We start from the raw sequence: 144,179 nt of genomic DNA, 5'->3' as shown, positions 1-144,179 counted from the left end.
CATCAAAATGGTCACTGTCTTGATCTCATCTTCTCCTCCAACTGTTCACCCTCTAGTTTCCTTGCCTCTGATCTTCCCCTCTCTGATCACCATCTTATAACTTTCACACTTAAATCTCCTCTCTCCCAGTCCCGTCCTATTATATCTAATTTATCTAGGAATCTTCACGATATTGACCCTTCATCTCTATCCTCCCATGTTTGAAACCTCCTCTCTACTGTGGCACCATCCACGTCTGTCAACGAGGCTGTTTCTTCTTACAACAATACTCTATCCTCTGCCTTAGACACTCTTGCACCTTTGATGACCCACCCTATAAGGCGCACAAAACCCCAACCTTGGCTGACTTCTAATATCCGCTACCTACGTTCCTGTACCCGCTCCGCCGAACGCCTCTGGCGGAAATCTCAGGCCCTTGCTGATTTCCTACACTTTAAGTTCATGCTGACCTCCTTCCAATCTGCTCTTTTACACGCCAAACAGGATTATTATATCCAACTGACCAACTCTCTTGGCTCTAACCCTCGACTTCTCTTCACCACATTGAACTCTCTCCTCAAGGTGCCCCCTCCCCCAACTCCCCCTTCATTATCTCCTCAGACCCTTGCTGAATTCTTTCACGACAAGGTTCAAAAGATAAACCTTGAATTCTCTACCTCGCCACCTCTCCCTCCACTAGTCCGTTCCCCTCTCTCTCCTTCCCCTCATTCTTTTTCCTCCTTTCCTGAAGTTACTATTGAGGAAACTACACTTCTCCTTTCTTCCTCAAAATGTACCACCTGTTCCTTTGATCCCTTTCCCACCCACCTTCTTAATGCCATCTCACCTGCTCTTATTCCTTTTATCTGTCACATTCTCAACCTCTCACTTTCCACTGCAACTGTCCCTACTGCCTTTAAACATGCTGTGGTCACACCTCTCTTTAAGAAGCCTTCACTTGACCCTACTTGTCCCTCTAATTACCGACCCATCTCCCTCCTCCCTTTTCTCTCCAAATTACTTGAGCATGCTGTTCACCACTGCTGCCTTGATTTTCTCTCCTCACATGCTATTCTTGACCCACTACAATCTGGTTTTCGCCCTCTCCACTCAACCAAAACTGCTCGTACTAAAGTCTCCAATGACCTATTACTGGCTAAATCCAGAGGTCTCTATTCCATCCTCATTCTTCTTGATCTTTCCGCTGCTTTTGACACTGTCGATCACAGCATACTCCTTGATATCCTGTCCTCACTTGGATTCCAGGGCTCTGTCCTTTCCTGGTTCTCTTCCTACCTCTCCCTCCGCACCTTTAGTGTTCACTCTGGTGGATCCTCTTCTACTTCTATCCCTCTGCCTGTTGGCGTACCTCAGGGTTCTGTTCTTGGTCCCCTCCTCTTTTCTATCTACACTTCTTCCCTTGGTTCATTAATCTCATCCCATGGCTTTTCCTACCATCTCTATGCTGATGACTCCCAAATCTACCTTTCTACCCCTGATATCTCACCTTGCATCCAAACCAAAGTTTCAGCGTGCTTGTCTGACATTGCTATCTGGATGTCTCAACGCCACCTGAAATTAAATATGACCAAAACCGAACTTCTCATTTTTCCCCCCAAACCCACCTCCCCACTCCCCCCGTTTTCTATTTCTGTTGATGGCTGTCTCATTCTCCCTGTCTTCTCGGCTCAAAACCTTGGGGTCATCTTTGACTCTTCTCTCTCCTTCTCTGCTCACATCCAGCAGACCGCCAAGACCTGTCGTTTCTTTCTTTACAACATCCGTAAAATCTGCCCCTTTCTTTCCGAGCACTCTACCAAAACCCTCATCCTCACCCTTGTCACCTCTCATTTAGACTACTGCAATCTGCTTCTTGCTGGCCTCCCACTTAGTCACCTCTCCCCTCTCCAATCGGTTCAAAACTCTGCTGCCCATCTCGTCTTCCGCCAGGGTCGCTTTACTCATACTACCCCTCTCCTCAAGTCGCTTCACTGGCTCCCTATCCGTTTTCGCATCCTGTTCAAACTTCTTCTACTAACCTATAAATGTACTCACTCTGCTGCTCCCCAGTATCTCTCCACACTCGTCCTTCCATACACCCCTTCCCGTGCACTCCGCTCCATGGATATATCCTTCTTATCTGTTCCCTTCTCCACTACTGTCAACTCCAGACTTCGCGCCTTCTGTCTCGCTGCACCCTACGCCTGGAATAAACTTCCTGAGCCCCTATGTCTTGCCCCTTCCTTGGCCACCTTTAAATCTAGACTGAAAGCCCACCTCTTTAACATTGCTTTTGACTCGTAACCACTTGTAACCACCTGCCTCCACCTACCCTCCTCCTTCCTGTACACAATAATTGATTTGATTTGCTTACTTTATTTTTTGTCTATTAGATTGTAAGCTCTTTGAGCAGGGACTGTCTTTCTTCTATGTTTGTGCAGCGCTGCATATGCCTTGTAGCGCTATAGAAATGCTAAATAGTAGTAGTAGTAGTAGTAGTCATCTCTGTATTACTGTTTGCAAGTGACCCTTGTAAAATGAAAAATTATAAATAAATGATTTAAAAAAAACTAAGTACAAAACACAGAAAATCAAGCCATTGGGATGTAGGAGGAGCCAGCATTTTTAGCAGACTGGTGCCCCAGACATTCCAGGAGAGCAATGGGGCAGCCTAGGAGGCACTTCTGTGCACTTCATAAAAATGCTCCCAGGTACAGGTATCACCTTTGCTTGTTTATCTTGTCCCCTGAGCCCTCCAAAACCCATCCAAAACCTACTGCCCCCCACTGTACACTACTACAATAGCCCTTGTGGGTGAAGGAGGCACCTATATGTGGGTACAGTAGGGTTTTGGTGACTTTGGGAGGGATCACAGTTTCCACCACAAGTGTGACAGGTAGAGGGGGATAGAGACCCAAGTCCCCCACTCCATAGTGTACTGTACTGACCACTACACTACTCCAGGGACCTGCATGCTGCTCTAATAGACCTGGCTATAACATCTGAGGCAGTCATAGAGGCTGGTAAGCCCCATTATATACTTATTGCAGCTGATATACCCAACATGATGTCAGCACCCCATAACAACTTAAAAAGAAACATACTTTAAAAAGTTAGCACTTCTCAAGAATGTGCCATAAAGAGCACATTAAAATCAAATCTATAACCTCCAAAAAATATCTAAATAAGCACAAAGTCACTGTGTAAAAAAAGGGGGCATCTCATCTTGTCCATGTATGAAAACTGCTACAAATAAGTTGCAAATTTAATGCATATGGTGGGCAATATAAGCAACATAACATCACCACATCATGAAGATCACAAAAAAATAAAAACAAATGAGAAGAATATAACTATAAAAATGTTACTATAAAAAAGTATCAGGCCATTAGCCTCACTCCATGTACTGAATCAAAACATCTCCACAAAAAAAGAGAGCTACCAGTAGATAAAGAGACAAAAAATATATAGGTAAAGTATAAACCCAGAAAGAGTGCAAAACAGGTGAAATAAAAGTGTATAGCATGAAAAAGGGGCATTGGAAAGCAGTGGTAGTGAACAAAGGGATGAAACAAAAGAAGCTAATTCATAACTAATAATATAATATCTGAAAAATGAGTGAACTTAGACCAAACATTGTATGACAAACATTGGGGGGGTTCCGGGTTCTTGAAGCCTGGATTGGCCGCTGTCGGAGACAGGATGCTGGGCTTGATGGACCCTTGGTCTTTTCCCAGTATGGCGGTGCTTATGTACTTATCTACTATAATAAAACTCACCCTCAACGTTCTGAGGACACTGACGTCAGTGAAGCCAAGCCCTGACTTCCTTCAAAAAGGTTTGAAGGTTCGTGATGGTGAAGCCACCAAAATCGCTCCGGGCCCCGCCCTCGAGGGCGGAGCAATGGCAGAACAACAAAGGGGTTGGCAGGGAGGGAGGCAGGGAGGCGGGGGGGTGGGAAATCGCTCTGGGCCCCGCCCTCGCATCAAACGTCATGACGTTGGGGGCAGAGCAATGGCAGAACAACGAAGGGGTTAGCCAGGGAGGGAGGGACGGGGGGGGGGGGGGGTGTTGGCGATGAAAACCTTGCTAGCGCCAGTTTCATTTGCTCTGAAACGGGCCTCTTTTACTAGTGTACTAATAAAAGGAGACTATTCACCTTATAATCGAAAGAGAAAAACGCCTAGATTTCGACCCAAATCGGGAGATAGACGTTTATCTCATAAAAACGAATAAATTGGTATAATCGAAAGCCGATTTTGGACGTTTTCAACTGCACTCCGTCGCGGATGCAGACAAAGTTGATGGGGGCGTGTCAGAGGTGTGGCGATGGTGGAACTGAGGAGTGGTTATAGGCCAAGGAGAGATGTACGCGTTAGGGCGATAATTGAAAAAATAAAGGCATTTTTAGCGAACATTTAGGACACTTTTGTTGGACCCTTTTTTCACACGAACAGGTCCCAAAAAAGTGCTCTAAATGACCAGATGACCATCAGACGGAATCGGGGATGACCTCCCCTGACTCCCCCAGTGGTCACTAACCCCCCTCCCACCACAAAAAAATGATGTTTCACAACTTTTTATTTCCACCATCAAATGTCATACCCACCTCCCTGGCAGCAGTATGCAGGTCCCTGGAGCAGTTGTTAGGGGGTGCAGTGGACTTCAGGCAGGTGGACCCAGGCCCATCCCCCCTACCTGTTACAATTGTGCTGCTTAATGCTTATTAGTCGTCCAACCCCCCCAAACCCACTGTACCCACATGTAGGTGCCCCCCTTCACCCCTTAGGGCTATAATAATGGTGTAGACTTGTGGGCAGTGGGTTTTGAGGGGGATTTGGGGGGCTCAACACACAAGGGAAGGGTGCTATGCACCTGGGAGCTCTTTTACCTTTTTTTTTTTGTTTTTGTAAAAGTGCCCCCTAGGGTGCCCGGTTGGTGTCCTGGCATGTGAGGGGGACCAGTGCACTACGAATCCTGGCCCCTCCCATGAACAAATGCCTTGGATTTATTCATTTTTGAGCTGGGCGCTTTCATTTTCCATTATCGCTGAAAAACAAAAACGCCCAGCTCACAAATTGTCGAATAAAACATGGAAGTCTATTTTTTGCAAAAATACGGTTCGGTCCGCCCCTTCACGGACCCGTTCTTGGAGATAAACGCCCATGGAGATAGACGTTTTCATTCGATTATGCCCCTCCACGGGGCTCATTTGCTCATTTTCAAAAGAGAAAAATGTCCAAAAGTGGTATGTCTGCATTTGGACATGTTTCTCAGAAAAACATCCAAATTGGTATTTTCAAAACCAATTTTTAAATGTCTTTCTATGAAGTCCGTCAGAAGTGCGTTCAAATCACAAGGGGGCGTGTTAAGGGTGGGATCTGGGGGTTCCTAACACTTGGACATTTTTTTGCCATAATGGAACAAAACAAAAACATCCAGGGTTATAAGTTGAATGTTTTGGTCTAGACCTGTTTTATTAATGAATAAGCCACAAAAAGTGCCCTAAATGACCAGTTGACCACTGCCGGAATGACACCCCCTTACTCTTTCAGTGGTCACTGATTCCCCACCCCACCCCACCCCACCCCACAAAGATGTCAATGAAACAGTGCATATACCAGCCTCTATGACAGCTTCAGATGTTATGTCCAGCCCTATTAGAGCAGTCTAGTGGTCGGTGCAGTGCACTGTACAGAAGGTGGCCCAGGCCCACAATCCATTCTAACTATTACACTTGTGGTGGAAAGTGTCAGCCTCCCCCCCCCCCCCAACAAACCTCCAAAACCTACTGTATCGACATATAGGTGACACCTTCAGTCATAAGTGGTATATAGTTGGGTACAGATGTTTTTTTGTGGGTTTTGAAGGGCTCACCAAACAATATAAGGGGTTAATTGTGAGAAATGTACCTAGGAACTTTAATGTGAAGTCTACTGCTCCACTGCTCTGCTAGGATGCCTGTGTGACCAGTCTACTAGGAAAGCTGACTCCTCCTATGTCCCAATGGCTTGATTTTGTACATTTTTCACTTGGACTTTTTTTTTAATGGTCCAAAAAGATAGACATACTAAGTACAACGATGTCTACGAAACGGTCATTTTCAAAGACAAAAGATAGACATTTTTCTGCTTTGAAAATGGTTATTTTCAATACTTGAATATGCTCAAAGTCAAATTTAGACTTCATATTGAAAATGCCCCTCCAGATGGAGCACACAACCAGACAAAGGTTGAATCGAATGACTCATAAAGGAAAACAAAATCCTCTAGAGCTTGAACTTGGTGTAAAACAGTGTACCAAAAGGAATGCTTATATAAAAAGACTAAGTCCAGAAGACGCTACAGTGTTCAATTCAAAAAGTAGTCTTTATTCTGCCCGGAGGAGGGATAGCTCAATATCTCCACTTCCTCTTTGTGGTGTAAGGACTTTCATAACAAAAAAATTGAGATCATCAGTTGTGTGCTGTTTGTATCCAGTATTTGACCAAGGGTGCAGAAATGACATGTCTAGCAATGCAACTCCCATGTTCTATTACTCAAATTTTGATCATTCTTTTGATCTTACCAACATAAAGGAGATTGCATGGGCAAATGGTGAAGTTCAGCTTGTGCATTCTAGCTGTGAATGGATGGGTGAATGAAGAGAGTGTAAGTGAAGGTCTACATACAAAACAGGAACCGCATCTAGAATGACCAGAGTGCACAATTATGGGTTATCCACATTCTGGTAACATTGAAGTCACTAACTTAAGATTTTGGTCTCATGAATAAGCTATTGTAGGTTAATTATTCTTAAAATAGTCAAGAGATTGGAATGATCCGGGAAATTAGACTGGTAAGCCTGACTTCGGTGCTGGGCAAAATAGTGGAAACTATTATAAAGAATAAAATTACGGAACACTTAGACAAACATGGTTTAATGGGACAGAGTCAGCATGGGTTCAGCCAAGGGGAGTCTTGCCTCACCAATTTACTTCATTTCTTTGAAGGCGTGAATAAACATGTGAATAAAGGTGAGCCAGTTGATGTAGTGTATCTAGATTTTCAAAAACCTTTTGACAAAGTTCATCATGAGAGACTCCTGAGAAAATTAAAAAGTCATGGGATAGAATGCAATGGTCTGGTGTGGATTAGGAATTGCTTATTGGACAGAAAACAGAGGGTAGGGTTAAATTGCCATTTTTCTCAGTGGAGGAGAGTGAATAGTGGAGTTCCGTGGTGCTCTGTATTGGGACTGGTGCTATTTAACATATTTATAAATGATCTGGAAATTGGAATAATGAGTGAGGTTATTAAATTTGCACAGGACACAAATCTATTCAAAGTTGTCAAAATAGATGTGGACTGTGAAAAATTGCAGGAAGATCTTAGAAAACTGGAAGACTAGGCAACCAAGTGGCAGATGAAATTTAATGTGGACAAATGCAAAGTGATGCACATTGAGAAGAATACTCCAGATCATAGTTATCTGATGCTAGGGTCCACCTTAGAAGTCAGTACTCAAAAAAAAGATCAAGGTGTCATTGGAGACAATATGCTGAAATCTTCTGCCCAGTGTGCGGCGGCGGCCAAAAAAGCAACATGATGCTAAGAATTATTAGGAGAGGGATGCAAAATAAGACCAGAAATATTATAATGCCTCTGTATTGCTCCATGGTGTGACCTCACCTTGAGTATTACGTTCAATTTTATGTTCTTATTATTCTTTTAATGTTGTGAGCTAAATGAGAAAATCTGAGAGTGAAAACTATATAAGGTGTTGCTTTCTTAATACAACCAGCATAAAGGAGGTTATCTCAACATTTCATTTGGGATTTGTGATATCCCTTCTGAATGCACTATAATAGATAATCCTTGGAGCATTCATAGGCTGTCTGTGGCCTGCACCAGGGCTTTCTTCCTGAACTATTCTACCCCTTCTGGCGCCACTTCCTATTTTCTGAAGAGCAGGACACAAGAAAGCCCCGGTGCAGGCCACAGGCAGCCTATGAGTGCAACTACTGCTGCCTAGGCCAAGACTGGAGATGATTTTATGGTACGGGGGAGCGGCAGCAGCAGTGGCATGAGACGCACCCCCTAATTAAAGTTCTTGGCTATGCCACTGATTGCTACTCAATTTCCAGGACACCTGTAGGTTAAGAATCTCACCCCTACTTAAAGGTGCAGTTATCCAATTTGCAGGACACCTATAGGTTCAAGAATCTCTGCTTCTCTTACAGACCCAGAGACCCTTTTACCAGGTCACCTGTTGCTTGGGCAGTGTTAGGTAGTGAATTTTTCTCTTTCAAAAAGTTGGCAACCCTACAGGGAGAGAGGGGAGAGGAGAGCGGCACTAATGGTGCTTCTTTCACTCTCAATTTCCCCTTTTCTGGTGCTTCTCACCTTCCCTATTTTCTATCCTTTCCTTCTCTTAATGGATATCTTTCTTATATTATATAAGCTACTTTGTTTGTGTTCAAGAAAGGCAGAATATCAAGAACTAAATGCACATAAACATCATGATGGTGGCAGAGGAGGCACCAGCAGGTGAGAAAACTGATTTCTTATGTCATCTGCTAATGGGAGAAAGGATGGGAAGCATGAGAACTGCACTGTGACTAAATCCTGCAGCTGTTTACAGAGGATGGGGGCTCTTTGGAATAGGGACACTGGGTGGTTGCTCCGTATTCTCTCCCCCACTACCACATAGATAACCCTGCATCTAAGTACCGGCACCTTTCTTTCTAGCATTAAAAAAGCACTGGACCCGCCAATATGCCTCTCAACCAATGATCATACACCACTGTGTCCTCCAAGCCACCAACACAGCCACTTCAACACTTGAGTTATGTTCTCACATGTATCCTGTGTCCCTGAGAAAGTTTGAAAGGCTTGAAAGTGGCAGCATTTGGCCATAGGGTGGCAGCATCATGCTTTGAGATTCTGACAAGCTCTCTAGAGGTTTGTTTATTTATTTATTTATTTACTGCATTTGTATCCCACATTTTCCCACCTTTTTGCAGGCTCAATGTGGCTTACAATACATCATAAATGGTGAAGATATAATAAAAAAAATAGACAATTTAATTAACAGAAGAATCATGAGCCTGCAAGGAGGTGGGATAATGTGGGATACAAATGCAATAAATAATACATAAATAATAAATAAATATAGCAGGATAGTAATATAAAAAGCAGATATTATAAGGCAGTTCTGAATCTCTGTGAAGGAGTAGTGTATGTTTACATTTGTTGATCTTTGTGGTATGCTTTATTAAAGAGATGGGTCTTCAGTAGTTTTCGGAAGTTGGTTAGTTCGTAAGTCATTTTTAGGTTGCGCGGCAGTGCGTTCCATAGCTGTGTACTCAAGTAGGTGAAATTCGACGCATGCATTAATTTGTATTTTAGGCTTTTGCAGTTTGGGAAGTGTAGATTAAGGAATTTGTGGGATGATCTTTTAGCATTCCTGGGTGGTAAGTCTCTCAGGTCTGACATGTAGGCTGGTGCTTCTCCGTGAATGATTTTATGAACTAGGGTGCAAATTTTGAACGTGATGCGTTCTTTAAGTGGGAGCCAGTGTAGCTTTTCTCATAAGGGTTTAGCACTTTCATATTTTGTTTTGCCGAATATGAGTCTGGCTGCAGTGTTCTGGGCTGTCTGCAGTTTTTTGATTATTTGTTCTTTGCAACCGGCGTAGAGTGCATTGCAGTAGTCTAGATGGCTAAGCACCATTGATGGTACCAGGTTGCGAAAAACATTCCTTGGGAAGAAAGGTCTAAGTCTCTTTAATTTCCACATTGATTGGAACATCTTCTGGTTGTGTTTTTTGCATGTTTTCAAGTGTTAGGTGTCGGTCGATGGTTACTCCAAGAATTTTTAGGGTATCCGAGATTGGGAGGTTCAGATTTGGTGTGTTAATGGTGGTGAATTTGTTCGTGTTATATTGAGAGGTAAGTACTAGACATTGGGTTTTTTCTGCATTAAGTTTCAGCTTAAATGCATCTGCCCATGAATGCATGATATGGAGGCTTTGGTTAATGTCAATGGAAATTTCCTTTAAATCTTGTTTGAATGGGATGTAGATCGTTACGTTGTCTGTGTATATGTATGGGTTGACGTTTTGGTTTGATAGTAGTTTGGCCAAGGGTATCATCATTAAGTTGAATAGAGTCAGTGAGAGGGGGGATCCCTGTGGGACTCCGCATTCAGGTGTCCATGTGGCTGAAGTAGTCGAGTTAGATGTCACTTGGTATGATCGTGTGGTAAGGAAACCCTTAAACCAATTGAGAACGTTACCTCCTATTCCAAAGTACTCAAGGATATGTAGTAGTATGCCATGATCGACCATGTCGAAAGCGCTTGACATGTCAAATTGTAGGAGTAGTATGTTTTTTCCAGTTGCAATTGTTTGTTTGAATTTAGTCATAAGTGTAACTAATACTCTTTCAGTACTATGGTTAGACCTAAATCCTGACTGGGAGTCGTGGAGTATTGAGAATTTGTATAGATAGTTTGTGAGTTGTTTGGTCACCATTCCTTCCGTTAGTTTGGTTAGTAAGGGAATGGATGCTACTGGTCTGTAGTTGGTTAGTTCGCTGGTGTTTTTCTTTGCATCTTTGGGTATGGGGGTGAGTAGAATGTTTCCTTTCTCCTTTGGGAAAATTCCGTTTTGTAACATGTAGTTCAGGTGTTTCGTTATGTCTGTTATAAATTGTTGGGGAGCAGATGTCATAAGGTTGTTTGGGCATATGTCTAGTTTGCAATGAGATTTCGCAAATCTTTTGAGCGTTTGAGAGATGATATCCTCTGATAGTGTTTCAAAGTTGGTCCAGGTTCTGTCTGCTGGACATATGCCAGGGTCTGGGTCTAGGCAGTCAAGCAGTTCAGCATAGTCGATGTTATTGGCAGGTATCTTAAGTCGTAGTTGTACGATTTTCTCATTGAAGTATTTCGCGAGATTGTCTGCTCCTGGTGCATCTTTCATTACTGATCATTACTGATCATCCATGGAACATGTGTCTTAGAATAGGGCTGTTTGCAATCTGACTCAGGTTTAGGGCTTAAAGGTAAGCGATGAGGTATCTTTACAGAAACCTAGAAATGCAATAGGCATTCCCATGGGTGCAGTTTGGGATGGGGAGAATGCTCCCCTAAATGTTTGAGTCTGGTGCTTGAAAGGTAAAGGCCACACAGTTCCAAGCATTGAAATTGTACTACCTCCCCCTACACTGCTTTCTCCCCGTTGCTTTGTTCCCTATTCTCCCACTCACCACCACAGCCCTGCATATGCCCTTCTCAATCCACTCTTCCTTCAGGAGTTCCTTCTCAGCAAAGCAACAACTGCAAAATTAAAAATAAAGACTCTACCACTCCTGCCCCCTCTGATGTACACTTTCTGTTGCCATACAGAGCGGGCACATCAGATTATTTAACATGGAGGTGTGAAAGCTCCACTGCGCTCCATACTGTTTTTGATTTTGTTGCTGCTGCCTCTCTGAGAAGGAAGGGAGGTTTGAGACGAGAAGCTGCTGAACCTGGTGGATTGGGAGAGAATGAGTGGGAATGGGACAGATGCTGGATCTGGGAAAGGGGGAAAGGGAGGGAGGGAGAGATGCTGGGCTGAAGGGGGAGAGGAATGAAAGATGATAGATCTGGTGGGGGGAAGGAAAGGGAGTGGGAGAGATGCTGGACATGTTGAGGGGAAGCATAGGGAGCAATGTTGGGCCTGGGAGAGAAGGGGAGAAACAGGGAAAGATGCTGAACCTGATGGGGAGAATGGGAGAGCTGGTCCTTATGGGTGGAGGGTAATTTACCAAAGGGAGATGGAGCACCTGCGGAGAGACAGGATAGAGAGACAGTGTGTGCCAGGGATGATGAGTGTGATTGAGTGAGTGCTGGAAGGGATGAAGCAGGACAGAGAGTGTCCAAGGAAGAAGAGTGAAAAAGGGAGAGAGCATATGGTGAGGAGAGATGAAAGGGAAAGATGAGAAATGGGAGAGAGAGGAGAGTTTGGGAGGGAGAAAAGGGAGGGACAGAAGGTGCAGGAGAGATGAGTAAAGACAAAAAGAGAGGAAGAGTGAAGAGGGGGGAAGACCGAGATAAGAGGAAGAATAGCTGAGAGAAGAGGGAGGAGGAAAGATGAGTGGGAAAAGGCAAAAGTGGAGAGAGAAGAAAGGGGAAAGAGGATGGTGTGGAAGTTTGGAACAGAGAAACAAGGAGGAAGTAGAAACCTGTACAGATTTCCTGTGGGATTCCTCTCCGGGGCCGTGAGACTCCTGTGGAGATCCCCTCTGGGGCTGTGGGACTCCTGTGGGAATTCCCTCCAGAGCCATGGGACTCCCACAAGGATGGAAGCAATTTCTGCAGGGCAGTGATGTACCAAGGGTGGGGTGGTCTGCCCCGGGTGCATGCTGCAAGAGGGTGCAGGGAGTAGCCATGTGACTGTCAGCTCCACCAGTTTCCTGCTCCCTCTGATGTTACTTCCTGCTCTGGGGCAGGGAACTGACAGATCCAACAGCTGTACGACTGCTCCCTCAGGAGGTAAAAGCAATGCACTCTGGGGTGGAGGTGTGTCATGATTTGTGGGGGGTGTGATTCACTGGGGGGTGATGCACTGGAGGGTGCAGTGGGGATCCACCCCAGGTGGCAGCCAACTGAGGAACACTATTTATTTATTTAGACTTTTACTCGCACCTTTTTCAGTAGTAGCTCAAGGTGAGTTATATTCAGGTACTTTGGATATTTCTCTGTCCCAGGAGGGCTCACAATCTAAGTTTGTACCTGAGGTAATGGAGGGTTAAGTGATTTGCCCAAGATCACAAGGAGCAGTAGTGGGATTTGAACTGGCCACCTCTGGATTCAAAGATCAGTACTCTAACCACTAGGCCACTGCTCCACTCCGCTATTGCTGCAGGGTTCCTGTGGAAGCATACCACATGCTGTTCCAGCCCATTCTCACCCAGTTCTTTGAGTTCTGCTTCCAGCTCCTCCTTGCTTTCATTAGCACAGGTGCACTGGGAATCCTTTCTGCTGCTCCTGGGCTGACGTGCAGGGCAGGCCTCAGCTCTGACAGAGGCACGAGCATCAGAGGTCACTTGATCTACTGGTACATGCATGTGGCGACCTCTCAGCAGTCAGCACAGTGCCAGTGAATCAGAGAGCTGAGTGAGTCTTCCAAATGCACGCCAGTAAATCTTCCAGAGTCTCACTCTCGGCGTGGCAGTGTGAATCTCTGAGTTTTCCTTCAAGACAGCGAACAGCAAAGTTCAGTGAAGCGTCCAGCCTGTAGAATGAGTGGAGGAGTAGCCTAGTGATTAGTATAATGCCCTGAGAACCTTGGGACCTGCGTTCAATTCCCACTTCAGCACCTTGTAACTCTGGACAAGTCACTTACCCTCCATTGCCCCAGGTACAAAATAGGTACCTGTATATAACATGTAAACCACTTTGACTGTAACTACAGAAAGGTGATGTATTAAGTCCCATTCCCATTCTTGCAGCAGCAGCCTAGTGTTCAGAATCAACTTCCTTCCTTGCCTGCAGTGCTGCTAAGTCACCTCAAACCCTAAGAGCCAACCAGAATTTTTTAGGTACTATTAATTTCTGGCTTGTCTGAGGCTTAGTCTTTTTGAAAGAGTTACAGTGCAGAGGCGATGGGGATTGTGGAAGCAGTGGGTAGCAACTGTGGTACTGATGGCTGGCTTCCAGTGTGTATGATGGGCTGATTGAAAAATTATAGAATTAATGTGGTTTTTGGAATTGGTCCTCGTTGCATTCAATATATGTAGGGAATATGGGGCAGTGATAATAACAGTGGTACCTGTTAGCAGGATGGTTATATTGGATTAGCTGAATAAGGCTGAGATAATTGATTTTGATTATTAAATTATAGTGACCATAGTAAAACCATATTTATTAAGTAGGTATGGCTAGCAATCATCAAATGGCTGAGTGGTAGGATTACTTGAAACAGCAAAAAACAGTGGAGATGGCCATGAAATCAACGATGACCATGTTATCGATTGATTATCCTGGTCATCATCAATTTTTTGGTCATCATTGTTTTTTGCTGTGCTGACTTGCTGCTCTGCTATGTGGAGATTGTTTGTTCTTTTTGTTTGTTACTTACTTGTCTCATGCTAGTAAGAGAGATGAGTGACTGTGATGCATTAGTTGACGGCATGCCATTTATTTTCATGTATTAATCTGAGCCTTTGACTGAAAAATATGTTCTCTTTTATTTGGTTTGAACAAATTACAAAAGAAGCATGAGTGCACTACAGGTGGTAAATAATGCCAGCTATTATTTAATGCAATTAGTGTTCTCTTTAAACATCACAGATTAAAGCACCCAACTCGAGTGGTTGGTTTTCTGAAAAGCAGCCATATATTAATTTGCTGGATCTGCTTGAACTAAAAATATTTGCTGGACATGCAAAGGATGGAATTGGTCATATATGCACCCAGAGGGACTATTATTCATTCAATGACCTAACCATAGCCGTACTCCTGCCTGCATTTCCTTAGGACTAACTAAGTTGAAACATAGCATTCCCACAAAGTGTTCCATATTTTTGCAAGCGTAAATTGGACACGTATACCACATGCACTGAATTACACATTTACTATAGCCTTATTGGAGGCTTTCTTCATTGTACATAAGTACATAAGTATTGCCACACTTGGACAGACCAAAGGTCCATCAAGCCCAGCATCCTGTTTCCAACAGTGGCCAATCCAGGGCACAAATACCTGGCAAGAGCCCAAAAAAGCTTAATATGTTTTATGCTGCTTATCCCAGAAATAAGCAGTGGATTTTCCTCAAGTCAATTTAATAATGGTCTATGGACATTTCCTTTAGGAAGCCGTCCAGACCCTTTTTAAACCTTGCTAAGCTAACTGCCTTTACCACATTCTCTGGCAACAAATTCCAGAGTTTAAATTACACGTTGAGTGAAGAAACATTTTCTCCGTTTTGTATTAAATTTACTACTTTGTAGCTTCATCGCATGCCCCCTAGTCCTAGTATTTTTTTAAAGATTAAACAAATGATTCACATCTACCCGTTCTACTCCACTCATTAGTGCCCAGTTAATTTTTTATGTCATGGTTTGGGAAGGGTAGGGGGTGGGATGGGGGATTTGAGGGGAGAAGCTGGACCACTGGGAAGGGGTAGGGGTCAGGGTTTAAGAAGGGCAGAGGGGAAATGCCAGATCAGGATGGAGGGGTGGGTGTTGAGAGGAATAAGAGGGTGAGAGGGAGAATGAAGGTACATGGAGGAATGAGGAGGCTCGAGAGGGAGGGAGACTGTGTAGAGAAAGGAAGCAGTCTTTTCCCCTGGGGGGTTGGAGAAAAGGTAACGCCAAATTGGCTTGTGTTGGGTAAGTGTAGGCGCCTACACAGCTTAGTAAAAGAGTGGAGGAGTAGCCTAGTGGTTAGTGCAGTGGACTTTGATCCTGGGGAACTGCAGCTCCTTGTGATTCTGGGCAAGTCACTTAACCCTCCATTGCCCCTGGTACAAAATAAGTACCTGAATATATGTAAACTGTTTTGAATGTAGTTGCAAAAACCTCAGAAAGGTGGTACAGTGGTGGAAATAAGTATTTGATCCCTTGCTGATTTTGTAAGTTTGCCCACTGACAAAGACATGAGCAGCCCATAATTGAAGGGTAGGTTATTGGTAACAGTGAGAGATAGCACATCACAAATTAAATCCGGAAAATCACATTGTGGAAAGTATATGAATTTATTTGCATTCTGCAGAGGGAAATAAGTATTTGATCCCCCACCAACCAGTAAGAGATCTGGCCCCTACAGACCAGGTAGATGCTCCAAATCAACTCGTTACCTGCATGACAGACAGCTGTCGGCAATGGTCACCTGTATGAAAGACACCTGTCCACAGACTCAGTGAATCAGTCAGACTCTAACCTCTACAAAATGGCCAAGAGCAAGGAGCTGTCTAAGGATGTCAGGGACAAGATCATACACCTGCACAAGGCTGGAATGGGCTACAAAACCATCAGTAAGACGCTGGGCGAGAAGGAGACAACTGTTGGTGCCATAGTAAGAAAATGGAAGAAGTACAAAATGACTGTCAATCGACAAAGATCTGGGGCTCCACGCAAAATCTCACCTCGTGGGGTATCCTTGATCATGAGGAAGGTTAGAAATCAGCCTACAACTACAAGGGGGGAACTTGTCAATGATCTCAAGGCAGCTGGGACCACTGTCACCACGAAAACCATTGGTAACACATTACGACATAACGGATTGCAATCCTGCAGTGCCCGCAAGGTCCCCCTGCTCCGGAAGGCACATGTGACGGCCCGTCTGAAGTTTGCCAGTGAACACCTGGATGATGCCGAGAGTGATTGGGAGAAGGTGCTGTGGTCAGATGAGACAAAAATTGAGCTCTTTGGCATGAACTCAACTCGCCGTGTTTGGAGGAAGAGAAATGCTGCCTATGACCCAAAGAACACCGTCCCCACTGTCAAGCATGGAGGTGGAAATGTTATGTTTTGGGGGTGTTTCTCTGCTAAGGGCACAGGACTACTTCACCGCATCAATGGGAGAATGGATGGGGCCATGTACCGTACAATTCTGAGTGACAACCTCCTTCCCTCCGCCAGGGCCTTAAAAATGGGTCGTGGCTGGGTCTTCCAGCACGACAATGACCCAAAACATACAGCCAAGGCAACAAAGGAGTGGCTCAGGAAGAAGCACATTAGGGTCATGGAGTGGCCTAGCCAGTCACCAGACCTTAATCCCATTGAAAACTTATGGAGGGAGCTGAAGCTGCAAGTTGCCAAGCGACAGCCCAGAACTCTTAATGATTTAGAGATGATCTGCAAAGAGGAGTGGACCAAAATTCCTCCTGACATGTGTGCAAACCTCATCATCAACTACAGAAGACGTCTGACCGCTGTGCTTGCCAACAAGGGTTTTGCCACCAAGTATTAGGTCTTGTTTGCCAGAGGGATTAAATACTTATTTCCCTCTGCAGAATGCAAATAAATTCATATACTTTCCACAATGTGATTTTCCGGATTTAATTTGTGATGTGCTATCTCTCACTGTTACTAATAACCTACCCTTCAATTATGGGCTGCTCATGTCTTTGTCAGTGGGCAAACTTACAAAATCAGCAAGGGATCAAATACTTATTTCCACCACTGTAAATATACTTGCTTTCTCCCTCTGTAAACTGACTGCTCATAGAAGAGGTAGATTAGACAGTTTTAAGAAGATCTGGTCACCATACCTTTTGTGGTTCCAACTTGCACTATCATGAGGACTTTGAGAGGCAGGAGCATATAGGCAATGCTATATAGCTCTGATTAGGAAGTCTGTTAGTAGGATTCCCTGTATTTGAGCTGACTGGTTATTGCTTGTCAGCCTCTTGGTTTGAGGTTGTAGAATTGGGGGGGGGTATTGGTTTTATGCCTGTTTTGGCACATATTTATGTTTGTATTTTCATTAAGACAATAAAAAACAGTACTTCTGAAGGTTATGGATACAAGTGGGGATGGAGGAGATTACTTGCAGGGACGGGTGGGGATGGGTTAGATTCTAGTGGGATGGGTGGGGACAGGTTAGATTCCAGTGAGGACAGGCAGGGACGGGTTACATTCCAGTGGGGACAGACAGGGACAGGTTAGATTTCTGTCCCCATGCAACTCTCTAGAAGGGAAAGGTGGAGGAGACAAGACAAGAAAGAGATGAAAGATAAAATTGAAGTTGAGGACAGGCAGGACTGGAACAGAAGCTGAAGACAGGCAGGACTGGAACAGGCTGGACTGGAACAAGCAGGACTGGAGCTGAAGCTGAAGGCAGGCATTGCTAGAACAAGCAGGACAGAATACAAGCAGGGCAGAAACTAAAGTTAAAGATGAAGCAGGGCTGTAGCAGGCAGGACAGAATACACGCAGGGAAGGGAGTAAGGGACTAGAGTAAAAGACATGCAGAGCTGAAGCAGAAGCAAGATCACAGACCAGAGACAAAGCAGGAGCAGGCTGGAAGTTCAACAAACAGAGGTGAAAGATAAAACCAATGGAGAGGTAGAGAAGAGCAAATGAGTGGGGAGAAAAGAAGCAAGAGGATATGAGAGTGCAGGAAGGGAGGGAAGGGAAAAATGGAAGAGAATAGGTAGAATAAACAAAAGCACAAGAAAAAGAGAAATGGAACCTGTAAGATAAGCAATAGAAAGACAACAGGATAGAAAAATCTAGAGGAAATGCTGAGAGAATAAAATAGATAAGACAAGAAAAAAATCTTAACAGGTGAGCTTCAGCCCCGGTGGTCAGCATTTTAAAGCTGTTGACGGCCGTTGACCTACTGAATAGGTATTTGAACACAGACTCGGAACATAGCAGTCTGTCCATGATTTGCGTATAAAATATCCATTATTAATATGGCATTGCTATGGTAGGACAACCTAAAATCTATGTTCTATTTGCCTCGTGATATAACGACCTTTTCTTGGATAAGATATCATGCACTGACTGTTGAGCTCCTGCTTACCCTTTTCCTCTTTCAATAGGAGTTGGACCCCCCACATGTGTATCTTGATACTAAACATAGGTAAGAAAATCCTTCCTGCTAGTTTATTGTTACTTTCCCTGCTGAATTTTTTTTGTATCATTCCCTAACTTTTGACATATCACAGATGATTTGCTGACCCCCTGCTATATGGCTGTATCAATAACATATTTGTGTGTTGCTCTGAATAACAATAATTATCACTACTGTTAGGGTACACTGATGAGCGATGCCCAATTATGTCGGTGTTCAATATATCTGTGGAATTAAGTTCTAGTTTGATCGGATATGGATGTTCATTTTATTGTATATATGTTCTTTTATATATATTATTTATGATAATTGATCTTTTGATTGAGTTTCTTTTAATTAATTATTTATCTATTATTACATTGTATATCTGTTTTTTCCATGTATATTATTTATGGTGATTATTTTTTATATTTGGATTTTTAATTTATTACTCACTAAGTTATATTGTACTGTATGTGTTTTATCAATAGACCCCTGAGCAGGCGTTGTTGATGCCGAAACACGGCCCGTGTCGGGTCTGATTTCAATAAAGGACTCCTGTTGTCTCAGTCTTGAAGGCCCAATTGTGGTTTTTTTTCTCTGTTTGCTGTTTGTGTATACTGTATCACCCTCTCTAGTTGCTTTGCGAGATGCAGGGGCGTAGCCAGACAACAGATTTTAGTTGGGCCTAGACAAGAAGTGGGTGGGCACCAAGTGTTCTCCCTCCCCCCAACCACCACCAAAAAAATATCTCAGCTGGCAGGAAAATGCTTCTTTCTACCTTGGCAGTCTGCAGCAGGCATGCGCTGAAAACTGAGAATGCACAGATGCTGGTATCGTAGAGAGTAGTGTTTTCATTACCATCAGGGGGAAGTCTTCAGCTGGCCAAGCTTGGGATCCCCACCAGCTACCGCTAAACGTGTGCTACTGTTGGATGGGTCTGAACTCTAAATGGGTAGGCCCTGGCCCACCCAGGCCCACCTATGGCTACGCCACTGGCGAGATGTAGAAGATCAAATGAGTGGGGAGAAAAGAAGCAAGAGGGTATGAGAGTGCAGGAGGGGAGGGAGGGGAGAATGGAAGAGAATAGGTAGAATAAACAAAAGCACAAAAAAGGGAAAAACACCTGATGCTGAGAAACCAAGATGGCGCTGACGTGAGACGTTACCCCTGACTTACCAGGAAACGCTCCAGCAGAGAATCCCGAGTGGTATCCGAATACCCAAGATATGGGGAAGCGGAGAGGAAAGGTGAGGGAAGCTCCTGTTACCCCCGCCGAAATCCCCCTCTCGAGGCAGACGAAGCTGGAGAATTTCGGAGTAACGCTGGGACCTCGGATGACTTCATCTCCCGCTATCAGACCGGCTTCAATCGACTCGGTCAGCAGCGTAGACGGGGCTTCTCTCAGCCCCGACGTCCGTACGGCGCCTCCTCAACCAGGAAGTGAGCGAGAGGGTTGTGCCTTGGCGGTTCCCATGCCCGAAGTGGAGAGGACCCACAAGGAAGGGAGCCCAACCGAACGCGATGGAAGCGAGGGTTGTCTGGTAGGACAGAGATTTAAAAATTTCTCTTCTGTGCTGAGTGATGGTTTGAAACAGATAACCAATGCTCCCCTTCCTGATTTGAGTGTAGTAGTTGCAAAACCAGCCGTTGTGACAATGGAGTCACTATGGGACCTAACTTTTTCAATGCATTCTTCACTACAAGCTGTTTTGGTTAAAAATGTAGGAGAAATTAAGCTATTAGCTGAAGCTCTGTCAGTCCAAGAGCAGATAAATGCCCACCAGTTGTCTATGACTCAAGAATTTGAAGAAAAATTTCAGAGACTGGAGAAATTGAATAAAGCTACAATTAAGGATAGTAATTTCACCAAACGGAAAATGGAATATTTAGAGAATCAACAGCGATGACTCAATTTGCGGCTTATCAACTTCCCCAGATCTCCTATTATTTCGGCTATTGACATGGTTAAAAAGTATCTGATGGAAGTCCTAGGGATGCCGGGTGAGTCTCTACCACCCATAACAAGGGTAATTTACCTTCAGACTTTAACACCTAAATCTGGAAGTAATCAGGCTGTTGTGGATGGAGGAATGAACTTGACGTCCTTTTTGGAGTCTTCCTTGGAGGTGGTTACCCAAAGGACAACAGCAGTGGTAACATTTGCACTTGAGATGGACAGAGAAGTGGTTTTAAAATTATTTTTCAAACATTTAGACTCATTGTTTTTTGGATCTAAAGTTAGAATTTTTCCGGATCTCGCAAGAGAGACCCAAAGTAGACGCAAGGCCTTTTTGGCATTGCGTCAAAGAGCTTTAAATATAGGGGTAACTTATACTCTTAAATTTCCTTGTGTATGTCGGTTTGTATACCAACAGAATAATTACCAGTTCTTTGATCCAAAACAGTTTGAGGATTTTGTTTGCTCTAAGGAAGTTCAGAATGTTATTGTGAAAGTTTAGGTGTTCATACGGTCGCTGTAAGATAGGCTGAGAATGTCACTCGAGTTTGTAATGTTCTGATTGTTAATTACTTTAATTGGTAACTATATTAAATATATATCTTGGTTTCATTTATGTATTTCCCATATGGGGGTTAGAAAATGTATGATTTATTACCTAAAATGAGACAAATGTCTCAAAATAATAATTTGGGTTTTTGTTTTTTAATGTTCTTGTACACTTCTTGGATAAGTTGTATAAATTTGAAATTATAATAAAGTTAAATAAAAAAAAAAAAAAAAGGGAAAAACAAAAGAAATGGAACCTGTAAGATAAGCACTAGAAAGGCAACAGGATAGAAAAATCCAGAGGAAATGCTGAGAGAATAAAATAGATAAGACAAGAAAAAAATCTTAACAGGTGATCTTCAGCCCCGGTGGTCAGCATTTTAAAGCTATTGACCGCCGCTGACCTACTGAATAGGTATTTGAACACAGACTCGGAACATAGCCAATGCCTGCATATCTGCCAGCTCTGCCCCTGAACTGCCCTGGCACTAAACGGACAGTGCCATGGTAATCAGAGAGGATATTCAGCAGCAGTGTCCAGTTAAGTGCAATTGAATATCCCTTCCTGGCCTGCTTAAACCCCTTTGTATTTCTACTCCTTAAAAATCAAAGAGGAGAGGACACATGACATGAATGAATTAATAGGAAAAGACTAAAAAAAAAAAAAAGAAAGAAAAATAGACACATAAAGCGAGATGTTAAAAGTAAGAAATACAACTGAAAATATTTTATTGTGTCACCCTGCTGAAAATACAACTGAATAATGGTGGTGGCAGAGCTGAGAAAGGGATTAGAGTGTGTGTGAATGGGAGAGAGAGTTAGTGTCTGGGGGGGGGGAGGGAAAGCTAATAGTTGCTAATCCAAGAGAAGGGGGATGTTCTCCCTCCACCCCTAATCTGAGCTCCTACCCCTAACAAATCAGGCAAACTGTGCATTCCACATGCGTAACTTAAATACAGGCGCAGCAAGCAGAAAGAACCTCTACGAAAAGCAGTACGAGCAAGAGAAAGTAGAGGCTGGCCAAAGGACGATCCAACACAGGAAAAGTTTCTTAAATACACTTTATTCACAGCATCAGTAGAGGGATGCGACACAGTCTGTGTTTCAGCAGTACAACACGCCTGCCTCAGGTGTCACAAATGAACTGTAAAAAAATACATACATGTGTATATCATACAAAAAATACAAAACTAAGCATAAAATACTAAGCACATCAAACAAATTAAAAAACTGAACATTCAAAAACTAGACATTAAAAATGTAGACATAAAATAACTCATAAAACTAGTTTGAGGAGTTGTTTTATGTCTAGTTTTTGAATGTTTAGTTTTTTAATTAGTTTGATGTGCTTAGTTTTGTATTTTTTTGTATGATATACACATGTATGTATTTTTTTAAACAAATATGGAGCATGATACAGCTTCTCAGCAGATGGATCACCTCAAGAAACATGGAATTCAGATGCTGAGCATACAGATGTCTGTAAAGCTGGGAACTGCTGGAGACTGGCACACCACTATTAGCTCCCTATTCCCTTCCGGGTTCAATACAAAATTCTTATTCTGGCTCACAGGGTTCTCTACTCCAGGATTCCTTCCTACATTGCCTCCCTAATCACTCCATATGAATTATTTCATGCCTTACATACTGCCTCTCAATTTCTCCTGTCCATTGCTCTCGCCTTGAGTCTACTCATCACTTCACTTTCTTCTATATTGCCCCCTTGTTATGGAATTCCCTTCCTGCAGGTCTCCACACTGATCAGTCCTACCAGAAATTTAAGGCCACTCTAAAGACCCACCTGATTTCTCTGGCATTCCTGGGGACTCAGGGGAATGGGATGACAGGCAGCCGACACTATGCTTCTCTTTTCTATCTCTCCTCAAGCCTGCTTTCTCTTCTTATCTTTCCATATTCTGGTAAACTGTCCCATCTGATGTTGCAGTTCTTTTTCTACTTTTGTTTACTTTATTGTTAACCACTTTGATTTTCAATTGAAAGGCAGTATATTAAGCAGCTAAGAAACTAAATTAAACTAATCATCAAAGCCCTTGCTTCAAGTAAAAAAGAATTTTACCCACCAAAGTCAGCGCTTCATTACTGCCCAACCTATCTGTGTACCTATCTGTGTGTTTAACAATGCACATATCTTTACTCACTGAGTGAAAAGGCGTTCCTGTGAGAGGAAAGGGTGGAGACTGAGGATACATGTATAGTTCTGCATAACCAAAACTGAACACTCATTATAGTGAAAAGATTGCATGCAGAAAAACTGGTGTGAATCCGTGTGGGTAATTTTTCTGGGGGGAGGGGTGCTTTTTCGCTTTGATTATTGTTGCAAATCCCACAGATAGGAGTGCACAGGTAGTTTGCACCAGTGTGGGCAGTTTTGATCATTTCCCTGAGGATAAGTCCCATAGATCAGTCTCCCCAAGTCATCATTGCTCCCATCCCCAAATTGTCACTATAGCCGTGCTGAACCCATTATTGCCACCCTTCCGATCCCACCTCTTGGAGTTACTTTGCCAGTTCATTGCTCTGCAGTATTGCGGTTTGGTTTGAAATTATCAGTGTTTTTTTCATAGCAGTTATTGGCACCTTCAGATTGAGCATTGTCTCATTGCAATTTCTGGACAATATGCCCTTTTTAAGACCCCTAACGCAGGCTATTTTTGCCGAAACACGAACCATGTCAAGTCTGTCCAATAAAATTGAGTTGATGCACCCTGTCTTGAAGGCTCCTTTTGTTCTTTGCTCCAGTGGAACTTCAGTTTCCCTATCCTATATCTACTTTCCTTCCCATCATAGCTTCCATCACCAAACTTTCACTATCACTCTCCCCAACCTGTCATTAATCCACCCTCAACCCTTCAGTGTCACCCTCCCCAACCCGTCACTGCCCCTTCCCAACCTATTGCTCTCAACCAAATCTCTCACCGTCATAGTAACATAGTAACATAGTAGATGACGGCAGAAAAATACCTGCACGGTCCATCCAGTCTGCCCAAGAAGATAAATTCATATGTGCTACTTTTTTTATTTGTACTGTCCTCTTCAGTGCACAGACCGTATAAGTCTGGCCAGCCCTATCCCCGCCTCCCAACCACCAACCACGCCTCCCAACCACCAGCTCTAGCACAGACCGTATAAGTCTGCCCAGCACTATCCCTGCCACCCACCACCGGCTCTGGCACAGACTGTATAAGTCTGCCCAGCACTAGTCCCGCCTCCCAACCACCAGCCCCAGCACAGACCGTATATGTCTGCCCACACTAGCCCCGCCTCCCAACCACCAGTTCTGCCACCCATTCTAGGCTAAGCTCCTGAGGATCCCTTTCTTCTGCACAGGATTCCTTTATGTTTATCCCACGCATGTTTGAATTCCGTTACCGTTTTCATCTCCACCACCTCCCGCGGGAGGGCATTCCAAGCATCCACCACCCTCTCGGTGAAAAAATACTTCCTGACATTCTTCTTGAGTCTGCCCCCCTTCAATCTCATTTCATGCCCTCTCGTTCTACCGCCTTCCCATTTCTGGAAAAGGTTCGTTTGCGGATTAATACCTTTCAAATATTTGAACGTCTGTATCATATCACCCCTGTTCCTCCTTTCCTCCAGGGTATACATGTTCAGGTCCGCAAGTCTCTCCTCATACGTCTTGTAACGCAAATCCCATACCATCCTCATAGCTTTTCTTTGCACCGCTTCAATTCTTTTTACATCCTTAGCAAGATATGGCCTCCAAAACTGAACACAATACTCCAGGTGGGGCCTCACCAACGACTTGTACAGGGGCATCAACACCCCCTTTCTTCTGCTGGTCACACCTCTCTCTATACAGTCTAGTAACCTTCTAGCTACGGCCACCGCCTTGTCACACTGTTTCATCGCCTTCAGATCCTCAGATACTATCACCCCAAGATCCCTCTCCCCATCCATACCTAGCAGACTCTCACCGCCTAACACATACGCCTCTCTTGGATTTCTACTCCCTAAGTGCATCACTTTACATTTCTTCGCATTGAATTTTAATTGCCAAACCTTAGACCATTCTTCTAGCTTTTTCAGATCCTTTTTCATGTTTTCCACTCCCTCTGGGGTGTCCACTGTGTTACAAATCTTAGTATCATCCGCAAATAGGCAAACTTTACCTTCTAACCCTTCGGCAATGTCACTCACAAATATATTGAACAGAATCGGCCCCAGCACCAATCCCTGAGGCACTCCACTACTCACCTTTCCCTCCTCCGAGCGAACTCCATTCACCACCACCCTCTGGCGCCTGTCCGTCAACCAGTTCCTAATCCAGTTCACCACTTTGGGTCCTATCTTCAGCCCATCCAGTTTATTTAAGAGCCTCCTGTGGGGAAAAGTGTCAAAAGCCTTGCTGAAATCTAAGTAGATTACGTCTATAGCATGTCCACGGTTGAATTCTACGGTCACCCAATCAAAAAATTCAATGAGATTCGTTTGGCACGATTTCCCTTTGGTAAAACCATGTTGTCTCGGATCTTGCAACTCATTTTCTTCCAGGAAATTCACTATCCTTTCCTTCAGCATCGCTTCCATTACTTTTCCAATAATCGAAGTGAGGCTTACCGGCCTGTAGTTTCCAGCTTCTTCCCTATCAGCCCTTTTGTGAAGAGGGACCACCTCCGCTGTTCTCCAATCCCTCGGAACCTCTCCCATTTCTAAGGATTTATTAAACAAATCTTTAAGAGGACCCGCCAGAACCTCTCTGAGCTCCCTCAATATCCTGGGGTGGATCCCATCCGGTCCCATGGCTTTGTCCACCTTTAGTTTTTCTAGTTGTTGATACACACTCTCTTCCGTGAACGGTGCTATATCCACTCCATTCTCAAATGAACTTTTGCCAGTCCATCGTGGTCCTTCTCCCGGATTTTCTTCAGTAAAAACAGAACAAAAGTATCTATTTAGCAAATTTGCCTTTTCTTCATCATTACCTACATAGCGGTTTGCAGTATCTTTTAGTCTCACAATTCCCTTTTTAGTCATTCTCCTTTCACTAATATACCTGAAGAAATTTTTGTCACCCCTCCTTACCTTTCTAGCCATTTGTTCTTCCGCTTGCGCTTTCGCCAGACGTACCTCTCTCTTGGCTTCTTTCAGTTTCCTCCGGTATTCCTCCCCGTGTTCCTCGTCTTGAGTTTTTTTGTATTTCTGGAATGCGAACTCTTTAGCCTTTATTTTCTCAGCCACTTGCTTAGAGAACCATAGCGGTTTCCTTTTTCTCTTGCTTTTATTTACTTTCCTTACATAAAGGTTTGTGGCCCTATTTATAGCTTCTTTCAGCCTGGACCACTGTCCTTCCACTTCTCGTACGTCCTCCCAGTCCATCAGCTCCCTCCTTAGGTATTCCCCCATTTTACTAAAGTCAGCACGCTTGAAATCCAGGACTTTGAGTTTTGAGTGGCAACCCTCCTCTTCAGCCGTCATATCAAACCAAACCATTTGATGGTCACTGCCGCCCAGGTGGGCACCCACTCGGACATTTGACACGCTATCCGCATTTGTGAGCACCAGATCCAGCGTCGCTCCCTCCCTCGTGGGTTCCATGACCATTTGTCTGAGCAGAGCACTTTGGAAAGCATCCACAATCTCTCTACTTCTTTCCGATTCCGCAGACGGAACCTTCCAATCTACATCCGGCAGATTGAAATCTCCTAGCAACAGCACCTCTCTCTTCTTTCCCAACTTTTGAATATCTGCGATCAGGTCTTTATCTAATTCTTCCAATTGTGTTGGAGGTCTGTAGACAACACCCACGTGGACAGAGGTTCTATCATCTCTTTTTAAGGTGATCCATATCGCTTCTTCCTTACCCCAGGTCCCTGTCATTTCGGTTGCTGTGATATCATTTCTCACATATAGAGCTACTCCTCCACCTTTACGACCCTCTCTATCCTTCCTAAATAGATTATAGCCTGGTATGTTTGCATCCAATTCATGGGAACCATTGAGCCATGTCTCTGTGATTGCAACAACGTCCAAGTCTGCCTCCAACATCAGGGCTTGAAGGTCATGAACTTTGTTGCCAAGACTGCGAGCATTTGTAGTCATCACTTTCCATTTACATTTCCTGGTATGTGTTTCAACATCATCTTCCCCATTGCTTCACTGATCCCCTCCCCAGTCTGAATTTCCATCACTTTTCACACCCCATTATTGCCACCCTCCACAACTCCTCACTGCTATGCTCTGTGACCTGTCTGCCCCCCCCCCCCCCCCCCGCCCATCACTCCCACCCTCCTTTTCTTTTTCTACTACTTGGACTGATCAGCCGTTTACTGGTCTTGTAGACTTATGTAACAAACTCAGGATGTGCAATTAGCAACTAGATAAGATTGTTTGTAAAGTTACTCCATAGCTGTTCTTGCGTATGCACTTTATACTGCTTGGCTAGTGTTCCTTGGTTTGCTCAGCTGGCTGGCTGCCTAGTAACCCCTTGTGGTCTCCCGATCAGGTGCCACCAAACCTGACTTAACTAAACTCTGATCAGGAGTGTGATACATGTGCTAATCCAAATGCACCCCAGTCAATCAATTATTCTGAGTAATATCCTTCATTATCCAGACATCCTTGTCTATAGATTAGTTTAGACTTCATCTTAATTGCAATTTATTTAGTTGAGCAAATGCCTTACCCCTAATCCACAATACAGTCCATACTGGGATGTACACAACAAAACACCAAAATCCAAGACTCACACAAAACCAACAGTAACTAAACATAAAAAGACAACAAAAAATCTAAACCTTCATCTCCCTAATTATTAGGAAAGGGGGATTTTGGACTAAGCTCACAGCAAGTAGTAGCTCAAAGCAAGTTTATTGATTTATTTAAAAAAATGTATAGCCTGTATTTCTAAAATCAGTACTGGTTACAACCAGCATTCAAACTGAAGTGTTTTCCTGTTCTCCCCTCCCCTTCCCGGGCTCATGATTTAAATTTGTAACTGAGGAAATAGAGGGTTAAGTGACATACCTGAAATCATAAGGAGGTGCAATAGGATTTGAACCCCAGCTTTCCTGGTTCCCAGGCCATTGGGTTAACCATCAGGCTACTCTGCCATGCTGAAGGTCTAGGGATTGACTCAGCAACACTCCATTCTGCATCAGCTAAGATTAAAAGCTTACTTAAAATTAAGCATCTTCACCTTCACCTTTTTCCGAAAGGACACAAAATCAAACTTGACAAATTTCCCTGGATAAAGCATTCCACAAAATTGGATCCATGACTGAAAAGATTCCACCAAGGAGTGTTTTACCCAGTGATGGCATTTAGAGCACAGTCTTCTCTGAAAACCTAAAAGACCAGGCTACCTTATGAAAGGTTAGCCCAGATTTTAGGTAATTATCTATACCCGCCATTCATGGCTTTGAAGGCCAATGTGCAAACCTTAAATTTAAACTACCATCAGCCAGCAGATCTTCTCCAGCATAGGAAAAAATCAAATCTTCATAACTACAGCCCATCATAATGCATAAGGCTTTGTTTTGCATAAGCTGCAAAATGCATGTTAAGATATTAGGGAAACCTAGACAAACAGTACTACAATAATCCAGCCCCTATAGAGCCAGAGTCTGCAAACCTGCCCCAGGTCCTGGAGATCCAGAGAAACCTATATCCTCTATGGTAGCCTTAACTTATATAAAGCTGCCTGTCAAGGTCAGATTTAAGATTTTGGCACTCATAGGCAAGACCAGAAAGCAGATTCCAGAGATGGGGTATCAGTGCAAGGGCATAGTGTGACAATGGCCCCCCTCTGAAGAAAAACATGAACATAGAGTAGTGCTAAAACAGGGGTTCTCAACCCAGTCCTTGGTATACACCCAACCATCAAGTTTTCAGGATATCCACAAAGAATATCATCTCATCTCCCGCTTCCATTTCTTATCCAAGAATCTGAAACGTGCTGTTCACTGCCATTGTCTTGACTTTCTTTCATCTCAAGCTATTCTTGATCCACTAAAATCTGGCTATTGTCCTCTACATTCTACAGAAACAGCCCCTGCCAAAGTATCCAGGGCCTTTACTTAATCCTCATCCTTCTTGACCTATCTGCTGCTTTTGATACTGTTAATCACCTTGATTTCACCTTGATACACTGTCCTTACTTAGATTTTGGATATCTGTTCTATCTTGGTTTTCTTCTTATCTCTTCCGGCATACTTTTAGTGCATGCGCTGGTTGATCCTCCTCTACTGCTATCCCACTGCAATTGCTGTACCTCAGATCTTTGTATTGGAACATCCCCTCTTCTCTCTATAAACTTATTCCTTTGGTGCTCTAATCTCCTTTGTGCTGATGACTCCAAGATCTATCTCTCTATACTAGAAATTTCACCAGAACTCCAGGCCCAAGTCTCAGCCTGGAAGTCCCACTATCATCTGAAACTGAATGTTGCCAAGACTGAGCTTATCTTTAACCCTAAACCCACCTCTCCTCTTCCCCCATTCTCTATTTCTGTTAATAACACTCGTTTTCTCAGCTCATAACCTTGGGGTCATTTTTGACTCCTCTCTCTTTCTCTGTACATATCCAACTGACTGCTAAAACCTGTCATTTCTTTCTCTATAACATCACCAAAATTCATCCCTTCCATTCTGAGCATACTACCAACACCCTTATCTACACTCTCATCACCTTCCCACAGATCTCCCACTAAACCATCTCCCTACCCTTCAATTTGTTCAATATTCTGCCACATGATTTATCTTCCACCAGTGTTGCTACACTCACATAACCCTCTCTTCATGCCACTTCATTGGAAAGGGAAGGGAAATAGGACTTGATATACTGCCTTTCTGAGGTTGTTTTGCAACTACATTCAAAGTGGTTTACATATATTCAGGTACTTATTTTGTGCCAGGGGCAATGGAGTGTTAAGTGACTTGCCCAGAGTCACAAGGAGCTGCAGTGGGAATCGAACTCAGTTCCCCAGGATCAAAGTCCACTGCACTAACCTCTAGGCTACTCTCCTCCCAACTCTTATCTGTTCCCTTCTCTTCCACGATCAACACCAGACTCTGTTCCTTCTATCTTGCTATGCTGTACATCTGGAATAGACTTCCTGAGTCGGTATGTCATGCTCCATCTCTGGCGCTACTCAAATCTAGGCTAAAAGCCCACCTTTTTGAGGTTGCTTTTAACTCTTAACCCACTATTTTTATTTATTTATTTGCTGCACTTGTATCCCACATTTTCCCACCTATTTGCAGGCTCAATGTGGCTTGTTCACTTGTTCAGCACTCATGTTTGTATTAACCATTCTCATAATAAATAACTCTCTTATCTATTAGTTGTCCTGTTTGCCTTGAATAGATTGTAAGCTTTGCCAAGCAGGGACTGTCTATTACATGTTTTGTGTACACTGCTGTGCACATCTAGTAGATCTATAGAAATGATAAGTAGTAGTAATAAAATGCATGAGATTAAATTTGCATGCATTACCTCCATTGTATGCAAATCGTTCTCATGCATATTGATTGTTATACTCAAACTATCATTGTACGATTATAATATTGATTCCACTACATTTATTGTTATATTTCTTAGAAAAACACACTTAACACAATTTGAACTGAAAAATAAAAACCTGACTAGAATCTCCGATGGATTTCTGTAAGGTGTATAACATGTTGCTTGCAAAAGTCCACAACATTATGTTTCACACAGCATTATCTTCTTACTCCTGTTGCTCTAACTTATCTATCTATATGTTCCATCTTTGCCTACACCCTATGCTGTCTATTAAAATGTTTTATTGGGTATTGTGTTGGTATTATAATGTAGCATACTATGCTATACTTTGTATTTTTGTTTGAATATTTTTACTGCTGTAATTGTCTATTGCTTATGTTTGACTTGTTCTTGTTGTACACTGCCTTGAGTGAATTCCTTCAAAAAGGTGGTAAAATAAATTGTAGTTTCAAGCTTTATAACAGTGTCCACAAGATTACAAAGTTGTCATGATCATTCTCAAACCTCTTGGATATCAGTTCAACCTTTATCCAAAGTCTCTTTGGACATACTCCACATGCTGAACCCCTCCCCCCCCCCCTTCCCAGGGGATATTGAAATTCACAAAGTCGTTGAAATCCACACTGACTTCACCGTAATCAAAACATTCTCATAACTGAATACCAGTCAGCATTTTTATATATTCCAAAATAAACTATTTTAGTCTCTACACGGCAGCGTGTTTCACAATATGCGTCATCAGGAGACTAAACTTAAAATAAAATCAACATCACATCATCATGAATAATACCAAATCTGCCAAATTATAATATAACATTCATATTTAACACTCATCAATGTAGTTGAAAACTACTTTCACTATCTACTCCATTAGATAATTCAACCTGTGGTGCTGCCCTAAAATGGAAATTCACCACTAGAAGCTGAAGTGTCAATGAACAGGTTTCTCCTTTTATTATTGCCATCTAATTAAATCTCCAATCATATTATGGTCCAATTGACCTTCCTATCGAGGCCATATGATTCCACTGTATTCCACTTATATATCAGACGTTGTTCCCTTCTCACCAAAATAGTGGAGACATCTCCACCTCTAGTTAACGCTACTTGGTGTAACACCACAAATCATAAATCTGTTGATACATGGCTCATCTGATTTCAATGATTAACTAGTGGGACATCATTCTTATTAAGTCTAAATTGCTTAAATGCTGTGCTATTCTGTGCTTAACTGGTTTCTTGGTTTGACCTATATATCATGTGGCACATGGGCACTGTATGCCATAAATCACCTGTTTAGATGAACAATCAGTTCTCCCTTTCAATTTGAATGTTCGTTGACTGTTGGGAATTTGCACCTCATTAATTGTAAGAGCCATTGGACAGTATACACAATGACCACAAGCTGCATGGCCCATTGTATTGCTTGCTTCATTACCCCGCCAGGAGATCTTGAATAATTCACCGAGGAGCCCTTCTAAAAAGGCCCATAGGCACCTATGCGTGTGCAGTGTGCATCAAATTGGCACTACCACCCAGCTACCGTGTGCCCCAGATGGTAATCCCATTCTATTTTCTACCGCATGGTGCTTACCCGACAGTAATCGGCAGTTGACGTTCTGGATGCTTACACCCAGTTAGCACATCAGACCTTACTGCTAAGTCAATGGGTGACAGTAAGTTCTCAGGCCAAAAATGGATGTGTGCTGGTTTTCATTTTGCCGCACGTCCATTTTCCGGCACATTAAAAAAATGCCTTTTTTCCAGGTGCGCTGAGGAAATGGACCAGCACGCATCCAAAACACAAGCCTACACCAGCGCAGGCCACTTTTGGGTGTGCCTTAGTAAAAGGGCCCCCTAGGTTCTTACCCCTCATGTAGGCAAACCAGGGAATATTATCAAAGCCTGGATGCACAGATAATATGTTCCAATGTTTAACTATAATTTATTGTACAAAATGTATCTTGGAAAAATAAGGTAGCACACAGGTAATATGTACATCATTCTCACCTGACTGTAATAGCCAATGGTCATCAGTGTTATAAGCTCTTTTAAATGTTTTTTTATCAGCCTATTGGGATATCCTGTACTCTGGAACCAACCAATCAGACATCTGTCTAACATGAGCTACAAAAGTGCTTTGATCAGAACACAAATGTTTGACCCTCAAAAATTGACTGCCGGGTATACTATCCCATAAAATAGCATTTCTAGCTGTCTATTTCTGGTATTCCTGAGTGCTAAACCCCTTAGATGTCAACATAATTTGAATATTCAAAAACTCTACACTGGATGCACCAACCGTCCATGTGAATTGTATATTAGAATCACACATATTTAGTTGGTTACAAAATTCCATCAACGATTTCTGATTTCCTCACCATATAAAAAAGACATAGTCAATGTAGCGTTTCCATAATATTACTGGGACCACCACCTAGAGGTGTAAACATGTGTTTCTTCATACTTATTCATGTATAGGCAAGTGACCGTGGAGGCTACTGTCGCCCCCATGGCAACTCCCTTAATTTGGAGAAAGAACATGTTATCAAATACAAAATAATTGTTCAAAATCACAATTGAGGCTACTTGTCTAACAAACTGATTTTCTGAACTGACATTGTAAGTTGTTCTAACTCCAAATATTTAATAGTTAAGGCTGTGGCCTGTGATACATTAGAGTATAACGCTGTCACATCCATGGTAACAAGTATAGAAGATTGATCCAAATCTATCCAAATCTAATGGAAAAGTCCATAGACCGTTATTAAATGGACTTGGGGAAAATCCACTACTTCTGGGATAAGCAGTATAAAATGTTTTGTACATTTTTGGGATCTTGCCGGGTATCTGTGACCTGGATTGGCCACTGTTGGAAACAGGATGCTGGGCTCGATGGACCTTTGGTCTTTCCTACATAAGTACTTAAGTAATGCCATACTGGGAAAAGACCAAGGGTCCATCGAGCCCAGCAACTTGTCCACGACAGCAGCCAATCCAGGCCAAGGGCACCTGGCAAGCTTCCCAAACGTACAAACATTCTATACATGTTATTCCTGGGATTTTGGATTTTTCCAAGTCCGTTTAGTAGCGGTTTATGGACTTGTCCTTTAGGAAACCGTCCAACCCCTTTTTAAACTCTGCTAAGCTAACCGCCTTCACCACATTTTCCGGCAATGAATTCCAGAGTTTAATTACACGTTGGGTGAAGAAACATTTTCTCCGATTTGTTTTAAATTTACTGCACTGTAGTTTAATCGCATGCCCCCTAGTCCTAGTATTTTTGGAAAGCGTGAACAGACACTTCACATCCACCTGTTCCACTCCACTCATTATTTTATATACCTCTATCATGTCTCCCCTCAGCTGTCTCTTCTCCAAGCTGAATAGCCCTAGCCTCCTTAGTCTTTCTTCATAGGGAAGTCGTCCCATCCCCGCTATCATTTTAGTCGCCCTTCGCTGCACCTTTTCCAATTCTACTATATCTTTCTTGAGATGCGGCGACCAGAATTGAACACAATACTCAAGGTGCGGTCGCACCATGGAGCGATACAACAACATTACAACATCCCCATACCCTTCCCAATAATACCCAACATTCCATTCGCTTTCCCAGCCACAGCAGCACACTGAGCAGAAGGCTTCAGTGTGTTATCGACGACGACACCCAGATCCCCCTCCCGGTCCGCAACTCCCAACGTGGAACCCTGCATGACGTAGCTACAATTCGGGTTCTCTTTTCCCACATGCATCACCCTGCACTTGCTCACATTAAACGTCATCTGCCATTCAGCCGCCCAGTCTCCCAGTCTCGTAAGGTCCCCTTGTAATTTTTCACAATCCTGTCGCGAGTTAACGACTTTGAATAACTTTGTGTCATCAGCAAATTCAATTACCTCGCTAGTTACTCCCATCTCTAAATCATTTATAAATATATTAAAAAGCAGCGGTCCTAGCACAGACCCCTGAGGAACACCACCAACCACTCTTCTCCATTGTGAACACTGCCCATTCAACCCCACTCTCCGTTTCCCATCCCCCAACCAGTCTCCAATCCACAATAGGACATTTCCTCCTATCCCATGACCCTCCAACTTCCTCTGTAGCCTTCCATGAGGCACCCTGTCAAACGCCTTTTGAAAATCCAGATACACAATATCAACCGGCTCCCCTTTGTCCACATGTTTGTTTACTCCTTCAAAGAATTGAAGTAAATTGGTCAGGCAAGATTTCCCCACACAAAAGCCGTGCTGACTCGGTCTCAGTAATCCATGTCCTCGGATGTGCTCTGTAATTTTGTTTTTAATAATAGCCTCTACCATTTTCCCCGGCACCGACGTCAGACTCACCGGTCTATAATTTCCCGGATCTCCCCTGGAGCCTTTTTTAAAAATGGGCGTTACATTGGCCACCCTCCAATCTTCTGGTACCACGCTCGATTTTAAGGATAAGTTGCATATCACTAGCAGTAGCTCCGCAAGCTCATTTTTCAGTTCTATCAGTACTCTAGGATGAATACCATCCGGTCCAGGAGATTTGCTACTCTTCAGTTTGCCGAACTGCCCCATTACGTCCTCCAGGTTTACTGTGAAGTCAGTAAGTTTTTCCGACTCGTCCGCTTGAAATACCATTTCCGACACCGGTATCCGACCCAAATCTTCCTCGGTGAAGACCGAAGCAAAGAATTCATTCAGTCTCTCCACTACATCTTTGTCTTCCTTAATCGCCCCTTTTACCCCTCAGTTATCCAGCGGCCCAACCGATTCTTTTGCCAGCTTCCTGCTTTTAATATACTGAAAAAAATTTTTACTATGTTTTTTTGCCTCTAATGCTATCTTTTTTTCGTAATCCCTCTTGGCCTTCTTTATCTGCGCCTTGCATTTGCTTTGACACTCCTTATGCTGCTTCTTGTTATTTTCAGACGGTTCCTTCTTCCATTTTCTGAAGGCGTTTCTTTTAGCCCTAATAGCTTCCTTCACCTCACTTTTCAACCAGGCCGGCTGTCTTTTGGAGTTCCATCTTTCTTTTCTAATTCGCGGAATATGTATGGCCTGGGCCTCCAGGATGGTATTTTTGAACAGCGTCCACGCCTGTTGTACAGTTTTTACTCTCTCAGTTGCCCCCCTAAGTTTTTTTTTTTACCGTTCTTCTCATTTTATCATAGTCTCCTTTTTTAAAGTTAAACGCTAACGTATTTGACTTTCTGTGTACAGTTACTTCAAGGTCGATATCAAAACTGATCATATTATGGTCACTGTTATCAAGCGGCCCCAGTACCATAACGTCCCTCACCAGATCATGCGCTCCACTAAGGACCATGTCTAGAATTTTTCCTTCTCTCGTCGGCTCCTGCAACAGTTGCTCCATAAAGCTGTCCTTGATTTCATCAAGGAATTGTATCTCTGTAGCGTGTCGCGATGTTACATTTACCCAGTCTATATTTGGATAATTGAAGTCACCCATTATTATCACATTGCCCATTTTGTTCGCGTCTCTAATTTCTTTTATCATTTCTGTGTCTACCTGTTCATCCTGGCGAGGCGGATGGTAGTACACTCCTATCACCGTTTTTTTCCCTTTTATACATGGAATTTCAACCCACAATGATTCAAAGGTGTGATTTGTGTCCTGCTGAATTTGTAATCTATCTGAGTCAAGGCTCTCGTTAATATACAATGCTACCCCTCCACCAGTCCGGTCCACCCTATCACTACGATATACTTTGTACCCCGGTATGACAGTGTCCCACTGGTTATCCTCCTTCCACCAGGTCTCAGTAATGCCTATTATATCCAATTTTTCGTTTAGTGCAATATATTCCAACTCTCCTAGTATGGCAATACTTATGTACTTATCACTGAGTCTTGTAGATCATGAAACAAATGTGCTGAATCTTGCACATACGACATTGCTATGCTGACCCGGGGCGGAGGTGGTGATCCAAGTACTGAGACAGTGGTTCCAATATGGATCCCCAACCCAACACTATCAGGCGAACCGGGGGATTGTTCAAAGCTTTATGAATCTTAGGAAGAAAGTATATAAGAGGAATCACCAGGTTCCTCCTATGAAGATATCAGTATTCCTTAGGGGTCAATAGACTTTGCTTTGCAGCTTGATGTAATATCAAAGCAATTTGTTTATAAATTTTATCAGTAGGATCCTCAATTAATTTTCTATAATATTGTGCACCTAACAATTGCCTATTGACCTCACTCACATACTGTGGTTTGTCTTGGATCATCACTCCCCCTCTCTTGTCAGAGCTATCTTCTCCTGAACACTCACTTGATGAATTAAGAAGTCACTTTCTTATTATTTTTCCTGTTTCTGCGTGATTTACGATTCCTATCCATCCAAGGAAAAATATAGCCTTTAGTATAATCTAATTGATCTCCTTTATATTTAGCAATCTTTTGTGTTCTAAATTCTGCTCTATATTTGTCTACCAACAGTTGATGATCTTTCCATTGCTGATCAAATGTAGCTGCTCTGCTCATATGTTTAATCATGTCAGTTTTCTGAATCAGCTCAATATCAGATGCCTGCAACTGCTTATTTAATTTGTCTATTATAATTAGCATTAAATCAATGCAGCAACGTGTGATAATCTTGTTCCATTGTTGAACATAATCACCATAATCAAGGAAATGAGGTTCTTTATAAATTCTCAACCCAGGAGGGACACATTGTGCGTGGCAATATTTGACTAGAGAGGCAGAGTATAACTCCAACCATATGATATATTTAATGTGTTCACTCCCCGGAGCTGAGAATAAACAATTGCCTGCTAATAAAGAGGTGACCCTCTTAGCTGACAATCCAACTTTTGACTTCCACCCTGGAGTGGCCATTTTGACCCTCTATATTGATATCAATCACTATTTTAACTCAGGATCACTACCATCTAACAATGATGAAATTATATTTTTATATTCCAAATTATCACTGTACAATTATAATATTGATTCCACTGCACTTATTGTTATATTTCTTAGAAAAACACATTTAACACAATTTCAACTTAAAAATAAAAATCTGACTAGAATCTCAGATGGATTTCTATAAGGCATTATAACATGTTGCCTGCAAAAGTCCACAACATTATCTTTCACATCAATGTCCACAGGATTACAAAGTTGTCATGATCATTCTCAAACCTCTTGTATATCAGTTCAATCTTTATCCAAAGTCTCTTTGGACATACTCCACATGCTGAACTCTCCTATTTCCAAATGAAAGCTTCTGCCTGAGCAACATCTCAAAACTTTCATTTTCAGGTTTAAATTTGCCTCTAACCTCACTTCTATATTCCTTACTTCAGTGTTTCCCAAGTCAATCTTGTTGTAGCCGAATGCCAATCAGGTTTTCAGGATATCCACAATGAATATGCAAGAAACTGATCTGCATACACTGCCTCTGCTGTATGCAAATCTCTTTCACGCATATTCATTATGGATATCCTAAAAACCTGATTGGCAAGGGAGTACTTCAGGTCCAACTTGGGAAACACTGCCTTACTTCATGGGAAAAAAGAAAGGCGATCGCACCCATTTTCAATTTTCCAGGTCTCCAACTGCGAAGAGTAGCCAATCAAAAGCATCACAGCATTATTCCAGTTTAAGCTTGTTGAACTGTAGCCAACTGCAGCAGGACAGTTGGGCATTAGCTGCATTGCTCCAGTCGTGCTAAGTTTTAAAGGCAAGCAAAGCTGTTGCACCCCTTTTTCTATGCAACTGCTTGGAGAAGGGAAAATCACACACAAAAGGAGCACCAGCAGCAAAAACAAAGGAGTACAACACCAAGAATCCAAAAAACAGAAATAACTTGAACAAAGTTTATTCCTAGAAACTGTACCCAACATGGCCACATTTCACCCAGGTAGGCTCATCAGGTGTTATATGACACTGTTCACTCGTAACACCAAGAAAACTAGACTCAACAGTCACTTCTACAGATCAACATTACGAAGCTTCATTTCATAGGCAGACAAAGGTCTGTATGTCAAAACCAGACACATTGGGTACAATTTCTAATTTGAAGTATGAAAATTCCCCCATGGAAAATAATAGGACTGTACTACTGTCATCTGACCAGGATAAACAGACAGATGTAGAAATGTTATCAGAAATTAGGTAGGCTAACAAACTGGGGAGTACAATAATAATGGATGATTTCAATTACCCTGATAGTGACTGGGTAAATGTAACATCAGTGCATGCTAGGGAGGTAAAATTCCTTGATGAAATCAACAACTGCTTTATGGAGCAGCTGATTCAGGAATCAACAAGAGGTGAAACAATTCTAGACCTAATCCTTAGTAGAGCGCATGATCTGGTGCAGGAGATAATGGTGCTGGGGCCACTTCACAACAATGATCATAACATGATCACATTTGATATAAGCTCTGGAGTAAGTACACACAGGAAATCCAATACGTTAACATTCAACTTTCAAAAAGAAGACTGATAAAATGAGAAGAATGGTAAAAATAAACTTAGAGAAACAGCTGCAAAGGTCAAAAATTTACATCAGGCATGGATGCTGTTCAAAAGTACCATCCTGGAAGCCCAGACCAGACATATTTCATGTATTAAAAAAGGAGAAAGGAAGGGCAAATGACAGCCAGCATGGTTAAAAAGTGAGGCAAAGGAAGCTGTTAGAGCTAAAAGAAAATCCTTCAGAAAATGGAAGAAGGATTTGACTGAAAATAATAGGAAACAGCATAAGGAATGGCAAGTCAAATGCAAAGTGCTGATAAGAGAGACTTTGAAAAGAAGATTGCATTGGAGGGAAAAACACATAGTAAAATCTTTTTTAGGTATATTAGAGCAAGAAGCCAGCAAAAGAATCAGTTGGACTGCTAGATGAACGAGGGGTAAAAGGTGCACTCAGGGAAGACAAGACCATAGCAAAGAGATTAAATTAATTATTTGCTTTGATCTTCACCGAGGATGATGTGAGAGAGATACCAGTGCCAGAAATGGTACTGAATGCTGATGAGTCAGAGAAACAAATCTCTGTAACCTGGAAGATGTAGTGGGCAATTTGACAAATTAAAGAGTAGCAAATCACCTAGACCAGATGTACTCATAGAATTAAAAAATGAACTTGCAGAGCTATTGTTAGTAATATGTTATATATCCTTAAAATCAAGCATGGTACTGGAAGATTGGAGGGTGGCCAATGTAACTCCAATTTTTAAAAAGGGTTCCAGAGGTGATCCGGAAAATTATAGACCGGCGAGCCTGACATTGGTGCCAGGCAAAATGGTATACAATATTATAAAGAACAAAATTACAGAGCATATAAGTAAGCATAGATTAATGAGACAACGCCAATACGGATTTATTCAAGATAAATCTTGCCTCACCGATCTATTACATTTCTTTGAAGGAGTAAATAAGAATGTAGATAAAGGTGAGCCAGTCAATATTGTGTATCTGAATTTTCAAAAGGCATTTGACAAAGTACCTCATGAAAGATTCCTGAGTAAATTACAAAGTCATAGGATAGGAGGTAATGTCCTCTTGTGGATTAAAAACTGGTTAAAAGATAGAAAACAGAGAGAAGGGTTAAATGGGCAGTATTCTCAATAGAGAAAGGTAGATAGTGTGGTTCCTCAGGGTTCTGTGCTGGGATTGTTGCTTTTTAACATTTATAAATGATCTGGAGATGGGAGTGGAGGAGTGGCCTAGTGGTTAGGGTGGTAGACCTTGGTCCTGGGGAACTGTGGAACTGAGTTCGATTCCCACTTCAGGCACAGGCAGCTCCTTGTGACTCTGGGCAAGTCACTTAACCCTCCATTGCCCCATGTAAGCCGCATTGAGCCTGCCATGAGTGGGAAAGTGCGGGGTACAAATGTAACAAAAATAAATAATAACTAGTGGGGTATTTAAATTATGAGACTAGGGTATTTAAATTAGGAGACTGGGCACCCAAATGGCAGATGATATTTCAGGTGAGCAAGTGCAAAGTGATGCATGTGGGGAACAGGAACCCAAAACCATAGCTATGTAATGCAAGGTTCCATATTAGGAGTCACCAACTAGGGAAAGAATCTAGGTGTCATCGTTGATAATACTTTGAAACCATCTGCTCACTGTGCATCAGCAGCTAAGAAAGCAAATAGAGTGTTAGGAATTATTAGAAAAGGAATAGAAAACAAAACTGAGAATGTCATAATGCCTTTGTGTTGATCCATGGTGCAACTGCACCTCGAATACTGTGTGCAGTTCTGGTACAGAGATGGGCAATGAAAATGATAAAGGGAATAGGACAACTTCCCTATGAGGAAAGGCTAAAACAGCTAGGGCTCTCCAGCTTGGAGAAGAGACAGCTGAGGGGAGATAAGATAAAGGTATATAAAATACTGAGTAGAGTGGAACAGGTAGATGTGAATCGCTTGTTTACTCTTTCCAAAAATACCATGACTAGGGAGCACACAAAGAAGCTACAAAGTAGTAAATTTGAAATGAATAGGAGAAAATATTTCCTCACTCAACGTCTAATTAAACTCTGGAATTTGTTGACAGAGAATATGGTAAAAGTAGTTAGCTTAGCATGGTTTAAAAAGGGTTTGGATAATTTCCTACAAAATACGCCTATAGGCCATTATTAAGACGAACTTGGGAAAATCCACTGCTTATTTCTAGGATAAGCAGCATAAAATCTGTTTTACCATTCTGGATACTTGTTAGGTACTTACAACCTAGATTGGCTACTGTTGGAAACAGGATACTGGGTTTGATGGACTTTTGGTCTGTCCCAGTATTTACATGTGGCATGCACAAATTTCCTGGTTTATTTTAGAAAATGCATGCATAAGGACAAACCTTGCCCCAATCCTGCCTTTTTCCAGATTAAATAAACCTGTATATATAACAAACAGTATGTGCAAAACTTTATGCTCCTATAAGTGTGTAATTGCCATTATAGAATGCTAGCATAAGTTGGCATTTAGATGCTACCACTTACATCATGTCTATGGCAGCTATAAATGAGCACACACAAATGAGACACCCTGTGCACCTAACTGATAATACAGTACTAAGTGTACTCTAGAATAGTTGGAATGCCCACAGCCCATCCATGCCCCTCTCATGTAAATGCCCCCTTTGCAGTTAATGCACTAGAACAGTGGTTCCCAAACCTGGTCCTGGAGGCACCCCAGCCAGTCAGGTTTTCATGATATCCGCAATGAATGTTCATGAGAGAGATTTACATGCACTGCCTCCTTGGCCTCTTATGAATATTCATTGTGGGTATTGTGAAAACTTGACTGGCTGGGGTGCCTCCAGGACCAGGCTTGGGAAACACTGCGCTAGACCATTTCCCCCTGATTTTATAAAAGTTGCCAAAAATTGCACCTGCAAATTTGAGCGCACGCCCAATTTGAGCACGTAAGTTAACTGAATAACGATCCAATTAGCACCAATAACTGGCTTTTTAACAAGTAATTATTGGTGCTAATTTATCAATTAACATGTATGTGAATAAATTATTTTACATGTATCCTGGAAAAGAGGGCATGGAACTAGGAGGGCCATAGGTGTTTCGGGGCAGAGCACGGGTGTGGATTAGAGTTACATGCACACTTATAGAATAAGGGGGTTCCGCATGGAAATTTAGGTGGGGCATTTGCCCCACGTTTTTGTTGGTGCAAATGAATGTACCTAAATTTACATATGACCCCTGAGCTTAAGCGCTGTTCTATAAACTGTGCCTAACTTTAGTTGTGGCTTATAGAATAACGCTTATGTGGGGGGTTTCGGCACTGATTTGTTAGGCACGATTTATAGAATTCACCCCTTTATGCATTCACTTTATAGAACAGAGTCATAACTCATACACATGCCGTCATCTACTATGTTACTATGTTACATAACTGCAAATTAGTGCCAATCAGTGCTACTTAAGGCTAATTATTGATTGGTCAATTAAGTGCCAATCAAAGGCCAAATAACTAATTAAATTATGCAAGAAAATGGTACTATTCTATAACTACGTGCACATTGCTCACATAACTGTACATGGCATTTATAGAATTAGAGGGATTTTGTATATATCAGCACAATCTTGGTGACCTCCTTATAGAATTACCATTATATGCCCAAAATTATGTTATAAATTCATGGAGTGCTTTGGGGTAGAGCAAGGGCAGGCCAAAAGATATACATCTAGCAACAAAATTCAGCCACAGAACATATGCATTATCCTGTCATTCTATAACAGCTCTAAAAGTTAGGTGCTAATTCGTGTGTAAGTTATAGGATACTAATGCTTACACATGTTAATTATTATAACTGTGTTTGTAAGTGCAATCTGCACATGCAGTGGAATTCTATAACTTACATGCACAACTATCTTAGCTTGTAAATGCAAGGCAATGTCCACAGGGGAGTAGCATGGGCAGGGAATGGAAGTGTCCAACAGTAATGCGCATAACTTACAGATACTGTAAGATATGCATTAAAGGGTGAATTCTATATATGGTGCTGAAAACATCAGCGCCGAAAATGTGTTATTCTATATGCCATGCTTAAAGTTAGGTGCGGTTTATAGAATAACACTTATACCTGGAAATCACGCCTAACGTTAGCCATTTGCACCAACTAAAATGTGGTGCAAATGTATGCGCCTACATTAGACACATAACCCCCTCATTCTATAACAAATGTTATAGAATACCCCTGTTCTGCTGATGACCCTCCCATTTCCACACCCTCTTTTTGAACTCGTGCATAAAATGTTGGCGTGTATTCTACGCCTAAATTTATATGTGTATATCTCAATGAAATCTAAATAGTGCCAATAATTGTTTGTTAAAAAGCTAATTATTGATGCTAATTAGCTCATTATTCAATTAAATTGCATGCACAAATTGGGCACATGCACAAATTTCTGCATGCAATTTTTAGTAACTTTTATAGAATTAGGGAGTACAGGGCTGCATTTAGGCATTCATATTTATACCTGCTATTGAGATGGCATAAGAGGGCATGCCTAACTATAGGCGCATATTTACACTAGAACACTTACCCATAGGGTGCCTAACTTGTACCACCCAGTTAATAGAATGGCTCCCTATATATCTAAGTGCCAATATCTAAATAGCAGATATAAATTATACTTACAAATGTATTCATAAATATTCAACACATAAGTGCCATTCAAAATATGTCTAAATTAAAATATATAAATAACACATATAAAGGACAATTCTAGAATCTAGATGCCCACATTTACATGTCCCTGGCAGGAAGCAGGAAATTTTGATCCTGCTGATTTGACCCACTGGAATTAGTACCTAAAATCACAGTTTATTAAAATCTAATATTTCATTCTCTTTTAGGTGGTTCTGTGCCAACTATAAATGCCTTATACTCTTGATCTCTGTCACATTGGATCTTCTGTATGCTTGTTAACAATTTTAACCACTTTGTTTGTTGCCACCAAAGTATGCAATATATGTTTGTTGTGACAAACACAAATACATCCAAAAGGTGATCTCTCCACAGGAGAAATGAGAGTCAAATAAACGAACAGTGGATCCAAAAAAGAAATCCTCTCACAGATGGTGTTTCTTAAACAAGGTCTTTATTCACATCAAATCAATAAAAACTTTATAGTTTTGTTGTGGTTGATTTTTGAATTGCAATAGAGGTATCCATGAAAACTGAATTTCCTGTGATTGTGTTCCAATATAATATTTGCTATTTTTATTATCAAGCTAACGCTTGATAATAAAATATAACCAATAAACTGTTATATTGGATATTATATCTGGGGTCGACCTAGTGATGTCAAAAGGTATCATGGTGGAGTGGTCTAATGGTTAGTGCAGTGGCCTAAGAACCAGAGGGACTGGGTTTGAATCTCACTGTAGCTCTTTGTGACTCTGAGCAAGTCACATAACCCTCCATTGCCCCAGGTACAAAATAAGTGCCTGTATATAATATGTAAACCACTTTGATTGTAATCCACAGAAAAGCAGTATATCAAATCCCATCCCCTTTCTATACCATCCCTTACATACATAAATGTCTAGAATAGCAGCACTTATGCATAAGTGTACACTTACCCATGAAAATGCCAGCAGGGTCCTTAAGTACAGTTCTGTAAAAGCATACCTATCATTCATAGGCTGCTCACAGTTACGCCAGTTCTATGGCTGCTCTAACTGCAGGAACCTAAATGTAAGGCACATAAATACTATAATGGATTATGGGCACCCAGGTGTCATTATAGATTAGGGCAGTGGTCTTCATTAATTTTTAAGTTGGGGCCACTTTGGATTCTAATGAACTGAAGGAAAGCCACCAAGTATCTTCCCATTCAGGCCATAACATTACTGACCAGTGTGTACTGTCAATGACGTCCATCCCCATAAGCCCACCTTCAAACTTCATTGGGGGGGGGGATCCTTAAGGTTGTCAGCATTTCCAAATGCATTCTCTTTTGTCTATTGAGAAATGCCTTGTCCTTCAAGCATGTGGCTCTTCCCCTAATCCACTTTCCCCTGAGCCTGGGTAGAGAGGCAGAGTAGCAGAAAAAAAACAGAAAGACAATGGAGGAGCCATCAGTGGCCCCCAGGCCTTGCACTGAAGAACACTGGATTATGATCCTACTGCACATCCCTGGGGTGCCTAAATGGAGGTGCCCAGGTATAGAATTAACCCCACAGAGAGTAATTCTATACCAGAGAGTCTAGGGTAAGTGAGCAGGAAAGCACCTGTTTTGGCACTATTTCACACAGATACATATCACCCAATATTCAGCGCTACTTAACCAGCCAGGATTGGCTCCTGGCCAGTTAAATAGCACTTAACTGGATATCCATGAATATTCAACAGTGGATAACTGGTTATCTCCCATTTAATACTCCCAGTCAGTGCATAGCAACTAACCAGCTATATTGCGTAATATAGCTGGCTATCTGTGAATATTCAGTGTATTGCTGGCTAAGTTTGGCAGCTAAATTGGGCCACCCAAATAGTAAGCCTATCTTTGGTCACTATAAACGTAACCAACCAGCATAAGTACATAAGTACATAAGCACTGCCACGCTGGGAAAAGACCAAAGGTCCATCAAGCCCAGCACTCTGTCTCCGACAGCAGCCAATCCAGGCCCCAAGAACCAGGCAAAGACCCAGAATTTAATAACGATCAATGGACTTTTCCTTCAGGAATCTGTCCAGACCCCCTTTAAACTCAGCAAGGCCAGCTGCCGTCACTACCTTCTCCGGCAATGAGTTCCAGAGTCTAACCACACGCTGAGTAAAGAAAAACTTTCTCCAATTTGTTTTAAACCTACCACATTCTAATTTCATCTTGTGTCTCCTAGTTCTATTATTGTTAGAAAGCGTAAACAAACGCTTCACATCTGTCCGCTCTACCCCACTCATTATTTTGTAGACCTCTATCATATCACCCCTCAGCCGCCTTTTCTCCAGGCTAAAGAGTCCTAGCCGTCTTAACCTCTTCTCATAAGGTAGTCGTCTCTTCCCTTTTATCATTTTCATCGCCCTTCTCTGCACCTTCTCCAATTCCTTTATATCTTTTTTGAGATGAGGCGACCAGAACTGAACGCAATACTCCAGGTGCAGTCGCACCATGGAGCTATATTACAGCATTATAACATCCTCATGCTTGTTTTCCATCCCTTTTCTAATAATACTCAACATTCTGTTCGCCTTCTTAGCCGCCGCAGCACATTGAGCGGAAGATTTCAACGATCTATCCACGATGACTCCCAGATCCCTTTCTCGGTCCATAACTCCTAAAGAGGAACTTTGCATGACATAGCCGTAATTCAGGTTCCTCCTTCCCACGTGCATCACTTTGCACTTGTCAACGTTGAACTTCATCTGCCATTTGGATGCCCAATCCTCCAGTCTCACGAGGTCCTCTTGTAATCTTTCACACTCCTCCCGCGACGAGACAACCCTGGATAACTTTGTGTCATCTGTGAATTTAATTACCTCACTAGTTACTCCCATCTCAAGGTCATTTATAAATATGTTAAAAAGCACTGAATATTGACCAATATTAACTGGCCAATAATATTCAATGCTGGTCACCGGAACCCACCCGGCACTGAATATTCGGGCTCACTGCTGACCGCGGGAGTTAGCCAGGCTGCCTCCTGCAGTCTGAATTTCAGCCCCTCATAGGCATTTTATAAAGCTAGCAGCAATCCCGCCAAGGCACGGACATTATTACTGCTTGACAGCAGATGTAGGTTACCACATGTAGAGTGTGCAAGTATCCATGTAGATTAACATACTTTATAATCAATGTGCATAATTCACAACACCACTTAAGCACCTCCCACACCGTGCCCCCAGACAACACCTACATTAAAGTATACACAGACATGCCATCATACTGTAGAACATGTGAGTATATGTGTAGACTAGTGTATTTTATAATCAAACCAGTCAATATTCAGCCTGCAGTGGTCAGCGGTTTTTTAGATGATGATGGTCACCAGCTAAATTAGCCCTGGATGGTCAATGTGGGCCATGTCTAGCACCAGCATTGACTATCTGGCTCTGACTGCAAACCCCCTCCCTGTGTCTAGTGGGACAGGGCTGGAGTGGTCCTCTTTCTGCTCCTGCCCCATGGGCTCTGGGAATCAAAATGTCATCGCTGACCCCCAAGCAGTAGTGTTGCAGTACAACAGCTAGAGGTCAGCCTTCCATATAAGGCATACCTTATATGGAAGGCTGACCTCTAGAGATAATACCACAAGACTATCACTTGGGGTCAACACACCATTTTGACACGCAGAACCTACGGAGAAAGAGCAGAAAGGGGACCACTCTAGCCCCATCCCACTAGACACAAGGGATCTCCCACAGGTAACTCCTGGGGGTGAAGAGAAGTATGGGGGTACAGGGAGGGGTGAGGCTTGGAGTTTGGGCAGGGTTTTCATTTTGGTGTGGAATCAGGGTGTTGAATCCAGGTGGGGGGGGGGGTTGAGGATCAGAGGGGCCTGGAAAGGGTCATTGGAGGGGCATCTTGAAAGTTATATAGGTTCCAGCCAATATTCAGTGCTGGCACTACATAGCTAAGTGACCAAAGTTAGGACCGCTCTTTATACAGTCCTATTTGATCGCTTAACTGTGTGGGCACCAGCACTGAATATTGCTAGCACCCACATAGCTACAAGGTCCTCCTCGACTCTGCCTCCATAACATCCTTCCCCTGCCCACTTATGTTATGGCTGGTCAGAGCTAATATTCTGTGGCTCCACCCATACTGCACCCCTGACAACACCTACACTAAAATACACAAATTCATCCTATTGGAAGTATTTTCACACATGCTGCAGTTTTATAGGAACCATTATACATGGGTATATTGCCATAAAGTTATACAGTGGCTGCCCACTCAATATTTACCACATAGAGCCTGACCATATATAACAAGCAAAAATCACATCATCTAGGTGAAAAACAGACCATGTCAGTTCTATATAATCTTTGAGGGAAGAGGAGACAGACAGCTATAGCAGCAAAACATGTTGTGCCACCAACTTCTGCACAGTTTCTGTCTTTGATATTAAAGACCAGAGTACAAATGATTAGGCTAGGAAATCATCTCTGAATCTTAGTATGATAGATGCTTCTTTGCCCATGCATAGGCCAGAGCTCTTTATGTAAAATGTGGGTCAATTTGAGAGCATTTGAACAATAAACACAATTCCAGCTGCTTCATTATCAGGATTACACGCCCTAAAAACTGAGAGAGTGAGATGTAAATGAGATTGAACTCAACCCCATACTAAGGATAAATTGTACCCTTCACATCATGATTTGGGCTGAACTAATATTCTTAAATTAGAAAAATCAGTTCACTATAGGTTTCTTCTAACTCATTGACATCAGGAACACTTAAGGAAAAGAGAGGCCAGACTCAAGGTGCATATGTACCAGTGTTTGGGAGGGGGAAGGCAAGGGGTCTGTGATCCCTAGTCAATGACTATCACTGTTTTAACTGGGCTGACTACAAGGGAAGAAGGAAATAGAAGTGGGAGAAAGGGTTGTGGTACCTTAACTCACCAGAGGGATTTCCTGATGAGATATAAACCCAAAAGAGATGCAGGAAGTTACCAACCTTAAGAAAGGCCCATAAATCCATTAAAGTCAATTTCTCTGGCAGTGGGATATGCTAGAAGCATCCTGAAAGATTTCCTCAGAAAATTCCCACTATACTTGAATCTAACTTGCCTTGAGCTAAAGCTGAAAAAGACATGAGCTAAATCCAAAATCCCTTCCCTTTCCTTTATGATGCATGAAAGCATTTGGCAATCTGATTCACTTTCAATAGAGCCACACTACTGCTCTTCAGCACCAAGGTCTGGACAGCTCCTGTGATGGACAGATGGGCAGGTGCCCACATCAAAATGAATAGAGCCTAAAACAAGAGCACCAGTGCCAGCTAGGTGATCTCGGATATCAGTCAGGCTTTTACCTATTGATATTTTTTTAATGTATCTTAGCTGGAAATTTATTTTATTCTTCATGCTCCTCTTTGTTATTTTTAACACATTTTTTAAAGAAAATTATGCACTTTTATTATAGCCATGCCTCTTCGAGGTTTTGTTTTGTTTTTTTTGTATTGCTTCCCTGGGATCCACTACACTGTGTTCATGTATCAGTGTTATACTTGCATGGGACTCTGATAAAGACTCCTCTCTCTTCAGCTGTCATAAGTACATAAGTAATGCCATATTGGGAAAAGACCAAAGGTCCATCGAGCCCAGCATCCTGTCCCCCGACAGTGGCCAATCCAGGTTAACGGCACCTGGCAAGTTACCCAAATGCACAAACATTTTATACATGTTATTCCCGAAATTGTGGTGCTATATTCATACATTACTCTCCTAAGTTTTAATGTGTAAATGTAAGCACCATTTTCATGCTGATTATACAATACTAACACACATATGAATGTAACATTCACATGCATAAATGCTACATGCTTAGCATGCAACCCACATAGGGCTAGATTCTATAAATGGTGCCAAAAAAGGCACAATTTTATAAGCCGTGCATAAAGTTAGGTGCAGTTTATAGAATAGCGCTTACACCTGGGAACCACACCTAACATTTTAAGCATGGCCATTTATACAAACTGAAACAGAGTGCAAATGTACATGCCTACATTAGGTATGTATTCCCTGTTATTCTCTAACAATGCACATCAATTTTAGGAACGGCCCCATTCCACCTATGCCCTTCCCATTTCTGTACCCTGTTTTTCAGATTGCATGTAAATTTTAGGTGTGGATCCCACACCTAAATTTATGTACATAAATGCTCATTAAATTTAATTAGTGTCAATAATTGCTTGTTAACAAGCCAATTATTGACACTAATGAGCTCATTATTCAATTAAATTGTGCATGCACCCAAATTTGCATGCACAGTTTTTGGCAACTTTTATAAATTAGAAGGATAGCGTGCAACTGCAAGGGAGCACACAAGTGGGTAGAGCATGAGCAGGGCTTGGGTAGGTCTCACTTAAGCTCTTAACTTATAGAATACTATAAGTTATGCACTCAAGTGCAGCATTTACACACTACCAGTTATGCATGCTTTTTACATGGCATAAGTGACAGTACCAATGCACAAATGCCGACTTATATTCTATTGTATAACAGAATCTGGGTGCCCAGATGCCATTAACAGAAATCACATTCAATGCTCTGCATTTTAGTGCCCACATTTGAGTGATCTTTATAGAATTGCCCCTACATATACAGTATGATGCCTGCCTGGAGCTTTATTCATGCTTTACATGAAGCGCTGAGAAAGACCCCCCTCTTCAGCTATCCGTGCTGTATTCACATGTATCAGTGTGATGCCTGCATGGGTCTATGATGAAGATCTCCTCTTCAGCTTTCCATGAGCCTTTGCATGAGGATCTCAATTTGCTCATATGCATAAGTGATTGGTTAAGGGGGAGAATGATTCAAAATCTTTAATTACTATGTAAGCCACATTGAGCCTGCAAATAGGTGGGAAAATGTGGGATACAAATGCAATAAATAATAAAATAATAATAATAAAGTCTCACAAAAAGTATAAAAGGCAGACTCTCACTCCGAGTGTGCATGTGGAAGTGGCGTGCAGCTCCCACCATGATCTCCCTGTTCAGGATCATGCATTTGATATACCACATTTCTGTGATATAATCATAGTAATTTATATATTATATACAGGTACTTTCTCTGTCCCTAGTGGGCTCACAATCTGCTCTCTGCTCAAGCCCATTCCCTGGCCCAGGACTGGCAACTCTGTGGTGTTGCTCCATCATCACCTGTTATTGTCCTGTGTGACCATGTCCAAGCTGTGTCATGTCTTTCCAGCACCGAATCTCTCCTTAATACCATTCCTGTTGTCATGAGGTCAGGTATGTCTTTTTTTAATTTTTGTGCAGTCCCAGCACTGACTTCTCTCTCCCATGGTTTTCCTTTTCCATCTGATCTCTCCAAATTTACAACACCAATAAATTCCAAATGTGAGAATATGCCAGTTTGAGCACAGCTGCCTTTTGGTGCTGCGGTGTGGAAGGGGACAAAGACTCACAGACAGAAGTATGAACAGAGATGCTATGCACATGAAGCATTCTTTATTACATTATAGAAGATCACCTAGAAATCAGTGTAGTACAGGAGTCTAGCTTTCCTTTTCTGTTTGTAGATTACATTGTAGTGGTGTTTTAAGGCAACAGTAACAATGATACAGCAACTCTCTCTTTTATTCTAATTAAATGTTACTAGACCTTTAAAAACAGCCCATCTCTGCATGTTTTTATAACAGAACTTAGAAAAGATCCTTTGGAGTGTAATTGCTACAACAATACATACATCTTATGGTACAGTGCTTGTATGGCAAGAACCCAGAGCCCCCTCCTCTCCCCTCCCCTTTTGGCTCTCTTCCCCTCCTTCCCTTGGGAGGAGCTATAGCTGATCCTGTACAGCCTCAAGCTGGGCATTGTGCAAGCACCTTCAGCTGCCTGTTTGCAGAGGAGTGAGCATAGGAGCAGAAGAAACTCAGAGGCACTGCTTGGACAGAACGTGGGAAAAGCCATAGGAGGAAGTCAGGAAAGAAAAGAAAACAAGACAGCAAACTCTCACTGGGCTGTACTGGACACCAAACAGTGCATGTTAGAAAGCTGGAGACAGAGGAGTCTCATCATCTGATGGAGATCACAGAAAGGACAGGCAGAGTCAGGGAGCTCTGAGGAACTCCCCTGAACATCACCAGTGCAAAGTCCCCTCAGTTCCCACCTCAGGACCTGCCTCGGCCCTTTTTCTGGGGTGGTGTCTGGAAACGTGCAGAGCAGACAGTGGCTGCGCCTCACTGGAGAGGTAAATTAGCATTTTGATTGTTAATAATGCAATAATGGAATATTCAGCTGGATACTGAGCCATTCTATTAGCTGAAATATGGGGTACAAAACCCATAATGTTCCCTCTTCTAGTGATGTCACTGTATGGCATCTTCTGCTTGCTTTTCTCATAGCAGGATTCCCTCCCTATGCATTTTAAGACAAGTGTTGGGCAGGAAAGTTATTTCAAAGAATCATGCCACTGAAGTCTCCCAGTTGCTATCTAGTGGTTTTATGTCATTCTATTCCTATCTTATGGTGGTTTATAAGTCATTATATCAAATTAAATGGAGGTGAAAGACATGAGGAAGAGACATTTCAGAAGGGAAGCTACTGAAATCAAAGGAGATGAATAATAGGGATTGACAGAAATTTCTTATTTTATTGTCATTTCTCATGTCTTTTATGGAATTTTCATCTTATTGGTTTTCATTTGGCCATTTTGTCAGTTTCCGATAATAGTGCAGTCTTTGGAAATAGTGCACATTGTGTAGCAAGAGGACCCCCTCTTTTCCTGATAGGCTGCACATGCATATCAAGTTTGTGCATGTGCAATAGTCACACAGACATGGTGTTTGCACTATGGGGAAATACTGCACCCTCTTTCAGATGAGGAACAAGAAATGTCATGTTTTTTTTCTACTCATTTTCATTCGGTAATGACATGCAGATTTGTAGATGTGTGGGATATAAGAATTTTATATGTAAATAAATAAATGCAATAACATTTGTCAAATATATAGATTAGCATGTCTGCTGCTTGTGTGAGTCCTGTCCAGGGCCGCCAAGGAGGATAGGAGGGCAAGATTCCCGTGCCCCGGCCTCCAATTAGGCTTTACTAGACACTGTCCTGTCTCTCTCCTGTTCCTGTGTGTCAAGACACAGGTCCTGGCACATAGGTGCAGTGAGAGTGATAGACCGAGGAAGGAGAAGTGAAGATGCAGGAAGGTAAGGGGGCAGGGGTTGCCCGAGCAGAGGGGGAGCAGAGCAGGGGGTGAGGCCCAGAAAAAAGCCTTTTTAAAATTTTTGCCGAAAATGGACATGCAGCAAAATCAAAATTGCCACGCGTTCATTTTGGGTCTGAGACCTTACCGCCAGCCATTGACCTAGCAGTAAAGTCTCACGCAGTAACCAAGCAGTAATGACCTACATGCGTAAAATGCCACTTGGCACAAGGCCGATATGCACAGCCGAAAATAAAAAATATTTTACAGATGTGCGTATCGGACGCGCACCAAAAATGAAATTACCACAAGAGCCACACGGTAGCCAGGCGGTAACACCATTTTGGCATGCATTGGGCACACGTAGACACTTATGCGGCTTAGTAAAAGGACCCCTAAAAGAATGAAATTTGTGGGGATAAGAACAAAATATGAGTATGATAAATAGACTGCAGAAGACAGAATAAGTTACCAGGTAAAGAATTAAGAAAAGGCAATAGATATTGTTAATGATTTTTTATTTGTACACCACTTAGATCTGATTTAAAGTGTAAGCGGTATAGAAAATGTTTTTTTATTCCAAGAAATTTTTGTTGTAAATATGAAAATGAAAAAAAAAACAGTAAGTATAAATTGTATGCAAACACTATACAAATATCATTTAGTGTAGCAAATGTTACGGAAGAGATACAATGAAGGAAGAGAGAAGCACAATATCATATGCAATATAGAAAAAAGTAGAAGACCATACCATATTGTATCCTGAAACTAAGAGAGCACAAGGAGTCACTTATTAAAAGCTCAATAAAGTAAATTAATTTCTAGAAAAGTGATTGTCCAAACTCAACGATATGTCCCAAGTTTGTCTGCTCGTGAAAGCTCAAATTTATGAATTTGAAGGACGGAATGCCACCAAAAGTGGACATTCAGTAGAGAATTATCTTTCCAATTAAGAAGTATCAATTTTATAGCCAGTGCAATAAGAATGTCCAGTAGTTTCAGGTCAGAGCAATCAAGGTCTACATCTGCTACTAATGATCCAAAAATAAACATATACGTATTGTCAGATGTCCCAACTCCCAAGAGCTCACAAGAGTGAGAATGCAGAATCTGATACATGAGAGCAAGAACATTAATCAAGCATATGGTTCCCAAGAGCAGTGGGATAGGATTGGGTTATGCTATGGACTTGAGAAGGGATGCAGAGGGTGTACTGATGATGGACCTGATGTGCTAAAGAGTTTTTTTGCATTCATTATAAGTGTTTTGAGTGTCAATACTGCACCTCCTTTTCTGCGATATACACTTAAGGCAGCCAATGAGAGCAGCAGGGGTGGGATTGGTCCATATGATTCTGTCTTGTACAATACATGCAGACGTACCAAGTCCAGCACATGCACACACAATCTGCTGGATTCTATACAGCACGCCTAGAGATCCATGCTGAAAGCCAGACATATTCTATAATAACGTACGTAACTTAATTGGCTTAACAAGCTAATCAGCATTGATAACAAGCACTAATTGCCAATCATTAGAATTTATACAGACAACTCTGCAAGCATATTCTGTAATGAACCGTGCCTAAATTCTAATGTGCTCAGTTCAAAAGGGACATGGCTATACTTGGGGAAATGGGTGTTTCATGGGCGTTCCAAAATTTATATGCGTAGTTATAGAATATGGCCCAGTGCGCGTAAGTCTACAACATGATTCTGTAAAGTACGACTGAAGTTAGGTGTAGTTCATAGAATACACTCGTGCCATTCTTGTGCCTAAAAGTTAAGCACACCCATATCTGTGCCTAAATTAGGCACAGATCGGTGTATTCTATAATAGTGTGCATAGTTTTTTTGAAACACCCACAACCTGCCCATTCCACGCCCATAACCATGCCACCTTTTTGACTCTGCGCATTAGAATTTACACATACTGCATTATAGAATACACCTAGAAAGAAGTGTGTGTAAATTCTAATTAAAGCCAATTAGTGCCCCTAATTAGTTGTTAAGTACCAATTATTTGCGCTGATCGGCTTGTTAATCAATTAAGTAATGTGCGCAATTTGGCCGTGCAGCCAAATTAGTGTGCACAATAATTTAAGGTGCCACATAGAGAATTTTGGGGTTAGTGCTCAGTGTACTTCATCTGGGCAACTAATTTGTGGCATCCAGTTATAGAATGGCCTCTTTTCAGCCTAATTATAAAAAGCACTAAAAACTGTGCACGCAAATTTGGGCACATGCCCAATTTGCATGCACAATTTATTTGAATAACCCTTATCCACTTGTTCAGAACCCTTATTTTATCATCCTCGCTTTAATATTCCCTTATCTCTTGTTTGCCCTGCTTGTCTGTCCTAATTAGATTGTAAGCTCTGTCGAGCAGGGACTGTCTCTTCATGTTCAAGTGTACAGCGCTGTGTGTGTCTAGTAGTGCTTTAGAAATTATAAGTAGTAGTAAGTAGTAGTAGTAGTTAATGAGTGCCAATAATTGGCTTTTAAATAAGCAATTATTGACACTAATTAAAATCAGTTAAAATGTATATGTGTAAATTTAGGTGCGGAAGTCTCTCTTTCCTGCAGGAAATGGCCACGCAGCAAGTAAAGCACTTGCTGTGTGGCCATTTCAGTGGGAGCCCTTACCGCCCCCCCCCCCCCCATTCAGGTGGCGGTAGGGGCTCCCACAATAACCCAGCAGTAACTAAGATCAAATGCAGACTCTCACAGTTTCCTGCCAGAAGTAGGAAAACCTCTTCCCAGCTTTCCTTGTTCTGGCCAGTGTCAAAATCAGAAATTGAGTTTATGATGGTTGTGGGGAGGAGTAGAAGCAAATCGGAATAACGGATGTTCACCAAAACTACTCCTATACAAGTACTACAGAACTGGGTCTGACACTACTAACCTATTTTTATAAATGTAAGTACTATATAATCTTCCCAAGAGGTCTTTCCTATAATTTACTACTGGCTATGACCTCCTGCCTCTGCTAGCACCCCACCCCACAGCTCTCTAAGCAGACATGTTAAGTGAAATCAGCTGGAAAAATAAAACAGGCAGAGTCCCTAAGACCAACTGGAAACACACTTGCCTTCAGGCACTAATATATAATTAGCCTTTAAGGTGTTAATGATGCAGGAGTTTATTCTTGCCTGAATTTCTCAGCTGCTAAGAGATAAAGCAGATCCCACAATGCACTGCTGTATATCACTTGATTAACACTTCAAGCAAATAATATAGAACTATACAGAAGGAAGCATTAACCATCAGTACAAGCAAGATTATTCACCATACACTTCTGACAAAAGTGGTATAAATGATAACATAAATATCCTGCTAACCCTCGATTAATGAACATAAAGAAACAAAATAAATGGAGTTTTGTTGTGACCTTCATTTACTCCTGTTATAACATCCACAATAGTTGCCATTCAACTCTCAGGGTGAAAATATAAATAACGACTAAATAAATAATGTTTAATAAGCCGAGCCAAGCGTCCTCTTTCATCATCACACACATTCCCACACTAGGAACAGAACCAAAACATGCAGACTGAATCAGAAGATTCCAGCTAATAGACAAATTTTAGGAAATTAAGTCCGAGTTGCCTCCCCATCCCCCATGTAACTGTATAGTTGGGTACTTAGCCCCATGTTGTTAGTTTTCCATTGTATAGTCCTTTCGTGTGATGGATCCAGGATTTGATTGACATGTTCAGACCTGGCTCATGACAAGGTCTGAGGAGTAGCCTAGTAGTTATTTCAGTGGGCTCTAAAAGGGACCTTGGTTCAGGGCCAGAGCTAGGGGGCGGGGCAAACAGGGCAGCTGCCCACGGACCCACAGCTCCAGGAGCTCTGCAGTCCAGGCATCTCTTCCCCTTTACCCCACCACAGTCCATCTCCTACTCCCTTCCCTCACCTTCTTAGGGCCAGATACACTAAACTTTAACGAGCCAAAAATGAGCCTTTAACGAAGAATTTTCTAACTGTTGCATGCACTAAAGCCCATTTTCCGACAACGGTAGCAGTTAACGAAAACGGAATGCAGATGAGCAATTAGTGTAGAAACCCTATTGAAATGACATGCACTAACCTTTTCCGATTGGTTTAACGCAGGAAAATCGAATGAAACACCGAGAAATCTAACGAAAGGTCTGTACCTCTCGTTAGGGCTGTCCGGCTAAAAACTTACATGTAAAAATCAAAATAAAAAACAAGGGGGCGTCCTTTATTGATGCCCCAGGTCGTCGCTGCCCCCCACTCCCTCTGCAGCAATACAAAAGTTTTTTAAAAAAGGATCGGGAGGGGGCAAAGGCACTCCTCAGGAGCGTCCTGTATGGACGGCCTTGCCCTCTCCACCCTGCCCAAGGTCGCCGCTGCTCCCCGCTTCCTCCTGCATTATAAATTAAAAAGCAAAACAAAAATCATTACTTTAGTAGCCCCAGCCAGCCCCCCTCCCTTCCTCTCTACTCTTTCGCCCCACAGCTCCACCTCCCGACATCCTCCACCCTGTGCCCCGCCCCCTCCTGGGGTCGTCGCCGCCATTCCCCCCCCCTCCACCGGGCCCCCCTCCCTCTTACCAGCCCGTGCAGTGCCTGTGTGAAGGCGCTGCACGGGCAAGAAGAACAGCTGATGCCATGTCTTCGGCCAGTTTTCCTTCGCGTCTCTCTCCTCTTGGGCCCGCCCCCATCTGACGTAAGTAACCAATGTAGGTTACTTACGTCAGACAAGGGCGGGCCCAAGAAGAAAGGACGTCCTCCTTTGCTCCTGGGCCCGCCCTTGTCTGACATAAGTAACCTACGTTGGTTACTTACATCAGACGGGGGTGGGCCCAAGAGGAGAGAGATGCGAAAGAAGACTGGGCGAAGACATGGCATCAGCTGTTCTTCTTGCCCGTGCAGCACCTTCACATAGAGGTGAGAGGCGCTGCATGGGCCGGTAAGAGGGAGGGGCAGCCCCAAAGCTTTTCCTCTGCCACAATCTGCCCCCTCTGATGCAACTTCCTGTTTCCGCCTGGGAAGATCGTGGCAGAGTGAAAGTTTCAGGGCAGCTGCAGGCAGTTTGTGAGGATGGCTGCCGCACCGAGGCCTGTCTGAAAAGGGACATAAATTTTAAGAAAGACCGAGAAGGTGAGGGGAAGGGAGGAAAATAGACCGTGGTGGAGAGAAAGGTAAGAAATGCCTGGACCACATGGTAGCAATGGCAGGTGGGGAGATCATGGGAAGGGGGGAAGGAGGAGAGGGGATCAGGGGCCCCTCCTTAATTTTTGCACTTGGCCCCAGCATGTCTAAAACAGGCCATGCCTAGGTTCAATCCCACGTCAACTCTTTGGCCAGAGTGGGCTTTAACAGCAACTCCAGTAGGTGGGAAGTAGGACTGGTGTTGGGCAAACTTCTATGATCTGTGAAATGGTGTATTTATTCAAGGTGTATGTGTCGGGTACGCAAACCCGGCACCCCCCTCCCCATGCCTTAAAATAATCTCTGCTCCAATCTTCACCTGGGCAGCAGCAGCAGCACTCATAGGCTGCATGCAGCCTGCACCAGGACTTTCTCTCTGAACTGCCCCACCCCTTCTGATGCAGCTTCCTGTTTTGTGAATTTTTAAGAATGTGCAGAAGTACAGACAAGTTCTGCAAGGACTTGAAAACTCATTTGTTGGCTCCTTTGGTATGGACTTGTTAAGAGTATTTTCTGTTTTTTGTGATTTTATGTATGTACTGTTAGTCTGGTTGTGAGCCCTTGGGCCCCGGCCGAGGCCTAGTAAAGGGGTTAAGCCAAGGCCGAGGGTGGGCTGAGCAGGCACTACACTCTACCCCAGCTACCAAGCCCTGTACACACACACGCAGCAACCAACTTGCACCTCAGAAAAGGGAAGATAGCGCAATCAGGCGGGCCTCACGGCCTATCTGGAACCGATTCACTCAGATTTCAAGCATGTGAGCCTCACGGCCTAACTGGAACTGACATACTTAGGGAGGGGAGAAAGAGACTAAATGAGGGGGTCCCCCATGGGGATCGGAGCACCAGCAACACCCTCGGTGCTGGTAATCAAGGAGAAAGGGAAGCATACACAGAAACACATCAAGCCGTAGCCCACCACACACAAAGAAAGTGAGGGACTGTAATATAAGATACTGTAGGCAGAGACCCTCAGCAAACAGGGAAGGGAAAAGTCCGCAAAACGGAGTGTGGAGCCTAACACATACCAGCACAGAAAGGGACAGTGCTCTGTAATACAGGAGGTAGTACAGCAAAGAAAGAACTGAAACAGTCACAAAGGGAAGACTGCAGTAAACAGATAACTGCCAGAAGCAGAGAAGCTCAGCAGACAAAGGGTTAAACCAAGCTCAGCACACAGACAGCAACCAGAGGCAGGGAACACTGCAGACAATGGATTAATCAGGAGTACAATGAAAAACAAACAACCCCCACGGAGAGTAAAAAAGGGCAGGATCTGCCAAGCAGAAAACAAACAGGGCACAAAGGGAACTCTGAAGGAAGCGAAGCAAAACAAATGAACTGGAACAGAACGAGGAGGAACTCACCACACAGCACCAGAGCAAACAGCGAAACTCAGGTGTAGTGAGAGAGGTAATTAGACACATGCAGACAGCAGCCGGCAGACAGAGACAGAGCAATAGAAAACTGCAAGCCAGGAAAGGAGTAACAACTCCACACAAGCACAGAGTTAATAGCTCAGACAGAGCAAAGGTAAGGCTTCAGCAGAATTGGAGAAAACGCCAAAGCAGGGGTTGACGGGAGAGGTGAGCTTAAGTAGATCAGACTGACATCAGCTCAGCCCCTGATGGACCAATCAGGAGTAGTTCCAAGCATTCCCCTGTCTGACTAGCAGAATTCTAACAGAATCATAACATGTACCTTTTTGATCTGCTTAGTCATAGGCAGAATAGAAATTTTTAAATAAATATAGATAGACATTTTTCTGTTTTGAAAATGGCCATATTCGCTACAGGATTAGATTTAGACGTCATATTAAAAATGCCCCTCTAAATGTTGAAGGAGCCTGACTATAGAACACTACCTTTTCATTTACAGACTATCCTAGTACTATCACAGTTCAGGAAATAATTGAAGACTTGTTTATTTGCACAAGTTTTCTCAACATGATGTGTATTTTGTTGGATTTGCAGTTTGAATCAGTCAAGTATTTGTCATTAGGCAGGATAACAATCCTTACATTTTAAATATTTGTTTATTATGTTTTGTTTTTGTACCCTGCCTAATTTGATTAGATAGTCTGGGTAATAATTTTTTTTTCAAATTTTCCAATTCAGTTTCAGAAAATCAAGAAACAGCAAAAAGCACCAAAAAAAATGGTAAACAATAATACATAAAAATACGATCATGCCAACAAGCCCATATCACAGGAAGCGAAATCACAAACAAATTCCAAATAATTCAAAAGGTAAATAAGGATATTAAATCCATATCAAGGTGCTTATAACATTATTTAAACTCCAAAGCAAGCCCTAATGTGCATCATTTCTTATGTCCTTTAAGAAAAGAATCAAGCTGAATTGAATTCCCAGAAATGTATTCCTTCCCCTGGTAAGCAATTAGACATTTACATGGGTATTTAAGAAAAAAGGTTGCCCCCATAGCCAACACCCCAGCTTTCAGAGCCAGAAAGGCCTTCCTTATAAGCTGAGTGGCTCTGGAGACATCCGAAAAAAAACATTAACTTTTGCTCCGCAGAATAAATATTTAAATCAATAAATTAAGAAAGCCACCCAATGGCTGAAACATCAGCTCCACTTACTAACTCTGAAGAAAGCCACAGCACGATGACTGAAATGTCAGCTCCACTTACTAACCCTGAACAAAGCCACAGCACGATGGTTGAAACATTGCTTCCATTTACTCAGATACTGCACAACCCTGACAACTGCAACAATTGACTGGTGCTCTCTAGTATATTCCAGTATCTGTTCTGCTTGCCACCAACAGGTGGGTAACTAAATCTATGCTCCATGACTGGATACTTACCATAAACTGCTAATCCCAGAAGTCTCCCAGTAATCTTCTGGCTTCACTTCATCTTCTCAATCCAGCAGATCAGGAAAACCAATCCCTCTTCATCACAGCCATGTCAGCAACAGCTATACCTGACAGCTACCATTTTCTTCAACCTCTCAGGGAACTAATACCACCTGAATAGGTGCTTATAATTACTTTCCTAATGGCTTTCCATTAGATATCTTTAGCTATGTTTACTCCCACCTCCTCATTGTAATAGCTCTGACACTGTCCAGGGAACCTATTTATCTCAATAATAAATATATTTCAGAGATTAGGTTCCATTTACCATCATCCTTAACAAACCAGCTTTCAAAGTCACGCATTGGGCTAGTGTATCCCGTTGTCACTTTGATAATGTTAAAGGACCCTTTAATATTTAAGTTTATTTAGATTTACTATACCAGCTTTCCTGTGAGCATATCAAAGCAGTTTGCTACCTAAACATAATAAGAAACAGAACTCCAAAAATCTGACAAGATAGGACAGAAAGAAAGAGATGACCAGAGTGAAGTTGAACACAAAAAAAAGCCAAATCTGCCTCAAAAGACACACTCAAATGCATGGGAAAAGAAGCTATAGTCACAGATGCCACCAGACCAAGCAGGCACCTATAACCCACTGAATGCTTGACTAAAGGGTTTTAATAGATGCCCTAAACATTTTGAGGTCAATAGTCAATAGAAACTGCTCCTGGCCAGTTAAATCGCTTGTTCGGGGCTAACTGGCCATATTCGATGGCACTTAACCGGTTAGTGCAGTCATCCCCAGCCAGTCAGCTTTTCAGGATATCCACAATGAATGTTTCTAAGAGAGATTTGCATTCAGTGCCTCCACTGCATGCTAATCCCTCTCATGAATATTTATTGTGGATATCCTGAAAAACTGACTAGCTGGAGTGCCTCCAGGACCAGGTTTGGGAACCACTGGGTTAGTGCCACTGAAAATATCTGGTTAGTGCCTAACTCAAAACTGGCTATTTTGAGGGTGGAGTTAGAACTTGGCCAGTTAATTGCCAATATCCAGCACTTAACCGATCTAGATAACTGCATAAATAGGACTGCATAAAAGTCAGTCCTATCTTACATAAATACATAAGTATTGTCATACTGGGACAGACTGAAGGTCCATCAAGCCCAGCATCCTATTTCCAACAGTGGCCAATCCAGGTCACAAGTACCTGGCAAGATCCCATCTTTATGCGGTATATATAGCCGATTAAGTGCTGAATATCGCACTTGGTTTAGCCGGCTCCATAAAACCCAGAAATTCAATGCCGGAGCCTGGACATGGCCCAGCATTACGTTTACAGGCATAATGCTGGTGGCGGTCAACAAAATACTGAGTTCCAGGTGCTGAATATTGACCCCTTTGTGTGATGATTCAAATTCGACATGAAGCAAAAATAACAATGCATTCTACAATGCTGGTGAAATACAAGAAAAGGCACTATGCCAAGCACCTCGAATATTGTGTTCAATTCTGGTCGCCGCATCTCAAAAAAGATATAGTGGAATTAGAAAAGGTACAGAGAAGGGCGACGAAAATGATAAAGGGGATGGAACGACTTCCCTATGAGGAAAGGCTAAAGCGGCTAGGGCTCTTCAGCTTGGAGCAAAGGCAGCTGAGGGGAGATATGATAAAGGTCTATAAAATAATGAGTGGAGTTGAACGAGTAGATGTGAAGCGTCTGTTTACGCTTTCCAAAAATACTAGGACAAGGGGGCATGTGATGAAGCTACAATGTAGTAAATTTAAAACGAATCGGAGAAAATTTTTCTTCACTCAACGTGTAATTAAACTCTGGAATTCGTTGCCAGAGAATGTGGTAAAGGCGGTTAACTTAGCGGAGTTTTAAAAAGGTTTCGACGGCTTCCTAAAGGAAAAGTCCATAGACCATTATTAAATGGACTTGGGGAAAATCCACTATTTCTGGGATAAGCAGTATAAAATGTTTTGTACTTTTTTGGGATCTTGCCAGGTATTTGTGACCTGGTTTGGCCACTGTTGGAAACAGGATGCTAGGCTTGATGGACCTTTGGTCTGTCCCAGTATGGCAATACTTATGTACTTATGTACTTATGTAGTTTGTATTCAGATAGAGGGGCATTTTTGATCGTGGATGCCCTTCTCCGAGGACAGTGCCGTGAAGGGGCGGGGCCAACCGTATTTTTGAAACGAGATGGCCGGCCATCTTTCATTTCGATAATACGGTTGGGGTCGCCCAAATGTCAGAGATGGCCGGGTTTGAGATGGCCAGCTTCGGTTTTTGCCCATAATGGAAACCGAGGCCGGCGATCTCAAACCTGGCCAAATCCAAGGCATTTGGTCGTGGGAGGAGCCAGCATTCGTAGTTTACTGGTCCCCCTGACATTCCAGGACACCAACTGGGCACCCTAGGTGGCACTTCTAAAAATTAAAAATAAAAATAGCTCCCAGGTGCATAGCTCCCTTACCTTGGGCGCAGAGCCCCCCAAATCCCCCCAAAACCTACTCCCCACAACTCTACACAATTACCATAGCCCTTATGGGTGAAGGGGGGCACCTACATGTGGGTACAGTGGGTTTTGGGGGTGGTTTGGAGGGCTCCCATTTATCACAAATGTAACAGGTAGAGGGGGGATGGGCTGGGTCCGCCTGCCTGAAGTCCACTGCACCCACTAAAACTGTTCCAGGGACCTGTATACTGCTGCGATGGACCTGAATATGACATTTGAGGCTGGCAAAAAAAAGTTTTTAAAGTTGTTTTTTTGAGGGTGGGAGGGGGTTAGTGACCACTGGGGGAGTCAGGGGAGGTCATCCCCAATTCCCTCCAGTGGTCATCTGGTCAGTTTGGGCACTTTTTTGGGACTTGGACCTGAAAAAAAAGGGACCAAATAACGTTGACCAAATTCTCACCAGGGCCAGCCTTCTTTTTTCCATTATCGGCCAAGGGTGCCCATCTCTTAAGCACGCCCCAGCACGCCCCTGTCCCGCCTTCGCTACCTTTCAAACACGCCCCTGGGAACTTTGGCTGGCTCTGCGACGGAAAGCAGTTGGAGCCAGCCAAAATCGGCTTTCGATTATACCAATTTAGCCGGCTTCAGGAGATGGCCGGCCATCTCCCGATTTGTGTTGGAAGATGGCTGGCGATCTCCTTCGAAAATAAGCTGGATAGTGTGCTAAATTCTTCCAGCACTACCTGTCTGGTTAAATCGCTTTGAATATTGACCTCAAAATGTTTAGGCCATCTACAGTATTATAAAATTATAATAAAGCCTACATTAATGCATTGCTCCCTGCTGCCCATTTTTCTCTGATGCTTAATTTTCCCTGCTACAGTTCAATCATGATTACAAATAACAGTTGGGACAGGGAATACAGCCCTCGACATTAAACAGAGTAGAGTAATCAGAAAGAACTCTTTTCAACCTTACAATAGTCTTTTGGTAAACCTATCTACTCTGAATCCAGCTTACAAAGCCATCTCCAAAGGCAACAATGCAATGTAGTAGATGGTAAATTGTCCCATCCAGTGTATCCAGTTATCATCCTGTCTATGCTGAAGAACAATGAAACATCCAGCCACCGCATGCTTGCCAACTTGTCAGCATGCCTACTCCGTGTAGGCTACCGCAACCTTCATGAAGGATGATGCAGCTAAACCAAAATTATTGTAAAAAGCTAGTAGAGCAAGACAAGACTTCCTAACTGCCACACCTGCCTTATTTTCAACACACACAATAGGTATACCTTCTTGTCTCTGTCTTTAACGTTGACCTAAAAATGTGCCTAGCCTACCACCTTTTCTTGACCCACATTCTTCTCAGACTGTTTTCAGTTTCACTAATCGTTAGGGAATTAATCTGACCTCTGAGGACACTAGCACTACTGTAACCAATGCTCCATATTAGTCATAAGATGGATTGATGAGTTCTTCTGGTCACCGCATCTCAAAATATATATAGTGGAATTAGAAAAGGTACAAAGAAGGGTAACCAAAATGATTAAGGGAAGGGAGCAACTTTCATATGAAGAAAGGCTAGGAAGGTTAGCAACTTGGAGAACAGATGGCTGAAGGGAGATATGATAGAGGTTTATAAAATACTGAGTGTGGTGGAACAGGCAATCATGAATCAGTTGTTTACTTTTTCATGGAGGTGCCTCAGGGGATGGAGATGGCCGAGGGGAGGGAGATGCCTCAGATGGAGCTGCAGGTGGGGAGGGGTCCTCGTGAATGTCCTCATCAATGATGAGGACCCCCTCCTCCTCCTCCTCTTCCTCCTCCTCCTCCTCCTGGTGGGCTGCCTCCTGGCCTGGCTGCTCCTCCTCCTCCTCCTCCAGGTGCCCCTCCTGGCCTGCCTCCTCCTCCTCCTCCTGGCCTGGCTCCTCCTCCTGCAGGTGGCCCTCCTCGTCTGCCTGCTCCTCCTGCTGGTGATGGAGCCCTGTGTATGTAAACAGAGTATGGATGAGATGAGCACATGCAACATGGCTTGCATAGTGCTGTAGCTGGGTGACCTGAGCCAGGGGATGGGGGAAGGTGTGAGGAGGCGTGGCCTATACCCATGGGGGACTGAGATGCATCAGATGACATGACAGGGAACCCTGGAAGCTGCACTGACAGAAAACACACAGGACATGTTGGCAGACCACACTCATTGGTGACCAGCATCTTTGCATTGTGAGATGCGACTAGGGTTTGGTGACCTGTTTATGTTGCTTTTAAGGGGGTGGCGGTGGGAAGGGTGTTTAGCACATTACTTTTATGTGAGGGAGGCCATGACATCCAGTAAAAGTAGGGCCGCAGGCAGGTCTACCAGGACACACTATCCACCCACCCCAGAAAGGGGGAGACTAAAGTGAGGCATGTCATCTCATTCATCTGGGGGGGGGGGGGGGGGGGGGGGAGATGGTAATTGGAAGTTGCAGCCAAAGTCATGGGAGGGCACCTGCAACCTGCATCCTTGATCTGGGACCAATAAATATGTTATTACTTATTAGTTGGCTATTAGCCACATATTGTACAGGACATTTGCATTAATCAATAAATATATTTACAAATCAGTACAGGTGTCCTGTTTTTGAATACTTACGGCGAGCCCTGAGGTGCCGTCGCACTGCCCGGATGAGCTCGGGCCTCTCCCGCCTCACACGGCGGAACCTCCTCCGTAGGGACTCCAGGTCCGGTGAACACCGAAGCGTCTGTAAGATATAAGTTTGTAGAGCAGGAGTCAGGGGATGGTCCTTCTTGCCCTCTGCACACACATTCATTTGTTATTCAAATAGCAGAGAGAGGGTCAACACTGTTGGGGGGGGGGGATCACCTCCATTGGTCCACATTCATAGAAGCCACCTTTGTACAATTTTTGGGGGTGCTACCCCCAGTGGAGATCACCCCTCCCTGGATCCATACAAGGCATTTATTCTATATTGGGGGTGCTCAAGCACCCACAGCAGCCACCGAGTTGGCTCCTATGCAGATGATGCCATAGAGGTGGCCATGAGGCCAGAAAGTACCGTTTGTATGCATTATAATTTATGCTTGTAAAACTACTTTATTATGTGTTAGCATTACCCTGTTATCAAGTATAGTATACGTTTAATTGGTATAATGTTTCCACTATTCCGATGTGTTGTAAGCCACATAGAGCCTGCAAAGAGGGGTGGGAAAATGTGGGGTTCACAGGCAAGAAATAATTAAATAAGGAAATACATTATTGTAGGGATGTGGGAATGGTCGTCCTTTCAAGAACATACATTTTATTAGTGATTGTGTATGTACCCAGAGTACTCATTATCCATGCATGCACACTCCAGTTACTGGTTACATTGATGACGGAGCTGTTATATGTGTAGGTACAGGAGGGGGGGGGGTGTGGGCCAAACACTTACCTTTCAAGCCTGTCCCTAATGCGGGACCAGGCTCTCATAGCCTGTAGCCTGGGGGGCAGGTGGTGGTGGCTGATAAATAGCCGATGCCGGTGCCTTAGGCATAGCCGCACCAGCAGCAGGCTTTCTTCATAGCCGAAGTTTGGCTCACGTCGGTGCGCCATTTTTTCAGGTGTTGGAAAACATGTGCCTTATATAGACATCCTTGCGTGACGGACGTTGTTTCGTGCACAGCTCCATATATGGATGACCATCCCATATGGCCCTATCAGCACGTGGACACCGTCATAAGCATAGACGTCTTTGACGTGCATGCCTGGTTGTTATGCGTGCGGAACTTGCCTTATATAGATGAGTATGAAGCACCCGACCCTTTTCACATATACACAATATGCATATAGCTGCATGCAGTTCCGGACATCCAGAAAGGGCACATATGAGGAATATTCGGTGGAGCAGCATGATCTTTCTGTAGTTGACGCATATAAACGTTCCTCATATTTTCCCGTACCTGGATGTCCAGAACAGCATGTACTGTACTTGCAGGACACCTATGTACATTCTTTTACACACTTTCTGATTTGGGCGTTTGCACCTGCGATAATCGAACGTGTTAAGGCGCCCAATTTAGTCACGCTTATGCGCTTCTCATTTGGTGGTTTTGCTACAGGGATAATTGATTATCGAAAAACGCCCATACTATTTTCTGATTACACATGCCTGATTTTGGACGTTTTCATAAGGACGTCCTATTGCGTACTTGGACGCCCTTTCGATTATGCCCCTCCAAGCCACTTCCTGTTTCCACTACTAGCCTCCATCTTGAATGGGGTCAATGATGGGAAGTGAGGTCAAATGCCCCCGACACTGCCCCTACAGCCTTGAAGGAATGTGTGCAGCTTAACCTTTTATCTTGCAGGAAACAAATTGGTATTTTAGCCTTCAGAGATCTGTTGATCTGTTTTTTTTTTTTTCACAACACGAGGCAGCAGACACAAATCAGTGTTAAGATTAACTTTCACAAGCAGCTATGGAGGGGGGGGGTCTAACCTGTCAGAATTTCAATACAGCTGACTTTTGCAACTTTAAAGAAGAGAAGCCAAAGTGTTCTCCTCCCCTCCTCTCAGCTTTTCAGCAATTAGTCTGCAGTCTTTCCTAAACCCCCTCCCTTTTCTGTATGTAGGATGAGAGCCTGGAAATATGGATCAGCAGCAGATAGCCTCCCATAACAGCAGCACAACAGTGGCAGATAGCCTCACACAACAAGTAGACAGAGAAAAACTCCAAACCCACACATTTTATACTGTTTGCAAGTTTGGCTGTTTTAAAAAAGGTGCTGGTTAACATCATGTGGTACCCTGCCCTTCCTCACTATACATGTACCCCTGCCCCGCTCCACCTCTACATGTGGCAAAACTAGGGAAGATCACATAAATGAAAGCATATATTTTATTGACAGAGAAAGTTACAGATAAGCAAAGTTTTTTTATTAAGAAGCATACATTTTTTTTAAACTAGGCAAGGTCATGTGAAATGTATAGCCCAGGACAATGCTTTATACAGGGTGTGTTTTGCTCTAAGTCAAAAGAAAGAAAAAAAGAAACAACAGCTGCCCCCAAGTGCTTCATTGAAGACCTTACTTCTTATCTAAATTACATGCTCCAACAGGGTCTCTTCCCTGAAGAACATGGCAACATCCTACTCACCCCAGTACCTAAAGACACAAAGAAAAAAATCAAACAACCTCACCAATTATCGCCCAGTCGCATCCATCCCACTAGTAGTTAAATTGATGGAGAGCATGGTGTCCAAACAGCTAATGGAATATATGGACAAGTTCTCACTACTACATGAATCACAGTCAGGATTCCACCCCTTCCATAGTACTGAAACTGTACTAGTCACTCTTCTAGCTAAATTCAAACATGAAATTGCCATAGGTAAAAGTATATTCCTCCTCCAATTCGACATGTCGAGCACATTCAACATGATAAACCACAATATATTTTTGCGTTTACTTGATCATCTCGGGATTGGAGGAAATATACTTAATTGGATCAAGGGTTTCTTAATCACCAGCACATACCAAGTTAAATCAAAAACAAACATTTCATCACCGTGGAATGCACATTGCGGAGTACCTCTAGATTCCCCATTATCACCAATACTCTTCAATATAATGATGTCCCCTTTGGCAAACTTCTTATCCAGTCAAAGCTTTCACCCATTCATTTACACAGATGATGTCACAATTTATATCCCTTTCAGACATGACCTTTCTGAAATCTATAGATTATTTTCCAGACCTGCAGAGAATTCAGAGGCATCACGTCAATAGGTCTACCCCATATGGTTCTGTGAAAACTCCATTTATAGTTAATGTAGTATGGCCTGCAATACATTGACATAGCAAAAAGTGCTGCATGATGTGAAGTACTGCCACATTTTAGACTTTAGTGTGCAGTTAAACCTCTCTACCATGGCCGCTTTTCCATCGTTGTTGGTCACAAAAGGCCAGATTCCTTTTCTTTTCAGCAGCATCTGTACAGGTTTATTTAAAAACTCTTTATCCTTATCCATTTGCATATTTTTAGGCATTCAGCCATAGGCGCCCAGTATAAGAGGCTTGGGGAGGCTAAGCCTCCCCAGCCAGAAGTTAACAGCAGGATCAGCAGTTTCTCCATCTTTCTCTTCCTCCAGACCACTCTCTCTTCTTTGCAGTGCTCCGCAGTTTCTCCTCTTTCCCTCCGCCGCGCGACTCTCACTTCAGGCAGGGTGGCTGGCATCGAGTCCTCCTGCTCCCTTAATCGCTACCGGCAGTAGCGGTAGCGATCAGTGCCATCAACTCTGCGCATGCGGGGGGTGGGACCTATGGGCAGTGGCGTACCGAGGGCGGGGCGGTCTGCCCCGGGTTCAACTGATTAGGGGGTGCTGTCATCCATTGACGTCTTCCCCATCCCCCAACTGATGCGGTCCTGCATGGGGTGTCCCAGTATCTCCCCCCCCTACTAGTGCGGTATCGTTCTTCCCCCTCCTCGCTCGCCCATTCTGCTAGTCTTTCAATTTTGAAGCCTCCGGCAACATCAGTAATGTGAGTGCTGCCTTCAGCCAGCCCCGGAGGCATTCTCTGTTCAGCGTCCCGCCTATGCGGGAAGTTGTATAGAGGAGGCTTCCGGGGCAGGTAGAAGGCAGCACATTCATTGCTGAGATGCTGCTGGCGAGCCTGGAAGCTTGGAGGCATGCAGGAGCGGCCGTGGAATGAGGAGGGGGAGTGCAATACCGCACTAATCGGGGGGAGGACGGGGGGAGAGCGATTCCAGCCAGACCAAAGGGAAAGGGGGTGGAGAGAAGAGGATGGAGAGATACTGGCCCTGGGGTGGGAGTGCAGGAGAGAGGAAGAAGGGTGAGGAACATCATGGGAAGGGGACACAGGGCAGATGCTGAACTTGGGGGTAACAGGGATGGGAACACAAAGAGAAAATACTGAACATGGGGGGAACAGGGATGGGAACACAGAGAGCAAATGCTGAATGTGGGTAGAATAGGGACAGAGGGGACAGGAGAGGTTATGGATAGGAGAGATAGTGAGTCAGAGGGAATGACAGTGGACATGGAGAGAAAAAAGTCAAATAGGAGGTAAGCAGAAGATGGTTATGGATGGTGAACAGAGAGAGGAGAAATAAAGATGGAGGGGGAGATACTGGAATGCATATGTAAAAAGAAAAGAGGAAGACGCAGGCAGAAGGGAAAGAAAAGGCAGGCAGTGGATGGAAGGGGCAGAGAAAGCAGACAGACGCTGGATGAAAGGGAGAGCGAAAGAAAGCAGATGATGGATGGAAGGGAGAGAGTGAAGAGAAGACGAGGAAAGCAGAAACCAGAGACAACAAAGGTAGAAAAAAAAAAGATTTATTTATTTGCTTTAGAATAAAGTAGTATTGTAGCTGTGGTGATAAATAGAAATGAAAATAAGGTGATCTTTTTGTTGGACTAATTTTAATACAGTTTTGACCAACTTTCAGAGACCAAAACCTCCATCCTTAGGTCAGGACAGGACCGTAACAGCAGTACTGACCTGAGGAAGGAGGTTTTGGCCTCTGAATGCTAATTGAAAAAGTATTAGTCCAATAAAATGGTATTATCTTATTTTCTCTGTTTTGTTTTATTTCTATTTTTTAATTTGTAAAGTGGTGATTGGTATTTGTCAGTTTTTTTTTCAAATTTACGTCTGCTATCTTTATATTTTGCACAGTACTAGGGATACGCATCACTGTTTCTGTGATGTTGCATTGAATGTGGAATCTGGCCTCTTGGGGGTTCAGTTTAATTTTTGTCTATTTTAATATATTTCTATTTTAGTTTGTGGTTACTTATTCTATACTTGGTGAGGATGTATCTGTGTTCTGTGTGTTTTTTATTACTTATACTGTGCCAAAATTAAAATTTGAAAGCTCTTATCTCTATCTGGTCGTTAATAAAAGGAGCTCATTGTGAATACCATCCACCCTAAAATGATGTTTTGTGGCTGTACATGAGAATTGTGATATGATCCCTTGTTTCATATTGTTGCCAGTCTGTGATGTTGTCCGTATGGGTGGTATATTGGTGTATTAGGGTCTGCCCAGTGTAATATTTATGGTACAGTAAGGTACTAAGTGTGTTTTTGCACAAGTTTGTGCATAGTGTTTTGCAGTTGAGCGATTGTGGTTAGGATATACTTTGAGCATATGATACATATCTAATATCTAAATTTAATAAAAGGTATTAATTGTGACTATTTTATTTTTACTTATTTTTTTTCTGTGTGTTGTCAGACAATTATGGATGTAAGCTCCACCCCTGGCCCCACCCCTAACCCCACCCCCATTAGCCTCCCCAAACAGTTGGGCCACCGACCGCCTATGCGTTCAGCCTAAACTAAATACCTTTTCAAAGGCTTCAACCACTTCACGACTGGCTTTAGCTTTCAGGATTTTGTTGTGCTCAAAGGGGGTCTTTTGTTAAGTTGAGGTAGCATGTTTAGCTCACAGTAGACATCAGCTGGCAGTAACCGCCAAGATGCCCACAGGAATATAATGGGCATCTCAGCATTTACCGTGAATTAAAAATGCTACCATGGCTTCGTAAAAGACCCCTACGGATTTTTAGTTGCATTTATAAATATTTTTGTATAACTGAATAAAGTTTGTATTATTGATCTTTTGAATTTAGCCTTTACTAATTCTTGTATCAGTTTAGAAATGACATATTCACAAAAAAGAGTAGTTTTTATCATTTCCCTAAATAGCATAAAATGATACTCTGTTCTTATATTCTCGGATAGTACATTCCAAGTTTTAGCTGATAGGAAAAGAGGGAATTAAAAAGTCTCTTTGATCTTATTCCTTTAAGATCTGGAAAACATAGGACCTCTTTTACCAAACCGCACTAGCGATTCCTGCGTGACAATGCCGACGAAGCCCATTCAAAGTGAATGGGCTTTGTCTGCATTGTCATACTGGGAATCGATATTGTGGTTTAGTAAAAGGGGCAGAGAGTTTGTTCAAAGATCGTAAGGAATGTAGTAGTTAACCCCATACAATCCAAATGCACCACACTGCCCGATATAAAATCACCCAATTAAATGCTATATAAAATACAGTTCTATAAAATAAATTGAAATGATGATACTGCCTTCAGCAAATACACTTAACCCAGGTGCTATTTCTAATAGCCAGCTTGGATCTCTCAGTGTTGTACAAACATCCTTGTTTCTCATTGTTTTGGGTAAGTTAAATATTCTTAACTCCAAACTGAGTTTAAAGGAAGTGGGGTCCAGAGAGACAGAGCTTTGCCTGTGAAAGATCTATTGAAAGTAACTAAAAGCTTCACTTCCTATGGTGATGGCAAGGTGAGCAAATGGCCCAGGCTGGAATGGAGGGGGTGCAGGAAATATACCTTTGAACAGGCTGCTTAATGTACTCTTGCGCCATATCTCCCAGGCTTCTAATAATCAAGAAAAGATGTTAAAATACACCTGACATCTGATAGGCAACAAGTGTAAAGGCTTAAGCAGTGGAGAGACTCTGTCCTATTGTTTATGGCTTGTGATGATTTATTTGATATATTCTGAACTAAAACTGGAAGGGGACAATTTTACAACTGGGATCCTCCTTTTAGCTGGTCCAAGGGCACATGGTGGGATCCTATTTCATAAATGCATCTAGGTGCCCAAATTGCATTCTAGAATAAAAGCATAACCCAGTATCAGCACTCCTAACATTTACACATCTGCAGTTACGCCATTCATAGAGTGGGTATAACTGGGGGTACCTACATGTGGCAGGGACATGTAAAACTTACAGTATTCTGTATGTAAGTGGGAGCTATGCCCATGTCTTACCTATGTTCCTGGAGAAAAAGTCCATAGTCTGATATTGAGATGGACATGAGGGAAGCCACCACTTGCTTTGGAATTGGTAGCATGGAATGCTGCTACTAATTGGGTTTCTTCCAGGTACCTATGACCTTAATAGGCCACTGTTGTAAGCGGGATTCTAAGCTAGATGGACCATTGGCCTGACCCAGTATGGCTATTCTTATGTTCTAAATGGCACTGAAACTTAATGTGCTGAAAAAATTCAGTGCTAAGCGCTATTCTATAAAGGGCACAAACCTTATATAGAACAGTGTTTAGCACAAAAATTACTCTCCGTTCATTGAATCCCCTGTGGGAGCCATGGCAGAGTAGGCAAGGTGGGGTGCTAGGGGGCAAGTCACAGAGGGTGTGATTCCGGCTCCTGTTAGAAACTTCTGGAAAAATGCAGGATTTCAGTAGGGGTATGCAAGACAAAGTTTTTCATTTTGTTTAGGTTCCCATGTCATGTTGGAGAACAATATCCTGGGACTAGGCTCCAATCCCTGAGACACAGGACATTCACCCAGCTTGAAACTGCTCAGATGAGTTGCCCCTTGATTTGCTCCAAAAGGCACCTGGAGAGATATTCTCTCTCTCTCTAGAACTAAGATGATCAGAAGCAAATGCGGGCGCTAGAGGCTATTAGCTCCATACTAGCGCCTGCATTTGCTACCACCCCATGATCAGAGCCTTGAGCGCGTGAAACAACGTGCTTGCGGGATCTGAATATAACTAGCATGCAAATGCATGCTAAACATGGCTCTTAGTTCAAGTAGCATGCAAAAGCAAGGTAAACACATTCCTCCCCAATGATCAGTGAGCAGCGTGACAAACATTGGCATGCTGTCCACGGCAAACCCTACACCAGCTCGGAGCTGGCATTAGAGTATACAGACCATTGGGAAGTAATGGTGAGCCCTGTGCAGCATGCATTTGCATGCTAGCAGGCCCCCCATTCACCAAATGCAACCCTCCTACAGAAGGAGAACCCTGACCCCAGCCAGCGACATGGGGGCTGGAGGTCCAGTGGACCTTCAGGTCCCTCTAACCCCCCCCCCCCCCCGACACAAATTTAGGGGACTGGAGATCCAGTGGGTCTCCAGCCCCCCCTAATCCCCCTTCACATCCCCCCCAAAAAGCCCTGATAGCCCAGTGGGCTGCAAATCAAACCCCCCCAAACCTGATGGTCTAGCGGCCCTCTTTCCCGTCCCCCTACCTTTGTTGGAGGAGGGAGGTACACTCTGTCCTGTTCCAGCAGCGCCGCTTTGAAAAGGGTGGTGCCCAGCCCTGCCCAGTGCATCCTGGGATGCACTAGGTGGGGCTTCACACCATATAAGGGAGAAACGCCTTCAAAATATACATCACACCCTATCTACTTTCCTGGATCTCAAAAGCTTCTCTTCCTAGCCATGCTACATAAATATTACCTTGGTGGAGTCCTAGGGGCCTCCACAGTACATTAACTTCTGCAGCTCTCTGTATTAGAATGATGTCCCTTGAGCCACTGACTGTGCCTACTGGAAACTAGACCCCCTTCGCTCATGGTGCCTTGAGTTTACCATAACTGATCTCTTCAGATGGGTCTCCTACAAAAAATATATAACAACATCCATTCAATCAGGCTCTGCTAGTATCCTCTTACATGTCAGAAAACCCTAATAACTTGTTACGTTATGGTGGAAAATGTCAAACTTCCTGTGCAGGTGCAAAGTCCGCTCTTAACTGCTGACCTGTGGTCTTTACACCAGTTTTGAAAGGGGAAGTATGCTTGCACTTTCACTACCAAAACTGCCATGGATACCAATGGCCACATGCTGACTGCAGCTGCTCTTTCCTAGATGGAATTTTCCTTTAAAAGTACAGATGTAGATTTGTAAATGCAATTCGAATGTATACTTTACCCTTTCGGCCCAAACACTCTCTTGCAAGTCTCTGCTATCAATGCAATGGAAAATCAATATGTTCTCCCTTTACAGACATGACTTACACACACAGCACTTCATTCCCCTGTGGAAATCACATCAAAAGCTGCCATTAATGGAAATAAATTTTCAAAACATCCATTATGTGGCCTTCTAGCTTCCAGTCAACTGGAAAAGAATGCCCTCAGCCAGCTATAGGATGAGTTCAGTAAGTCTCCCACTAATTCTTCACCTTATATTACAAAGAGTGATCCAAACCACCTATTGCTATAATTTTACTAACTGGCAAAAGAAATAGGACACAGTGACTTGGGCTCCTGGGAGAGGCCAGGCAGCAGCTAATGGGGTCCAGCCGGCGCCTCCAGGTGCTTCTGATAGAAAAACTGAAGCAGCACAATTGCTACTAAAAGGGAAGATAATGGGGGGGGGGGGGGGGGAAGGGGAATGTAAGAACTCCGACCTTAGTAATAGGCACAGACTACCTGCCAGATTTAAAATATAAAGAAAAGAACATCCAGTCCTCTGCCACAAGGATCAACTATCAGGGTGACCAAAAAGGAGAAAGGTCCAGCATGCTCCAGGGCGCCATTCAGTCCAGCGCTCTAAAATGTTCAACAATTGTCTCAGTACCATCATTAGGTCACTGAAGTACATTAGTCATGTGCAGTAAGAAATGATGCAGTCACCTTTTAGTATAACCAATGTAGCAGCTCTTTCCCCTTTCAGAAATTTGTAGCCCCTCTCTCTTACTGTGGCTTAACGTCAAAAATGGGCCCATAATCAGAGAAGGGGCTTATCAGCTTCTCTCACTGAAAAACAAATTTCACTTTAGCAAGATACAAGAGACAGAAGGATCTTTTATGCTCAGGGTGAATTGTTCTGGGGCTTTACCAAGAGCATCAGTTTTTGATTTTGAGATCTCACTTCTGCAGGGCTGTCTGGTCCATCGCTATTTCTCTATAAGCAGAGGACAGTTTTCAAGAGTCATTTACTAGGGTAAATACAGATTTAATCAGGTTAAAGGGCCATCTGAAAGCTGTCCACCTTTAAACTCCCAGCCAGTTTATGTGAGGTTCAACAATGCACATACTCAACATATGATAGGAATGTGATATATAGTAACTAAGTGACCCTTTTACTAAGACACGGTAGGCCTAATGCAGGCCTACCACATGGTAAAAGGGCACTACCATGGGATGCGCTAAGGTGTCACAAAGTAGTTCGGGCAGCAACACACGCTACTCCCATGGTAAAAAAAAATGTATTCTTTTTTTTCTGTGAGAGGCATATCTGGGGGTGGAGAGTAGGCATGCCTGCACCAACCCTTTTTAACTTAATGATGACACCTTTAGCCAAATCGCTATCCAACCAAGGACTCAACCCGTACATCTATGCAGACGATGTCACAATATACATCCCGTTCAAACAAGACATAACCGAAATCACAAACGAAATCACACAAAGCCTCCAAACAATGAACTCATGGGCGGACGCATTCCAGCTAAAGCTAAACGCAGAAAAAACACAATGTTTCATCCTGTCCTCACAATATAACACAAACAAACCCAATACCATAAACACCCCAGATTACACCCTTCCAGTCTCAGACAGCCTGAAAATTCTGGGAGTCACAATTGACCGAAATCTCACACTCGAAGATCATGCGAAAAATACAGCAAAGAAAATGTTCTACTCAATGTGAAAACTTAAAAGAATCAAAGCTTTCTTCCCAAGGGAAGTATTCCGCAGCCTAGTACAATAAATGGTGCTAAGTCATCTAGACTACTGCAACGCCATTTATGCCGGATGCAAGGAACAAATCATTAAGAAGCTTCAAACCGCTCAAAACACAGCAGCCAGACTAATATTTGGGAAAGCGAAATACGAAAGTGCCAAACCCCTAAGAAAAAAATTTCACTGGCTTCCATTAAAAGAATGAATTGCGTTCAAAGTGTGCACCCTGGTCCACAAAATAATTTACGGGGAAGCCCCGACCTATATGTCAGACCTTATAGACTTGCCTACTAGGAATGCAAAAAGATCATCACGCACATTCCTCAATCTCCACTATCCTAACTGTAAAGGACTAAAATATAAATCCACATACGCGACTAGCTTCTCATACATCTGCACGCAGATATGGAATGCACTACCGAAGGCCATAAAAACAATGCAAGACCTAGCCATCTTCCAAAAACTACTGAAAACAGATCTTTTCAAGAAGGCATACAATAAACATCCATCTTAAATACTAAATAACAACTCTATACACGATCTATACAAACCCAAAATCTTACCACATGGCTGTATAACCTCTCTACTATTAATGATCAAGCACTACCACCTTAAACCTTATGTCGAATAGGGTCTCTCTATAGTCAATGACTTAATGTATGTTACAATCCAAGTTATTACTCTGGAACCTTCATACAGTGCCATAATGTAATATGCTTTACCATGTATGTATGCACATGGTATATATATACCATGATCTCTTCCATATATGTTATGTTCCATGTATCTTACCATGTATGTCTGCACCTTAACGCAATACCATTTGTAATCCTGTTACCCGGAAATGGCAACCGCCATTACGGCAAATGTAAGCCACATTGAGCCTGCAAATCGGTGGGAAAATGTGGGATAAAAATGCTACAAATAAATAAATAAATAATCGGGTAGAATGGGCCCATTACCACGTACTACCTGATTAGAGCAGGAGTAGCATGAGAGTCCTTACTGCCTCCTAAATAGATGGTGATAAGGGCTTCCGGCGGAAATGGTCACATGCTAATGGGGAAATTAGTGCGTGGCCATTAAAATACTCCTGACCGTGGCCATAAAGTGTCTGAAGCATGCTGCAAACCCACATGCTCATCACAGTGCCGTCCTCTTTCTAGCGCACCTTAGTAAAAGGACCCCATAGTGAATGATAGTAGGTAAAGACTGGCACGGTCCAACAAGGCAGCCAGAGTCACAACCACTACTCTGTGCTGGTTACAACTACTTCATAATTAAACACTGGCATCACAGCCAGGGCAGTCAGCAATTCACCACAATGCCAGCCACAGAAAGACAGTTATATATAATGCAGTGTTGAAGAGTGGTTTAGATGTTGTTCACAGCATAGGCACCGACTCCGTGGGTGCTGTGGGTGCTCAAGCACCCCCAATATTTCACCCACCGGAAGTTCGTTCGCCCTATGGAAGTTCGTTCCCTCCATCCCTCCTCCCTTTGAGTTCCAGGCCCCCTCCCTCCGAGTTTTAAAAGTCATCTATTTTACCTCGTTGGGGTTAGGATGGCAGCAGCAGCAAAAAGCATGCAGGCTCAGCTCGGTGCTTAGTTGTTTCCCTTCTCTCTCTCTCAGCTCTGGTCCCGCCCTCATTTCCTGTTTCCGCAAGGGCAGGACCAGAGCTGAGAGAGAGAGAAGGGAAAACAACTAAGCACCGAGCCGAGCCTGCATGCTTTTTACCGCTGCTGCTGCCCTAACCCCGACAAAGTAAAATAGATGACTTTTAAAATTCAGAGGGAGGGGGCCTGGAACTCGAAGGGAAGGAGGGAGGAAGGGAGGGATGATGACCCTGGAACTGGGAGGGAGGAAGGAGGGAGCGGGGACCCTGGAACTGGGAGGGAGCGGGGACCCTGGAACTGGGAGGGAGGGGGGGACCCTGGAACTCTGAGGGAGGGGGACTCTGGAACTCAGAGGGAGGGAGGGAGGGGGACCCTGGAACTTGGAGGGAAGGGGGCCCTGGAACTCGGAGGGAGGTGGAGGGGGGACGAGGGAGGGGGGGATGGGGGAGGGGAGAGGGGAGGAAGGGGGACGGGGAGAGGGAGGGGGATGGGGGAGGGGGACGAGGGGGAGGGGGTCAAGGGGGGAGGAGGAACAGGGGGAGTGGGGAATGCACAACCTGTAAAAAAAACAAATTCAGCACCCCCAATCATTTTGAAAAGTTGGCTCCTATGGTTCACAGCATACTTATATTAATTTTCAATACATGATTAAACCAACAATCAACAAAGTTGCTAACTATCAACATTTTATTTTCTAATTTTAACCTTAATATGTCATCTGCTCCAAAAAGAGTTACTCAACACCTGTCTCACAGCTGCATTAAGAAGCGTTCCCAGATGAGCACAGGGTGGGGGAAGGTAATAGGAACTTATTTTCCATTTAGAAAGTTCCCACGGAATAGAGATGTGCATATGTCTTTTCTCTGCTGGTGAAACCAGTAATATAGTAAATAATGGCAGTTAAAAACTCGCATGGTCCATCCAATCTGCCCAACAAGGTGGCCAGAGCCGCTCTTGCCCCTCTGTGCATCTAACACTCCTCTATTCTGTGATTAAAGTGTGGTCATTAAAGTTTTGCTTTGATTCTACTGTATATAGATATCTTCTGTGTTTACCCCACACCTTTCTGAACTCCCCTTATGCATCCAAGCACACTGTGAGTTTTCCCTGCTTCTTTTTCATTGACTGGCTACACTGAGATTCTAAGATGATCATTCCTACATCTCTCTCTTGCTTGACATTTCCAGTTCTTTTCCTTCTAAGTGATATTTACCAAATGGAGTTTTGTGACCCAAATGTATAAGTTTTGCACTTTTTTTTAGCAGTGATGTTTGTTTTCCAAATGCCTGACCATTCTTCCACTTTTTTAAGTCCTCTGAACGTTTTCATCCATTCCAGCAGGCTTGCTTTCTTAGAATATTGTTTCAAGCTCCTCAGATCCTTGATCATGTGCCACTTGTGTAGCCAGCCTCCCGACTGGTAGGGGCCAAGGTGATCCTTGGACAGATACACATGTTATTTTTGGCCAAAATCTCTTCTGCCAGTCTCTTCTAATGCACACAGAATCTACTCTGCAAGCTGGCTGTGTATTCTCTGGACAGTTTCTGTACAATCACATACAAGCCACACTGGAAAAATAACTGAGGGTTGATTGAGATTTTATCAAAATACCCATTTATTGGGCCCTCCCCAGGTGAAAAGAATGTAATAAGGCATAATGTCCACAAAAAACAAAGTCAGATGAGGGGCAAAAACACTCAAACTTCCTCCCAGTATTTGTACTCTTTATTCTCCATTGTTGTGTGCTGTCACTTCTGCTCTACTGCATCTCTCAGCTCCTTTCTACTGCAGATAGGTTTTGCACCTTCTCTGCTCCTTTAGTACAGGGACTGTTAGTATCCCCTAATCTTCTCCCATGTAATTGGATTAGGGCTAGAGGTATACCCTCCTTCTCCTTTCAAAAGGCACAGTCTCATGAAAGTCCTTTCTCCCCTTTCTGGGACTTAATGCTTCTGTCATCACATGCACAACTTCTCTGGACTACTTCCTATTAGATGGTTTTCAGCATATACTGGCACATGGATTCCACCCTTCTCCCCTTTCTAAATGGGGAACCAGCAGCTGTTTTTCTCTCTTTACTTCTTTCCAAGATGGGATCTTCCCCAATAGGCCATCCTTTCTTCTTCGGGCATCTTGTGTCCAGGGATTCAGCTGTGGCTCAGACTAAATTCCTTTCCATCTCCACTCTTCTCTTGGGAAACAGGACCCACTCCTGGTCTTTCTCTTCTCCTTCACCTCTGCATTGGTCTCTTCATCAGAGAACCAAGGTCCTGGTGGGTCCCTGGCTGGGACAACCCACCCTGATTCCATGACATGGTTCCTGGGCACCCTCTTTGGGAAAGAAGAAAGACCCCTGGCTCATTCCTACATCTAGGTTCTATATTCTCCTCAAGTTCATAAGGTACACCTACTATGGGGCTTTCCATGAGTAGCCCACATTTTCATTAGTCAGAGTGGCATTGCTCTGGAGCAGGGATCCAGAATTTCCTCCTCTTACTGGAAAGGAAGATACATGATAACATCCTGCTAAAAAGCATATTTTTCCTTCAAGCTCCTCAGGAATATCTCTAATAAAGAAATGGTCTTGGTACCAAGCTCTGGGGCACCTCACTGGTCACCTTGGCTTCATCAGGGTGCAGTCCACTTAACATTCTTTGCATCCTCCCATTCACAAGCTCCTCAGCCAGTTTACAGCTCTCTGGCCAATTTCCATTTTGTAAAAATAAAAATGGGGAGAAAGATGTAAACAGTAAAATGTTTATATTCCAAAGTGACCCGATATAGCTATGTTTCGGCTCCTGCCTGAATCAGAGGTCCAAAAGTTCATATATGTGACATAAAATCCAACATTTTCTCTAGTACTCTTTCCATAGGTTTGCCCACTATTGAAATTAGACTAATGGGTCTGTAGTTGGCCATGTCCTCCTTATGCTCATTTTTGTATAGTGTGACTACTTCTTCTCTCTTCCAGTTGTGCATAACCTCCCCTAGCTTCAAGAAGAAACTAGAGAGAGTTGTAAGGGGTAATCTCAGCACATTAGTGTTCTGGGGCATAAACCATCAGGCTCCAGGGCTCAGAGATCATGAGAGTGAGAGATCCTTCAAATGAGTGTGACACACTCCTAATGAGTAAGAGAAAGGGCTCAGAGAGTGTGAGTATGAGAGCCTTCAAATGAGAGTGACACACTCCTATTGAGTGAGAAAAGGGGCTCAGAGAGTAAGAGAGTGAGAAAACTGTCTGTTTAGTGTAACACACTCCTAATGAGTGAAAGATGGGGCTGAGAGATTATGAGAATGACAGAGCCCTCAAATGTGCGTGAAACACTCCTAATGAGTGACAGAAGGTGCTCAGAGACTGAGAGCAAGAGAGAACCTTCAAATAAGTATGACACACTCCTAATGAGTGAAGGGTTCAGAGAGTGTGAGAATAAGAGAACATTCAAATGAGTATGACACACTCTTAATGAGTGAAAGATGGAACTGAGAGATTGTGAGAGTGAGAGAACCTTCAAATGAATGTGACAAACTCCTAATGACTGAAGGACTCAGAAAATGTGAGAGCTAGAGGGACTTCAAAATGAGTATGACACACAGCTAATGAGAGAGAGAAGGGGCTCAGAGAGTGTGAGATAGAGAGAGCCTTTAAATTAGTGTGACACACTCCTAAACTGCTTTGATTGGTTTGTACTAGAAGAGCAGTATATCAAATGATATAAACAGGGCTGGTCCTAGGGTCTCTGGTGCCCCCCCTGCAGACTATCAGTTGGCGCCCCCTCCCGTCTAGCATCTTCTTTCTCTCTCTCCCCCCTCCTTCTCCCCCTCCCCTCCCTCTCGTCCCCCCTCCCTCTGAGTTCCAGGGTCTCCCTCCCTCCGAGTTCCAGGGTCCCTCTCTCCGTATTTTAAAAGCCATCTTCTTACCTCGTCGGGGTTACGGTGGCAGCAGCATGCAGTGAAAAGCGTGCAGGCTCGCTCCTTCAGCCTTCCCTTCTCTGTCTCTCAGCTCTGGTCCCGCCCTTGCGGAAACAGGAAATGACGGGACCTAAGCTGCGAGACAGAGAAGGGAAGTATGAAGCGCTGAGCCTGCACGCTTTTCACTGCGTGCTGCTGCCGCCGTAACCCTGACGAGGTAAGAAGATGGCTTTTAAAATTCGGAGAGAGGGACCCTGGAACTGGGAGGGAGGGAGGACAGACTCTGGAACTGGGAGGGAGGGAGGATCCTGGAACTGGGAGGGAGGGGAGGGAGGGAGGGAGGGCGGACAGCAGTGCATGCGGCACCCTTGAAGGCAGGTGCCCCCCTGCGGTGCTTACCCCGCTTACCGGGTTGGGCCAGCCCTGGACATAAATAAATAATAATAATGAATGAATGAATAAGAGTTGCCATTTCTGAGACCTGCTTTAATATGGCTCAGTTCAGGTCAGAGGTGTTAATACTAAATCATATTAAGTGATCAGTAGACCCTAAAATTTCCCTTTCCATGAAGTGATACTGTCTCCATTGGTTAGTGCCAGATCCCATGTAGCTTCCTCTTGAGTGAGCTCTACATCTGCATTCTTTTATTTAGCTCCAAACTATGGAATGACCTACCCACCTATATCAGATCAAAACTCTCCATTCAACATTTAAATCCTACTTGAAAACATATTACTTTGACCTAACTTATGGATCACAAAGTTCCTGATTTTGTTTCCTCTGTTCTATAATGTCTGAAGGACTTGTGAGCGATCTCTTTCCTCTCATCCTCCCTCTCCATGCCTTACCCTTTCTCCCTTTCTTTTTCATCCTATGTGTGAATGTGTTAACTTTCCTATCAATTTAAATGGCATTCCTTTCTAATGATTTTATGTGAATCTTATATTGTAAACCTCTTTTAGCCTTTCCTCATACAAGAGGAGTTCCATCCCCTCTTTCATTTTGGTCGCTCTTCTTGAATCTTTTCTAATTCCACTATATCTGTTTTGAGATACAGCAACCAGAGGTGAGGTCGTACAATGGAGCCATACAGAGGCATTATAATATTCTTGGTTTTGTTTTGCATCCCTTTCCTAATAATTCCTAGCATCCTGTTTGCATTTTTGGCTGCCACCACACACTGTGCAAAAGATTTCAGCAAATTGTCTACAATGACACCTAGATCTTTTTCTTGAGTCCTGACTGCTAAGGTGGACCCCAGCATCAAGTAACTATGATTTGGATTATTCTTCCCAATGTACATCACTTCACATTTGTCCTTTTCTGTCTGGAATGTTTTTCTCCTCTTCATCTTTTCTAGGGATGTGCATTCATTTGAAACAACATGGGAAATTAACATATCACTATTTTGTATCATTTTCTTGCCCAAAACGACAGGGAAAAAAATCCAAATTTTGGTTTTTCTATGTGTCATTAACAGTGGGCACTCTTCCAAAAGAGGAACCCAAACCATAGTTATGTAACGCAAGGTTCCACGTTAGAAATCACCACCCAGGAAAAAGATGTAGGAGTCATTGTTGATTATCATCAGAGCAGTTAAACCTCTTTGCTCAGTGTGCAGCGGCCAGCTAAGAAAGAAAATAGAATGTTAGGAATTCTTAGGAAAGGAATGGAAAACAAAACTGAGAATGTTATAATGCCTTTGTATCACTCCATGGTGCGACCACACCTCAAATACTGTGTGCAATTCTGGTCACCGCATCTGAAAAAAGATATAGTAGAATTAGAAAAGCTATAGAGAAAGGCGATAAAAATGATAGGGATGACTTCCCTATGAGAAAAGGCTAAAGTGGCTGGGGCTCTTCAGCTTGGAGAAGAGACAGGTGTGGAGATTTGATAGAGGTTTATAAAATGCTGAGTGGAGTGGGACAGGTAGATGTGATTTGCTTGTTTACTCTTTCCAAAAATACTGGATTGGGGGCACATAAAGAAGCTACTAAATAGTAAATTTTAAATGATTCAGAGAAAATATTTCTTCGCTCAACGAGTAATTAAACTCTGGAATTCATTGCCAGAGAATATGGTAAAAGCAGAGTTTTAAAATAGTTTTGGATAGTTTCCTAAAAGAAAAGTCCATAAGCACTATTAAGATGGACTTGGGAAAATCCACTGCATATTCTAGGATAAGCAGCATAAATCTGTTTTGCTGTTCTGGGATCTTGCCAGATACTTGTGACCTGGATTGGCCACTGTTGGAAACAGGATACTGGGCTTGATGGACCTTTGATCTGTCCCAGTAGTAATGCTTATGTTCTTATATTCATGACGAATGTGTACTATCTGTGAAGAGTGTGCACTATGTGCAAAGAGTATACATCATTCAGAAAGAGTGTGTACTCTTTCCTGATAGTGTGCATATATGTGAACCATTGCTCATGCATGCATTATCAGGAAAGAGTGTACACTCTTCTCACATAGTGCACACAATGAAAAGTGCACACTTTTTCCAAAAGAATGTGTGCGCTTTCCAAAAGAGTATATAGTATTAATGAAATTGCTTCCATAAATTTAAAAAAGTACAAAAATACAGGAATAAATGAAAATCCCTTATAAGACAACAGGAATCAATAGGAAACAAAAATGATCAGGGTGCACACCCCTATTCTTATCTGGGATAACATACTCTCCTCTCCCAGATGGGAGAGATCCTACCCCAGCATCCTTCACTGTGAAGACTCTAAAACACTTTTCTTGTCCTATAGGGGTCTTTGTTCCCCTTCTTTAGACCAGTCTATGTCATGCATATTCAAAGGGGTGCTCTTAAACATGGAATGTACTACTGCTATCCTGTGTTAGAGGTAGTAGCATTAACAATGAGCCTATAGGGTCTCCACAGTATTCCCCCTTTAAACTCCATCTTCCATGTATGATAACATCATATGTGATTATATAATATACAATAATTAAATGACAAATGAAGGCATGGTACTCAGAATGAGTTAAATTCTCCCCTAGATTTAGAACTAGGAGTAAGTTCAGATCCCTCCATGTCAGGCTTCAGGCTTCAAGCCCTCAGCAACATCTGTGTCCAGTGCAGAACCTATGGTGAAAAATTGACTAGACCAATTCCCTCATGGTACCAAAGTATATTCCCTGGGATTCTATATAAGGCACCTTAATTTCCATGTGGAAATCAAAGCGTATTCTATTACAAGGCGCAGAACTTAATTGGTTAACTAGCTGATCAGCAGTGTTAATTGGATGTTAACAAGCAATTATCAGCACTAATTGGCATTAATTAAGATTTACACACACAACTCACTAAGCGTATTCTGTAACTTGATGCACGTAAATTCTAAGTTGCATATTTGAAAAGTGGGCATGGTTATGGCAATGGAATGGGCAGGTCATGGGCATTTCTAAAATCTATGTGCATTGTTATAGAATACATCCGCTCCGCATCTAATTTACGCGTTTGCATTTACACCATCATATCGGAAGATATTCCTAATTGTTTCCAGAGGGTGATGTTTCAGTTCCAATTCTGCAAAAATTTTCAGAATCTTGGAGTTATTTTGGATTCCTCATTGAGTATGAAATTTCAAGCTTTAAACTTAATACAAATGGTTTTCCATAAATTGAGGAGTGTTCGTAGACTGAGAGAATTCTTATTAATCTCGAAGTTCCAAACTATGATTCAGAGTTGGATAACCCCTCATTTTGACTGCTATATTAGATTGTTAGTAGGGTTGTCAAAATATGCTATGCGGGCATTACCAGTGGCACAAAATTCAGTGGCTAGAGAGTGATTGTAGGTTGCTCACATTATGAGCATATTATACCTATTTTACAACAGTTACATTAGTTGCCTGTTGAGCATAGAATTATGTATAAGGTACTTTCACTCATCCAGATATATGCTATGCTGAGAATCCATAATCCAATGAGGAGTTTAAGATCTGCCTTCAATTTTTTGTTGGACACTTTTACTGTACATGAAATAAGATTAGAAGAATATCATAAAAAATGTTTAGAGTTATGGGTGGGTCCAACTTGGTAGAACTGCTTGCCTGTATCTTTAAGATTAGTTCAGGGTGTTTCCCTTTTTAAGAAAGGAGTTAAGACATTTTTATTTTGACAAGCTTTTAATCAGTAATGTTTCCTAATTTGTTTGGAGGGAGATTGCTTAATATTTAACTATGGTTGATTTTGTTTATTTTTATGTCAAAAGAATGTGTTTTATTTTATTGTTTATGTTTTAACTATGTATGTTACTATTGTAAGCTGCCAAGAACTTTCTGGATTGTGCGGGGTAGCAAATAATGTAAATAATAAACCTGGGTGGGGGGAATAGGTCACAAGTTGGAAACGTCAAAATGGGAAATCTATTGGGATAAATGATTAAGAGCTTCACTCTCTCCACTGCTGACCTAAGCACTACGTAATTTATACCTCAATGAGCTATGTGGACTTCAAATCAGTTCTTTAAAATGCTTTATTATTATGTTTCTGATGTTAGCAATAGACAGAATACTTTGAATGGAGGCAGTACCCTTATTGAGTTGAGTAATTCTATTGCGATATCCTTCTAAGGTGTGTTTACTCCTGTTTCACAAGATCCTATATGTCAGGTGGTAGGACAAAAGTGTTGATTGTATCACTGAGGGGGCATTATGCTTCCATTAATGGATTGGCAATTCCAGTCTGGTCGGATGTTAGATAGCTTGGTGTTATTTTTAGATGGCATGTTTGGAAGATTGTACAGGCTGTATTTTTTAAGATTCAATTGCTGCGTGCTTTACGACCATTTTTTAATTCTTCTGACTTTTGGACGATTCTTCAAGCCTACTTGCTTCCATGTTTTGATTGTATGAATATTGTTCTGGTTGGCCTCCCTGCATTGACTCTTAAGGCAGTGCAATTGGCACAAAATTCAGTTGCACAGAGTAATTAGGAATTCCTAGACATGCACATATAACACCAGTGCTTACGATTTACATTGGCTAACTTTGCTTTATAACATCTATATAAATAATTCTCACCTCCAACGTTCTGAAGCTCACTCTGTGGCAGGGAAACACTGAAGCCCTGTACTGTTGGTAGGCTAGGTTGTCAGCACCACTCACTCTCACTCATGCACCACTCACTCTCACTCATTGGCACGCCCTCAGCCACGCCCCATCCAGACTTAATTCACAACCCCAATGTTCTATGAAGCCTCCACAACTCCCAACGTTCTAAGTTGCATGGTGGTGGTGAAACCCAAATTTGCCCATGAGTGTTGGCCCCGCCCTCGCATCACAACGTGATGAGGTCGAGGGCGGAGCACTGACACTGAGCAAATCCCATCTCACCCCCCTGCTCACTGCCGCTACCCCCCCTACGTCCGATACAAAAACAAAACAAAAAAACAACCTGCAAAAATGCCCCCCCTCAGGTCACAACACCCAATGCCAGTCCCCCCTCTCCGACCGCCCACCCACTCAACAGACCTGCACAAGTGTCCTACCCCCCTCCAGCCACCCCGCAATTCTTCTCTCTCCCCGCCCCTGCCGCCACGCCCCCCAGAGGCAGTCACCGCTCCACCCCCCCCCCCCACGATGACTCCGCAGCCACTGCATGCCCCCTTCCACACCCACCCAGGACGTCGCTGCCGCTGCTCCACCCTCTCCGAACGCCCACCCACCCAACAGACCTGCCGAAACATAAACAGATGATTTTAATAACCAAGACGGCACCGCAGGTAGCTGGCAGGCATTGGCTGTACACTCTGAAGCCGCGCCTCCTCTAGCCTGACGTCAATGCCCCTGCTGGGGAACCCGGAGGAGCGCACCGACGTCATAGGCGAGAGGAGGAGTGGCTTCATAGTGTACAGCCAACGCCTGCTGCCTGCCTGCGGTTCCATCTTGCTGCTTAAAATCATCTCTGTTTCGGCAGGTCTGTTGGGTAGGTGGCCGGACGGAGAGGGGGGAGCTGCGGCAGCAGCGATGACCTGGGTGGGGGTAGAAGGGGGGTGCAGTGGCTGCGGTGACATTGGGAGGGGGGGAACGGTGGTGGACTCTGGGGGGCGTGGTGCCAGGGGCGGGGAGACAGGAGAATCGACGAAAACCTTGCTAGGGCCCATTTCATTTTCTCGGAAACAGGCCTTTTTTACTAGTACATTATAAATTATAGTTAACAAGTTCTAAATCAATTAAATGATTTTCAACCCCTATAGCTTCATTGATGATGACAAGACGCTCCTCATCTAGGTCTTCTCATACCTGTTCACACCATAGTTTTTAATTCTGTCTATTAAAGAGGTTGCTAAGACTACTCTATATGGGAGAGCTTTTCCAGTGATAGGTCCAATTTTATGGAATAGTTTACCTGTGAATCTTTGGAAATGTTATGATTTTATGACTTTTTGCAAACATGTAAAGGCTTTTATTTTTACAACAGCATTTGATAGCTCATAATTTTATTTGGACTGTATCTGTTGCTGCTTTATTGTTTGTTTTATTATGTATTTTGATTGTGAATAAGAACTTAAGAAAAGCCATATTAGGTCAGACCAATAGTCCATCTAACCCAGTATCCTGTTTCCAACAGTGGCCGAGCCAGGTCACAAGTACCTGGCAGAAACCCAAATAGTGGCAACATTCCATGTTACCAATCCCAAGACAAACAGTAGCTTCCCCATGTCTGTCTCAATAGCAGACTATGGACTTCTCCTCCAGGAATTTATCCAAACTTTTTTTAAACCCACATATGCTAGGTACATTTCCTCCTATTTGTTTTTAAAGTATCCTATATAATAAAACATACCTCCAACATTCTGAAGCTGACTGCATGGCTGAGGCATTCCTGCTCTCTGTATTCATCTCCTGAATTGGCATCATGTACTTCCGGGTTCGTCACAAGCAGAAGTGACCAACCACACAAGATTTCTCGGTTTCAAAATGTTGGAGGTCCATTCTATTAAATAGGATTGGTCAGTTCTTTGAAGCACAGCCAGAGCTCAGCGTTCTGCACAGTAACGCTCAGACACCAGAGAGAGAGGGGGGACCTGACACCAGAGAGGGAGGGAGGTATCTCTGTCACACACACACTCTCTCTCTCACACAGTCAATGTCTTTCTCTCTCTCACTCTCACACACTCTATGTCTCACACTGTATCACATTCACTGTCTATGTGTCACACAGTCACTCACACACTCTTGATCTCATACACTCAGTCTCACAGAGAGTCTGTATCTCACACACACTCTCTCTCTCGCACACACTGTATCTGTGTGAAACACACTCTCTCTCTCACACACATTGTGTCTCACATATGCACTTGCACACACTCTCATTCTCACACACACATTCTCTCTCTCACACAGACACACTCGCACCCAGACTCACTCTCACACACACACACTCGCACATTCACTCTCTCTCACACACACAGTCACTCTCACATACACTCTCTCAAACATACACACTCCGAGGAAAACCTTGCTAGCGCCCATTTCATTTGTGTCAGAATCGGGCCTTTTTTACTAGTTTCTATATAACTTCCTTGTGTGTCCCCTAGTCTTTGTACTTTTGAAAGTAGTGAAAAATCGATTCACATCTGCTACACTACACAGGATTTTGTAGACCTCAGTCGTATCTCCCCTCATCCGTCTCTTTTCCAAGCTGAAGAGCCCTAACCTCTTTAACCTTTCCTCATATGAGAAGAGTTCAACCCCTTTTGTCAGTCTGGTCACTCTTCTTTGACTAATTTCGCTATATCTTTTTTAAGATGCGGTGACCAGAACTGAACGCACAGAATATAGCCAAGTGGTAGACTGTAATTCCCCCTCATTCTATAACTTTGTGCCTAATAGCAATTATGCATGTCAGAGGTGCCAATAACTGGCAGTTATGCACATGGGGTGAATTCTATATATGATGCTGAAAAAAGCTCCATTCTATAAGCCATACTTAAAGTTAGATGCAGTTTATAGAATAGTGCTTACACCCGGAACTCGCACCTAACTTTAGGCTTATAGCCATTTGCACCAACTGAAAAGTGGTGCAACTTGGAGGAGTGGCCAAATGGTTAGAGCACCAGTCTTGCAATCCAGAGGTGGCCAGTTCAAATCCCACTGCTGCTCCTTGTCATCTTGGCCAAGTCACTTAACCCTCCATTGCCTCAGGTACAAACTTAGATTGTGAGCCCTCCTGGGACAGAGAAATATCCAGAGTACCTGAATGTAACTCACCTTGAGCTACTACTGAAAAAGGTGTGAGCAAAATCTAAATAAATAAATATATACTAAACTGGGTGCATATCCCAATATTCTGTAACAATGCACATAAATGCTAGGAACACCCTGATTCTGCCCATGACCTTCCCATTTCCAGTCCCCTTTTTTTTACGCACGTAAAAAAATTTTATGTGCCTAATTTGCATGCATAAGTTCCAATTAACTCTAATTAGTGCCAATAATTGCTTGTTAAAAAGCCAATTAATGGCACTAATTAGCTCATTATTCAATTAAATTGGACAAAAAAATTGGGCATATGCCCAAATTTGTGAACAATTTTTGGTGACTTTTATAGAGTTAAGGGGTTAATGATAAGTACTATTCTATAACGTACACTTCAAAGTCACTTAGGGCCCCTTGTACCAAGTTGCGGCAAAAGGGGGCCGGCACTGGCATCAATGCATGTTTTACACACGCGCCGAAGTCCCCTTTTACCGCAGCTGGTAAAAGGGAAGTCTCAACTTCCTGCAGGAAATGGCCGTGTGGCAAGTAAAGCAGTTGCTGAGTGGCCATTTCAGGGGGAACCCTTACTGCCACCCATTGAGTTGGCAGTAAGGGCTCCTGCGTTAACTTGGAGGTAACCAGGCAGAGTGCAACACTGCCCAATTACCTCCGGGTACATTCCAGCGCTACAAAAATAAATACATTTTTGTAGCACCAGAAATGACGGCACACTAGGAATGGGAAATACCGCCAGGCTGCTGTGGTAGCCCGGCAGAACTTCCTGTGTAGCGAGCGGTAAGCCAGATTTGGGCTTACCGCCACTTAGTAAAAGGAGCCCTTAGCATGCCCATATTTTGACGCATAAATGCAGCTTTATGCTAGTATTCTATAATGGAATTGGTGCTAAGTGCACCCCATTATAGCACTTCCATCTTAGCACCAAGTTATAGAATTGCCCTCTATCCCCCTAATTCATAAAAGACACCAAAAATTGTGTATACAATTTAATTGAATAATGAAATTGACTTTTTAACAAGCAATTATTGACACTAATTAGATTTAATTGGAATTTTACATGTGACTGAAAAAGAGGGGTGCAGAAATGGGAGGGTCATGGGCAGAACGGGGGGCATTCATAGCGTTTACGTGTGTTGTTATAGAAAACAGTGGATACACACCCAATTTAGGCATGTACATTTGCATCACATTTCAGTTGGTGCAAATGGCCATACCTAAAGTTAGGCATAAGTTTCGGGTGTAAACGCCATTCTATAAACCGTGCCTAATTTTAAGCGCTTCTTATAGAATAGCTCTTTTTCAGCACAGAGTTTTTTGGCACCATGTATAGAATTCACCCCTAACACCCTAATTCTAGAAAAGTTACCAAAAATTGCATACAAAAATTTAGGCATGTGCCCAATTTGCATATGTAATTTAATTGAATAATGAGCTAATCAGTTTTTTTTTTTATTTATTTATTTATTAACTTTTCATAACTTTACAAGCATTATACTTGCAACATGAAACACAGATATGATTAATACACAACATCCAAATAGGAATAAAATTATTCTAAAGAAAAACATTAATGTTTCATCATATCTTCCTTTGACCACAATTAAAGAGGAGGGAGTCAGAATTGTTCAGGGGAACATAGAAAAAAAGGAAAATTATAAGAAAAGGCATAGCCTTAAATACCACCATTGAATACTTTATGTTGGTTTTATCATTTGACAAGCTTTTTCATATTTATAAATTCTCTCAATTGTGTTGGTACAAAAAACACATACTTTATATTTAGATATTTTATAACACACTTGCAAGGATAAGCAAGTAAAAAAGTTGCCCCTAAAGACCTGGTTTCCTCTCTCATTTCCAGAAACTGTTTTCTTCTTTCTTGAGTGATTTTAGTCACATCAGGAAATATCCACAATTTCTGTCCACAAAATTGTTGCTGTGTATTTTTAAAATAAAGTTTTAATACAGCATCAAAGTCTTGTTCAAATACAAAAGATACTAGGAGGGTAGCTCTAGTTACAACCTCGGACAAGGAGTCCTCCAATATCTGTGAAATGTCCTTCAATTCTTCAGCTTCCTCCAAAACACCTTCTCGATCTTTTTTTGTAGGTAAAAAATAAATCTTATTTATCGGCGGAATATTTTGAGCTGAAAATTTTAAATTCTCCAGAAGAAACTTTTTGAACAAATCATATGGTAACATTCCTACTGGTTTGGGGAAATTAAGAATTCGCATATTCAATCGCCTATTATAATTTTCTATTTGTTCAATCCTTTGACGCATAGACATATTATCTTTCATCACTGCAATAAATTTTTCATTTGTTTTTACAGCTTCTTCCTGAGAGTGTTTTTCCTGATCTTTTAAATCCTGCTTCAGCTTATCCAAAGATTGGGATAGCTGGCCTACAGTGTTGGCAAGTTTTTTAGTCTCTTGAGTAGAATTTATAATTAAATCTTGCATTTTTTGCATTGACTGCCAAAGCATGTCAAGCGTTACCACTCTGGGCGGGTTCTCCCGCGTTGTTTTACCTTCAACAGCCGACTCCAACTCTGGGATGGGGCCCTCTCCGCCGACCACATCGCCTCCGACTTCCGGGGCTTGTAGTTCGGCAATCCCTTCCCGAATCGCGGCTGGACAGAGTGGAGTACCAACAATCGGGGGAGATAAAGAGGTCTCAACTTCCAACGACGTCCGAGCCCCTGCACTGGCGTCTAGCGGATTTCCTCCTCCCGAATCACCTGGTGGACGCCGAATTGCAAATCCGTCCAGAGTTCGCTGCATCGGGGAAGACGTAAGAACCTGAGAAGGTAAGGCTCTCACCGACCCTTTTCGCTTATGGGGCATTATTTTTTGAGGAAAATCAGGTTCAGCAGCGAATTGTTCTGAGCAGGTTTACAGCGTTCAGCGTATCGGCGCCATCTTGACTCCCATGGACCTGAGCTAATCAGTTTTAACAAACAATTATTGGCACTAATTAGACTTATGCACCCAAATTTTATGCACGAGTAAAATATAAAGAAGGGTTATGGATGGATTGGGGGCATTCCTGTCATGAATATTCATCATGGATATCTTGAAAACCTGACTGGCTGAGGTGTCTCCAGGACCTTGGGAACCACTGCATTAGACTACTCCTCTGCTCCTTTAAATAAATAAATCTAATATAATAAAACGCACCGTGAACGTTCTAATGAGGACAACGTTCTATGAAGCCATCTGACGTCACTCCCAGGCTGAGGCTGAAGGGTTCGTGGATTCGTGGTGTGAAGCCTCCCTTCAAGCCAGCCAGCCAGCCGTCTCTGCCCCGCCCTCGCGAAAAAACAAACAAATCCGGAAGCGAAACGTCAGGGAAGGAGGCGGCGCTCCCGACGTCTAGCCTTCCCTTCGCTGTGTTCCGCCTTCAAAATAAGGCGGAACACAGCGAAGGGAAAGCTAGACGTCGGGAGCGCCGCCTCCTTCCCTGACGCTTCGCTGCCGGAAACGCCATGGAGGTAAATTGAAAAAGAAGAAAAACAAAAAACAAAACGATGCATGGATGCGAAGGGGGGGGAGAAGAGGGCGGGCCAGGCTGGGACATGGGATAGAGAGGAGCATGGATACGAGGGGGGGGGTCATGGAAGGGAGAGAGGGGACTTGCTGGAAAAGGATGAATGGAGGCGGCAGGGGACAGAGGAGCATGGATGGGCATGGATTGCGAGGGCAGGGCTCAGGGAGAGAGGGGAATTGCTGGAAATGGATGAATGGAGGGGGCAGGGGACAGAGGAGCATGGGTGGCCATGGATTGGGAGGGCAGGACTCAGGGAGAGAGGGAAATTGCTGGCTAGGGATGAATAGAGGGGACAGAGGAGCATGGATGGATATGGATTGCAGGGCAGGCCTCAGGGAGAGAGGGCAATTGCTGGATAGGGATGAATGGAGGGGCCAGGTGACAAAGGAGCATGGATGGGCATGGATTGGAAGGGCAGGACTCAGGGAGAGGGGAAATGCTGGATAGGGATGAATGGAGGGAACAGATGGGCATGGATGGATATGGATTGCAGGGCAGGCCTCAGGCAGAGAGGGAAAATGCTGGATAGGGATGAATGGAGGGGGCAGGTGACAGAGAAATATGGATGGCCATGGATTGGGAGGGCAGGGCTCAGGGAGAGAGGGGAATTGCTGGAAAGGGATGAATGGAGGGGGGCAGGGGACAGAGGAGCATGGATGGGCATTGATTGGGAGGGCAGGGCTCAGGGAGAGAGGGGAATTGCTGGAAAAGGATGAATGGAGGGGCCAGGGGACAGATGGCCATGGATTGGGAGGGCACGGCTCACACTCTCTCTCTGATATACAATGTCTTTCTGACTCTCACTCTCACACACTCTGTCTCACACTGTATCACATTCACTCTCTATGTGCCACACAGTCACTCACACACTCGCTTGGTCTCATACACTCACTCAAACAGAGAATCTGTGTCTCACACACACTCTCTCTCTCGCCCACACACACACACTCTCTCTCACACTGTGTCTCACATACACACTTGCACACACTCTCATTCTCACACACACACTCTCTCACAAACACACTCACACCCAGACTCACTCTCTCTCTCACACACTCACACTCTGACTCTCAAACAGTCACTCTCACATACACTCTCCCAAACATACACACTCCGAGGAAAACCTTGCTAGCGCCCGTTTCATTTGTGTCAGAAACGGGCCTTTTTTACTAGTGGAATAATAAAGATGAGCCCTTGAGGTAAGTACATTTTCACATATGTTATTTTGAATGTGGTCAAATAAATCTTTTTTGGCAAAAACTTAAGGCAATAAATTGATGCCAATAGTGTCCAGTTTATAGAATACTGGCTTTTATGTGCATGATTGGCCCCAATAATTGGCAGTTATGCTTGTAAGCGCAAATCACTATTCCACAAACAGTGCTCTTAAATCGCTTAGCACGCATGTGTCAGGAGGGCATTCACATGGGTGGATCATGAGTGCATCATGAGTGTGTCACCAAATGATGCACACTTAGGGGTTCCCACTTATACCAGCCATTGACTTGTCGTAAATTGGTACGCCTACCTTTTGACATGGCTTTCTGGTCCCATGTTATTTCGGTATAGATGTGCCCTTAAGCCATTATAGAAATTGGTGCTAAGCATGCACCTTTATGGCAACTAAAATGAGGTACCAAATTATAGAAGTGCCACCTTAGTGTATATTCAAGATGATGTATTCTTAACAGAGAGGGGCATTTGGTTTGTGGTTCCCATTCTGGACGTTTTATCTACATAAGAAACACGCATTCAGTTGACTTTATGCAGATAAAATCACTGGATTGATGTACATAAAATTGATTTACACATATTCCCGCCTGTTTACTAAGACGCACTAGCGGCTGCCGTGCGCTAATGCCGACACAGCCCACTCACTTTGACTGGGCTGTGTGGGCACTGTCATGCAGCTTAGTAAACAGGGAAGATTACTTTATGAAAAAAAAGTTCAAAAATCTGGCAAAAGTAATCCAGATTTTTTTTTTCAGAATACACCCTTGATTCTTAGGTATAGGCTATCCTCTCCTCCATTTTCCGTGTTATAAAGATCTTCGTTACAGATCTATTCATGATGCAAGCTTCACATACCAAGCTACTAGGAAATAGAATTCCCTACAAAAGTCATTCAGATATGTCCAGTGGCGAAGCGAGGGGGGCTGCCACCCGGGGCGGGGCGGTTCGCCGTTGCACTCCCCCCCCCCCCCCGGGTGCAGCACAATGACATACCCCCCCCCCCCCCGACCCAGTGCCCACCCTCTTCCGTTCAACCAGCTCCCTACCTTTAAAAAAATATCGGAATCTGAAGCGAGACGCAGCGCCTCGCGCCTGCACGTAAAAGAAATGTGCACCATCTCATCGGGCCTTCCCTCGCTCTGTTTGTCCCGCCCTCCGCTGATGCAACTTCCTATTTCCGCAAGGGCGGGACAGACAGAGCGAGAGAAGGCCCGATGAGACGGTGCACATTTCTTTTACATGCAGGCGCGAGGCGCTGTGCCTCGCTTCGGATTCGATATTTTTTTTAAGGTAGAGAGCTGGTTGGACAGAGGAGGGTGGGCACTGGGGGGGGGTGTCGATGCGCCGAGGGAGGAGGAGCTGGCAGGGAGTACCCCCCCCCCGAGCTGACATCCGGGGCGGACTGCCCCTCCCGCCCCCCCCTTGCTACGCCACTGGATATGTCACTGACTACTTGAAATTTCGTAAGTTGTTGAAAGCATTCTTATTTAGTGAACTCCTCGCCACTGTTAGTGATTGTTATTCTTTTAGTTAATTTGTTATTTCAAAATCAGTCATCTTATTGCTTGGATGTTTTTACCTATTATTATTTTGTATTTTCGTTATTGTTCTCTTATTGTAATTTGCTTTAAATTTTGATGTAAGCCACATTGAACTTGAACTTGTTTGGGATAATGCCGGGTACAAATGCTATAAATAAATAAATTGTAATTTGAAATCCAGTCCTGTAGTACTGTAATTGTCTTTAGCAGAAAACAAATTACTTGACATATTATCCCTAGCTTTGAAACAAGTTCTCAACTGGAAGAACAGCAAACACATTCAAACTTAGTATGCCAGACACGTGAAGATGAAGAAGCAGCAGCTGCAGAGCATAATAGGCTAAAATGGTTTAATGGAACATGGAAACAAGTCAATATTTATGTTTCTGTATCTTTGTAACAGTTGGCCCAGTTTTATTGGTTAAGCAGTATTCAATGTTCTTTTTATGACTGTTTTGTTTACGTATCTTTGCTCAGACTATGATTTTGAGTTTTAAGGTACTCACAGGTTCCATAGAGAGCATCTCCCCCACCAAGGGGCACAAGGACAAGAGGAGCTGGGAGTGGCATAAACACACTCAAATGGGTGGTGCCTTGATAGTTTAGTGTAACCCGAGGGGTTAATAAAATAAATAAAATTACTCAAGTTGTCCCAGGGTTCCATTTTGACCAGCAGCGCAGGTCCTTGGAATTTGCTGAGGGCTGAGCTTCTGTTGGCTTGGTAACAGTAGCTGGCAGTTAGAGTGAGTTTGATGGTCAAAGAGTGAGGAGGTGCTGTGGGTGACGTGAGTGAGAGAGGGGTGATTTAAAGGTGGTAGTGAAAGCATTTGGTGGGATTTTGAGAAACAAACAGTAACAGAGGGTACAGAAGGGGTAGTGGTGTATTTTATGGAGCAGTTTGTTTAATTTTTCAGGGTTTGGGAGTTTGGATACAGAGGTTATATGCCTGAAGGGGAAGCAGGTTTGGGGTGGTAATTAACTTATGTAAGAGAGTTTTGTGTGAGACTTGTGAATTTATTAAGGGTTTAACTAAAGGGGGAGGGCAAGGAAGTGTGGCTGTGCTATTGAATGTATGATAGTGAGATGGGATGTTGAATAGGGGTTAATGAAGGAAGGTTGAGAGTGTGAGTGAAAGACTGTCAAACTCATTGCATTAGCTTAAGGGGAAAAAATAAAATTATAGTGCAGGCCTGGAAGTCAGGGAAGATTTAAATTATTTTTGTTTTGAAGTATTAGATGGCCACAGTCTACTGGTCTAAGCTTCACCACAGTTGAAAGATCCTTATTAAAAAGTCAGGGTAAGAAGGGTTTTGCTTCCATTTTATTTATTAAGAGTAAGGTTTAGGAGGAAGAGCTTCACCCGGACTGAAGAATCCCTGATGACATCAAGGGCCCCCACGCAAGAGAGTCTACACCTCCAAACTGATGGGAAATCATACTTCAGCTAAGTGACATTGGTTAAAAGGAAAGGAAAGCTTTTAAAAAGGGAGAAAGAAAATCATACTTACCTTGTTCCTCAGGGGTAGTGGATGAGCAGTTGGAGATATCTGTGAATAGAAGAAATAATACCCAAAGAATCAATTCTTAAGGGTTATAGCAAAAGAAAATATATTTCATGTTTGTTTTGAGAAATTTATGAAGGTATAGTTGAGGGGATACTTATCTAATAAGTGCTCTTTAATGACGAAGGAGGTCTCTGCAGAGAGAAAACAAGTAAAATAAAGTTATTAATGGAAAACCTGTTTGGAAAGATACAAAGTTAACATTTTTTTTTTTTTGGGGGGGGGGGTTCTGATGTAAAGAGGAATTCATTTGTTGCTTATTATACAAGAGATAAGAATGTTTTAAATAAACTTGCTATATTGTTTCAGACAATCTAATTTGCCTTACTGCCTCCCAAGAAATAGGGAGAAATCCTGAATTTAGTTTATATTTCCTCACCTATCCTTCGAGGGTAGGTGACGAGGTTAGTTTTTGTGGTCCTCTCCCCATTCCTGGGTGCTGGGTTCCAGAAAAGCTGCCACGACTACTGACATCAGGCTAACCGGAATCCTGTTTCTACCTTACATCACACCCAGGCGTAAGGGGGCGGAGCTACATTAGGTGTAATAATAAAAACAAAGGCTTAGAATGTTCCGGAGTTCTTTGAGGTTTCAGAAGACAGTCCCAGGATTTTTGTCAATGATAAAGATCTAAAGCAGCCCATGAGGGGGTTCCAAGTGGCATCTGGAAGAGATTCCTGGATAGCGGGAGTGTAAGAGGCTCCGGCTCTGCTGGGATTTGTTGTTTTCCAGTAATTTCTGGAAACCTGTGAAGGCTCACTGTACCAGACCTGTCTTGAGAATCTGCAAATTTACCATCTTATCCAGGCTGGTGTACCCTGATCATTTCAAGGTGTTTCAGCATCTCAGGAGAAGAGACACACAGAGGGGCATAATCGAACGGGAACGACCATCTCTAAGGGCGTCCATTTCTAAGGATGTTCCGGCGAAGGGACGGGGAAACCTGTATTATTGAAACAAGATGGGCGTCCATCTTTCGTTTCGATAATACGGTCAGGGACGCCCAAATCTCAACATTTAGGCCGACCTAAATGTTGAGATGGTCGACCTTACAGATGGTCATCCCCGGTTTTCGGCGATAATGGAAACCGAGGATGCCCATCTCAAAAACGACCAAATCCAAGGCATTTGTTCGTTGGAGGAGCCAGCATTCTTAGTGTACTGGTCCCCCTCACATGCCAGGACACCAACCGGGCACCCTAGGGGGCACTGCAGTGGACTTCACAAATTGCTCCCAGGTGCATAGCTCCCTTACCTTGGGTGCTGAGCCTCCCAAACCCCCCCCTAAAAACCACACCCCACAACTGTACACCACTACCATAGCCCTTAGGGATGAAGGGGGGCACCTACATGTGGGTACAGTGGGTTTTGGATGGGTTTTGGCGGGCTCACATTTACCACCACAAGTGTAACAGGTGGGGGGATGGGCCTGGGTCCGCCTGCCTGAAGTGCACTGCACCCACTGAAAACTGTTCCAGGGACCTGCGTACTGCTGTGATAGAGCTGGGTATGACATTTGAGGCTGGCATAGAGGCTGGAAAAAATGTTTTTTAATTTTTTCTTTGGGTGGGAGGGGGTTGGTGACCACTGGGGGAGTAAGGGGAGGTCATCCCCCATTCCCTCCGATGTTCATCTGGTCAGTTCAGGCACCTTTTCGAGGCTTGGTCGTGAAAAAAAAGAGACCAAGTCGACCAAATCCTCGTGAGGGATGCCCTTCTTTTTTCCATTATCGGCTGAGGATGCCCATCTCTTAACCACGCTTCCGTCCCACCTTCGGTACACTGCTGACACGCCCCCGTGAACTTTGGTCATCTCCGCGACGGAAAGCAGTTGAGGACGCAAAAAATCAGCTTTCGATTATGACGATTTGGGCGACCTCGGGAGACGGGCACCCATCTCCCGATTTGTGTCAGAAGATGGGTGTCCTTCTCTTTCGAAAATAAGCTAGACAGTGTGAAATCAGGGAGATTCCAGCATAATAGGGAACCAAAGAGGATGGAGATACGTTTTGATCTCTGCAAATGATTTCTGTAACTGTTTTCTACACCATGTTACCAGAAGAAAGTATGTTGTCTTTGTCACTGTCCAACAGGTTAGCTTCTTATGTGGATTGTCATTATTTTGCGAGCATTGGAGTGTCACAAAAGCCCTAGGATCCTGAAGTAATGCATTTCCCCCATCAGAGGAATTCAAGTGGCTCCTCGATGTGCTCTTATTTTTTTATGAATGTAAAAAAGGGCAGTTGTACAACATATTTTCAGCTTTTCCCCTCTTTATCTCATCACCATTTCTCCCTGTGAGCACAGTTTAATTGTAACAACAGCTAAGAAATGCTCCACACTGGGCTATGACTCCCACAGGACTACTCGCCCTATCCTTTTTTCATTGAGGTCCTCTATTCCTGCTACCATTTGGTGAATTAATAATCAATACAGATACAGTAGACAATAAATGTCATCAAATCAACTGGGGGGATCAGTCCTTGCCAATTCATCTGTTATAGACAGGCCCAGACACTTTCTGGCCAATATCCAGAGCTATTTAACCAGTCAGGAATGGCTCCTCACTGGTTAAAGTGCTAATATTCAGTGCGAGAAAGCCAGCTATCTGGGCTGAATATTAGTGCTTAGGGCTAGATTCTATATATTGTGAATGAAAAATCTGTGCCGAAAAAGAATATGCCTAGGCGTATTAAGCCTAAATTTCTGCACAGATTATACAATATGCCAAGTGCCCATCCATGTGACTAAATTTAGTCATGAACAATTAATCAAGTAAAACTTGGTGTAAATCACAACGCCTAAATTAGGTGCAGACGGGTGCATTCTATATCAATGCACATAGATTTGATAAATGCCCACAACCCGCCTATTCCATACCCATGGCCACACCCCCTTTTCAACTATGCAACTTTGAATTTACGTGCATCATGTTGCAGAATATGCTTAGACAGCTGAATACGGAAATTTTAATTAATGCCAATTAGTGTCAATAATTGCTTGTTAAGTAGCAATTATTAGGGATGATTGGCTTGTTAACTAATTACGTTGTGTATGCAAATCCGTAATAGAACTGAATTTGCACATGCAACGTAAGTCGCTCTATATAGAATCAGGAGGTTAGTGGCTAGCCCAGTCACCGGATATGTCACACGACATAGCCAGTTAGCGCCAATATTCATTGGTCTATCTTTGGCCACTATAACTTAGCCAGAAATTCAATGCCAGTCACCGGATATGGCCAAGCATTGAATCTGTGGCTTCTCCATCAACTGTGGGAGGCAGTCCGGCTAACTCCTGTGGTCTGATATCAACCCCTTTCTCTTCTCCCTCCACTCTGAAAAATGGGAGCAGAGTGCCAGGTCAAGCCATGTCATATCTGCCCATTGCTGAAATTCAACCTTGCCTGTCAAGACAGATCAATTCCCTTGTTTCAAGTGCATCACTTGCATTTTGGCAGTGTCCTACTGGACTCTCTAAAAGCTCAGAATGTAGCATCTAGAAGGAATTGTTCCACATTGTATAAGATAGTACTGTCCTGCTCCAGGAGAGGTATTGCCTACTTGAGTGCCTCCTGTACTAAAAGCCATATTATCAATGCTGTCATAATGAAGTCAGTGTGGTATGGAGGGAGGGGTTCAGCACAAGATCCTACCCGTGAGACCAGGAAGTAATCTGCAGCAAGCTAGCGCCATAAATATAAAGTCTCTTCCAGATACTCTTCAAGGTCACATACCTAAGAATAAGAAATTAGCTCACTATATACAAAACCTTGACTTCCCCTATTCTTTGTGTCAAATGTTTGGAACTTAGTTGTAATACACTTTTTCCAAATCTGAGTCATATATTCAGGTACATGAGTTTTTGCCCTTCCCAAATGAGTTTATAAGATCATTTATACCTGAAATAATGGAGGCTGAAGAGACTTGCCTGAGGTCACAAGAAGCATCAGAGGGATTTGACCCCTGGCTTCCATGATTCACAATCTGCTTCTCTAACCACTAAGCTACTCCTCCACTCCTTTTACTTCCAGGAACTTCAGATCTGGAGGTGGAGTCATGAGATGGATTGTAGGGCTGGAACAGGGCCTAGAAGCTAGCTGCTACTGCAGGTTTGGAACTGGATTTAGGAAGCAGCTTCCCCACTATAGCAGAACTAATATAGGATAGAACTACAAGATTAGAAAGTACAGGACTGAAGTAAGAGACTGCTCTTACTTCAGTCCTGTACTTTCTAATCTTGCAGTTCTATCCTATATTAGTTCTGCTATAGTGGGGAAGCTGCTTCCTAAATCCAGTTCCAAACCTACAGTAGCAGCTAGCTTCTAGGCCCTGTTCCAGCCCTACAATCCATCTCATGACTCCACCTCCAGATCTGAAGTTCCTGTTCATTTCCAGCCTTGTCATTTACCTGTTTCCTGGCTCAGACTCCAGGTTGGCTCTGGGCCTGACTCCTGAATCTAACCTGGCTCCTCGTTCAGACTCTAGTGCCTGCTCTGTAGTTCTTGTTCCAGTTTCAGCATGTCCTGCCTGAATATCAAACCCCTACCCAAAAGTACTAACACAGTTAGGAAACCTAGGTATGTCTGAAGTTGTAGATCATACCAATGTAGAACGCTATGGAAATCTGTTCCCCCCACTTTTTCAAGCAATAGCAAGCCTGGCTCCCTCTGTTCTTCCTCCACAGTGTATGAAAGTGCATTGTGTTTATTGTAGTTCAGCTTATGGTGTAATTTAATCCTATTGGTCATTTCATTGCATGTGACCTCCTTCTCCTACTCAATAGTATGCCTGGGTATTTCATGCCCCACTTCCACTTCCTGATTGTCCTTTTAAGCTATGTGCTAATGGCTCAGTCTGCATGTGACTCTCTCTTTCCAGTCACTAATGTCCTGGCAGATATATGTAACGCTCTTCCACCAAACAAGTGCTGCATTCAGTGGCCTTTACTGTAACCTATTCTCAGGCACTAGCCCTATTGATCCCCTTTCTTGCCCTTTAACCTTAAGGGTGTTCTTGTGCCCCTTGCTTTCTGCAAGGCAGATCCTCCATCATGATCTAGAGCATGTAGCTGCTCTCCCCTTCTCCTTCTGCAAAGCTCACTCCCCTTTCACCTTAATGCACTTTCTTTAACATAGTAAATGACGGCAGATAAAGACCTGTACAGTCCATCCAGTCTGCCCAACAAGATAGGCTCATTTTACATGGTATGTGATACTTTATATGTATACCCGAGTTTGATTTTCCTTGCCTTTCTCAGGGCACAGACCGTAGAAGTCTGCCCAGTACTGTTCTTGTACTAAGTTCTGAAGCTAACATCGAAGCCCTTTAAAATTTACACTCCAGCCCATCCCTATCTATTCAGTCATGATCAGGGTGTAGATCGTAGAAGTCTGCCCAGCTCCCGTTTTGTTTCCCAATTACACCACCCAATCTCTGCTAAGATTCCACGGAACCATTCCTTCTAAACATTGAGCCTGCAAAAAGGTGAGAAAATGTGGGATACAAATGCAATAAATAAATAAACAGGATTCCTTTGTGTTTATCCCACACATTTGAATTCCATTACTGTTTTCATCTCCACCAACTCCCGTAGGAGGGCATTCCACATATCCACCACCCTCTCCGTGAAAAAATACTTCCTGACATTAGTCCTGAGTCTGCCCCCCTTCAACCTCAATTCATGTCCTCTAGTTCTACTGCCTTCCTGTCTCCAGAAAAGGTTAGTTTGCGGATTAATACCTTTCAAATATTTGAACGTCTGTATCACATCTCCCCTGTTTCTCCTTTCCTCTAAAGTATACATGTTCAGGTCAGCAAGTCTCTCCTCGTACGGTTTGCAACTCAAATCCCATACCATTTTTGCAGCTTTTCTTTGCACCACTTCCAATCTTTTTACATCTTTAGCAAGATAAGACCTCCAAAACTGGGGCTTCACCAACGACTTGTAGAAGGGCATCAACATCTCCTTTCTTCTGCTGGTTATGCCCCTCTCTATGCAGCCTAGCATCCTTCTGGCCACGGCCGTCGCCTTGTCGCATTGTTTCTTCATAATTTGTTCTTTATATTCGGCATAGATTGCATTGCAGTAGTCTAGGTGACTTTGCACCATTGATTGTACCAGGCTGCAGAATATTTCCCTCGGGAAGAAAGGTTTTACTCGTTTGAGTTTCCACATTGAGTGGAACATTTTCTTTGTTGTAATTTTCACTTGACTTTCTAGCATAAGGTTTCGGTTGATGGCGACTCCGAGAATTTTCTGGCTGTCTGAGACAGGAAGAGTGTAATCTGGGTTGTTTATTGACCCCATAGGTGGGATTTAATCATTTTCTTCTCTATGTGCATCACCTGGTACTTTTGTCTGCTATTTAAATGTCCAGTTCCTCAGTCTGGCAGGGACCTCTTGCAGTTTCTCATAGTCTGCTATGTTGTAAAAGCTTTGAGAAACTGAGTTATCTGACAGTTTGATCACCTAGCTTTTAACTCTCTTTTCCAGGTCATTAATGAATATCTTCAATACTGATTGCAGTATAGTGGAGTGCCCCAGGTATAAATGTGCAACTGTGTAGTATAGGGATGGCTAAAATGGCACATTGTTTTGTATGTTCACTTCACATAAAATATGCTTAAGCTATGCTGCGGCCATGTTGTTAGATAAACACCTGTATAGTCCATCCAGTCTATTTGCCATCATTAAGGGGGGAAGTTACTGTATTAATGTGACCTACTGTTAAAATAGGTTATTTTACCACAAATAACCCACGTTGATAACTTTTTTTTTTGTTTTGTTACATTTGTACCCTGTGCTTTCCCACTCATGGCAGGCTCAATGTGGTGGGCAATGGAGGGTTAAGTGACTTGTCCAGAGTCACAAGGAGCTGGCTGTGGTGGGGATTAAACTCAGTTCCCCAGGACCAAAGTCCACCACTCTAACCACTAGGCCACTCCTCCGCTCCCTTTACCTTTCCCTTTACCAGTAGCATACCAAGTTCAGGGCGGTGGGGGCAGTCCGCCCCAGGTGCAGGCAGCAAAAAGGTGCTCTGATTGAGCAGCTGGCCATTGGAGAGATTAAGGCATGACACCTCCTCAGTTCCCCCATGGTTGCTGTCCCCTTCCTCTTCCCTGAAAGTGAAACTGGTAAGGCTCTGTGACAGCTTCAGGCATTACAGGCATTCTGAACAAAATAGTGTGCAGATTTGAAGAGTAGCCTAATGGTTAGTATAGTGGACTGTAAACTAAGGGACCCAAGTTCAAATCCCATTTCAACTCATTTCTTCTTTTTTTTTTTTACTCCAGGAACATAAAAAATACCTACTGTACCTAAATATATTCTGACTTGGACATCTTTTCGAAAATGCCCCTCTGTGTTAAACAACTATTCACCTCTCCATTGAGAAACTAACAATGTAGTCACACTTTTTTTCCTTTAAAAACTGACTGGCTTATAGTAAAACATGCCTCCTATCCCATGACTTTTTAATAGGAGCCTCTTACTAAGGACTTTAGCAAATGTTTTCTGAAAATTTAGATGCACTATCTGAACTGGCTCAGTCTAATCCATATGCTCCTTTGTATCCTCAAAAACTTCCAATACATCAGAAAGGTATGATGCCCCTTAGATAAACCATGTTGGCTCTGCCTCCTCCCCATTAAACTGTGTTTATCCCTATGTCCAGAGAGTCTGTTCCTGACCCTCATTTTCATCATTTTCCCTGACATTATTATTAGATTCATTGGCCTCTAGTTTCCTGGATCACCTTCTTTAAAATTGACATTATGGAGATCCACTGAGACTGCACTGGGAGCACACTGACAGCAGGCAGAAGTTTGGATGCCCAGACCATCAACCACCTGAGTGAGGCCCTTTGGAGTACATATCAGCATCTTTGCCGCTGACTTGTGAGATCCATCAAGACCACACTGGGAGTGCTTTGGCAGCAAGCAGAAGTTTGGATGCTCAGACCATCAGCCACCTAAGTGAGTCCCTTCAGAGTATATTTTGGCATCTTTGCCATGGCCCGCGGCGCATGCCTGTTGATATGTGCCCAGAGGGGTGTGACCAAAGGGGCAGGTTCTGCTCCTTTGGAGCCCCTTCAGAGCCATTAGGAGCTAGGAGCATGTCATTCTGCTCCTCTCTATGGGGAAACGGAAAGAGCAAGGACAAAGTCCTCTCAACTGACAGGTGTTAAAGGACCAATGGATTTTCATTTGCAACAAGTATCAGGATTAACAACAACAGTGAGTACTGCCTCCTGTCATAACATTTCCCTATCTTCTGGGGGTCCTACCCCTCCTTCACAGCCTGCCCTGGTGAAAGAGGAAAAAAGTGTTACTACGGAAGTGGTGCCCAGGACCTGCTGGACTCTTCTTCATCTTCTCATGCTCTGGTAGTGAAATTGCCTTCACCTGTGTCTTTGCAAATTTCTTCTTCTTTTGCTTTAGAGGTATAAGAGCCATTGTTTAAAGATATTCTGACTATAATGAGCAGAGTGGAGAAAACTCTACAGGACAATTTAAAATGCTTCAGTAATTTCACAGTGGAAGCATCTTTAAGATCATGACTCGAGGATTGTTAGTCTGAAGACTCTTTTAGATAAGGTGGACATTGCTGTTTCAACTTCTCAAGTGAACATAAAGGCCACAATTAAAGACAGTTCTCCACCTCTAAATGGAATCCCTAGAGAATGTCTCTAGGGCCCATAACTTGAGTTTACTTAAAATTTCCACTTACTCATTTCTTGGTACCATTACAAATTAAGAGCTACAGTATATGAAAAATGTTTGCAATTGCCTGAAGATTCTGTTTCTGTTGAACTAAATAAGGAGGGAGCCAGTGATAATCTAAGTTCACTTGTTAGTTTGGATTTATCAAAATTCCTCAAGTTATCTCAGGAACCTCTTACTAAATGAATTAGGCTGCTGGTTTCTTTTTCTTTAGAGGAAAATAAGAAATGTATTCTGAAAGCATATTTTAAAAAAAAAAAGCAGTTTCTTGTCATGGTTAAAGGGTAATGATCTTCCCTGATATCACCAGATCTACTCAGCTGAGACATAAAGCTTTCCTTCAGTTAAGACATGGAGGGGCATAATCGAAAGGGGCGCCCAAGTATTCCTGAGGACATCCTTGGAGGACGTCCTGGCGAAGGGGCGGGGAAACCCGTATTATCGAAACAAGATGGGCATCCATCTTTTGTTTCGATAATACAGTTGGGGACACCCAAATCTTAACATTTAGGTCATCCTTAGAAATGGTCATCCTTAGACTTGGTCATTTCTGATTTTTGGTGATAATGGAAATTAAGCATGCCCATCTCAGAAATGACCAAATCCAAGCCCTGTGGTCATGGGAGGAGCCAGAATTCATAGTGCACTGGTCCCCCTGACATGCCAGGACACCAACTGGGCACCCTATGGGGCACTGCAGTGGACTTCAGAAAAAGCTCCCAGCTACATAGCTCCCTTACCTTGTGTGCTGAGCCCCCCCAAAACCCACTACCCACAACTGCACACCACTACCATAGCCCTTACAGGTGAAGGGGGGCACCTACATGTGGGTACAGTGGGTTTCTGGTGGGTTTTGAAGAGCTCACATTTACCACCACAAGTGTAACAGGTAGGGGGGATGGGCCTGGGTCCGCCTGCCTGAAGTGCACTGCACCCACTAAAACTTCTCCAGGGACCTGCATACTGCTGTGATTGAGCTGGGTATGACATTTGAGGCTGGCATACATGCTGGCAATCAATATTTTGAAAGATATTTTTTGACTACTACTACTACTTATCATTTCTAAAGCGCTACTAGGGTTACGCAGCGCTGTACAAGTTTAAGCGTGGGGAAGGACAGTCCCTGCTCAAGAGAGCTTACAATCTAAAGGTAACAAACTATGTAGTCAGTGTAGGTATCATGACTGGGGAAGGTGGTTAGGCACCAAAAGCAAGGGAGAAGAGATGGGCTTTGAGTAAGGACTTGAAAATGGGCAGGAAGGGCGCATGGCGTATGGGCTCGGGAAGTCGGTTCCAGGCATAAGGTGATGCGAGGCAGAAGGGGCGGAGTCTGGAGTTAGCGGTGGTGGAGAAGGGTACAGATAGGAGTGATTTGTTCTGAGAGCGGAGGTTACGGGTGGGAACATACGGGGAGAGGAGGGAAGAGAGGTAATGGGGGGCTGCAGATTGAGTGCACTTGAAGGTCAATAGGAGAAGCTTGAACTGTATACGGTAGCGGATCAGGAGCCAGTGAAGCGACTTGAGGAGAGGGGTGATATGAGAGTATCGGTTCACGCGGTAGATAAGACGTGCGGCGGAATTTTGGACAGATTGAAGGGGGGATAGGTGGCTAAGCGGGAGGCCAGCGAGTAGAAGGTTGCAATAGTCAAGACGAGAGGTAACGAGCGAGTGGACGAGGGTTCGGGTGGTCTGTTCAGAGAGGAATGGGCGAATTTTGCTAATATTATAGAGGAAGAAGCGACAGGTCTTAGCTGTCTGCTGGATATGGGCAGAGAAGGAGAGGGAGGAGTCAAAAATGACTCCGAGATTGCGGGCTGAAGAGACGGGGAGGATGAGGGCGTTGTCAACAGAGACGGAGAGTGGGGGAAGAGGAGAGGAGGGTTTGGGTGGAAAGACAAGGAGCTCGGTCTTTGCCATGTTCAGTTTCAGATGCCGGTTGGACATCCAGGCGGCGATGTCTGAAAGGCAGGCCGGAACTTTGGCCTGGGTTTCGACTGTGATGTCGGGAATGGAGAGGTAGAGCTGGGTGTCATCGGCATAGAGATGGTACTGGAAACCATATGATGAGATCAGTGAGCCCAGGGAAGAGGTGTATATCGAGAAAAGAAGCGGTCCAAGGACAGATCCTTGAGGAACCCCAACAGAGAGCAGGACGGGGGTGGAAGAAGAGCCATTAGAAACTACTCTGAAGGTGCGTTGGGAAAGATATGAGGAGGGGTTGGAAACTACAGGAGGGCAAGAGAAGTAGCCCGACGCCTCCGCCGCGGCCATCTGGGCGGGGAGTGTGGGAGAAGAGATAACCTCCATGACAAAGGGCCGCGACTGAGGCAGAGTCGTCAGGGGAGAGCCAGGTTTCAGTTGAGGGTGGGAGGGGGTTAGTGACCACTGAGGGAGTAAGGGGAGGTCATCCCCGATTCCCTCCGGTGGTCATCTGGTCAGTTCAGGCACCTTTTTGTGGCTTGGTCATAAGAAAAAATGGACCAGGTAAAGTTGTCCAAGTGCTCATCAGGGACGCCCCTTTTTTTCAATTATGGGTCGAGGATGCCCATGTGTTAGGCACACCCAAAACCCGCCTTCACTATGCCTCCAACACGCCCCTGGGAACTTTGGTCATCCCCACGACGGAAAGCAGTTGGGGACGCCCCAAATCATCTTTCGATTATGCCGATTTGGGCGACCCTGGGAGAAGGGTGTCGAAAGATGGGTGTCCTTCTCTTTCAAAAATAAGCCTGATAGGGTCTTATGTTTAGGGACCTCATTTTTCCTGAAATTTCCATATAAGTGTTTGGTGACATCAGGGTAGAATTCATTTTAGATCTGATTCATTTGGAGAAGTTCGTACAGGAGAAGGAAGTTTTGAAGCCCTGAAGTATTGTCTATTCTTTCCTTGGTTGGACGAATAGGGTTTTTGAATATGTTTAACACAGGACCTGCTACTTTTTACTTTTTCTTTTTATGAGTGTATAGTTTTCTCTTACCAGAGTGGTATTTTTTTGGATCTTCATGATGTGGACTAGTATTTTGATTGGGTTATTTTGGATTACTTTGTATGTTTTTCTGACATTTTACTATTAGGTTTTGATTAATGTAATATTAAAAGTTTCAGTTAAAAAAAAATGAAATTACACTGACCAGCCTCCAGTCCTCAGCTAATTGGAATGACAGAAAACTGTACCTTATAATTGTGTCTTATCTCTTTGGGGCTCTAATATCATATTAAAGTTTCCCCTTAGAAGAATGTGCAAAGGAAGAGGAGAGGAAGAATCTCTTCCTCAAGGTTTATCTGCTCCAAATTGAGGTCAATATATCGACCTGGCATCTTTGATTAGACCAACAGAAAGCTATCATGCCTGAGTTTATATGACTGCACAACTCCTTCCTTCAGATGTCAGGAGAAATGACTGATGTCACAGACTGGGCTGCTTAACAATAATAAGAGACATCATAAGAGAAGACCTGGTGGCAAATCAATCCAAAATTAAAAGGCACAGCACCACTGGAAGACAATTTTGGACTGCTATAGATGAAAATAGGTGTCACTACACATTATAACTAAAGTGCACATTGAGTGTCGACCTGGAATAGCATGTATTCTCTCTGCTAACTCATTAGGTATTAACCTCAACTTTCTGAATACAACATGGGCTCTTTTTCTTATAATATATGGGCATAACTTCTCTTTTAAAACTGTCCTTTCACCTGCTCCTCTATCTGCACAATAGTCTTGCTTCACATATATCAGTGTCACACCTTCATAGGGTGGACTGAGTTTTTGAAGGCAATCAGTACTGTAGCACCCTCTAGTTTATGTAAATACTTAAAAAGCACTTAAACTACAAGGACCTCCTTGAAACAAAAAAAAAAGGGCAGAGTGATAACAAGGATGGATCTTAAACATGGGCTGAACTATCTGTAAAGAATTTTCTGCTGGCACATTTACTCAAAATTGAGAACTTTTCTGATTTCTATAAATCTTGTTAATGCTCTTCTAATTGCATTGCCCACAGTGTAACCTGTGAGAGTGCAAACTAATTGCTGTGGAAGCTGTAATGTGTTTTCCCCCACTTAACTCCTGTGTTTTTCCTGAGGGGTGCATTGATTGAGATCACCTGACATAGTCAATAAAAAATTGCTCTTTGGCTGCTGTACACAGGCCTCCTAACAGGTTACCTTCCTTTACAAGCACTGAAGGCTGCAAGAGTTTAATAGTAGCTACAGTGACTAGGTTGTGTCAATTTATCTTTTATAGGAGGGTTGGACTGATAATATTGCCCTGAAAATGTGTCACACAGAGGAGGATCATTTTCTTGCAGTGTGCCTAGGTTTGGAGGTGGAGAAGGTGCTGATTTTTTACCTGTTTTGTAAAGACATGTGGAGGGGCATTTTTGATATGACATCTAAATCCAACTTTTGATGTTTTGCAGAAAATGTCCACAAATCCAGTTCTGAACGTGTCTGTTTTTGACTTGAAAAACATCTATCTTTTTATTTCAAAAATGGCCATTTGCTAGACTTTGTCGTGCTCATTGCATCTACCTTTTTGAACTATTTTGGAAAAACAAATGTCCAAGTGAAAAACACATAAAATCAAGCCAATAGGATGTAGGAGAAGCCAGCATTCTTAGTATACTGGCCACACAGACATCCCAACAAAATATCCAAAAAATAATCCACAAAAAATATCAAAACTTGCAACTCAAAAGTGGAAAAGGAAGATTCACATATCAGTCTCATTTAAAGAACTATACCAGGATCTAGCAGGAGGAAAAAGACCTCAGAAATTGCAGAGGTTTTACCCACTCTAAGAATGCAGGTTGGGATAACTATCTTTTAATGAAAAATCAATCACCGGTCAAAAAACCTCCTCCTGCCCTTGGTCTAAACTTTAGTCATTTCAGTGCAGGTTTGTCAAAATTAGCTTGTATTTTTTTCTTTTTATATTTATAAAACAATCTTGTAAGACTTAGAGACAATTTTAACTCTCAATTAATCTTAATCTTCATGGGAAACTAAAGCAGTAGAATGTGAAAGACTCAAATTTCATAGTGACACTTAATTGTAAAAGCTGGATCCTGATAGGTGCCTGTTTCACTAAGGCTTTGTCAGGGGATCAAATCCAGCAGTCACTATTTTATGTCCTCATACTTGTGAGCTGCCTTCCCATACAAATGAGAGAGATTTGCATGCAAATCTCTCTCAGGAATATTCATTGTGGATATCCTGAAAACCTGACTGGCTGGGATGCCTCCTGGATCAGATTTGGGAACCACTGGTCTAAACTGTAGCCCTGGACACTTTTATTTTGATCCATTATGGCAGAAAAATGTAAAAGTGTTAGAAACTCCCAAATCCCACCCCCACATGCCCTCGACATGCCACCTTGTGATTTGGACATACTGCTGACAAACTGCATAGAAAAACATCTTAAAATGGGTTTTGAAAATATCAATTTGGATGTTTTATGCTGCTTTTTGGACATTTTTCTGTTTCAAAAATGAGCTTCATAGGCTCTTATGTGTCTATAATACCAACAGAAATCCTGCAGAAATCAGGTGAGAGCAGGTGTAAAGTATGCACATACTTTTAAGCGTCACCTAATCTTAAAAGACTCATTTACTCATGTAAAAAAATGTTTTATGCCTGAAAAGGGTTCATAAAATTACCCTCTTGATGTCTAAGCATCAGACTGAGAGTGGAAGTTAACAAGGTACAGTAAAAAGCGAGCTTTTAGCACATCTTAATTTACCACAAGACTCACCAACTTATGGTATCTATGCATCACAGGTTTCTGACTTCCATGATAAAAGATGAATGCTGCCTGCGAGCCACCTCACACTCAATGTTAGTCCATTGGCCCAGAAGCATTGGGCCACCAAGCCACAGCCTGATGTTCCCAGACCACATCTTAAAGGGCCACAGCGCTTTCCTCCCACCCCCTGAGCAGCACTCACACCCTCTCTCCAATCACTCCCCCCTGATCAGAAGTCCTCCTCCAATCTGACCCCCCTCCAATCACATCCCCCCTGATCTGAACACCCATGCCAAATGGAACTCCCATCCCCTGATGAACCGTATTCCCATAGGACTCCTTCCCAATCCTGGGGACCTATTAGTTCATACCTGGTGCTCTAGTGGGTCCTTAGGCAGGAGCAATCCCCAGTCATTCCTGCCTTTGTCAGCACCATCTCTCAAAATGGCACCACCTAGCAGTAGTCTCGTGGTACTACCACTAGGGGTCATGTTTCCTTATAAGGAGGGTAGGATTGATTGGATGGTAGGGGTTCCAATCAGGGTAGGGGTTGATATCAAAATGAGGTTCAGATTAAGGTGAGGTTCTGATTGGGGTGGGGGTTCTAATTGAGGTGGGGTTCCAGATCAAGGAGTTCTGATTGGGAAAATGTGATCAGGGAGGGTTCAGGTGCTGCTTGGGACTGGAAGACAGCACCATGACCCCTTTAGGATGTGGCCCAGGAGCATTAGGCTGCGCTTTGAAGCTCAGTGTGCCCAGGTGGAGTTATTTAACTCCAGCTTTATGTTATTATGTGTTCTCCACAAGTTTTATTAAAGAATTTACATAGCATTTGCATGTTTTGCATGCCATTACTATAAAGCCTGCAGTGACTTAGGGGCCCTTTTACTAAGCTGGCTAATGCAACTTAAAATGGTGTACCGCAGGACACACTCAGGCATCCTGAAATTACTGTCAAATTATCATGTGCTAATTCGGGAAATAAAAAATATTTGTATTTTTTATGGGAGGGGGCATGTCAGGGGGCAGAGAGTGGGCGTTCCTGCGCTAAACAGTAGTGCATCCACATTAGCGCACAGTAACTGGTTAGTGTAGAATTATCATGTGAGCTCTTGCCTTCTACAAAATGGATGGCATTAAGTGCTCATGTGGTAATTTTTTTTAATGGTCATGCGCTAATGGCAACATTAGTACATGACTTTAATACCAAAAATAGAAAATCAGCCATTTTACGGCTGCAGTAAAAATAGCCTTAACATGCAAGCATACATAACCCACACAAGAACGCACTAAGACCACCTTTTATTGCAGCTTTGAAAAAGGAGCTCTTAATTATCACTGCATTATGGTCATTTAAATCACATTAGTGCCCTTTATTACATGTTAAAGGACAAATAAAACCACTTATAGGCCCTTTTACAAAGCGTTGGTAAGCCCAATGCGGGCTTATCGCACGCTAACTCAGGACTATCACCAGCCCAACATGTCCACCAGTGATAGTTTCAGCTCGAGCGCATGCTACTTCTGGCATGCTGAAAAAACATTTTATAGTGTGGTTACTGCAGGAGCCCTTACCGTCACCTCAATGGGTGGTGGTAAGTGCTCCCTGCCATATGGCCATGCAGTAAGAGTTATCTTGCCGCATGGCCATTTTGGGGGGTGCTTTTTACCCACTGTGGTAAAAAGGGCCCTGGTGTGTGGGGAAAATGGTACCCACTGCTACCACAGGGCCATTTTTCACGCAGCTTAGTAAAAGGACCCCTCAGAGCCCTAATGCAGCTTGACTAACTGTCCTCTTGAGTTTGCAGTCCCTACAGCTTGGATGTGAATCAGCATTCAGAGGGCCAGAATTGTTAAGTGTTTTGCCTCCAGCAAGGGTTAAAACCTTTCAGTATCTTGTGGCCCAGTGATCTTTGAGGAAGGGTTAGCACACAGCTTACTGTCATCAAGGATAGGAAGAACCAGCTCCAAATTTACCTCTCATTGTATCTATGAACTTGTACATCCTGCTTGCCATGGTGAAAATGAGAATTCCCAGTCCACAGACGCACTGGGGATAAAACCCAGACCAGCTTAATCTGTTTCCGATTACCTGGATCAAGCTGCTAGAGGCAGACCTCTCACCCAACTCCAAGTTGTGTATCATTCATCACCTGAGACTGTCCCTATGTCTAGGGAATCTGCAGTTTGTGACCCAGAATTTGATTAGTGCAAGGCTGAACTACACTAAAAGTGTATGGCTTGGATTGCCAGATAAAGAACTGTGGAGATTGCACTTCATCAAAACGCAGGTGCAGAGCAGGCCTTCAGGATAAAGGCCAAGTTACATAGTTTATAGTTTATTAAAACTTGATATACTGCTACTGTAACAACATTGATCAAAGCAGTGTACAATGCAACTACAATACAAACATAAGAGAAAAGAATGCCAAAAGAATTGATAGAAAAGTAAAAAAAAAAAAAAAAACACACCAGAAAAAGCAACATTTAACATGCCAGGATCTGCATCCAAAGAGAACTCAAGGTCCAGGCTTAAGTGGTACTGGGTCATGGCCAAAGGCCAAGCAATAAAAGTGTGTTTCAGAAGAGTCTTGCATTTAACAAACGAGGGTTCCCCTTTAATAAATGAAGACAGACCATTCCAGAGATAAGGTGTCAGGAAAAAGAAAGCCAAAGAACGGGTAGATTCATAATGAGCCAATCAGGAAGAGGGAAGAACAAGGTGATTTGAATCAAGAGATCTCAGTGCTCGGCCAGGAACATGTTATGTTCCCTATTGGCTTCCATTCCAGGTGAGACATCAGTATAAGGTGTTGGTTTGGGTTTTTAAACTTTTGCTGAAGAAATCCCCAGTGTATTTGCATGATTTGCTTGCATTTATGTTCTAGGAGGAGTCTTGAACTCCACACAGGATAGCAGACTAGTGGTGCTGGGGGGGGGGGGGTATTTGATTTCAGGTGACAAGTAAACAGACTTTTGCAATATTGGCTCCATTTTTATGGATTTCCTTACCTCGGGAGGTTAGATTAATTACAGATGCTAACATTTTTTCATAAACAGGTGAAAACCTCGCTTTTTAGAGAAGATTTGAAATGTAGGCATATGATGCTATGTGTCAAGCTTGCAGAAGTAAGCCTAGATCCGGTTTTAAAATTTATGGTGTAGAGATGAGGGTAGGGAAACAAGAGAGGACTGTTTTATATATTAATATTATAGGAGGAATGAGATACTGTATTTTACTGTATTTTATATTGTTTAAGGAAGTCGCTTTGAGTTTTGTGGTAGCTGCAGCTGCTACAATAAATAAATGAATGCAAATTCTCTGTTTTTTCCTCTCTCTATCTACCAGTAAATGTATTACTTTGGCAACACATGTAAAATTGTCATGCCAATAAGGTTATCTGAATTGAATGAAATGAATAACTGCCACTCTGAACCAGTTCTGGTTTAACACCTATCCATTGCACTCTGGGATTTGCAGTCCTTCTGTTTGTAAGACTAAAGGAGTCTTTTACTAAAGTTTAGCTCGAGTTATCTGCAGAAAGGCCCATAGGAATAAAATGGGCCCTGCTGCAGATAACTCGAGCTAAGCTTTAGTAAATGACCCCCTAAAGCAGACATTCTGGGTCAAGTGTAGGGTTGCCATCTAGATCCAGATTTGCCCAACAGGGTTTATTACATTACTATTACAATCACCACTTATGTGTCACTCATACCAGAAACTAGATCAGAGCAGTTTACAATACAAAGAGACTAGGGAATACCCTTGAGAATACAAAAAGTTCAGAGCCAACATCAATGATAAAACCTGGAATAATTAGATAAATCTACAAAATAGTCACATTTTCAAAGATTTTCGCAACAAAACAAAATTGATCTGATAACATATAAAAGAGGGAAGTTCATTCCACGACTTAGTTACTGGATTGGGAAATGACAATTCCAGCTCTTTCTTATGTACAATCCCTGGGGCGATGGATATTGGAATTTTAGAAAATGCCTAGAATTATTTGTGTAGTTTTTATCAAGCATTATTATAACATGGCATATATTGTGGGGAAAAATTCATAATGTATCTGAAAGGCAAAACAACAATTAATTTTTTTAATTTATTTATTTTCAGCACTTGATTTACAATTTCACTTACAGGTACTTTGCACTGTCCCTAACAGGCTCACAATCTAAGTTATATATTGTACCTGGGGCAATGGAGGGCTAAGTGACTTGCCCAGGGTCACACGAAGCAACAGAAGGAATTTAACCTGGTTCCCCAGTATCTCAACCACTGCTAACTGTCAGGCAGCAGCATACTGAACGAGCCTCCACTGGTAACCAGTGGAGACTATGCAACAATGGTTTAGCATTTTCAAATTTTGAAGTTTTATAAATCAAGCGAGCTGCAGCATTTTGCAGCGTCTGCACTGAGAATCCTGTATCATGGGCTGTAAGTCAGGTCTGCAGGTATCATCTCATTAATGACCACAACTCACTCTTACTAGGGGCTGTGAATGCTACCTCTGCAGCATCCCCAGCCAACTCGGGGTGCAAAGAACATAAGAACACAAGTATTGCCATACTGGGACAGACTGAAGTCCATCAAGCCCACTATCCAGTTTCCAACAGTGGCCTATTCCAGGTTACAAGTACCTGGCAAGATCTCAGAACAGTAAAACAGATTTTATGTTGCTTATCCTAGAAATAAGCAGTGGATTTTCCCCAAGTCCATCTTAATAATAATAATGTCTTATGGACATTTCTTTTAGGAAGTTATCCAAACCTTTTTTTAAATCCTACTAACTGCTTTTACCACATTCTCTGGCAACAAATTCCAGAGTTTAATTACAAATATTTAGCATTCCTTTCCTATACATTTGTATATTTTGTAAATTGTCTTGACCTGGTGCTCTAGCTTTGTGAAGTGAGCTTTGTGAGTATTTTTCAGATAGCTGAGGTCTTTTTCCTCCACTTTTTTTGGTAGTTCTAGAAGCTGTTTGTTTGGGTCCTGTATCAAATAGAGTGACACTGCATAGCTGTTGTATAGAACAACTGAAGCGAGTTTCCTTATTAATGTTTCTAGCTCGTGTGGCAAGTGGTTTTTATAGATCTCTATCATATAACCCCTCAGTGATCTCCTCTCCAAGTTAAAGAGCCCTAATCTCTTTAGTCATTGTTCATATAAAAGTTATTCCATTTCCTTTTTCATTTTGGTCTCTGTACCTTTTCTAATTCTGCTATATTTTTTAGGGGGAGGGGGTGCAGTGCCCAATTCAGGAATCAAACCACAGACATTCCCCATGTGCAGTGCACAAGAAATACTTTCATCAAACTGAATTATACAATACCCAGTCCAGATAAAAAGACTAGTTGATGCAAGGCACAATGTGAGTACGTAAAAGCAAAATGTTTGTTTTATATCTGCATACTGCAGCCTGGTAGAATATTTTCTTGGCATCATTTCCATATACACTAAAATCTTCTGCTTGAATAAGAAAAATTGAGGATACCAGAGATGGGACTGTTCTATGTTCAATTACTCTAGTACAGAGTGTGCTGCTCATCTTAAGTAAAGGTAGTTTATAGTTTATATAGGAATTTGATATATCACTAGTACAAGCGTGTTGATCAAAGCGGTTAACAAAGATAAAATAATATCTAAAACTACAGAAAGGAAGGGAAGAAAGGGATATCAATTATAATAGGATAATACTCATTCATCCAAAAGAGAGGGTTGCAATGGTAAGATACAGGGGCCGGTGTGCCTTTGTCTGCAACAAACAGGTTAAACCATTCAACTAGATAAGGCTGAGGGCCCAAAGGCCAAATGAAAAAAGAATGGGTCATCAGTAATTGTTTAAATTTGGAGAGAAAGTTTTGGAGCAATAAAAACATGGCCGTGGAGCGTATGCTTTTGTAGTGCTCCATTCGGGGTGAAGGTAAAGTCAACCAATTTGCGTCCAGTGACCTAAGATGATGAATGGGTGTGTTCAGTATAATTAACAAAGAGAGGTAGGGAGAAGTGCTGAGATGGAGGACTTTCCAGCTTATAATCGAACGAGAAAAACGCCCAAGTTCCGACCTAAATCGGGAGATGGGCGTTTTTCTCACAAAAACAAATAAAGCGGTATAATCGAAAGCCGAACTTTGGACGCTTTCAACTGCACTCCGTCGCGGATGCGGACAAAGTGGACGGGGGCGTGTCGGAGGCGTGGTGAAGGCGGAACTGGGGCGTGGTTATCACCCGAACAGAGATGGGCGCCTTTCGCCGATAATGGATGCGTTTGTAGCTAGAATTTAGGGCACTTTTCCTGGACCCTGTTTTTTCACGAATAAGGCCCCCAAAAGTGCCCTAAATGACCAGATGACCCCCAGAGGGAGTCGGGGATGACCTCCCCTGACTCCCCCAGTGGTCACTAACCCCCTCCCACCACAAAAAAATGATGTTTCACAACTTTTTACTTTCACCCTCAAATGTCATACCCTCCTCCCAAGCAGCAGTATGCAGGTCCCTGGAGCAGTTGTTAGGGGGTGCAGTGGACGTCAGGCAGGTGGACCCAGGCCCATCCCCCCCCTACCTGTTACAATTGTGCTGCTTAATGCTTAGTCGTCCAACCCCCCCAAACCCACTGTACCCACATGTAGGTGCCCCCCTTCACCCCTTAGGGCTATAGTAATGGTGTAGACTTGTGGGCAGTGGGTTTTGAGGGGGATTTGGGGGCTCAACACCCAAGGGAAGGTGCTGTGCACCTGGGAGCTCTTTTACCTTTTTTTTTTGTTTTGTAAAAGTGCCCCCTAGGGTGCCCGGTTGGTGTCCTGGCATGTGAGGGGGACCAGTGCACTATGAATCCTGGCCCCTCCCACGAACAAATGCCTTGGATGTATTCGTTTTTGAGCTGGGCGATTTCATTTTCCATTATCGCTGAAAAGCAAAAACGCCCAGCTCACACCTTGACGAATAAAACATGGGCGTCTATTTTTTTTGGAAAATACGGTTCACTCTGCCCCTTCACGGACCCGTTCTCGGAGATTAACGCCCATGGAGATAGGCGTTTCTGGTCGATTATGCCCCTCTTTGTGAGCCAAGCAGAGAATTTTGAAAAAAAGGAGTAAACAAGGAGCCAGCACAGATTTAATAGCAAAGGAGAGACATGATCAAATCTACTGGCCTAAAAGATGAGCCACTGAGTTCTGAAAGGTCTGTAGTCTGCACAAAGAGGATTTGGGAATACCACACTAGATAACATTACAATAGTCTAAACATAATACCAGAAAAGCATGAATCAATGTATATAGTGCGGTGGAATCAATGTAATTTTTAATACACCGAAGCCTCTTCAGATTTGTAAATCCGGTTTTAATTAAATGAGCAATCTATAGTCCAAAGGTTAATCTAGAATCAAAGATAATGCTGAAGTATCGGAATGTGTTTACTATTGGAATAGGTCTGTAAAAGAGGGTAGGAATTACAGCAGGAGCAGGGTGAAATCTCATGATCCAGGAGGTCACAGTTTTAGCAGGGTTAAGAACAAGCTTGTGGCCTGGGAGCCAATCTGTAAAGAACAATAAATCACCTGGACTGAATTGTATACAGCCTAGAAGACTGGAAGAACTTAAAAATGAAAATTCAGATCTAATATTAGTAATCTTTAATCTAACATTAAAATCGTCCACAGTATCTGAAGATTGGAAAATAGCCAATGTAATGCCAAACTTTTTAAAAAGGGTTCCAGTAGTGATCAAGGAAACTACAGAGCAGTGAGCTTGGTGTTGATATTGTTTATGTTTTTATATAACAGCACTATTAGGCAGTCAAAGGCCAACCCCCATCAGAGGAAACTAATTTTGTTTGTTTGGGGTTTTTTTTTGCAAAATATTTGTTAACATGCAGTTTATATTTAAATAGATAAAACAAATGTAAATGTGTCTCTCAGAGAGTAAGATCAATGTTATGACAAAGATCAACACTCCTGCCCTGCACTGTCATTTTATACAAAACACTATATATGCAGATAAACGGTGTATATGTGTGTGTGTTGTTACACACACATATAATCTTTCTTTTTATAAACAAGAACATATTTCAACAAAACTCATTTACATGACTACTATTAAAATTACACTCAATAAATGGCCACTTCTTATAACAGTTTAACTGGTCTAGATATATCTCTCACAATTGCCAGTGTCCAGTCAACATTATATATATTATATTTCTTCACCAACTATAAACTTCAATATTTATCAAAAAATATCTTCAACAGTCACTATCTTCTCATAATATTCATATACTTTTATAGAATGCCTCAGTGATGTTCGTCGTCCACCACCCTTACAGGCTTTATGTGGCGACAGATACAGTGGTGGAAATAAGTATTTGATCCCTTGCTGATTTTTTAAGTTTGCCCACTGACAAAGACATGAGCAGCCCATAATTGAAGGGTAGGTTATTGGTAACAGTGAGAGATAGCACATCACAAATTAAATCCGGAAAATCACATTGTGGAAAGTATATGAATTTATTTGCATTCTGCAGAGGGAAATAAGTATTTGATCCCCCACCAACCAGTAAGAGATCTGGCCCCTACAGACCAGGTAGATGCTCCAAATCACTCGTTACCTGCATGACAGACAGCTGTCGGCATGGTCACCTGTATGAAAGACACCTGTCCACAGACTCAGTGAATCAGTCAGACTCTAACCTCTACAAAATGGCCAAGAGCAAGGAGCTGTCTAAGGATGTCAGGGACAAGATCATACACCTGCACAAGGCTGGAATGGGCTACAAAACCATCAGTAAGACGCTGGGCGAGAAGGAGACAACTGTTGGTGCCATAGTAAGAAAATGGAAGAAGTACAAAATGACTGTCAATCGACAAAGATCTGGGGCTCCACGCAAAATCTCACCTCGTGGGGTATCCTTGATCATGAGGAAGGTTAGAAATCAGCCTACAACTACAAGGGGGGAACTTGTCAATGATCTCAAGGCAGCTGGGACCACTGTCACCACGAAAACCATTGGTAACACATTACGACATAACGGATTGCAATCCTGCAGTGCCCGCAAGGTCCCCCTGCTCCGGAAGGCACATGTGACGGCCCGTCTGATGTTTGCCAGTGAACACCTGGATGATGCCGAGAGTGATTGGGAGAAGGTGCTGTGGTCAGATGAGACAAAAATTGAGCTCTTTGGCATGAACTCAACTCGCCGTGTTTGGAGGAAGAGAAATGCTGCCTATGACCCAAAGAACACCGTCCCCACTGTCAAGCATGGAGGTGGAAATGTTATGTTTTGGGGGTGTTTCTCTGCTAAGGGCACAGGACTACTTCACCGCATCAATGGGAGAATGGATGGGGCCATGTACCGTACAATTCTGAGTGACAACCTCCTTCCCTCCGCCAGGGCCTTAAAAATGGGTCGTGGCTGGGTCTTCCAGCACGACAATGACCCAAAACATACAGCCAAGGCAACAAAGGAGTGGCTCAGGAAGAAGCACATTAGGGTCATGGAGTGGCCTAGCCAGTCACCAGACCTTAATCCCATTGAAAACTTATGGAGGGAGCTGAAGCTGCGAGTTGCCAAGCGACAGCCCAGAACTCTTAATGATTTAGAGATGATCTGCAAAGAGGAGTGGACCAAAATTCCTCCTGACATGTGTGCAAACCTCATCATCAACTACAGAAGACGTCTGACCGCTGTGCTTGTCAACAAGGGTTTTGCCACCAAGTATTAGGTCTTGTTTGCCAGAGGGATTAAATACTTATTTCCCTCTGCAGAATGCAAATAAATTCATATACTTTCCACAATGTGATTTTCCGGATTTAATTTGTGATGTGCTATCTCTCACTGTTACCAATAACCTACCCTTCAATTATGGGCTGCTCATGTCTTTGTCAGTGGGCAAACTTACAAAATCAGCAAGGGATCAAATACTTATTTCCACCACTGTATAAACATCAACCTCTTCATTGGCCTGATCTTCCCTTTGACAGGCTATTTAAACTATAGTTTATAAAACTCTTTTACACTTATCTTAATTATTCTGTCGAACTCGGGGGTATCACTGCCCGACTTGCATGTTTCGCTTGCAACGGCAAGCTGTCTCAAGGACCTACCCCCCGTAGTCTTCCTAGCACCAGCTCTACCATAATATTCCTCAGTAATATTAAAATTAGTCATTAACTTTGCTTCCAAATACATACATTTTAGAAATGTGTGGATGTTAACAGTTTTTAAACTATACACGAAGCTATGTTAGCCATATTTTAAAATATATGGCTTACTCCAATGCATGCAGGGACCTGTAGCCCTTGCTTTTCCTAGGGGCCTTTTTACAAAGGCATGTAAGGGTCTATGTGCGTCCTGCGTACGCCAACTTGGCATTATCACCCGGCTACCATGTGCTCTAGGTAGTAATTCTGAATTTGGCGTGCACCAAAAACACACGACGGAAAAAATATTTTCTATTTGATACCACATGATGGTTACCCAGCGGTAAATGGCAGTGTGCACATGCTGCATGCCTACCAACTGGGTAGCGCATGAGACCTTACCACTAAGTCAAGGTCTCAGGCCCAAAATGGGCGCACACTGGTTCGTATTTTCCCACACGTCTATTTTTCGGCCCCTTAAAAAAACAGCCCTTTTTCTAGGACGTGGCAAAAAAAATAGCCCAGCGCGTGCCCAAAAGAGGCCACTTTTTGCCACAGGTTAGTAAAAGGGTCCCTTAGAGAATCGAATGGGGAAACCAGAACCACAAGTCCCTGCATGCAATGGGGTAAGGCCAGGACTGGATCAACCCTATCGAGCAAATCTGGATCCAGTTGGCAACCCTAGTCAAATATCCCTGAGGGACTGGAGTTCTTTTAAAGTAGTGTACCAAGGGCTGTGCAAGCACTGCAGCTGCACAGGGCACAAATATGGGGAAGGGGGTGCCAGGGGCAGCCCAAGATAGTCTGTCGCCTGAGGCGAGGGGGTGGTCTGCTGCCACCCCCACCCCACCCCCCAGCTCGGTTCCGTCCTGCTCGACATCTCCCCCTTCCTTCCTTCCCTGAATTTACCTCTTTATTTGGGTTTTCCAAAAGTCAGGGAGGCATTGGTTTCTATATGCTGCCCTGCTGCCAGCCCCAGCCCCTTCTCTCTACTGCGGCCCAGTCCACTCCGCCTCCAAGGAAACAGGAAGTATGTCAGAGAGACGGGCCATAAGAGAGAAGGGGTCTGCGGCAGGGCAACATATGAGAACCATTGCCACCCCAACTTTTGGAAAGTCACAAAAAAAAGGTAAATTCAGGGAAGGAAGGGCAGGGGGTGATGCCAGAGTGTGGCAGGCGTAGGGGTGGATACTGCTCCAAAAGAGTGCCACCTGAGGCCCCTGCCTCAGGTGGCCTAATAGTAGTGCTGCCACGGGGGGGTGCACACAAATTGCTCCCAATCCACCATCTCCTCTCATTAGCAGTAATAAAGCAGGCAGGGCGGGGGCCCAGAGGGTGAGTCACACAGGGTACAGCTATATGGACCTGCTTAAAAGGATGTAACTTTGGGGTCTCTTCTACTTTCCTCTAAGTTACAGCTTCTAAGCTTCCTGTTTCCTTCAGAGCTCTTAGAAACAGACAGCCACATTGAGGAAGGAGGAAGATAGAGAATTTTGCTGTGGGAGGGAGAGGTGAAGGAAAGAGAGAAAGATAAACTCAGACATGAATCAAGGACTCACATAAACAAGGCAACAAATGAAGGAATGCAACCAAGGCAGAGGCCCGTGCTCATTCATCACACAGAGGACAGGAACATCTTGACATTCTTATGTGTCCTATAGACAAAACCCACACATCTGGAAGATATCACATTACACAACTCCTCAAAAAGGTGTTGAAAGTGCTTGGGTAATAACAGCACAGAGATGGTAAGACCTTATTTTCAGTTTTCTCATTCACCTTATTAGATTTCAGTAACATCATCCTCTTAATTATCTTTTCACCATATGATTCACATCCTTAAATTTTAATGTCACTCAAATATCTTACTGATTAAGGGGAGAAGTTATCAAGGTGCAATAAAAGGCAAGCTTTTACCACACCTCAGTTTACTACAGAGTGCACAGGGTGCAGCCTCCCTTCGCAAAAGAACAACTCTACTTGCAAGCTATCTTGGAGGACAGGGAGGAAGGATCCAGGGGGGTTACACTGAGGATCGGGGGGGGAGGGGGTGAAGATTGTGGGGGTGGGGGATTGAGAATCAGGTGGGGTTGCCACATGACTGGTCCTCTAGGCCTGAGAGTATCTAGCACAACTTTGAGGCCTGATACTCTTGGGTCACTGAACTTATGCTGTTGCTGTAGTGACTAAGGATAACCTAATGCTTCACATGCAGCCGGAAGTGATTGAAAATTTAGGGGTCCTTTTACCAAGCTGCAGGAAAAGGGGCCCTGCGCTAGTGGAGGGAGTCATTTTTCCTGTGTGCCAGGGCCCTTTTTTCCACAGCAGGTAACAAGCCCACAGACAAACATGTCCACGCAGTAAGAGAACTCTTACAGTGTGGCCATGCGGCAGGGAGCCCTTACTGCCTCCCATTGAGGTGGCGATAAGGGATGCCCAATTACTGCCGGGTTACTGCCATGCAAGCAATTTCTGGGGGTTTTCTTGGGACGTGTGCTCAGGGTAGTACTACCACTGGTGGCCACATTGGGCTGGCGGTAGTCCTGATTTAGCATTCAGTAAGCCCATGTAGGGCTTACCAATGCTTTCTAAAAGACCCCCTTAAATAGGGCACAAAATCTGAGATTTTTAAATTTCCCAGTGACTCATTAGCTGATTTTGAATTTTCTAATGTGGTTAAAGCTTGTTATTTACCTAGAAGTACTAAGGAGACTAGAGAAGAGGGAGGGAGGGATGTTTTGAATACACCTGATAGTCTTGATTTATCTCATTTTTTTCAAAGCCCTCATAGGATACGATAACTAAGCGTGCTACCCTGTTAGTCTCGTTGCAAAAAGAAGGCCAGAAGTTTGTAATTGTGAAAGCTAAGCTATTTGTGGACAGGTTATTTTGTTGTTTCCTGATGTCTCTCATGCTACACAACTAACAAGGAAGTCTTTTTTACAACTTAAGTCTAAAGTGATTGTGATTGGAGCTACCTTTTTCCTTAAGTTTCCAGTAAACGTTTAGTTCAGTATGAGAGTAATTAATATGTTTTTGTTACATCCTTTGCAGTTATAATCTTTTTTTAATTTGGAAATCTGTAAGGAAGTGGAGAAACTTGAATACAGTACAACGCCAATTATCCGAACCTTTTTAAACCCCGCTAAGCTAACTGCTTTTACTACATTCTCTGTCAAAGAATTCCAGAGTTTAATTCCACATTGAGTTACAAAATATTTTCTCAGATTCATTTTAAAATTACTACTTTGTAGCTTCATTGTGTGCCCCCTAGTCCTAGTACTTTTGGAAAGAGTAAACAAACGATTCACATCTACCCTTTCTACTCCACTCATTATTTTCTAGACCTCTATCTTTTCTCCAAGCTGAAGAGCCCTCATAGGAAAGTCGTTGCATCCCTTTTATCATTTTTGTCGCCTTTCTCTGTACCTTTTCTAATTCCACTAATTTCACTATCTACCCTTCTCCATTGAAAATACTTACCATTTAACCCTACTCTTTTTCTATCTTTTAACCAGTTTTTAATCCATAATAAAACACTACTTTCTATCCCATGACTCTCCAATTTCCTCTGGAGTGTTTCATGAGATACTTGGTCAAATGTCTTTTGAAAATCTAGATCCACAATATCGATCGGCTCACCTTTATCCACATGTTTGTTCACCCCTTCAAAGAAATGTAATAGAATGGTGAGGTAAGATTTCCCTTCACTAAATCCATGTTGGCTTTGTCTCATTAATCCATGCTTTTCAATATGCTCTGTAATTTTGTTCTTTATAATAGTCTGTACCATTTTTCCCATCACTGACGTCAGGCTCGCCGGTCTATAATTTCCCGGATCATCTCTGGAATATTATTTAAAAATCGGCGTTACAATGGCCACCCTCCAATCTTCCAGTACCATGTTTGATTTTAAAGATAAATTACATATTACTAACAATAGTTCTGCAGGTTCATTTTTCAATTGTATCAGTACTCTGGGATAAATACCATCCAGTCCAGGGCAATTTGTTACTCCTCAATTTGTCAAATTGCACCATTGCATCTTCCAGGTTTATAGAGATTTCATTCAATTTCTCTGACTAATCAGCTTTGATACCATTTCTGGCACCAGTATCTCTCCCAAATCTTCCTCAGTGAAGACCGAAGTAAAGAATTCATTTAATCTCCCCACTATGGCTTTATCTTCCCTGAGTGCTCCTTTTATCACTCTGTCATCTAGCGATCAAACCAATTCTTTTGCTTTTAATATACCTACAAAAATTTACCTACAAAAATGTTTACTATGTGTTTTTGCCTCCAATGCAATCTTTTTTTCAAAGTCTTTCTTTGTCTTCCTTATCAGCGCTTTGCATTTGACTTTTGATTCCTTATGCTGTTTCCTATTATTTTCAGTTGGATCCTTCTTCCATATACTGAAGGATTTTCTTTTAGCTCTAATACCTTCCTTCACATCACTTTTTAATCATGCCGGCTTTGTTTGGTCTTCCGTCCTCCTTTTTTAATACATGAAGTATATTTGGCCTGGGCTTACAGGATTCTATTTTTGAACATCATCCATGCCTGATGTAAATTTTTGACCTTCGCAGCTGCTCCTCTATGTATTTTTTTTCACCGTTCTTCTCATTTTATCACAGTCTCCTTTTTGAAAGTTAAATGCATGTATTGGATTTCCTGTGTGTACTTACTCCAAAGCCAATATCACAGGGGCGTAGCCACGGGTGGGCCTGGATGGGCCCAGGCCCACCCACGTTCCCTCCAGGCCCGCCCAGGCGCCCATTCACATCCTTCTTCGCTCGCTGCTTCTCCCCAGGCTCCGCTTCGCTGCATCGCTCTGCATTCTTCTTCTCGCCTGTCGCGCGGTGCTGCCATTCATGCAGGCGGCTGCGCTCTTCCCTGCCACATCTATCCGGTCCTAACAGGAAGTTCATCAGAGGACCAGATGGACACGGCGGGGGGGAGCGCGGCTGCCTGCGTGAATGTCGGCGCTGCATGCAGCGTGGCGGGCGAGAGGAAGAGTGCAGGGAGCAACAATCATGCGGCGAAGCGGAGCCTGGGGAGAGGTGCGCTTAGCTACATTTGGGGCTGAGCCAAGGTACCAGGCAGGCAGCAGAGCAGAGGGAGAAATCTTGTATAGTGGGAGGAGAGGGAGAACTGCTGCCTGGAGGGAGAGGGGGATAGGGACAAGAGATATGGGGTGGATGGAGAAGGAGAAATGTTGCATGGAGGGGGAGGGAGAACACAGGGAGAAATGTTGGACACAGGTGAAGAGGAGGGAGAGATGGTGCATGAGGGTGGAGGGAAGGAAGAGAGAGAGAGAGACAAAGGGGTAGAGGGGGGCAAGAAAGGGAGAAATCTTGTATATGGGAGGGGAGGGTGAGATGGTGCACGGAGAAGAGAGGGAGAAATGTTGGGCATGATAGTGGATGGGAAGAAGGGAGAGATGCTGTATGGGAGGAGGAGAAAGAGATATTGGACCTGGGGCACAAGGGAGGGGGAGACAGAGATGGTGGACAGTGGGAGAGAGACAGAAATGTTGGACATGGTGGAGGAAGGAAGAGAATGCTGCATGGGAAGGAGAGGGAAGACAGATATTGGATCTGGGGTACAAGGGAGGGGGAAAGAAGGATGTGGACAATGGGAGAGAGGGGGAGATGTAGGACATGGGGTTGGATGAGAGGCAGGGGAGATTCATAGGAGAGGGGAGAGAGGGAGATATTGGATCCAGGAGCAAATGAGAATGATGGAGAGATGCCAGACAATGGGAGTGAGGGGAGAGAGAGGGAGAAATGCTGGACCATGGGGGACAGGGGAGGAATGAAGAGAAGGGACAGGGAGCTAGAAGGGTGGATGGAGGAAGATGCTGGGAATGGTGGAACCATGTGGGAGATGCTGGAGGGGGGAGGAGGAAGAGGGTGGCAAGGAAATGGATGAGAGGATAGTGATTACAGAAGATAGAAATATAGTAATGGGGAGTAGATTAAAGATGAAAGGGAATGGCTGGAGAAGGAGTGAGTTGGGTAATGGGAGAGCCAGTGGATGAGAGAAGAAGATGACGATCTGATAGGCAGCTGTAAAATAAAAAGAAGGAGAAAGGCGAGAAAGAGTAAAATTTGAGTTGACAGAGAGGCAGAAAATAAAAAAAAAGAGGAAAGAGCTAAAAAGGAATGATCAGTATGTCAGAGGTAGATGTAGTGAGGGAATAGACAGTAGAGAGGAGAAAAGACAAATGCACAGCAGTCACTTGAAGGAGAATTAATACACGACAGGAAATTAGAAGCAACATAATGGAAAAATAAAATGTCCAGACATCAAAGGTAGAAAAAAGCATTTTATTTTGAATGTTTAAATGGAATATGTTAGCTTTGTGAAAAGTGCATAGCAAATGTCTTTGCATTGTGTTCAGTAGAAAGGAAATGCACTTTTGTTTTTATTTCTTCAGGGTTGTAGTACATGTTAAGTTTAACTTCTTGGGGTTCTCAATTCAATTTTTGTGTAAATATTTTTATTTCTAACTTGTGATCCCTTGTTCTGTTTTTGGTGAGGGTCTGTCAGTGTGATAGTAATGGCAGGTAACAAAATCGGAAGGGAGGCAGGGAAGAGAGGGGATTGGAGAGAGTGCCCTCCTTTATTTTCTGACCTGGGCCAGAGCATGTCTAACACTGGCCCTTACCCTTGCTTTATAGCTGGTGGGGCTCCCCAAGCATCCATCCTCCAAAGGCAGTCAGAGCTCCCTTCTACCAAGCTCTGCAGTTGGCGACAGCATCTTTGAGTTACTGACAACTAAAGATGCAAGGGGTGCCAGCTTTGGTCGCTTAGGGATGTTGCTGCTGCCTGCCAAGCTTGGTAAAGGGAAGTTCTGGCCACTTTCAGAGGAAGTCTTCAGCTGACAGAGTTTGAGGATCCTCATTAGCTAAAGTATTTATATTCTGAGGTGAAGGTAGGGTGAGGCAGAGAAACTTTTGTGCCACCCACTTTGGGCTCAGGCCCACCCCAAATTGGTTTTCTGGCTACGCCACTGCAATATCAAATCTGATCATATTATGATCACTGTTATCAAGCAGCCCAGCACCATTGCCTCCTTCACCAGCTGCTCCATAAAGCAGTCCTTGATTTCATCAAGGAATTTTACCTCCCTAGCATGCCCTGATGTTACATTTACCCAGTCAATATTGGGATAATTGAAATCACCCATTATTATTGTGTTCCCCAGTTTGTTAGCTTCCCTAATTTCTGATAACATTTCTACATCTGTTGTTCATCCAGGCCAGGAGGACGGTAGTACACTCCTATCACTATCCTTTTCCCCTTTACACATGGAATTTCAATCCATAGGGATTCCAAGATGTGTTTTGTTTCCTGCAGAACTTTCTATTTGATTCAAGGCCCTCCTTAACATACAATGCTACCCCTCCACCAATTTGTCCACTTTATCACCACGATATAATTTGTACCCTAGTATGACAGTGTCCCAAGTCTCAGAGATGTCTATTATATCTAATTTTTCATTTAGTGCAATATATTCTAACTCTTCCATCTTATTTCTTAGGCTTCTGGCGTTCACATATAAACATTTCAAACTGTTTGTTGTTCCTATTTACATCTTGCTCAGCAGATGACAGTGATAATTTGCAACCTTTTGTCTGCTTTTTCTGGTCTTTGCTGAAGCACTAAAGTACTGAAGTACTTAAGCACTGAGACACTATCTTATAGAATACACCTACACCTACACCTCTCCTACTCCTTTACCCCTCTCCTTCTTTACCTACCTATCACTTTTGTTATTCTGTTATATTTAATTTTTATTTTCTCATCAATATCCTGTAATCCATATTACTATGTAAGCTGCATTGAGCCTGCTTTGAGTGGGAAAGCGCGGGGTACAAATGGATTGTAATAATAATAATAATAGCACCTAGTTGCAGTTAGGCACCTAATTGCTGATTACTCCCGTTCGGGCATTTAAAGCCAATTACCCACGTTCGGGCACCTAACTTCCATTTGACTGTCAACTGTTAAGTGCCGAATTGGCATCTAACTTGTGGAATACTATACAGAATTAGGCTGCTAAAGAGCAAATCTGTAAACTGGGCACTTCCATATACACACCCGTTGCCTGCATGACTGTTTAGAATACTAGCATATACACGCAAGGTGAGCATTTGTGTGTACATATTCCAAAATACTACTATAATGCATATTTGTGAGGGGGTGTACACAAGGGTAGGACATAAGCGGGGCCTCCACTTACATGCATATCTTACAGAATATTGTAAGTTACACTCGTCCCTGCTGCATTCAGATGATGACACTTACACCAGCTCTATGGCTGGAGTAGCTACAGGCGTCGAAATGTTCGGTGCACCAATATTGGGCTATGCTTCTATTCTATAGCAGACCCTGGGTGCACAGGTTCCATTATAGAATAGTGCTTCTGCCACACAGTCTTGGGTGACTATGTGGAGGTGCCCAGTTAAAGATTTGTCTTCTTAGAGTTCGATATTCAGTGCGATGTAACCAGCCAGAAATAGCTCCTGGCCAGATTAACTGCCTGTTCAGGCCTAACCAGTCATTTTCAGTGGCACTTAACCAGTTAGCACCACAGAAAATAACCAGTTAGCACTGATCTGCACACTGGCTATTTTGGGGGTGTTTTGGGGGCTGAGTTGGCACTTGGCCAGTGAAGTGCCAATATTCAGCACTTAACCAGCTAGGTTAACCGCATAAATAGGACTGCATCAAAGTCAGTCCTATCTTTATGCAGTAACCCATAGCCAGTTGTGCTGAATACCAAACTTAACTGGTTATGTGTTACTAGGAGTAGCCTAATGGTTAGTGCAGTGGGCTTTGATTCACACCACAGCTCCTTGTGACCTTGGGCAAGTCATTTAACCATCCATTGCCACACCTACAAAAACAAATTAGATTATGAGCCCTCTAGGAATAGAGAAATACCTGCATGTAATGTATACAGCACCACATACGTCTAGTAGCACTATAGAAATGATTAGTAGTAGTGGGTTCCGCAAAACCAGATATTACGTGCAAGAGCACAGCATTGGATATCTGGGAATTACGCCTGAGGCAGTCAGTAAAACGCTAAGCGATGCCGACTGACTATCGACCCTTTAGTGTTCATCACTAAACATATAAACCCTTTTGAACATCGGACCGATACTTTTCAAACCTGTCCAAACTACATTGCTTATAAGTATATATGTGTTAGTAGCGGCTTTTTAAATCACTACGTGCAGCGGTTTAAACATTTACATATGCAAATCAGGTTTTTTACACATGTAAATTACACATTCTTCTCAAATGACCTCCAAAATCTCATTCATTACTGACTCAGCAGGTGGAATAGGATGATACAGAAGTTACCCAAAGTAAAAGAAGCAATGGGCTCATAACCAGGGTCTAAAGAACAACGAGGTAGATATCTCTGTGGTGCCTAGCTCTTTGTTATTCTTTGGCTTTTGATGTAGAAGTACTATAAACATATTATATTGGTGCTATGTAAAGTACAATTCCCAATAACTGAGTCTTTTTTTGTTCTTATTTCTAGGGGAAATGAATTCAGTATGGTTCCCAAACCAGAATGCAAAGCGCTGTACCTGGTCATCTATATCGTTACCATCATCACTGGCTTCCCCAGCAACCTGTTGGCACTCCATGCCTTGATACACAAATTGCGATCCAAGCCTACTCCCAACGCCATTCTCCTCTTCAACCTGACCGTCTCGGACCTCTCTTTCCTAGCTTTCTTGCCCTTCAAAGTAGCTGAGGTCCTGGAGGGCCACTGGTCCTTGCCCTCGTTCCTCTGCCCTCTCAGTGGCCTCTTTTATTTCAGCACTATCTACTCCAGTACTCTGTTTTTGACCGCTGTCAGTGTGGAGCGCTATCTGGGTGTGGCCTTCCCAATCAAGTACAAGATGTACCGGAAACCTGGCTATGCCATAGCTGTTAGTTGCTTCTTATGGCTCTGTTCCTTTGCCCACTGCAGCATCGTCTACATCACAGAGTATCAGTATAGGGAGAATAGCAGCCAGAGGTTCCTCTGCTATGACAACTTCACCAAAGAGCAATTGAAGATCCTTCTTCCCTTCCGCCTGGAGCTTGGGATCACACTCTTCTGCATTCCATTCATTGTGACCACCTACTGCTATTTTAGCTTTGTTAAGATCCTCATCTCCTCACCTCACATCCACCGTGAGAAGAAGCAGAGAGCTGTGGGCCTTGTCCTGGCCACCGTTGCAGTTTTCATCATCTGCTTTGCACCATACAACATCTCCCATGTAGTGGGTTACATCCAGCAGGAGAACCCCAGCTGGAGGGACGAAGCACTACTGTTAAGTACGCTCAATGCCTGCTTGGACCCTATAATCTTCTATTTCTCATCCTCTGCCGTCCAGAACTCCTGCAAAAAGTGCTTGCAAAGGTTGTACATGTGCAACTCCTTTTTGGGTCTGTGTCAATTTTCCAACCAGCAGGCTGCAAAAGAAAACCAGCATCACACAGACAGCAGCCAAGCACACATTTCCAGGCTGTGACTCTTTTTGCTGGACAAGAATTGCCTTTTATTCCATCAATGGCCACCAGAACCACTGGAAACACTGCAGAAAGTAGCCATATTGGCCTGAAGTAAACCAGATTCCTTGCAGGCTGTGACACTTTGTATTAGGCCACCATGAAAATTATCCAGAGATGATATTGGGCATCTCCATTTTAGAAAGGATGTAAAAGTCGGAATTGAGATGCCCAGGTTAGGACATCTCAAGTTTCACTATTATTTTAGGATAGAATCTGCTGACCTAGAGGCTGTTCTAAACTAAAGAAAAAAATAGAAGTTTATGCACTGAATAAGTGCAACACATACATCTATTTTAGAAAAAAAATGTCAAACTTTTGATGGGTTGAAATCCAGCATATACATTACCATAGACAGCGCAGATACAGTACAGTCTCGAATATCTTACCATCCGGCATATCCAGAGCAAACAACAACAGGAAAACACCTCTATGAATGTCCAAAGGCAACAAAAAAGTAGAGGAAACAACAGAAGTATCAGCTCTGGGAGTATTTAAGAAGATCGCACACAAGTGACTGTCCAGGAAAGAACTTTATTGGCACCAAAAATGGACCCAACATGGGACCGTGTTTCGTCGGGACAACCTGTCTGCCTCAAGGGTCGTACAAACACTTCTAGGTATGGGATATGGTAGAAGCATATAATCCTGGTGTGAAAGACACATATGGATGTGAACTGACCATTCGGGTGTTTCAGGGTCTAAATAAACGTCAGTATGTCTAAACAAATCACAAACTTCTGTGATTATGGAGAAATCTCTATAGTGGGAGAAACATCCAGCAGTGCACCAGGATTATATGCTTGTTGGGTCCATTTTTGGTGCCAATAAAGTTCTTTCCTGGACAGTCACCTGTGTGGGATCTTCTTAAATACTCCCAGAGCTGACTTGTTGCCATCCGTCATATCCGACAGACCCCCACCCCCCGCTGATGACTTTGCATTGCCATTAAGAAGTGCGTAGGTTCTCTTCCCGTTTTCCAGCTTCACGCGCTGCTGGCTAGTGTTAATAAACAATACTGTATTTTAAATACAGATACCCTATGCCTGTTTTATATGCATAAAGTATGTTTTCCGTGCATTTTTTAAAGATTTACCTTTTTTTTCCCGTATTATCCAATTTTTCACTTATCTGACAACAGTTCGATCCCATTTACATTGGATAATCAAGACTATACTGTATATAAATATGTATTTTCCTGATAGTGTAAAAAACTGGCATCCCTTGCTAGTTTGGCTTTTATTTTGGGGGGGCGAAGCAAACCACTGGGGGATTATTTATTTTATTTTATTTATTTGTTGCATTTGTACCCCACATTTCCCTACCTATTTACAGGTTCAATGTGGTTTACATATTACCTTGAGGCGTAAGCCGCCTCCGGTGATGAAATAAATACAGAGTGATGTGGTAGAGAATGAGATGTATGTGTTACAGACACATAATAGAATCGAGAGAATAAGAGTTATATAATGTTCGTTGGTTTCGTTGTGTTGCTGAGTCCAGGCACTTAAGTTGGATCAGTAAGGTATGCCTTCTCGAACAGATCGGTCTTTAGTGATTTCCGGAAGTTGAGGTGGTCGTGCGTTGTCTTTTTGGCTTTTGGTAATGTGTTCCATAGTTGCGTGCTTATGTAGGAGAAGCTGGATCTGTGGATTGATTTATACTTGAGTCCTTTGCAGCTGGGGTGATGAAGATTTAGGTATGATCATGATGATCATGATCATGATCATGGTGTTTCTTTTTGGTAGGTCTATAAGGCCAGACATATAACCCGGGGCTTCGCCATAGATAATCTTATGGACCCGGGTGCAGATTTTGAAAGTAATGCGTTCTTTGATTGGGAGCCAGTGCAGTTTTTCTCGTAGCGGTTTGGCGCTGTCGAATCGCGATTTTCCAAATATGAGCCTGGCTGCTGTGTTTTGAGCAGTCTGTAGTTTCTTTATGAGTTGTTCTTTGCATCCTGCATAAAGTCCATTGCAATAGTCAGCTTGGCTTAGCACCATTGATTGAACCAGGTTGCGGAAGGTTGCCCTCGGGAAGAATGGCTTTGCACGTTTAAGTTTCCACATTGAGTGGAACACTTTCTTGATTGTGGAGTTAACTTGGGCCTCAAGTGTAAGGTTTCGGTCGATTGTGACGCCCAGGATTTTCAGGCTAACTGAGATGGGGAGGGCGCAATCTGGGGTGACTAAATTTGTGGGTATATTCGTGTTGTATTGGGATGTGAGGATAAGGCAGTGTGTTTTTTCTGTATTGAGCTTTAGTTGGAATGCGTTTGCCCATGAGTTCATGATATGGAGGCCGAAGTTGATTTCGTAGGTGATTTTTGTTAGATCGTGTTTGAACGGGATGTATATTATGGGGGCAACCTCCCATAATCCAACCAGTGGAGTGCTACTGAATCAGAGCAGTTTGCCAAAACCTAAATGTGCTTGGTAGTAGGTGTGAATCCTGACATTCATCTCTTAGGAGTCTAGAGCTGTACCAAATAGCATATTTTACTACTCGGCCAAATACGAATAATAAAAAATATTATTCGGCCGAATATGAATACCAAATACAAATAATGGGCATTGAGCTTTAACATAACAAATAATAAAAGAAGCAACATGAGATCAGAGATCAAGTGTTTATTTCAGTAGGATTTAGCACAGTAGAGGTTCGGATTAGTCATATTCGAATTTAAATCACTATTTGACCAAAGAGAAATAATGTATTTGGGGCACTGTTTAGGGCTGAATCGAATCAAATATGAATATTCAGTGCAGCCCTAGGTAGGACATCAATATTTATTCTGAAATGGGAAACAAATGTGTAACTTCTAGGCACGCCCTAGTCCCACCCACAATATACTCAGACCACACCCCTTTTTCATTTGCATGTAGTTGGGTTTTTGACATGTTTATCCCAGCTTTGTAAAATGGGAACTTAGATATTTATGCAAGTTAATCATTTAAGTACTAGTTTGTGCATGTCTCAAATGCAAATAGCTGTTCTAAAATGGCCACCATAGTGAATGAGTCTGAGAGCTTGTTCTTCCATCCTGGGATTTAATTGAACCTGTTCTGGCATGTCTTTTAATGAAATCTAAAATGTCTGTCTGTTTCTTCACAGCTGGAGTGACAGTCTCACTGGTGGCTACATGGCTTCAGGACATGCCTAATCTAATATACAAAGACAACAATTCTCAAAAGGGACCTTACTGGGTAGCCAAGAAATTTGACTAAATCCCCTGGGGTGGACATTTCACCCTTCAGAGTGGTTCAAGTGCATATGGATGTTCAAATTGCACATACTTTAAGGCAGGGCCAAAAAGGTATTCCCAGGGAATCAAAAGACATTTGTGCAATTCCATTTTTAAATGGATGTGCATTGCTTCACTCTTGTTCTGCAGAGGCAAAGTGTGGGACATGTACCTTTTAGTGACTTTTCAGAGGGAAGCTATCTGGGCTAATTCCCCTTGCAAATTCTCTACACATCGCACACATATTTACCTTGCTGAAGACAGGTTTGTGAAAATCAACCTCCAAAATGTAAAGTTTAAAAAAAAAAAGATTATTATAAAAGAATCTAGTGGCAATGAAAACATCGAGAAGCCTGAAGACTGGCAGTTCTACTGAGTCAATATTTTTCCAAGAGACAGCAGTTTTTAAATAGAAGATTTTCAGCACATGCCCCCTACCTTCCTGCCTCACTTTGAACTCCATCCACTGTCTCTCCCTCCCCCCCCCTCCAAGCAACTTGATCCTGTAAAAAAACTAACTGTACAATGTATTTTTAAATATCAGGGCCGGTCAAACCCAGTAAGCGGGGTAAGCACCGCAGGGGGGCGCCTGCCTTCAAGGGAACTGCTGCGGTGCCATATCGCGCCGCCCTTGGGGGTTTAAATCTTTAATTTGCCTCCGTCCCAGCAGCTGCGTCATTTGAAAGCACTGCCCATCTCTAGCCTTCCCTCCCTTCGTGAGTTCGTTCCGCAGAGTCCCGCCTTCTGATGTCATTTCCTGAAGGGCGGGACTCTGAGGGAACGAACTCATGAAGAGAGGGAAGCCTAGAGACAGGCAGGGCTTTGAAATGACGCAGCCGCTGGGACGGAGGTAAATTAAAAAAGACTTAAACCACGCAGGGTGGCAAGAAGAAAAAGGGGGATGTTGGGGGGAGAAGAGGGCGGGCAGGTGGCCATAAATGGGAGGGGAATGGGGCGGAGAATCGCTGGACAGGGGCAGGGTGGGAGAAAAGAGAAAGGAGATGCTGGGGGGCACCAACATAGTCTGCAGGGGGGCACCAGAGACCCTAGGACCGGCCCTGCTAATCTATCACCCACTCAGAGCTACTTAAATCACTTACCCTCCTCCCTGCACAGCTGAGCCCATCTCCAGAGCAGCCCAGAGCTCAGTTTCTACTCTGCTGGCACTACAAACATGTTTAAAATCTCACCAGCCAAGACTTCCTGGTGCTCATCTCAGAAGAACAGCAGCAGCAGCAGCAGGAAGTGCTACAGATTTGCAGAGAAGAGAATAAATGATGGCTGCCATTCTCCAGTGCTCCTGTGCTCTGTTTTCCAAGTCTCTTGCGTTGGGTGAGAGTTTTGTATATAATGAACCTAACTAGGCCCTGTTTCCACTCTTGCATGGGATAGCAGCAGATGGACTTCCAAAGCAGGAGCCTCCTGCATAGTGATGGAGACTTGCTAGGTTTGACTTCCCTTGATAGTCATGTCTATACAGAGTTGTCAGTCACTCCTGGCTTTCCCCATTGCACTGACAGACATTCAATTCAAGCAAAGAGGAGCTACAAATCCATGAACGTAATGGAGTAAAATCAGGAACGGCTTAGTCTGCCTTATGACATGGAGGTTGCTGATAGCAGTGGCATAGCCACAGGTGGGCCTGGGTGGGCCTGGGTGGGCCAGGGCCCACCCACTTAGGACTCAGGCCCACCCAACAGTAGCACATGTTTAGCGGTAGCTGGTGGGGATCCCAATCTCTGCCAGCTGATGGTAATGAAAACGCTGTTCTCCATGATAATGGCACCTGCACATTCTCAGTTTTTAGCGCATGCTTGCTACAGACTGCCAAGGTGGAAAGAAATGTTATCCCACCAGCTGAGATTTTTTTTTTGGTGGTGGGGGAGAACACTTGGTGCCCACCCACTTCTTGCCTAGGCCCACCCAAAATCTGTTGTCTGGCTACGCCCCTGGCTGGTAGCCCTGTGTGTATGCTGGAAGGCAAATGTAAAGCAGTTATTAAGAAGCACAATGCTTCAACTCACTCACTCCCCATTATATTTACCAACAGAATTCCTGCACTAAATAAAACCGAAATCCTGTCTAGGATTTGCAATTTCCAACACCAATGCCGTCATCTGTTGGCTCCCATTTTTTTAATAGGCTGAGCCAGCCCTGGTTTTACCTCCATTGCATGCAAACAACTGTAGGTTCACATTTCTTTGGGAAATCAGAACTGCCTCTCCATTCATGCAATAAAGCAAAGATACTTATCTGTAGCAGGTATTCTTCAAGGACAGCAGGCCTTATATTCTCTGATATGGGTAACGCAACCCGCGTTGCCTAGTCCGGAGCTTATATCAAGCTAAAAAGAGCTTTGTGGAGCAAGAGACTCGCTCCACTGCGCATGTGCAAGTGCCTTTCCACCTGCTGTGAGTGCGTGGAACTTGCAGTACAATACTATAGAATATGAAAACAAAAACAGGAGACAACTCCAAGGGGAGGTAGGAGGGTTGTGAGAATATAAGGCCTGCTGTCCTTCGAAAATACCTGCTACATGTATCTTCATTTTCTCTGAGGACAAGCAAGCTTATTATTCTCACATGTGGGGAATCCCTAGCAAACAGTCTCACCAAAAACCAGAACCATTGGTCAATTGGGCCTCACAACGGAGAGGACAGAACACAGATCAACCTGAAAACTATATACAGACTGAGTGACAATGCAGCCTGCTGATCCTGGAACAGAACAAAATGGGCCTAGGAGGGTGCAGTTGGATTCTAGACCCCAAACATAGTAAGTGACCTCAGAAAAAGACCTGAATGATCCATCCAGTCTGCCCAACAGTTACATTCATTATCAATTCAAGATTTAAATCAACATATTATATATTTGATCATGGTCTTTCTTTGGTGTTTCTGGGACATTGGTTACCTGGTGTGACATTTCAAACCCAACAACTTCTGTTTTTGAAAACTCAGTCCTGGTGTCTGGTCGTGATTGTGCTGTGCGCTCTTGTGCTCCAACGCTGTCTGCCCAATCTGACTGTCGAGTGAGATGTGAATGTATGGGCTGAAGACCACATTGCAGCTTTGCAAATTTCTTCAATGGAGGCTGACCACAAGTGGGCCACTGACACAGCCATGGCTCTGACATTGTGGGCTTTGACATGACCCTCCGGGGTCAGTCTTGTTTGGGCATAAGTGAAAGAAATGCAATCTGCCAGCCAATTAGAAACTGTACATTTCCCGATTGCAACCCCCATCCTGTTGAGATCAAAAGAAACAAAAAGTTGGGCAGAATGTCTGTGGGACTTAGTCCACTGCAAGTAAAAGGTCAATGCTCGCTTGTAGTCCAAGGTGTGCAAGGTGCTCTCACCAGGATGGGCATGAGGTCAGGGAAAGAATGTTGGCAAGACAATTGACTGGTTCAGATGGAATTCCGACACCATCTTAGGCAGGAACTTAGGGTGCGTGCAGAAGACTACTCTGTTGTGATGAAATCTAGTATAAGGTGCATCCACTAGTAAGGCCTGAAGCTCACTGACCCTATGTGCTGAAGTAAAAGCCACTAAGAATATGACCTTTCAGGTCAACTACTTCAGATGACAGGAATCCAGTGGTTCAAAAGGAGCTTTCATCTGGGTGTGAACAAAGTTGAGGTCCCATGACACAGGTGGAGGTTTGACAGGGGGCTTTGACAAAAGCAAACCTCTCATGAAGCGAACAGCTAGAGGCTGTCCAGAGATGGGCTTACCCTCTACACTTTGATGATAAACACTAATCGCACTGAGGTGAACACTTAGAGTTGGTCTTAAGACCAGACTTGGAAAGGTGTAGAAGGTGTTCAAGCAAAGTCTGTGTAGGGCAGGAAATGGGATCTAGGACCCCGCCCTCACACCAAATGGCATACCTCCTCCATTTAAGAGTAACATCTCTTAGTGGAATCTTTCCTGGAAGCCAGCAAGACCCGGGAAACAACCCGGGAGACAATTCTAGGCTCTCGACATCCAGGCCGTGAGGGCCAGGCACTGGAGTTTGGGATCCCTCATTCTGCATGATGGGGGTCAGAAAACACTCCAGTCTCCACAATTCTTTGGAAGATAACTCCAGAAGAAGAGGAAAACAGATCTACCTGGGCCAGTAAGGAGTGATCAGAATCATGGTCCCGTAGTCTTGAGTTTCAGCAAAGTCTTCCCCATGAGAGGAATGGGAGGATACACATACAGAAGACTGGTTCCCCGATGCAGGAGGAAGGCATCTGATGCAAGTCTGTCGTGGGCCTGAAACCTGGAACAGAACTGAGGGATTTTGTGATTGACCTGAGTGGCAAAGAGATTCACAGAGGGGGTGCCTCATGCTCAGAAGATCTCTATGGCAATGCCCATGTTGAGGGACCACTCATGTGTTTGCATGATCCTGCTCAGTCAGTCAGCAAGGCTGTTGGCTTTCCCACCAGATAAGTGGTGCGAGAGAGCATACCACACTGGACAACCTAATGCCACATCCAAAAGGCCTCCTGACACAGAGAGCATGATCCGGTGCCCCCCTGCTTTGGTGTAAAACATCGCAACCTGATTGTAGGTTTGAATGAGTACAATTTGGTGAGGCAGCCAATCTCTGAAAGCCTTTAGAGCATTACAAATAGCCCAAAGCTCCAGGAGATTGATCTGGAGATCTGATTCCTGGGTAGACCAAGCACCTTGAGTGTGAAGTCCATCTACATAAGCTCTCCACCCCAGGTGAGATGCATCCGTCATCAGCACTTTTTGTGGCTGCAAAATGTGGAATGGGAGTCCCAGAGTCAAATAGTATCGAATGGTCCATCACAACAGGGAGTGCACAAGCTCCGGGAAACTCAGAAGACATCCTCCAGATGCCCCATGGCTTGGCACAACTGAAAAGCTAGGGTCCATTGGGTAGTTCTCATGTGAAGACATGTCATGGGCATCAGACTGTGGACACCACGTTGCCCAACAACCTCAACATCTGCCGAGCCATGACCTGCTAAGAGCTTTGAACCCAAGAAGCCAGTGTGACTGGAGTGTCCTCTCTTGGTCTTGGGAGAAAGGCTCGAACCTGCTGTGTATCGAGCATGGCTCCAATGAATTCCAAATGCTGGACAGGGTGCAGATGGGACTCGGGGTAGTTTAAAATGAATCCTAGTGTCTCGAGCACTCGAATAGTTCTCTGCATGGACTCCCGAGCACCGTCCTTCAACATGCTCTTCACCAGTCAATCATCCAGATAAGGAAACACGTGGACTCCCAGTCTATGTAGCGATGCTGCAACTACCGCTAGACATTTAGTAAAAACCCTGGGAGCTTACGTGAGGCCAAAAGGCAACATGCGCTACTGGAAGTGCTGCGTTCCGAGACGAAATCGCAGATACTTCCTGTGAGCTGGAAGTATTGGGATGTCTGTGTAAGCATCCTTCAAGTCCAGAGAGCATAGTCAATCATGTTCCTGAATCATGAAGAGAAGGGTGCCCAGGGAAACCATCCTGAACTTTTCTTTGACCAGAAATCTGTTCAGGGTCCTTAGGTCTAGGATGGGATGCATCTCCCTATCTTCTTTTGTACAAGGAAATACGTGGAATACAATCCCCGCCCTTCCTTCCCTGGTGGAATGGGCTTGACTGCATGGGTCTTCAGAAGGGGTTAGAGTTCCTCTGCAAGTACCTGCTTGTGCTGAGAGCTGAAGTGATGAGCTCTCGGTGGGCAATTTGGTGGTCTTTGTCGCCAATGCAGGGCATAACTGAAATGGACTATTTGAAGAACCCATCAGTCAGAGGTTACAAGGAGCCAATTTTTTTGAAAAAACTTCAGCCTCCCCCCGACCAGCAAGTAGTCTGGTATGGTCACTTTTAATGCGGCTATGCTATGCTGGAGCCAGTCAAAAGTTCGCCCCTTGCTATGACTGGAGAGCTACTGGGGCCTTAGGTGCACACTGTTGATGTGAGCAAATGCACTGGGGGTGAGCCTGTTGAGGCAGGCAAGAGGAGATGGTGTACCTACATCTCTGTGAATAGTAGGCTCCCCTTCCCAATGTGCCAAAAGACCTCCTAGAGGAGGAAGCAGATGCAGAAGGCACCTGGCGGGAGAAAGAATGGATGTTATCTGTATGTTTCTTGATTTGGTCAGCAACCTCCTTCACCTTCTCTCCAAAACTGTTATCCTCCCAGCACGGGGCATCAGCCAACCTCTGTTGAACCACTGGTTCCAAGTCAGAGACACGCAGCCATGAGAGTCTATGCATCACCCTTACTTTGAGCAGAGATCCTGGAAGCCACATCAAAAGTGTACTTGGCGCCCCTGGCCTAGAAATTACGCCTTCTGCTGCTTGGCCAACTGGCAAAGTGATTTGGCCTACTGCAGAGGGAGAGTGTCTGCCAAATCTAGCAGCTTGCACAACGAGTCCCACAAGTACATGCTTGTGAAGAGCTGGTAAGATTGAATACAGACTAGATGATGTTCAAATATTAAACGTTTATTAAAACATTCAAGAACTCGACACAAGTTGTGTTTTGGCCACAACAATCTGCCTCAGGAGTCTGCTGTAGGATGTCACTAAATGTGCTAGCTTTCCAAACAAGCATCAATAATAACACATTTCATGCAAAATGAAGTGTCTGGATTGGAACAGTTGCGTTCTCATTCGAATCTTGTTTACCCTGTTCAAATGAGAATGTGACTGTTCAAAGCCAGCAACTTCACTTTCCATGAAGTATGTTATTATTGATGTTTGCTTGGAAATCTAGCACATTTAGCGATATCCTATAGCAGACTCCTGAGACAGGCCATTGTGGCCAAAACACGAGTCATGTTAAGCAGGGCCGTGCCTAGGGTCTCTGGTGCTCCCCTGCATACTATCAGTTGGCGCCCCCCCCCCCCCCCCCCCACCCCGTGTGGCATCTCCTTTCTCTCTTCTCCCACCCTGCCCCCCTTTTTAGCCCATTACCATAAATGGTGAATGACAAGTTGAAGAACAGCAGGCAGAGGGAGCACAAGATGTACCCTGCATGCAACATATTTTCGGATATGTGGCTAATAAGTCAATACAAATAAATGTCTAGCTTGATGATGATGGCTGCCTTGGAAGCCTGAAATCCCCCAGAAATGGGGAGGAAAGTTATTCTGTGTGCCTGAGGGTTCCACACAGCCTTCAGAGGCAACTCTTTGCCAGCTTTGGGAAACAGGAGTGCTAGCTTGTAAATATTTAAAAAGGATCGCAGGAGGCCTTAATACTGATTCAGAGTGTGCAGGAAAC

General features: G+C 43.3%; 1 protein-coding gene across 2 annotated transcripts; it reads left to right on the top strand.

The window, feature by feature from the left end:
- Positions 1–51,731: 51,731 nt before the first annotated feature.
- LOC115476166 (free fatty acid receptor 2-like) lies at positions 51,732–137,256 on the top strand. 2 transcript variants are annotated; one of them, XM_030212384.1, is made up of 3 exons: positions 51,732–51,910; positions 132,667–133,863; positions 136,803–137,256. In XM_030212384.1, exon 2 carries the CDS (start codon positions 132,683–132,685, stop codon positions 133,649–133,651), a length of 969 nt encoding a protein of 322 aa, XP_030068244.1. In that variant the 5' UTR covers positions 51,732–51,910; positions 132,667–132,682; the 3' UTR covers positions 133,652–133,863; positions 136,803–137,256. The 2 variants fall into 2 exon arrangements, with proteins under 2 accessions (XP_030068244.1, XP_030068242.1); XM_030212382.1 differs by lacking the exon at positions 136,803–137,256 and having other exon boundaries at positions 51,873–51,910; positions 132,667–133,962.
- The last annotated feature ends 6,923 nt before the right edge of the window (positions 137,257–144,179 follow it).

Source organism: Microcaecilia unicolor, chromosome 8, assembly GCF_901765095.1.
Source record: "Microcaecilia unicolor chromosome 8, aMicUni1.1, whole genome shotgun sequence".
Lineage (NCBI taxonomy): Eukaryota > Metazoa > Chordata > Amphibia > Gymnophiona > Siphonopidae > Microcaecilia > Microcaecilia unicolor.
The sequence above is the reverse complement of the archived record's forward strand: the minus strand, read 5'-3'. Positions and strand labels throughout refer to the sequence as shown.

Bases quoted from the DNA above. Each gene is read 5' to 3' on its own strand.
- LOC115476166 (XM_030212384.1), top strand. From the start codon at position 132,683: ATGGTTCCCAAACCAGAATGCAAAGCGCTGTACCTGGTCATCTATATC.